Source organism: Marmota monax, unplaced genomic scaffold (assembly GCF_021218885.2).
Source record: "Marmota monax isolate L192 unplaced genomic scaffold, Marmota_monax_Labrador192_F-V1.1 WCK01_AAM20220418_F8-fsc00501, whole genome shotgun sequence".
Classification (NCBI taxonomy): domain Eukaryota; kingdom Metazoa; phylum Chordata; class Mammalia; order Rodentia; family Sciuridae; genus Marmota; species Marmota monax.
In genome coordinates this window covers 183348-323269 of record NW_026693328.1, presented here as the reverse complement: position 1 = coordinate 323269, position 139922 = coordinate 183348, and the positions used below count along the sequence as shown (strand labels likewise).

The following is a 139922-nucleotide window of genomic DNA, read 5'->3' as shown; positions in this document are numbered from 1 at the left end:
GAAGAACACAAGGCACACAGGGAGCAGGGCCCAGTCCTCTCCTCTTTGCTGGGACTGTTACCAGTCCTACTGCCAAAGTGTCGCCATCATTTTCATTATCTGAGCATATTTCCTAGAACAATGACTTGAGGGTCAAGTTGTAGTGTTCATTCTGATTCTGAAGATCCAGCGCAGGCCCTGAGCATGTGAATTTCTAACAGTCTCCCAGGTGATGCTGATGCTGCCAGTTCTAACACCACGCTTCCTGCAGCAAGGTGGATCTGGTTACCTACTGCTATGTAACAAGCCTTTCCAAACTTGGAGGCAGGGGCTGGGTGTTTAGCTCAATGACACACTTTCCTAGCAGTCATTAGGCCCTGGGTCCAGTCCCCAGCACCATATTGGGAGTGGACATGCCAATTTATAGGCATAAGTCATGACTTAGTGTCATGGTGCTGTGAGTTGACTGAACTCAGCTGGGTGGATCTGCTGCAGGGCCTCCATTGCATTGCCATCAGATGCTGGCTGTGGCTACCTGACTTGGCTTACCTTGGCACTCCTGGCCTGGGATGGCTGAAACTACTGGAGATGATCAAGCCTAGATCTATGCCATGCAGCCTTTCCAGGTGACCAGCTTGGGCTTCCTCGGGGTGGCCTGACACCTGACATTGGTAGTTATCTTTTTTCAGAATGAGCTTTGTAAAAGATAGTGAAAACTGCAAGGTGTTTAATGCTGAGCCCAGAAATGGGCATGTTATCACTTTCTTTGTCTTCTAAGGGGCCCACCAAGATTTAAGAAAAGAGCATAACTACTAGATGGGAGCAATTTCAAAAAAATTGGGGCCGTATTTAATCCTTGAGAAAAATTCTCATAGATTTTTTTTTCAGGAAAGGCTCATGGGGACACCACTGCATTCTTGAGCTTTACATACTTGGGTCCTTGCCATCTGGTTTCCTTACAGATCTAGTCTGTGGGAGACGGTATGCTACTCTCGTGCATTTTCTGGGATGGATGGATGAATGGATGGGTAGATGGGTTTTTTGTTTGTTTGTATAGGGATTCTCATTATGTTAACCAGGCTGGTCTCAAACTGCTGTACTCAAGCAATGCTCCTACCTCAACCTCTTGAGTAGCTGGGACTACAGATATACACCACCTTGCCTGGCTCTCTTCATGCTTTTGTGATAGAATTCAGGGATATTCAAGTGCAGTACAACCACTGCCACCATCATCCAGGACTCCTTACCTCTGGGGTTTAATTTGGATCTATGGTTTTTTGCTTTTTGTTTTAATTCCTGAAGTGATACAAATAATCACAATTTGCAAGACCCTGGGCTCATAGAAACTGAAGGAATGGTCTGCCACTTAGCTGTCATCTGCCTTTTAGCCTTGTGGCTTCAAGAGTTTTGAACTTTCTGATGTTATTCATCTGCAAATCAAAATACTCACTTTGAAGAGATGCACTAAGGAATAGCAGACAAAGACATTTGGCACATACTAGATGAGTAGGCATGAAACAATAAAAATAAATCAAATATTATAGATAGGATGGTTGGTCATGTCATTTTTCTAGAGCAATTGATATTATTTAATAAGAGTTATACCACTGTTCCTTTTCTTTCCCATCTGAGAATAAATTTCAAGGAAACAAATTTCCAAGGGAAAAAATGCAACTTTTCTGCAGCTACTTTGAATAGTGCTATTCATGAGGGAGGTGATTGGAAGTAAAACAACGAGCCCAACAAAAAGTTAGCAGGGAAGAGACGGAGACGGTGGCAAAAATGGAGGTGTAGAAGACTCAAAGTCAGTTTCTTCACTGAAGCAGCCATTAAACTAACAAAACCAGACAGAATCAACTCTTTTCTCCTTTTCAATGCTGGGGATTGAACCCAGGGCCTCAGTGCATGCTAGGCAAGTGCTCTACCCCTGATCCACATCCCCAGCCTCAGAGTCAACTATTTTTGGAACTCTGGAATCTAATCAAGAGTTTCCAGCAAACAGGGAAGTGCATAATGATGAACAACTTCCAAATCTCAGTTAAGAAGGCCTTTTGGTGTTTTTCCTCCCCACCTGACACTTCTCCATTCCCCAGTATGATGGTGACTATAGGGACGACAGCCCAGTGTCCCTGGTGTGACTTGCCAGTGTCAAGTGTCAGTATAAATTTTGTTCTTAAAAACTACTTGCACAAGCTGAGGATGTGGCTTAGTGGTAAAGCATTTGCCTAGCATGTTTGAAGCTCTGAGTATAATCTCCAGCACTGCAAAAAATACGTGCTTGTGTGTTTTGTGGTACTGGGGTTGAACACATCCACTGTTTATGCATTTTGAATAATCCGGCAGCCCCCTGAGGTCCCTGTGCAGGGCTTGTCTTTGATTTGCTCCCCTTGGGTTCCTTTAGCTTACTAGTCAGCATCTGTTGAAAGCATCTAAGACAGCACTTGTGCAGCATCTGAGGCAAGAACAGCAGCCAGGAAAAGCAACAAAGAAGCTGCAGACAGACTGAAGAGCCTGGGAAGGAAGAGACAGAGGAGACAAATTTTGGGAGCAATTTCTCCACCACACACACCAGGGGATATAGAATAAAACTAGCTTGCCCAGGGCCAGATGAACACTCCAAAAGGAACTGGGAGAATCTTAGGCTTGCAACTCCAACCCACCCTCGGGCTCCACACAAGCAGGAGGTGAAGGCTAACCCAGAAGTTTAGGCAAATAACTAAATCAGGAATGAAAATAATGACCACTGAACACTGATCCATAAATAAATAGGAGAATATTATGCATAGCTGCATGCCAACAAACCAGACAAACTAGATCAAATGGGAAAATCCTTGAAACACACACACATTAACAAAACTGACTCAAGAAGAAGAAAATCTGAACAGACCTATAAAAATGAAAGAGATGAAGTCCAAAATCAAAAACCTCCCAACAAAGAAAAGTTTAGAACCAGAGGGCTTCACGGGAGAATTCTATCCAATATTTCAGCTTTCAAACTCTCCAAAAAAAAAAAGGGGGGGGGTTAGCAGAGGAGGGTATACTTCCGAACTAATTTTATGAAATCAATGTCAACATGACACCAAAGCCAATCAGAGACATGAAAAGGAAAGAAAACTACAGGTCAACAGTCCTTATGAATATAAATGTAAAAGTCCTGGGGAAATTCCTAGCAAATTAAACTCTACATCACATTAAAGGATTATACACCAGGACAAGAGGAATTTACCCCAGGAATTCAAGGGTGATACAACATAAGTAAATCAATGTAATACATGGCATTAGTAGAACAGAGTGGGCAAAACATCTCGATTAGCAAAGAAAAAGATCAATAGGGAAAATTTTTGACAAAATCTAATACTATATATATATATATAGAGAGAGAGAGAGAGAGAGAGCGAGCGATAGAGAGAGAGAGAGAAATCTAGGAATGGAAAGGAATTTCCTCAATATGATAAAGATTATTTAAGAAAAACCCACAGCTACTCAAATGTTAAAGACCAAAAGTTTCCCCCTTAAGATCAGAACAAGACACAAACGTCCACTTTCATCACTGTTATTCAATGTCATACTAGGGAGAGCATTTAAGTAACTAAAATAAATAGGAAGAACCAAATTGGAAAAGAAGTAAATCTATCTCTGTTTGCAGATGGTATATCACATATAGAAAATCTCAAAGAGCCCACTAATAATTACTGCAGCTAATAAACAAAATCATGAAAGTTGCCGGGCACAAAACCAACTCACAAAAATCAGTTGTAATTGTATTATAGAAAATAATTCTATTTACAATGGTATCCAGAAGAATAATATTCCTTCTCCTAAAATTCCTAGGAATATAATTACTCATAAAGAGAATCTTTTACACTGAAAATCCTAAAATATTGCTGAAATAAATTAGAGTTAAATAAATAGGAAGACATCCAATGTCACGGACTGGAAGACACTATTTTTGAACCTAGGGCCTCATGCACACTAAGCAGGTGCTCTACCACTGAGCTCTACCCCTGGCCCAGAGACAATGTTGAGGGGCGTCATACTGAGGATCAAACCCGAGGTGCTTGACCCCTCTGAGCTACATCTCCCAGGCCTGTTTTTATTTTGAGATGGGGTCTCACAATTGTTGCTGAGGCTGACCTTGAACTTGCAATGCTCCTACAGTCCTCCCAAGTAGCTGGGATTACAGGTGTACAGAAGTGAGGAAGGAGGAAGAAGTTTTGGTTTCATCTGGCAACATTGGAATATGAATAGTAGATTAGATTTTTAATTGTGTCATTGTACTACAGTTTGTAAGAAATTTTCTCTCTTCTTTTTTTCATTTTGTTTTTTGTGCAAGGCACATGCTCTATCACTGAACTATCCCCCAGCTCTGAGAAGGTTTTTATGAAATGTGCTGAGCATTTAGAAGTAAAGGGTTTGATAAAAACAACTTACACTCCAATGATTTAGTAAAAATTATATATATATATATAAAAACAGGCACACATATAACATGCATGTAACACATATATAACAAACATACATATGTGCAGTAAAGCTAATGCGGTAAAATATTAGCAATAGCAGTATATAGTTAAGTAAAATGATATAAAAATATTCCTTGTACTATTCTTATTCTTCCAAATTTTCTGTAAATTTGGAATTATTTACAAATAAAATATCTTAAAAGATTTGTGTGTACTGATAAAGTTTTAGTCATAGATTCCATTATTCAACTAAATAAGGATGTAGGACATTCTGTGCCAGGTATGTGCCCCAGTGACCCACTTCCACATCATATGCTGGGAATTCCCCTGGACAGGTCTAGGCTGTGCCTTCAAAGAATGGCATATGCTAGCAGAAGTTATATGACATGTAGCACACCTCAGTATTTCATGAGAGTTATGGTACGCATGTGGCCCTTAGTTTGGTTTTGTCTTACTGTATTTCTCCCACCCAACCTCTCTGAGCAAGAAGCTAGTCATTATCCTCTGCAGTTCACAGGCTTTGGGCTGCTGGGCTGAAAAAGGCACTTAAAAGTCTTCTTGATCTTTTTTTTTTTAATATTTATTTTTTAGGTGTAGTTGGGCACAATACCTTTATTTTATTTATTTATTTTAATGTGGTGCTGAGGATCGAACCCTACCACTCGCATGTGATAGGCGAGTGCTCTACCACTGAGCCACAACCCCAGCCCAGTCTTCTCAATCTTTAAAAAAAATTCTAACATGGACCATTTAAGGTGATGACAGTGTTGAGGAGAGTAAGGGGGAGAAACCAAAGCTTTCTTGAGATGGTCACAAGAGAGAAAAGATCAGGTTTACATTCTCTACTGTCAGAAAAGAAAAAAACTCAAAATACTAGTAGCATATGATAGACAAATTTATTTCTCTCTCCTGTAACAGTCTGGAGGCATTCCCAGGACAAGTCTTGGATTTTGACCCTCCTCCCATCAAAATGGTAAAATTGAGGCTGGGCACAGTAGCACATGCCTGCAATCCCAGTGGCTCGGGAGGCTGAGGCAGGAGGATCACGAGTCCAAAGCCAGCCTCAGCAAAGGTGAGACGCTAAGCAACTCAGTGAGACTCTGTCTCTAAATAAAATACAAAACAGGGCTGGGGATATGGCTCAGTGGTCCAGTGCTCCTGAGTTTAATCCTTGGTATCCCCCCAAAAAAAACCTTTTCATTGTCTATATTGGCACCAGTAACAAGGACCAAATTTTCAGTATCATGATGACCAACGATGCTGAACATCTTTTCAAGTGCTTTTGCTATTTCTATACATTCTTTGGAGAAATGACTGCTTAAATCATTTGCCTATTTTTCTTTTTTTAACATTTTTTATTTTTATTTTTATTTTTTTAAATTGTTATTGGACCTTTATTTGTGCCTTACTCATGCTAGGCAATGCTCTGCCACTGAGCCACAAGCCCAGCCCCCGGCCTATTTTCTAATTGAATTGGTTTTCCTTTTTTGTTTTTGAGTTATAAAAGATCTTTAAGTCTTCTAAAATACAAATTATTTATAAGATTAAGTAATGAAAATATTTTCTCTCATTCTATTGTTAGTCTTTTCATTTTCTTCAAGGGAGTCCCCAGAGAGAGAGAAAGAGAGAAGAAGGGAACCCATGCCAGGGCACATCCCCAGTGACCCACTTCCTCCAGCCATATCCCACCTGGCTCCAGTTACCCCCTGGGCAGTCCGTTCAAACTAGGATGGACTGGTCAGGTTACAGCTCTCACAATCCAGTCACTTCAACTCTGAGCATTCCTGCATTAACTTGGAAGATTTTGGGGGGACACTTTATATTGATAAACCCAGCCTAATTCCCTCTTCAGATTGGGAGCCATCTCGCTACAAAGGCATGAAAAGTTAATTTTGGTTTTACTATAAATTACTGCAATTTCTAAACTTGCTTGGAATGCCTGCCCGTGCCTTGAACTCACCCATGCCTGGCTTTCCCTGACCAGATAACAACCCTCTCTGAAACTTTAGTAGCGCCTCATAAATTCTGGCTCTCCCTGGCCAGATAATGACCCTCTCTGAAGCTTTAATGGAGCCTCATAAGTTCTGATGTTGGGATCTAATTTACTCCCTAAGTGCTGAATCATTTGAACTATTAACTAGCCTTTGTGTTATACTTGTCAAAATTCTGTTTTCTGTAAGTTCTCAAGACACCCCCCCCCCGCCTTTTGTAACTTTCTGTGCTATAAAGCTGTGCTCCTGGAGAGCTGCAAGGCTGTCTTCTGTTCCCACGGGTTTTGGGAGAGAAAACCCAGCCAGTCAGAATTACAAGCTTGCTTTAATTTGATTTTAATTGGAGTCGGTGGTCTTTTCTTTGTATCGTGGTTTAACAATATCCAAACCATAACAGTGGTATTTCTATTTTCTTTATTCCTTCTTTATTTATTAATTGGAATTCTTCTGAAAGGGAGAGTTATAACTACATTAAGTTGTTTTGTTATATCACCATAGACTTAAGGGCATTTATTTTATGGTTTGGGTTATAAACCAATTCTATCATTGTTTCATTGCTCTCTAATCATTCCGAACTCTTTCAGTTTGAGTTCTAGTCTTTAAACGTATAGTTTTTATTTTATTTTATTTTTTAGCACTTCCTTACTTTGGGCACCACAAGATGCTCCAAGATCAGTTTGTATTTTACCTGATTTAGATCCTAGAACGCAGGGTCTGGGTACCAGGTGTACTCCTCACTGCTGAAGCAAATGCCTGTCAGTGATAAGGAATATATCTGTATTTACTCCCTGTGTATGTACACACACACACACACACACACACACACATCTGGATGTATAACTGTTTTCTAGTCTTCCCTCTTTCCTTACTTGTAGCTTCCCTCTATATCAATGACAAGTCTGGCTCTGACTCTCTACAATCAATTTGCTCAACTCTGGGACACATCTAAAACAGTTTTGAAATTCCTGACCTATGACCCTGTGAGAAACAAATTTACCAACAGAGTACTGCTTTTATATAGTTCTTTTTGCAAACATTAGCAATTCTTTGTTTTCTGATTTAATTAGGTCAGTTACGTATTCATTCCTTTCACCTTGATTATGTGATTCATTTGAAATATAGATATGTTTGTTTGTCACCATCTAAATTGTATTTTGCATTGCCCCACAGCCTGACCAGTGCTTTAAAATTTGCATTCATGAAGTTTGCTCTTTGTCATGCGCAGTTCTGTGGGATTTGATAAATGTGTATTGGTCTGCTCAGGTGTTATAGTACAATTCCACACACGCACTGGGTAGGTTAAATAACAGAAATTTATTTTGTCACAATCCCAGGGTCCAGAAGTCCAAGATCAATATGCCATCAGGGTTGGTTTCTGGAGAGGATCCTCGTCCTCATTTTTTTGTTTTGTTTTGTTTTTATTTTTTATACTTGTAGTTGGATATAATACCTTTGTTTTATTTATTTATTATTATGTGGTGCTGAGGATCGAACCCAGGGCCTTGCACGTGCTAGGCAAGTGCTCTACCACTGAGCTACAACCCCAGCCCCCCTCATCCTCGTTTAGGGATAGCCAGTTGCCTTCTCTCAGTTCCCATGTGTTCAGTGCACATGGAGAGAGCATTTTGGTGATTCTTCCTCTTCTTACGGGAACAGTAGTCCTATAGGACTAGGGTTCCCCCCTCATAACCTCATTTAATGTCAACTACCTTATAGACCCTATCTCCAAATACACTCACATTAGAAGTTGGGGCTTCAACATATGAATTGTGGGGGACACATTTCAGTCCATAGCAAAATTATAGAGTCCTCTCCTCACACTGAAGTGCCATGCAGAAAAGTTTCAGCAACCCCAGAATTCCCTCCTGATGCCCCTTCATAGTCAACCCCTCTTCCTACTCCCAATTCCTGGTACCTACTTATTGGGTTTTTTAATCCCTATGGTTTTGCTTTTTTTAGTATGCCATCCAGATTTAAAATCTTGAATACAACATTTTGTGTTCAACTCCCTTTCACACACAGGAATGAATCTAAGACTCTTCTTCCCTGTGTTCTACTTCAGACGTGACCATCTGAATAGCTCTGGGGATCTGCTCCCAAGGGAAACTGGTGAAAATGATTTTGTGAAGAAATTAGTCTCTGAACATGATCCTAAAGGCATGCAGCAAATGAAGAAATATTTATTCAAGAAAATCCATTAAATACAGTAAGAAAAATGAGAATTTGCAATATTTAATCCAAAACGTGTCCTCTTCCAGAATAGGACCTAGCCACTGACCTAACCAACTCCATTTTGTCCCTTTCTGATTCCATTTGCCTCGTCAGTGTTTTTTCTCGTGAGCTACTTTCTTCTGCAGTTGCACTGGATTGTAGAAACCACAGGTCCAACTGGTAAGCATCTTTGTGAAAAGGAACTGAAACTACACTCAAAGAATAGTAAGACAGAGACCACCATAGGGACAAATGCACTCCTGGACCTTAACTCACGGCCTAACAGCCATTAAAAGAGAGTGTAGGGCTGGGGCTGCGCTCAGTGGTAGAACACTTGCCTAGCATGTGTGAGGCACTGGGCTCAATTCTCAGCACCACATATAAAATAAATGAATAATATAAAGGTCCATCAACATATAAAAAAAAAGATAGTGTAAGTTCTCTCTTTGCTCTCCTTCATTAACTTGTAGCTTGTTAGTTATTGAAAGCTTGGTATGTGCCTTACCCATTCCCCACAAACAACCATATCAGCTTCAGAGCCCTGTGCATCACTGGGGCCAATATGTTCTTGCCATGACTCCCCAAGGACAAACAACATAAAGGATAAAAACTGTTAAGGAGCCATCAAAAGGACACATTCCCAGGGCCCTTAACTGGCTATTTACCATGATTTTTGTTCTCTTCCATGTGTGATCTTAACAGCTACAGCAGTTCATTGTTGTCAGAAGGCAGAGATAAATATTTATACAGGATGTGGCATCAATATGAAAAACTAACATTTGGCTCCTGGATAACCCTTGCTTTCCTCAGAGTTAAAAGGCCCTCACAGAAAAGAAAACACACCTTTGAAAGCTACCTAAAGCCAATTAGCATTCTTAAAGCTTAGCTCCCTTACAGAAAGCCCTTTCACATAAATAAAAGGAACTCTCTCTCTTTATTCCGGGAGCCAGAATGGTCCATGCTCTGACTCCCTTCACAAACAGAAGCCATAATAAAAGCCTTGCCCGTGTGATCATTCACCTGTTTTCATTTCTACAGTCACTAAGTCAATATTCCCATGTCCAGTGTCAACAGTGAGTCTTACAGAACATCCCCTGACAAGATGACCGGCTCTAACAAGGTGCAATCACCTCCTGATGGGACTGAAGTTGACCCTGTAAGCAGAAGCAACCATCTCACGTGGGAACCAAATTGCCTCCTTATGAAATGATGACCTTCCCAGAGCTCCACAGAACCAGCCCTGACATAATGACCAACAAGACCATGGCTTGACCAGATGTCCTACTCTGCCAGCTTTGCAAACTCCCCATCCATGCAATCTTGTCTTTTTTTTCTACAAAACTTCAAAATTTCTGTCAGCCCCTTGAAGAAGGATCTTTGGTCACCGTACCCCTATGTCTGTTCTTCCCAGTATGATGACCACGTTAATTAAAGCTCCTTTCTTACCCTCCTGCAGTGCTCATTTCTTTGCTTGGTATAATGAAATAGGTGATTGGGGCTGATCTGTTGGGACCCCCAGAGCCAGGGCTTTTGCCCCAGGACTCAGTAACACTCCCTCTTTGCAGCTCAGAGAGACAGAAATTTGACCCCAGTAACATTAAGATGTGACATATGAGTGCAGCTGCTGAATTTGGCAGGTCGTTTCTGATAGACAATAGAGAGACTCTCTTTATATAAGATAGTGTTTGTTTTAGTAGTCACATGAAAGCAAAAGCAAAAGTGAAAGGTGGGAGAGAAAGAGAAGAAAATACATCATCTTACCAGAGAAAACACCAGCACCTGAAGTCAGGGAGCTGGGGAGTCCCAGGGCAGCTTTTCAGGGTCCCGACAGGGAAGTCCCAGGCAGAGCATCCTGTTCATGGAGGAGAGTCCAAAGTCTTATTCCTGGTGGGCTTCCTTAAATACAAGTTAGGACAAAGATCTATTCTAACAGCCTGCATGACCTAGATCCCCTCAAGGACATTTTATTCCCTCAAGGACTGGCCAGATCCCTAGAGAGTGATAGTCTTGAGTGAATGATTCTGAGTTCTCATAAGTGAACCAAACCCACCAAGAAGTCAGCATTCTTTAGGTGACCCATCAAGGGTGTGTGAAGGTCACACAGACACGTGGACAGAGAAGATCTTTAATACTTTCCTAAGCCCTTGAACCCCAGGTTGGCACAACCAAGAACACAGGACTGACTCTCTTTCCCCCCACCTCCCAGTCAGAGGGCTGTCTTCTCAGGAAAGCAGAAATTCTGAATTTCTCATCTTGTCTTCAACTGCAAGTTTCTGAGGCTAAGTTGTAGCTGAGTGCAGTAGATAGGGCCTCCTTTCCTCCACCCCGTCCCCACTGGTGAGAGCAAGGCTCTACCTTAGGCACAGCACCACTGAGAGTACTGGGCCTGACTGACCTTGCCTTGGCTCCTGGAGCTGTGCTTCCATGCTGGCAGAGGTGAGGAGAGAGACCCAGGGCTGTGTTCCCCTTCACCCAGCACCAAACTCTTAAAGTGGAAGTGTCACTCAGTCAGAAACACCCATTGTCTCTGCCCCCAGGACAGCTGGGAATCAGGGATTTTGCCCATGGAAAGAGGCAAGCTATATATAGAAGACAGAGGTCCAAATCTTTCTCCAAAGGATCTACCTTCATTTGCAATGGAGAGAGATTCAAATATAATCTCAAAAACAGTGAAGGTTGTGGTGAAAGTCAGTTGGGAAGAGATTGACAGATTTATTGGAGATATAGATAAATTGTAGGACTGCTACATAGCTGGAAGAGACATCTAAGAGGATCACTCCTGGGCAGAACAAACCTCAAGTGCTTAACATAAGAGTTATCCCTTTAGGGGCTGGGATTGTGGCTCAGCGGTAGAGCGCTCATCTAGATAAAAATAAATAAACAAAATAAAGGTATTGTGTCCAACTACTTCTAAAAAATAAATATTTACCAAAAAAAGAGTTTTCCCTTTAAATTTGACTTGATCAGTGAGTGGAACAATTTATGCCACAGTCCATTGTTGAAAACAACAGAGCAATCAGCCAGCAATTGGTTGAGCTCCATTTCTATAACTGCTCAGGGAAAGAGAGCCAGAGAGCAATCTTCCAAAACCACTCCCAAGGTAACTATAGATGCAAGGAAGTCTCCCACTCCCATCCCAAGAATCAGCATCAGTGGCTTCACACTGCGAGGGGGTGATGGGGAATAGACTTCCCTAAAATAATCCATCCATTCACTAAATAAGTTTAAAAAAAAAGAAAAGACCAACAATAGTAAGTCCTCCGAGTGGGTAGGTGACCAGTACCCAGGGTTACTACAATACATTTTACACATGTCTACTTTCCAAAAAAAATTGCAAGACATGCAGGAAAGAATATCCCAAACACAGAAGAAAACGGAGCAACCAGAAATTGTCTCAGAAGACCATATGTCAAATTTCAGGGTAAGAATTTCAAAAGTATTATAAATATGCTTAGGGCTGGGGTTGTGGCTCAGTGGTAGAGTGCTTGCCTGGCATGTGATTCTCATACCACATATATAAATATTTTTTTTTAAAAAGTCCATCAGGGCTGGGGTTGTGGCTCAGTGGTAGAGCGCTCACCTACCACTCGGACCCAGGTTCAATCCTCAGCACCACATAAAAATAAAAGGCATTGTGTTGTGTCCATCTACACCAAAAAAAATAAATATTAAAAAAAAGTCCATCAACATTTAAAAAATTTAAAAAAAATAAATAAATGTTGCAAGAATTAAAGAAAGCCATTATTAATGGTGTAAATTAAAGTGTAGAATCAATGGTTCATCACATAAAGACTATTAATAAAGTATGAAATTGAAGTTCTATCAAGAACCCACATTTATATTAAAGACCCCACTGACTGATCTCAGTTGGGTAGAACATTCTGATGGTGGAAACATGGGAGCTGTAGGTCTAGAGTCAAAGTTATCTTTAAGTGTCTTAGGCTCTTTAGAAAAAAGTCTACTTACTTTTGTAAACAACTCATAATATATTGTTAAGCTGAACAGATCTCTACCTTCTACCAACCCTAAAGCTAAGGATGCTACAGCATTTGAAACCTATAGATTTTCCCACTTGGCTGTAGCCCACCTACATAATACTCACACCAATATATTTGTTGGATGTATTGATTTCTTTCTTAGTTCAGTACTTTGGAAGTTCATGTGAGGTCTAGGGGTGTAGCTCAGTGGTAGAGTACTTGCCTGGCATGTGCAAAATCCTGGGTTTGATCCCCAGCACTGAAAAAAAATAGTTCATGTAACTTCTTCCACTTTAGAGTACCTTATTCAAAGTAACTTAAATCTGTGTCCCCAGGCCTCAGCCATTCACATTTGGCTCAGAGTAAACTATTTCTTATTTTCTTTAAATCATAGTTGTTGTTTTACATCAAATAAAGGTAATTTATCAAAGAGAGATAAATCATTAGAAAGAACCAAGTGGAAATTCTGGACTTAAAAACTATTATAGCTGAGATGAAAAACTCATTAATGGGGTTCAATAGTACAGTTGAACTGGGTGCAGTGGCACATGCCTGTAATCCCAGATGCTTGGGAGTCTGAGGCATGAGGTTCATGAGTTCAAAGCCAGCCTCAGCAACAGCGAGGTGCTAAGCAACTCAGTGAGACCCTGTCTCTAAATAAAATACAAAATAGGACTGGGGATGTGGCTCAGTGGTTGAGTGCCCCTGAGTTCAATCCCTGGTCCAAAAAAAAAAAAAAAAAAGAAAGAAAGAAAGAAATAGTACAGTTGAACTGGTGGAAGAATTAGTGCACTTAACTATAGCTTGACGGCTGGAAAGTATGCAGTCAGAAAAAAAGAAACAATGAAGAAAAAGGAATAGAGCCTCAGAGAAATGTGGTGTACCATTAAGCACACCAATGTGTTCTGTGGGAGTATAAGAAGAGAGAAAAGAGATTAAAAAAAATTTTAAAGAAATAATGATGGGGCTGGGGATGTGGCTCAAGCGGTAGCGCGCTCATCTGGCATGGGTGCGGCCCGGGTTCGATCCTCAGCACCACATACAAACAAAGATGTTGTGTCCGCCGAAAACTAAAAAAAAAATATATATATATATATTAAAAAATTCTCTCTCTTTCAAAAAAAAAAGAAAGAATGGCTGAAACAAATTTATGTTAATAAATAAGATAACAGATAAAATGGACAAATTCCTAGAAACACACACACTATAATTGATTCAAGAAACAGATACTGTGAGTAGAACTATAAGAGCAAGAAAAAAAACAATTAAAGGTGAAATACTTGATACATTTCCCCTATAGTAGTAGACTCTTAGGTGTCTACTAAAGATAAATGAAAACCTTACTAAGTTCACACAGAAATCCATCCACGAATGTTCACGGCTGCATTATTTATAATAGCCAGAAGCTGGAAACAACCTCAATGTCTCTCAAGTGATGAATGGGTACACAAAATGGAATGTATTCATACAATGAAATATTATTCTAGTAAAAGTAGGAAAGAAATTCTGATATATGCTTTTACATGGATGAATCCAGAAAATATTATGCTAAGTGTCAAAAGCAAGTCACAAAAGACCACATACTATATGATTTAATTCATATAAAATGTCCAGAACAGACATGTCTGTAGAGAGAAAAGAGTAGATTAGTGGTTGCCTTGGGATGAATGAGGGTGGGGAAACAGGCTGGTTACAGACAGAGTAAAGGGCTCCCTTTTGAAATGAGGAAAAGTTTCTAAACTTGACAGTAGTGATGTTGCACATATAAGTGCAATATATACACCTATGAGATACACTCAAGAGGGGCTGGGGTTGGTTCTCAGCGGTAGAGCACTTGCCTAGCATGTGTGAGGCCCTGGGTTTGATTCTCAGCACCACATACAAATAAATAAAATAAATGTCCATCAACAACTAAAAAATATTTTTAAAAAAAGAAGAAACACAAATGCCAATAAATATATGAAAAAAATATTCAATATCTCTAACAATCAGGGAAATGCTGATTGTTTATGGCTGAGTAAAACTTCACTGTGTATATATACCACTTAATCCATTCACATATATATATCACTGGCTAATATATACATTTCTCTAGAGATTCAGCAATTCAGGACATTATTATTATTATTAATTTATATTTGGGTACTGGATTTGGGGGGATTGAACTCAGGGGTACTTGATCACTGAGCCACATTCCCAGCCCTATTTTGTATTTTATTTAGAGACAGGGTCTCACTGAGTTGCTTAGCTCCTCAACATTTGCTGAGGCTGGTTTTGAATTCACGATCCTCCTGTCAGGATATTATTTTTAAATTAGCCACATGAAATAATTTGATTTTCCTCTCACTGTTACATATTAAAATCAATTTCAGTTAAATAATTTATGCAAAGCTTGACTGTGAGCAATAGTTGCTAAAAGGATGCAACATTGTTCATTAATATAAGAGCATTTCACTTAATTACACTGGATAATAGCAGTGCTCCTAAAGGAAAATAAAAAGCAAAGTGATTAGCAGTCATTACTGTTAATTAGCGCTCACGTGACATTCCTTGGGATGACTCTCCTTTAAGTTAAATATTGTTAAAGGTTTTCCAAACCTTGCCTAGGTAAGTATTGGGCTAAGCAGTCAACTACCAGTAAGCAGAACAAAAAACAGGGACAGCTGTGGCTGTGGCTTAGCGGTGGCGCACTTACCTGGCATGTGTGAGGCACTGAGTTTGATTCTCAGCACCCCATATAAATAAATAAAATAAAGGTCTATCAACAACTTAAAAAAATTAAAAAAAAACAGGGACGGAACAGTATCCAGTTGGTATGTCTTTTTAATTAATTAAGGAAAAGGTTAAGAGGAATGAATAAAACTGGAACTCATACTTCACATTCTGCACTCTAACTGATAAAAGGAGGAAATGTGTGTTTATCAAACTTGCTGTGAGGGCACAGCTCATTTGGACTCCTGTAAACAATCGCCTGGCTTGCACACTTCCATATGCATTTGAAAATCTTGGAGATACAGAGCACCATATTCAGCAAGCCAGGTCACTCTAGTAACGCCCTTAACAAGTTTCAGAAGTTCATAGAGACCTTCAACTTCATCACCTTCAAATTTGGTGTACATTCGTCCTATATCCAAGCTCCTTCCTCTGATGGCTCTGCAGTAGAAGGGAAGAACCATTGCTTCTGCATACAAGTCAGTGGCATGATGACCCACTGACTGATACATGTAGCTATCCAGTCCATCAGATCCCACTTGGTTTCCATCTGGTCTTAGATTTGCTAAAGCAACAACCTGATGCCCAGCAGCAATGCACTGCATCATATTGTAACAGCTGTCTTTCCTGCCACTGATCAGAACCACAACCATCATGCTGGGCGCAGTGCGGGTGCGCGCGTGCGTGCAGCGGCTGGGAACGAATCTTAAAATTAAAAAAGTAGCCTGATTTTCCGTGTTGTTCCCAAGTAATAATAAGTGTCCTGAAAAGAGGGAAAAAGAGTCAGAGGAGGAGATGTGATATAGGAGCTATGTTCAAGTGACAGGATAGATAAATTTGAAGATTGAGGCAATGGCGACAAGTCCAGGTATGCAGGCACCCTCTAAAATCTGGAAAAGAGGTCTGAGGATGCGCTTACTACTAGAGCACTTGCCTATCATGCATAAGACCCTAAGATTGATCCTCGGCACTGGAAAAAAGAGGAGGGGGAGAGGGGGAGGGGGAGAGGGAGGGGTAGGAGGAAAAAGTCAAGGAAAGGATGCAATCCCACTGACACCTTGGTTTTAGCCCAGTGTATTAATCACTTTTTTTTCACTATAATGAAATATCTGAGGCTGGGTAACTTTATTTAAAAAGAAGCTTATTTAGCTCACAGTTCATGGAGTTTAAGAGCATGGCACTAGCAACTCCTCAGCTCTGGTGAGGGCCCCTCAACTGCACCACATCATAGCTGATGACTTCACTGAGGGGATCTGTGTGAGGGGAGAAATCATATGGTGAGACAGGAAGTCCTAGAGAGAGGAAGGGCCAAGTTTGCTCTTTTATAACAACCAATGTTCTGGCTCTTTTTAAAACTCCTTCTAGCCGGGGTCTGACAAGAAGTACATCAATTCCTTCTGAGTGCTGCACCCTCAGTGACCTAATTAATTCACACTAATCTCCAGACATTCTAGCTCACAATACTCTATGGATGGGGTGATCCAGCAGTAAAACACCAGTTCAATTTGAATGATTACTACAACCTCTTTCACGTGATTCCTATCTAAAGTGCCCCTCTTCCCTCTCCTCCATTACACACTCCAGGATCCACGACCCACTGTATAAGTTTCTTGTTGCTGCTGTAACAAAATTTTTCCATGGACTTGGTGGCTTAAAGCAATGCAAACTTTTTTTTTTTTAACTTCTTAATGTCAGAAATCACAGTGGTCTCAATGGACTAAAATGGAAGTGTGAATAAGGCAGTGTTCATGCCGAAGGTTATAGGGAAGGATTCATTTTCTTGCCCTAAACAGCTTCTAGAAGATGTTTACATTACTTAGTTTTGGGTCCCTTCCTCCTTCTTCAAAGCCAGCAAAGGGGAGTAGAGCCATAGCATTGCCTTCCCCTTTCACTTTTAAGACCTGCATGATTACATTGAGCCTACCCAGTAAGCTCCCTATTTGAAGGCCAGTTAATTAGCAAAATTAGTCCAGTTACAACTTAATTCCGCTTAGCATGTGAAATAACATATTCACAGATATTCACAGAGTCCAGGGATTAGGATCTGCACATGATCAGGAACCTTTTTTTCCCCCTACTATACCCGCATACACTGATTTTACTTTGCTTGGATGAAAGAATGAAAGCTAGTGTATAATAGGCATTGAAAACATTTGTCCTTATGGACACTGCTAGCTTTCCTTTTTTTTTAAAACAAAGTACAGATAGCATAAACAAAATAAGATTACATGTCTATAATCAGCAACTCAGGAAGCTGAGACAGGAGGATTGCAAGTGTGAAGTCAGCCTCAGCAACTTAGTAAGACCCTGTCTCAAAAAAAAAAAAAAGAAAGTCTGGAGATGTAGCTCAGTGGTAGAGCGCTCCTGGTTTCAATTCCCAGTATTCCCCCCCCACACACACACACACACACTCACAGTGAGCCACAAGGATGGCAGAGGAAATGGATTTACCACACACACACACACACACACACACACACACTCACTCACAGCGAGCCACAAGGATGGCAGAAGAAATGGATTTACCCATGTAATAGAGGATATTGGCTCCAAAATTAGGTTTCAATCAGTTTGTCGACTAAATGCTTCAGAGCTTTCCTCTGTCTTGATTCATGTGGGATATGTATGAATGTATTATTATTTATGAATGTATGTTTTTATTTTGCAGTACTGAAGATTGAACTGTGGGCCTGGTGCATGCTAGACAAGTGCTCTGCTACCAAGTTATACCCCAACCCCATCAGACATTTTTAACCCATCCAGACCAAGGAAAGCTATTTAAGGACACAAACCTCCATTTCATAAAATATGACACCAGGGATCCCTTATCAAGACAATAAGTATAGGACAGTGTCTCCAAGAGCTTGTTTGGTTGTTTGTTTATTTGCAGTACTGAGGATGGAACTCAGGGCCTCAAACATGCTAGGCATGTGTTCTACCACTAAGCTACACACACATACACACACACACAGATACACACACAGACAAAAAATAAATGGCCTTCCCAATGATATCCACGTCCTAATCCCTGGGACCTGAGAATCATGCAAAGGGGAATTAAGTTGCAAACAGAATGGTTTGCTAATCAACAAATTTTATACTTTAAATGTATATAGTTTATATATATATATATATATATATATATATATATATATATATATATATATATATATATATATATATATCAGTGGTACCCCAATAAGGCTGTTTTATTATAATGGGCAAAAGATCTGAACAGATATTCTCCAAAGAAGATATACAGATGGCAAATAAATATATGGAAAGATGTTCAGCATCATAGATTAGTAGGATGATATAAGTGAAAATCACAGTTCATCAATTTTTGTTAATTTTTCTGAAGAAACTTCCTTTTATTTAATCGAGCTCTCTTCTTGCCATGCTTTCCTCTACATAATTACAGTTGAAAACACTGTTAAACATCTAAATACCTTCGCCTGCCACTTCTGTCATTTTTGCATCTCTTTCTATTCACTAATATTTTTTCTTAGTTACGGGTCACTCTCCTCCTCTGCGTGTCGACTAATTTGATTAGACACAGGACATTGTCAATACCATTTATTGAGTAATTGGACTTTGCTATCTTCCTATTTATTTCGTCATTTATTTATCAAGAAACTGGGTCTTGCTATGTTACTCAAGCTAGCCCTGAACTCCTGGCTGAAGAGATCGTCCTGTCTCAACGTGATTGACAGCTGAAACTACAAACACATGCCACCATGCCCAGCTTTGCTATCTTACTTTCTTAAAGTTTATAAAGCTTTATTAAACATTTCAAACAGCTGTGCAGTAAACACACCAGAAATAAAATCCTAGAACAGCAGTCCAGATGTTTCACAAGTGTGGCCTCCCAGTACTGGGGATTGAATCAGGGTGCTTTACCATTAAGCTAAATCCCTACCCCTTTTTATTTTTTTACTTTGACACAAGGTCTTGCTAAGTTGCCCAGGCTGGCCTCAAAGTTGTGATCCTCCTGCCTCAAACGGCTGAGTAGCTGAGATTACAGGTGTGCATCACCACACCTGGATTTACTGTTGAATTTTGAGAGTGCTTTATGTATTCTGGATGTGAGTCTTTTGTCAGATATGTGGTTTGCAAATAATTCTCCTGATCTGTAACTTATTTGTCTATGTATTTATTTTTGTTTGTACTGGTGATTATACTGAGCCACACCTTGAGCCCCTGTAGCTAATCTTTTCATAACTCTTAACTGTGTCTCTGTAGAGCATAACCTTTAATTTTGAAAAAGTACAATGTGTTGTTGTTTCATTTTGTTCTGTTTTTTCTTTTAAGGATTGTACTTCTATTGTCATGTTTAAAAACACTTAACACTAGATCCTGGTATTTTCTCCAATCTTTTCTTCAAAAAGTTTTATTAAAAAAAATATACTTAAGTCCGTGCTTTAATTTTCATGTCATTGTGAAGTTTAAGTAAAAATTCACTTTTTGCCTATGAATACCCAATTACTCTGTTTGTTGAAAAGATCATCATTCCTCCATTGATTTCCATCTTTGTCAAAAATCATTTTATTGGGGCCTGGGGTTGTGGCTCAGTGGTAGATTGCTCATCTAGCATGAGTGGGTTCGATCCTCAGCACCACATAAAAATAAAATAAAGATATTGTGTCCACCTAAAACTAAAAAAAAAAATTATTGTATTTGTGTATGTTTATTCCTGTGTTCTCTATTCGGTTCCATTGATCTGTGTATCCATTCTGAGCTATATAAGAATTTATAAAATTGAACAGGGTGGTTCTTTCCACTTTATTCTTCTGTTTTCAATATTCTCTTAGCTCTTCCAATTCCTCTACCTTTCTTAATTTTCAAATAATTTTTTCTATATCTACAACAATATTACTAAGAATTTTGATAAGTATTGTGTTAAATCTGTGTATGCATTTAGGATGAATTATCATCTTTACTATGTTGAGTCTTTCGATCCATTAATATGGTATGTCTCTTCATTTATTTGAATGTTTTTGTTTCTTTCTCTCTCTCTTAATGTCACACATGCTAGGTAAGCACTCTACCACTGAGCTATCTCCTCAAACCTTTTTTACTTTTTTATTTTGAAATAGTTTCACAAAGTTGCCCAGGTTGGCCATGAAATTAGGATCCTCCTGTCTCAGCCTCCTCAGTAGCTGGAATTATAGGGATGTGCCACTATGCCCATAGATACTTGACTTCTGTCATCAATGTTTTATAGCTGCATCAACTGGCATAAAATGTAACTCTTTATTTAGCCTACTAATGACATCAATTGTATTGGATTACATCAATTGGTTTTCACATACTGAATCAATCTTCCATCTATAGAATTAACTCCATTTTGTCATGGCGTACAGTTCTGTTTATATACTGATGCACTATTATTATTTTGGTGTGAGAATTCAATCAAGGGCCTCACACATGCTGAGCATGCCTCTACCACTGAGCCACATCCCAGTCCCTTTTGATATGTTCAATATGCTAATATTCAGCTAAGAATATTTGGCTATAGGTTTCTTTTTATAATCTTGGTACTATCTTTATCTACTTTTGTTATCAAGGTAATATGGGCCCCATAAAAAGAGTATGAAAAAATTCCAATTTTTCTTGATGAGAAAAAAGTGGTGGCCAGTAAGCGTTATGAAGGCTTATTATGTAGACATTGATATAGAATACGTGTTGATTCTTCTTCAAGTGTTTATTTAAAAACTCCCTTAAAACCATCTGGACCTGGAGATTTCTCCTCCTGGAGTTTTCAAATTCTGGATTTAGTTTCTTTAATAATTATCGGGTTTGTCAAGAACTGCCTACTTAATATTGAGTGAGGTTGTGATAATGTGTGCTTTGTGGGAGAACAGATTCACTTCATGTCAGTTTTCAAATACGTGTGTAGAGTTGCCCTTTGTTATTCTTTCATATTTGCAGGATTTGTAGGGATATTTCCTATTTCACTCCTGATGTCTGTAATCTGCTTTTTCTCTTATCTCCCCAATGTCCGCCTTTGTCAATCTTTCCAAAAAGTTTTCCAGTTTTGACTTTTCGGCTAACTTGCTTTGGGATTTATTGGTATTCCTCTATTGTTCTTCTGTTTTCAAGCTCATTGATTTCTGTTTTTACTTGTTTTATTATTTCCTTGTTTTTCCTTGCTCTCGGTTTACTGATTTTTTTCCCCTAGTTTCTTAAAGTAGGAGCTTAAATTATTCATTGGACTTTCCCATTTTTTGCTGGGGGTGGGGGTGGGGGTGGGATACCGGGGATTGAACTCAGGGGCACTCAACCACTGAGCCACATCCTCAGCCCTATTTTGTATTTTATTTAGAGACAGGGTCTCACTGAATTGCTTAGCGCCTCGCTTTTGCTGAGGCTGGCTTTGAACCGAGATCCTCCTGCCTGAGTCTCTCCAACCGCTGGGATTATAGGCAAGCGCCACCGCGCCCAGCAAGCAATTATTCTTAACAAGATCGAATATTTATTGAGTCTTTGTTATCTTCTCAGTGTTTTAGTCTGTTAATCCTTCCAAAGCCCTGCCAAAGGCAGTGCCTGGTCTAGGACCCCACTCTTAGTGTGTCGGTTGGAACCACGTTTGACCTGCTTAAATGAGCACTTCACTGACTGAAAAAGTTAAATATAAGTAACAAAATTCACCCATAACTCCTAAACCCTAGCAGGCCCGCCAGGGGGACTGTGGCAGGATCTTCGCTGTAAATCCCCGCTGCCTCCCCAGCAGCCAGCAACCGAAGGCTGAAGGTCCTCAGACTCCCCGCCCCAAAGTGAGCAGCTGCAACCAGAGGCTGCTAGCCAAGCCGGAGGATCTGGCCCCGCCCATCGCTTCAGTGCAGCCAATAGCGTCGGGGAGGAGGGGGCGCTGGCTCTGATTTGGCGCCCCCTGGGGCGGGGGCGGGGCGGGGCCTGACGGGGGCGGGGCACTCAGTCTCTGCGCGCCAAGTTCGGGTTGAGAGCGGACGCCGCGGATCACGCGGCTGGCCCGCGGCTGAGCGCAGGTAGGTGGGTGTCCAGTTGTGGTGCGATCCGCGGCGGCGGCGTGGGACTGAGGCGTAGCCATACACGTGCTGGGCTGCGTTCTGGTAGGTGGGCACCCTCGGGTCCTAGGGCCTCGGCGCCCCGGCGCTGTGCTACCCAGCTTTCCCGCCGCGCGCTTTCCCAGCCTCTGGGAAACCGAAATAACCGAGAGAGCTGCAGGTTGGCGCCTAGGCGGAGGGGTCCGAAGGCCGTCAGCCGCAGTTCTGGGTCCTGGGCACCTGGGTGTAGCGCGGATGGTGGCCAGTAGCGTTACGAAGGCTTATTGTGGGCATAATTAACCGCCCAGTGCTGAGCGCTTTTCTTATGCGAGTACTGTCGGGTTTTTTTCTTTAATATTTTGTTTTTTAGTTATAGTTGGACACAATATCGTTATTTTAATTATTTATTTTTATGTGGTGCTGAGGATCGAACCCAGGGCCTCGCACGTGCTAGGCGAGTGCTTCACCGCTGAGCCACAACCCCAGCCCCAGTGCTCTCGTTTTGAAGATAACTCCTTACCTCGTCCTCACTGCAAGTCAGTGGTAGTGGCGTTTCCCCATTTTGCGGATGAGGAGGGTGAGTCTGGGGGAGAGGAGCTGGGCAAAATGGCAGAACCCAGAATGGAGCCCGGATTGGTTTTTCAAAGCTGCGTTCCTCACTGCTGTCCACTTTGGGCGTGCTCCCAGATCCCTGTTGCCTGCAGTCTGCCACCCTCTGTTCTAGCTAAGAGATAGGCATTGCACTGTAGGATTCTTGGCCCCGTGCCTGTACTTCGGGGTTCTGACAGTTAAGTGACTGACCCTTGGTCGACTGAAGCTAGCACACTTGGAGACTTCAGTCAGGCAGTTTACTGGACCGGAAATACTAGTTATGGAATCAGATTTTGAATTTCTTACTTGAGGGGACTTGTAAGGACTTGTGGGTGATTGTGTTTTTATCTAGTGCAGTGCTCTGGGAAAAGACTTTGGAACTAAAGATAAGCCAGAGTTATGGTTCTGACTCTTCTGATTATATGACTTTAGACAAGTTAGCTCTCTGACCCTTGGTGTTCTCTGGAAAGCAGAGAACACAAGATCTGTGTGTGACGCAGACAGAAGTTGTTTTTTGTTTCTTGGCTTTGTTTGGGTTTTTTGTTTGTTTTCCTGGGAAGAAATGAATCTAGGGCTTTAGTCTGCAATATAGAGAAAACAACTTTGCATGCCTGCCCTAGAACCCTAGACATAAAATGTTATGACTCAGGAACAGGCCAGCAGTACTCCTTGTGGCCCCAGTGTGGGGTTCTGAAGACAGATCAGAGCCTGGAAATTCTAAGCTTTCTTCCCTTAAACACACCCACGTATCATTATTTAGAGAATTCGCTTTTATGTCAGTGGCAAAAATTATACTAAAAATTTATCACTAAACTAACTTTTATTTTTTTCCCCTCTTAGATTTCTTTGCTAAATATCTTCACTGTCCTGATGACTTCTGCTTCTTATTTTCTTGATGCACACTGTGTCCTTATCTTTCTTTAAACTTTCTGCACACCTCTTGTTACTCTCTGCTCAGATTCACTCTCCAGTCTAGTTGTTCAACAAGGAAGTTAGTTCCTTCAGCTAATCCCTGGCTGGATACTCTTGTGTGGCAACATTCCAGGTAAGATTCAGAGGCATAAGGAAGACTCGTCTCTTTATAAGTGTCTTCACTTACTAGGTCTTTTTCCCTGGGGTTGTGAGGATCATGGCACACAATGAATGGCAGTGCAGCTGGCGTGAGCCATATTAGACTGGGGTGCTCAGCAGATGTTACACTGGTAATGGTAATTAAGAAGATCCTAAAATCCCCAGTTTTGGGGGGACGGGGGTTAACCCAGGATTGATCTGAGGGGTATTCAACCACTGAGCCACATCCCCAGCCCTATTTTGTATTTAGAGACAAGGTCTCACTGAGTTGCTTAGTGCCTTGCTTTTTTGCTGAGGCTGGCTTTGAAGTCATGATCCTCCTGGCTCAACTTCCTGAGCTTTGGGTTTACAGGTGTGCGCCACCAGGCCCGGCTCCCAGGATTTTTTAATATCAATAATCACTGATGGTTTTTGAGTATTTACTCTGTGCCTGGCATTGTTCAGATTGCCTTTTGCCTGATGTTTCATTTAACTCACAACCAGCTTCTGAGCATCATTATCCTTGTGTTAGATGTGAAAATACTAAGACACAGGTATCAGTTACTGAGGGTGCTTATTAAGACATGGCAGAGTAGGATCTGAACCCAGAATCTGTGCCATTACTACGGCCTTTCTTGTAGTGAGCTTCAGCAGACATCTCCTCATGTGTGGCCCTTCACTGCTAAATCCAGGTGTCCAACTTGTGACACATCCCCCTGGGTTTTACTAGTTGTTAGTTTAAGATTTCACAAATGGATTGGGCAGTAGCTTGAGACCAAAGTTTTTAGGAAATGGTTTGAGACCATTTAAGCTGAAAATACATAACATCAAGGTAAAAATCTGTTTTCCTGTTCTTGCTCTGGTCCTTAGGCCTTTGAATCTAATTTTCTGTGGACACTACTTTGTTCCTCAGGCTTCGGTCACAGGACCCTGATTACTAACCTAAAGGTCTGACATACTGATCCTTAGCAAGTCCTACTTCTTCCTGTCTTAGGGCTTTACACTAAGCATTTGCTCTGCCTGTATTGCTCTTACCTCAAATCTCATATGCTTGGCTCCTTTTCACTGTTCTAATTTCATCTCAGCACTTTCTATGGCACAGCAAGTCTTTGTTATCTTCTCAGTGTTTTAGTCTGTTAATACTTAAAGTTGTTCACGCCCATTTGTTGTCCTTATAAGTATCATCACTATCTGTAACTATTTTGTGTATTTTTTGTTTTCTTCTTTATGATCTATTTCCCATCGAGCAGGGACTGTTTGATTAACTTCTGTATTCTTAGCACATAACTGTACATGGGACGTAGGAGCAACTCAGTAAATATTTGTTAAATGAATTAATTCAATGTAGGCTGATAGCTGTGAAATAGAGCGTTCAGATATCAAAAGCTTATTTAGAATCAAACATATGATCTAGCAATTCCACTTTGGGTATATACCCTAAAGAACTACAAAACAAAGACTTGAACTGGTATGTGCACTCACAATAGCCAAAAAGTAAAACCAACCCACATGCCGCACAAGAAATGAATGGATAAACAAAACATGGTAAATGCATACAGTGGAATATTATTTCAGCCTTGAAAAGGAAGGAAATTCTGATACATATATGGGCAAATCTTGAAGACGTTATGCAAAGTGAAGTAAGTTGGACACAAAATCCCAGATGATTCCACTGCTGTGAAGTACCTAGGATAATCAGATTTCATGGAGACTGAATGGTGGTTGTCAGGGGAGAGGAGGGAAAGGGTAGTTAAGGTTTAGTGGGTATAGTTTCAGCTTGGGCAAAGAAAGTTCTGGAGATGGGTGATGGTGTTATATTGACTATATAACAATGTGAATGTACTTAATGCCACCAACTCTATACTTAAAAATGGTTAAAATGATGAATTTTACATTTTATTACCATAAAAAGTATGTTTTTCAGCCAACCCTCAGATCTTAGGTACAGATACTATGTTACCTAAATATAGTATTAACTAAAAATGAGTTTTCCACTCTACATCTTAAAAAGTATATAGTTTCAGGACCTATCTCTTACTGTAATTAAGAATGCCCCAGGATAGTCCCCAAGAAAGGATAATAGATTGAGTTGGTGTAGTGTGTTTTTGGTTATCAAAAATACTCCTGTAGCTTTGGGATTTTGAATTGGTGAATATCATGATGTGTGGGAAAGCATGATACACACTACGATCTCAATCACACAAAATGGGATGTTGTGGTACACAACCATAGAATTGTAAAGTTGTACTATAGTTGTGTACAATGAATAAAAATGCATTCTGCTGTCACATATACCTAAATAAAATAAATTAATTAATTTTTAAAAAAGCAAAAAAAAAGGCGGGGGATGTTGTGTATGTATGTATACAATAAAAGGGACATGTCCAGCTAAGCTGCTTGTTGACTGGGTGACTTTGTTCTTGGTTGTATTTTTATTTTTTCTCTAATGCACATATTAACGTTAAAAAAATAAAAGCTATTAAAAAAATGCCCCAGGATATAAAGATTTGGCTGAAATTAGACTAAAAATCTTGAACCCCATTTGAATAAAAAATTCAGACCTTTTTCATATTTCAGAAAAAAAGCTTATTTAGGACTCAAGGAGATAGTGTAGGTCTAAAAGGGATATGTACTAATACTAATACTGCTGGAAGGGTGTGAGTGGGTATTTAATCCTACATGGTAATAAGAACAAGCTAGAAAACTCCAGGTGGGAGGGTGATGAGAGCAGGAGCAGACTGCTAGAGTGTGGGGGCACATTGCGGCTCTCACCCAGACTAGGAAGTAAGTGGTTCAGAATTATTATCTTAGAAAATAGATGGTTTGTGTGGGCAAAATGGCAACAAGTTGTTGTGCTGAAGTAGAATCTGGGAGTCCATGGGTGAAGGTCAATCCAGCACAGTGTTTGCCCCAGGAGAACTGAATTGAATGCTTTTTCCCCAAATGATTACAGGTCTGACCCTCCAGAGGGGAGGTTTCCAAATGCACTTTAGTTCTTTGGAGGTTAAGAAATATCTTGTGTTGCTGTCCACCTTTGAATCCTTTTTAACTTTGAATAGTTAATATTTAAAAGAAGTTTTGTTCTTTGGGATTCTAAGACCAGAAGGCCTAGGTTGGCTTTTTTTTTTTTTTATATTTATTTTTCAGTTAAAGGTGAACACAATGTCTTTATTTTACTTTATATAGTGCTGAGGATCGAACCCAGTGCCTCACATGTACTAGGCAAGCACTCTACCTCTTGAGCCACAACCCCAGCCCCACTAGTGAAATATTTTAAATCAACATTTGTTGTTTCATTTGTTTGATCATTTGGCAAATATTTTCTCTTTCTTCTTTTTTTTTTTTAATCCATTTTAGGGATTGAACCTAGGGCTTTGTATATGCTAAGCAAGCACTGGACCTCTGAGCTACATCCCCAACCCAAATATTCCTTCTTCGTGCATTGCTGTTCTGGGCTGTGGGTGATTTAAAAAGAAAAACACTGAGCAGTCACTTTGACTTGAAGGAACTTGGTTTATTCAGGGGTGAACTGTACTATAATATGAATAGTGAGGCAGCCATGCTCGTTCACTGTAGGTGAAGGCCTCCCAGGAAGAGGGTTTATGGGGGGGGAGTTGGAGAAAGAAGAGTCTGGTCCATAGTTTTAAAGGAACAGCAGGGCTGTTGTGGGTTGTGGCTCAGCAGTAGAGCCCATGCCTAGCACATTAGAGGCACTGGATTCAATCCTCAGCATCACATAAAAATAAACAAAATCAAGACATTGTGTCCAACTTACAAGAAAAAGGAACTGTGGTTTTGCAATAGATTGTGCTTGTGTGTATCAAGCAGTTCTGAGGGAAAGGCTAAAAAAGTATGTCAGCACTTTAGCAACTGGAGGGAACTTACAGATTGTGATGAGCTTTGCCTCAGTTTAATATTTAAAGTCACATATAGTTTTCCTGTTTTTCTAGGCAACTTGGAACCAATACAATGGCAACTCCAGTCAATGGGACCCACTGGGATCCTGCTGTGTGGTCTTCCCATGATAAGATGCTGGTGCAGCCCCTCAAGGACAGTGACATTGAGGTGAGATTTGTGAGGTCTTCGCCCTATTTTTACATCAGGTGTTTAAATCTCTAGTTCTTTTCCTCTCCCTATCCCTCTAACCACCATGATGGACAGATGGACAGATCTTTTTTTAGTTATAGGTGGACACAATATCTTTATTTTTTTATTTTTATGTGGTGCTGAGGATCGAACCCAGTACCTCACGCATGGTAGGCGAGCGCTCTACCTCTGAGCCGCAACCCCAGCCCAAACCACCATGATGGACAGATCTTACACATTCTAGGCCCAGCCCCTAAATCTTTGGTTCTAATCATGAATTAATTTTATTATGGACAGCCTTGCAAATATTGAAAGAGTATCAGATTGTGGGGCTGGAGTACAGTTCAGTGGTAGAGCATTTGCTAGTGGTAGGGGTAAGGGAGTAGTTTGCTAGTGGTAGAGCATTTGTGCTAGGCCTTAGATTTGATCCCAGCACCACACATATGAAAAAGACTGCGAAATTGTGGGGCTGGGGAAGTGGATCAAGTGGTAGCATGCTCACCTGGCATGCGCGCAGCGCTGGGTTCAATCCTCAGCACCACATACAAATAAAGATGTTGTGTCCGCTGAAAACTTAAAAAAAAAAAAAAAAAATAAGACTGCGAAATTGAAATTGAGTGGCTTGAGGCTTGAGAAAGGTTAAAAGTCCTTTGAGGCTAAATTTAGCTGTTTCTGCAAAGCGTAGAGCATCATGCTAGATGTTCTGGAGGAAGGTGGGGAGAGATTATAGAGATTGAACCTAATGTGTGTGTAATATATATATATATATTTTTTTTTTTAAGTTGTCAGTGGATCTTTATTTATTTGTATGCGGTGCTGAGGATCGAACCCAGGGCCTTACACATGCCAGGCAAACGCTCTACAACTGAGCCACAACCCCAGCCCCTGAACCTTTCTTTACAGTGCAGAGAGAGCATATCTATTTAGATGTCCAGAAGCATCTTTTTTTTATTTTTATAACAATGTTTGTTTGTTTGTTGTGGTACTGGGGATTGGAGCTAGAACTTCCTCATGTCCTACCTCTGAGTTATGTTCTCAGCCTTTTGTTTTTTTATTTTTTAATTTTGAGATAGTGTTACCAAGGCTGGCTTCAAACCTGGAATCCTCCTGCCTTAGACTGTTATGTAGCTGGGATTACAAGTGTGCATCACTGTGCCCAGCCCCCAATTTAATTTTTTTTAAATTTATATATGACAGCAGAATATATAATTCTTATTACATATATAGAGCACAATTTTTCATATCTCCGGTTGTACACAAAGTATATATTCACACCAATTCGTGTCTTCATATCTGTACTTTGGATAATAATGATCATCACATTCTACCATCATTAATAACCCCATTCCCCCTGCCCCCCGCTTTCCTCTCCATTCCCTCTGCCCTATCTAGAGTTTGTCTATTCCCCCCATGCTCCCTCTCCCTATCCCACTAGGAATCAGCTTCCTTATATCAAAGTAAACATTCGGCATTTGTTTTTTTTTGGGGGAGGGTTGGCTAACTTCACTTAGCATTATCTTCTCTAACTCCATCCATTTACCTGCAAATGCAATGATTTTATTCTCTTTTATTGCTGAGTAATATTCCATTGTGTATATATGCCACATTTTTTTTTATCCATTCATCTATTGAAGGGCATCTAGATTGGGCATCTAGATTTAGTTTGAGTCCATCCCATTTATTGATTCTTGATTTTAATTCTTGCGCCATAGGAGTCTTATTAAGGAATTTGGGACCTAATCCCACATGATGGAGATTAGGGCCTACTTTTTCTTCTGTTAGACGCAGGGTCCCTGGTTTTATTCGTAAGTTCTTGATCCATTTTGAGTTGAGTTTTGTGCATGGTGAGAGATAGGGGTTTAGTTTCATTTTGTTGCATATGGATTTCCAGTTTTCCCAGCACTATTTGTTGAAGAGGCTATCTTTTCTCCAATGCATGTTTTTGGCACCTTTGTCTAATACAAGTTAATTGTAATTTCGAGGGTTAGTCTCCATGTTCTCTATTCTGTACCATTGGTCTACCAGTCTGTTTTGGTTCCAAAACCATTCTGTTTTTGTTACTGTAGTATAGTTTAAGGTCTGGTATTGGGATGCCACCTGCTTCACTCTTCCTGCTAAGGATTGCTTTAGCTATTCTGGGTCTCTTATTTTTCCAGATGAATTTCATGATTGCTTTTTTCTATTTCTATGAGGAATGTCATTGGAATTTTGATCAGAATTGCATTAAATCTGTATAGGGCTTTTGGAAGTATGGTCATTTTGATAATATTAATTCTGCCTATCCAAGAGCAAGGTAGATCTTTCCAACTTCTAAGGTCTTCTTTGATTTCTTTCTTTAGGGTTCTATAATTGTCATTGTATAGATCCTTCACCTCTTTTGTTGATTCCCAAGTATTTTTTTTTTTTTGAGGCTATTGAAAATGGGGTAGTTTTCCTCATTTCCCTTTCTGAAGATTCGTCACTGATATACAGAAATGCCTTTGATTTCCCAAATCAAAGTTTGAAGTATGTTTTCTATTGAATCTATATCATTTTCCCACCATCATAAAGTGAAAAATATCTTAAATCTGTATTTGCAAATTTTTCCCCCCAAAAGAACCAATCAGCTATCACCCTAGTCCTCCCCAAACTTCCCAGCCCTAGGCAACCATTAATCTACTCTCTATCTCTCTGGATTTGCTGAAGCATCTTGTTGGTAAGGAAGAGGAGCAGGGAATGAAGTTCAGGGAGGGAGAAACTTGGTGGAAAGCAGGGATAAAAATAACAGGATGGTGTAGAATTAAAAATTAGGTGGGATGTGTAAAGATAATTTTCTTGCCAGAGCTGTGGTGCAAGCCTGTAAATCCCAGCAGCTTGAGAGGTTGAGGCAGGAGGATCACAAGTTCAAAGCCAGCCTCAGCAAAAACAAGGTGCTAAGCAATTCAGTTGAGACCCTGTCTCTAAATAAAATACAAAATAGGACTGGAGATGTGGCTCAGTGGTCAAGTGCCCTGATACCAAAAAGAAAACCAACTGTCCAGCATCTGTTTTCTTTTCATAAGGTTTACAACATCATTAAGAAGGAAAGTAACCGTCAGAGGTTCGGATTGGAGCTGATCGCCTCAGAGAATTTCGCCAGCCGAGCAGTTTTAGAGGCCCTGGGCTCTTGCTTAAATAACAAATACTCTGAGGGGTACCCAGGCCAGAGGTAAGTGAGTGTCTTCCAAGTCCTGTTTCTGACATAGTGATGTGAAGTGCTGAATGAGTGTAGAATCTAAACAACATGTAAACTTCAGAAAACAGGCTTCCCAGCTGGACGGAATGGTACACGCCTGTAATCCCAGCTACTTTCAAGGTCGAGGCGGGAGGATTACAATTCAGCCTCAGCAACATAGTGAGGCCCTAAGGAACTCATACAGACCCTGGTTCTAATAAAATATAAAAACGGGCTGGGGATGTGGCTCGGTGGTTAAGCACCCCTGGTACCAAAGAAAACAGGCTTTCCAATTGTTGAGTCTGTGCTCTTCCACTCCTGCCCTCCTGCATAGCTCTTCTATGATTTCTAGCCTGTGATACCACTGCTGTTCGTGGAGCAGGTATATTCAGGGTTACATTTAACAGTCTCTTTGGTAGCTTTCTAGAACAGCAGGCCAGGCTAATAAGGAGTATCATCCAACCCTGACTGAGAAAAGATCAGTGTCCTTTGAGGGATGTCACAAAAAATGACTGTTACTCTCATCTGTATCAGAGTGGCTGAGAAGTGAAATGGAACTTGTAGTGCAGGCTGAGTGTCTCATCTGAAATGCTTAGGACCAAGAGTGCTTCAGATTTCAGAGTTTTTCAGATTTTGGAATATTTGCATAGACTATACTGGTTAAGTATTCTAAATGTTCCAAAATTTGAAACTTTTTGTGATGCTGGGTTGCAAGGCAGGTAGGTTCTAATGCATTCTAGGCTCTACCAATGAATTATACACCCCACTCCCTTTGAAACTTTTTTTTTTTTTTTTTTAATGTTCCTTGTGATTTCTCCCATCCATGTTCAAAGTTAGAAAACTTAATGCATAAATTATTAGATTTGTGCTTAAGTACTTCAGTTTTGGAGGTGCTATTGTAAATGGTTTGTATTTTTTTATTTTAAATCCTGATTATTCCTGTGTTGCTGATATATGGGACATGAGTTGCCTTTTGTCTATTGGCCATCTACTTTACTTCTTCTATCTCCAACTTTCTTTGTCTGTTTTCTGTTTGTATAGCTGAATTGCTGAAACTGAGTATTTGTAAATAGAGTAACTTATTTTTATAGTTTTGGAGTCTAGGTAGTCCACGGTCTGGGAACTGCCTCTGGTGAGTGCCTTCTTTCTAGTGGGGACAGGGCAGAGTCCCAGAGCAGTGCTGGGCATCACACGGTGAGACCTTGGTATACAAGAAGCTTCAGATTTGGGAGCATTTGGGTTTCATATTTTTAGTTAGAGATGCTCAACCTGTATAAAATTTATTGTTATAAATGTTGGATTTACATGTGCAGTGATTACTTTTCTCAACTCTTTTGAACCAGTGTAAGCCATATATGTGTGTGTGCGTGTTCATACATACATATAGACATAGGTATGTGTGTATATATGAAATATATGTATATATTTTTTAATATTTATTTATTTATTTGTTTATTTTGAGATAGGATCTTTCTATGTTGCTGGACTTCAGTGATCTTCCTTCCTCAACCTCCCAAGTGCTAGGACTTTAGACAGTGCCACCATGTCCAGCTTCATTTGGGCGGGGGGGTTGTGGTACTAGAAATTGTACCCAGGGATATTCTACCACTGAGTTACAGCCCAAGCCCTTTATTTTTTATTTTGAGACAGAGACTCACTAAGTTTTCCAAATTGGACTGGAACTTGAGGTCCTCCTGCTTCAGCCTCCTAAGTTGTTGGGATTACAGGCATGCATCACCTCGCCTGGCCATCTGTTGTTTGTTTTTTACAGTCATTATCAGACAAAGAAAGTACAGAATAAGACATGATCTTGGTGAATGTTAGCATTTGTATTCCAATGGACACAGAAAAAGAAGGGTCATCCTTGGAGAATGAACTGTCATTCTATCCTGAGATGCCCCTGAAGTTCTCTATTGAAGTCTGAGGGTCAAATTGAAGGCTTTGTCTTTCTCCTACTGTGAATAACTACCTCTGCCTTGAGCTTTAGTAGATTTACTGAGTAACAACTTATATATCTCATTGGATCCTCCTACAACCTTATAGGACAAGATGGGGAGCTGAGACTTTCTCACTTCCTTCCACTGTATTCTTCCCACTCCTGAGCTTTGGCCTCTGCTAGGAGCAAAGGTCAGGGCCCACAGTGGATGTGGGGCTCCTGCTTCTCTCCCACAGGTATTATGGCGGGACTGAGTTTATTGATGAACTGGAAACACTCTGTCAGAAACGGGCTCTGCAGGCCTATCATCTGGACCCACAGTGCTGGGGGGTCAACGTCCAGCCTTATTCAGGTGATGACCACATCTAGATTGTCCCATGCAGCCCCTCCAGGCCAGGCCCCCAGGCTGATGTTTACAAAAGGAGTCCTAAGTAAGAAGTGAGCCAAAGAGACAGGTGTGTGCATCCTTCTCCACTGCCTTGGGCTCCCACCTCTGCACTCCCAGGAACTTCCCCTTCTCTTACTCTCAAGGAGACTGGTGCAGAGTTACCTCTTGGGGATTGGGGAGGTCATATTGGAGGCCAGGTGTGTTCTCAGCCTCTCCTGGATAATCGTCTAGTAGCCAAGCTCCTGGATGCCACTCAGGAAGAAATAATCATGCCTCTTCTGGCCTCCTGTTTCAGGCTCCCCTGCAAACTTTGCAGTGTACACGGCCCTGGTGGAGCCCCACGGGCGCATCATGGGTCTGGACCTGCCTGATGGGGGCCACCTGACCCATGGGTTTATGACAGACAAGAAGAAAATCTCTGCAACATCCATCTTCTTTGAATCTATGCCCTATAAGGTAAGAGATGATCTGTCTTCCATTCCCTTTCATTGGAAAACCTCCAGTATCTGACTATTCTTGTCAGTTTAAGTAGTTTTGTTCCTGTGACACTTCAGGAAACCCTACCTTGTACCATTTTCATTTCTCTGCCCTGGGGACTCCTTAGGCTCCCAGGGCCCACTAGGGACAGCTGGGATAGATGGTTTTGTTTTGTTTGTTTGCCATCTTAAGCAAAGAAAACACAGAATTTGACATGGTGCTACGACCATGGAGGGAGGGAGAGAGGGGAATAGGCAACAGCTGAGGAGGGTTCAGATGCAGCCAGGTGGTGGCCACCCCAGAACTAGGGGAACAGCACCTAGAGTAACAGCTCCTAGCAACCAGGTCAGCAGCAGCTCTACTCTCACCAAGAAACAATCTCGCCTGGTTCCCCTGTGGGCCAGCAGCTGCAACAAGGATTGCAGTGTCCCTGACTCTAGCCCCAGTAACACTGGCAATGGCCACAGACCTCCACAGCCTAGATAAACCCAGCCACTACCTACTCAGGGTTCCAGCCCACTCCTGCAGCCATCACTGACCACTTTGCACAGACCTGTCCTCAGCCAGCCACAACCAGCATGAGCCATGTGCCCAGAAAAGGAACCAGTACCCTGAGAACCAGTGCCCAGCGCTGCCTCTGGGGTTTGTGGGGCAAATTTTTAATGGGAGCTCCATCTGTGTAAATATGCAAGTTTAAAAAATGCATGGGGGTGGGGGCTCAAGTGAGACAGTGCTTTGTCTATAATAAACACTAAGGGCGATGGGTAGAAAAGAATAATGTGCATCATCTTTGTTGCCTGGTGTTGTGATTCTTTCTGGTGCCTAGGAGCCTTTCTTTGTGTGTGTCTTATTGTCAAATAGTGCCATTTCTGGTTGTTTTCTACTTGCTACCAGTAGAAAAAAGTCTTTAAACTTGCTAAATATTGGAGGTGTAATTTTCTTCTTTCAAGATCAAGCCAGTATTCCACATGGAAATCCCATGTTCTTTGTGGTGTCCTGTTGGTTGTCTGTGTTTGCTCAGAAAACACAGGGAATTGTGTGTGTGTGTGTGTGTGTGTGCAAGTGACTGTTTGTTTTATGGAAAGCCTAGGTGTTTCCAGTCAAAGATCTTCTCAGTGGCCCAGGTCAGCCTTGAAGCCAGATTTTTAAACATGTGACAACAATTAAAAAAAACACTTTTGTGTTTGGATTTAGAACATAAAAGCCGGTTTTCTACAGTTTCTTTTGCTATTGAAAGAGCTATGGTAGAAACCCCAGGATAGTGGCACTTACCCATAGTCTAGCCACATGGGAGACTAGTTTTTTTCATAAAAATTTTCCCACTGATAGACGCCTCAGCCTTCTGAGTTTTCTTTTGACCTGTGTCATTTATTTACACTGATTCCCGCCCCCCGTAGTTATGGTTTAATGTAATCGTTATTCAAATAGGAAAAATAATTTTAAAGACTTATTTTACTGGTGCTCACAATAATATTGTGTGGTTATTCCAGTTACTCATTTACTATCAGGGGCTGCCTTTTTCAGATGCTGGCATAATAACTGAAGATATCTTTTAAGAAAATGAAGTACATAATTCTAGAATGGGATCTTTTAGTTTTAAAGTTGTTACGACTCAAAGTCAAAGTTGTTTCTTTCCATTTTAACAAAACTGAATAACCTGTGGTTGTCTAGTTATAATTCAAAGACTGACATTGATCAGAAGAAGTCAATGAATAAAAGAATCTTCATTCTTCCCCCCACCCAAAGAAAAGCCAGTTTCTACTCTTTCTTTTGCTATTGCAAAAGCTGTGGCAGAAACCGCAGGATAGTGGCACTTACCCATAGTCCTGGCCACATGAGAGACAGAGGCAAGAGGATCGATTGAACCCAGAAGTTTCAGTCCAGCCTGGTCAACATAGTAAGACCCCATATCAAAAAAACCAACAACAACAACAAAAAAAGATTGTTTCAGAGGGTAATTATTGACTTGTTTTCTGGAGCCTTCTGGAGTCTTCTTGAGGCCTTGGGTATCTTCTTGCTTTTCTCTGTTCCTGAAGAATTCATTCTGGGCATTAGGAAATGAAGTCTTGTGTTCCAGTTCCCTCTGGCCATCCCCATCTTTGACATGCACTCTGTAGGCTGCAGCTCCCTGGGCATAATGGGAGCCTACCCTGTGGCAGGCCTGCCAGAGTGTGGAAAGGCAGGGCCCAGGACCCCAGCTGAGGCGAACCACAGGAGGCACAGCACATCTGGAGGGTGCTGTGAGTGGCACCCTCAAGTCCTCAGTTACCAGGGAGAAGACAGGCCTGATTGGCCTATGAGCAGCCACACATGCCATGCCTCTTCTGTAACAGTAGGTGTTCTGGAGTGGCTTTCCTGCTCAGCCTTTCCCTGGACCTCCTGCCTCTGTCTTCAGCCCTTAACCCTGCTCCACGGGACTCTTTGCAATTGCCTAATACAGGCCAGAATTCATTTCTTGGTGGAAGAACAGCAACACTGAGTTCTAGCCCACCTCTGCATGGTCTCCTCCTGTCTTCCTCTATCACTGGAATCCCTCCCATTCCCTGTTCCTGCAGGACTGAGGGGGTCTCTCTTCCTAGCCACCAGCCTCTGCACTGCCCTCACCCCACTGCAGTTTGTTATAAATGCCTGTGAATGCTCCAGGAGCATTAAAAAACAAAAACAAGCAAACAAACAAACAAAAACCAGTAAGATCCAAAAGTGAAAAGCTTTAAAAAACCTCCAACATTTAAAAAGAAAAACATGGAAGGATAGACCACCAATAGATTTTTTTGGTAATTATGGCTTAAAGAAAAGTTATAGGGGCTGGGTGTGTATCTCAGTGGCAGGGCACTTGTCTTCCATGTGTGAGACCCTGGATTCAATCAAGCACTCAAAAAAAAAAATTTTTTTTTTTTTTTTTTTTTAAAGAAATTGTTGAGATGGAATGCATTCTGTTGCCCAGCCTGGGCTCAAGTGATCTTTCTGTCTCAGGTCCCTGAGTAGCTGGGACTATAGGTGTGTGCCACCAGACCTGACCATGTCCACTTTTTTTACTGGGTGTCCGTTAGGATAAGTTTCACTGGGACAATGGATTCTTTATTCAGTTCAGAAAAACTACATGCTTAAAACCAAAATGGTCTTTTAACCTGACTCCTAGATGCTGTCTCCTCAGTGCCTAGAACTTTGCATGCAAGCCTCTGTAATTGTGCTGGATTGTAAGAGCTTCATCTGGGGATGACTACCAAACCTGGAACCTTTCACTCCAGGTGTGCTGGTAGTTTTTAGTAGGGCCCAGTAATTGAGGGAAAGGAAGGCTCAGGTTGGGGGCTGCAGACCATGAAGTTTCCCTTGGTACCTCCTCCCCACATCCCAGACTTGGGGGTTTGCCCTGCAGTAATCACCTTTCAATATGTTTACCTCCCCTTTGCCCATATGTTTTAACATGACTTTAATAAACTGAACTAAGATATGTGTTTAAAAAGATACATTTTGGTCTGGGGACATAGTTCAGTGGTAGAGCACTTGCCGCCTAGCATGCATGACATCCTGAATTCAATCTTGAATACCACACACACACACAAAAAAAACAATTGATTAATTTTGTGTTGCTGGGCTTTGAACTGAAAATAGGCTGTTTTATGTTTCACATTTAGTTCTACACTTAACATATCCATCTCCTTCAGTACTTTTCATTTATCCCTTAGTCAGCTATGTACCCTTGACCAACATGTCCCCATTCCTTCCCCCCAGCCTTTGAAAGCCACCATTCTCTCTGCTTCTTAGATTCCAGATATAAGTGAGATCATGAAGGTTTTGTCTTTCTGTACTTGGCTTATTTTACCTAGCTTGGTGTCCTTGAGGTTCATCCATGGTACCACAAGGGGAAGAACTCCTTTTTAAGGTGGATGGCCTTCCACTTCCCATTTTCCTCATTCATTTATTGGTGGACAGTGGGTTGCTTCCATGTCTTGGCTGTGGTGAACAGTGCTGTGGTGAACATGGGAGTACAGATGTCATTTTGGCAAACTGATTTCCGAGTTCTTAGGATATCCACGCAGAAGTGGGGATCACTAGATCTGAAATTTATTTCTGTGTGTTGTTTGAGGTAACAGAGAACCTTTTGTTTTCCATGTGGATACCCAGTTGGTCTAGAGCCATTTATTGAAAAAGCCATTCTTTCTCCACCGGAGTTTCCTGTCGCCACTGACATTGGCCAGATATCCTACATCACATGGAGTTCTGTTCTGGGGTGCTCTTCCTTCCATCAATCAGATTGTCTGCCATTCCACAAATATTGCCTTAATTACTAGCATTTTAAAATGCCTCTTGGACTGGGGTTGTGACTCAGCGGTAGAGCACTCACCTAGCATGTGCAAGGCCCTGGGTTCGATCCTTGGCACCAAATAAAAATAAATAAATAAATAAATAAATAAAAGAAAGAAAGAAAGAAAGGTATTGTGTCCAACTACAACTAAAAATAAATAAATAAATATTTAGGATGACTCTCAATAATGTTCTTGTTGTGAAGCTTCCACTGCACCTTGGTCCTCTCAAGTTAGGAACACAGGGATGGTGAAGGAAAACAGGTTTATTCAAAGCCATCCTTGAGGAAGACAGGAAACCTTTTCTGTTTAAAATCTCCATCTTCTGGGGCTCAGGAACATAAACAGTTTTTTTGTTGTTGTTTCTTGTTTTTGTTGTTTTGGGGGGTGGTGGTATCAGTAGTGGAAATTGAACCCAGGGACACTCTCCTCCTGAGTTACATCCCCAACCCTTTTTATTTTATTTTAAGGCAGGGTCTTACTAATTTGCCCACAGTTGCCTTGAACTTTTAATCCTCCTGCCTCAGCCTCCCACCCAGCTTCTTGTTTTCTTAGTGATTGAACCCAATGGCATTTTACCCACTGACCTATATCCCCAGCCTTTATTTTTAATTGTGAGACAGGTTCTAAGTTAAGTTGCCTAACCTGCCTTGAACTTGCAATCCTTCTTAGTTGGCTTCCTGAATTGCTGGGATTATAAGTGTAGCCAATGCACCTGTCACCCAAACAGCTTTTACAAGAGGGAAAAGAGGGCAAGACCAGGTAGGAAAGACTTGGTCATTCATCTCATTTCACTAAAATGCAGGAGACAAGTTTGTGGGAAAACAAGTGTCATTCAAAGCTGGCTTTTTGGAGGTAGATCAGGCCATTTTCTTTCTCAAAGCTCCATCTTCCAGGACTCCAGGGATACAGAGAGCTTTCATAAGAGGACAGAGAACATATTGGGACCAAAGGCAGAAAATATGTGTTTATATAGATTTAGCTAGACTGTGTTAATCCAAAGCTTGTCACAGTCTTAGCACACCTTCCCTCATGGTGGAGGGAGAGGAGAGGCAGGCCCTTCTGAATAAGAAACAATTCAGAGCTTTTAATTTCTTTCTTTCTTTCTTTCTTTCTTTTTTTTAAGAATTATGGGGCTGGGGAAATGGCTCAAGCGGTAGCACGCTCTCCTGGCATGCGTGAGGCACTGGGTTCGGTCCTTAGCACCACATAAAAATAAAATAAAGATATTTTAAAAAAGAATTAACAATACAGCTTATTAGTACTGAATTGTAATTTAGTGGAAATACAACTTAGATCAAGACTGTATTTTGAATATTCACAGAAAATTTCATGTCTGGTTGTACACAAAGTAGAGTCACATTCTTCATGTCTTCTTACGGGTACTTAGGGTAATGATGACCCTCTCATTCCACCATCTTTCCTACTCCTACGCCCCCTCCCTTTGCTTTTCCCCTTTGCCCTGTCTAGAGTTCATTTAGGGCTCTGTTACAGGGGGAAGGTGGGACCAAAGGTAGGAAATCCACCCTCTGCCTCAGTCTCAGTCTCTGTTGCCACCTTATCATATCAGAAGGAACATCAGCCTCCTGGAGGAGAGATAGAGCAAGTAAATTTAAGAAAACATCTTCCAAGGGAATTGATAGAAATAGTTTTTATTTTAAAAAAGTCTTTGAATTGCTCTGCTGCCATCTCAGACACCTTGTGTTACTTAATTTATGGTTTTTGAGACATAATAACTTTATTAAATTTCATTTTTATTGATTATATGTGCTTATGTAATTGAGTTTGGGTTTTGGTTGGGTGGGGGGTTGTAGTGGGGATGCAAAAAGCCCTTTGTGCCTGCTAAGCATGAGCTAGCTCTATCACTGAACTATACTCGGCATGATTTTTGCCTTTTGATGCAATATCCAGTGACTTTGTAAGTTAACTTCATTGTAATAGTTTGCCTCTGGGCTTCTGGGTTTTTTGGGTGCCCAATCATGCTGTTATGAGAATATCAGTTATTTATTTCCTTTTTCCTAATATTCATGGCTTTTATTTTGTTTTCTTATCTCATGGTAATACTGAAAACTTGGTCCTTGTCCCCAGTGCGGATACAATAATGAGGGCAAGGTATTAAGAAAAAGGAAAAAGAAGTTGTATTAATTTGCTGGCAAATGATAAAGGCCACAGACTCATGTTCCAGGGAAGCTGCAATTCTAACTGCCCCGGGAACAGAAGTCTTTTTAAAAGGAGACTACAAGATCTAGGCTTTAGGTGTGTCTATCAGGAATCATAATTCATATCCAGATGGTCACCTTGAGAACCATTTCTTAGATCCACTGTTAACAAACTCCCAAGTGTGGATTTTTTTATTCCTGTGGTCAGTGGTCTGAAGGACGCAATAAACACAGGCTAGGACAGGAAGAATGTTGCTTCCCCAGCAACTAGGGGAGGGAAGATGGAAAGGAGGAAGGAGAAAAGACAAACACATTAGTCTTTAAATAAGCCAGCAGTGGTCAGGCAGCAAGGTTTATGTCAGGTATAAAGTGTACCCTATTACATGGAAGGTCCTCTTGGTCCTTGGAACAGAAATGGTGTTAGGCAGGTTTTTTGTTGTATTTGCTTTGTTTTGTCTCATGCCTGAAGGTCACCATGTTTTGGACTGTGCATCATGTGTGAAGGCTATTTCTTGCATCTTTTTCTTTCTGTAGGGGCTTTGGGGTTCCTCCTTCTCAAAGGATAGCACCCCAGGGCCGGGGCTGTCTTTTCTCCTGAGGCCTTTCAGGTCATCCTTGGTTATGTGAGCCATACTTGGTTGTCTAAACTCCTCGTGCAGGCTGAATACCCCTATGCCCTGCACAAGGATCGAGGGGATCAAGTCCTAGTTTGGTACATGGCTCCTGTTGTCATGGTGGGTGGAAAGGTGGTGGGCATGGTTGGTTGACCAGAGGAAGCAGGTGAGCCTGTGTGTCCCTGACGCCCCCACAGGTGTACCCAGACAGTGGCTACATCAACTACGACCAGCTGGAGGAAAATGCCCGCCTCTTCCACCCGAAGCTGATCATTGCAGGTGAGGAGTGGGGCGAACAGTGGCCTTATTCATAGGCATCGCCCATGCCTATTACAGAGGGTATGAACAACAGTTCCATCCTGCCTTAGCTCACTGCTAGTTTCTGCCTTGGATGGCTAAACTTCTTGGCTCTAAGTACATTTTTTTCTTTAAGGACAGGTTTGTATTTCCCACCATTAGTACTCAGTGGAATAAGATCTGAGGCTGTTCTAAGAGAAACATTTAGAAATGTTAATCCCTCTGACTCACTGGCCTTCACAATTACAGGCCATCTCAACCACCATGGCCTTAAAAAGGGAGGTCACAGAGGTTACCTTTAGCACAAAGGTGGTTTTCAAGGGCACTCTCCATTTCTGTCTTCTAGTGATTTTAGGCGAGAAATCTTCAGGCCTTGATATCTTCACATCCAGAGGCCATTTTGTAGATTTGCATTGAGGCTAACTTGGCTCCTCAGGCATCTTTACTCTACTGTCATCCTTGTCTCAGGAACTAGCTGCTACTCTCGAAACCTGGACTATGAACGTTTGCGAAAGATTGCAGACGAGAGTGGGGCATATCTCATGGCAGACATGGCACACATCAGCGGGCTAGTGGCGGCTGGCGTGGTACCCTCACCTTTTGAACACTGCCATGTGGTGACCACCACCACCCACAAGACCCTGAGAGGCTGCCGTGCCGGCATGATCTTTTACAGGAAAGGTGAGCTTTTGACTTTTGGGTAGATGGGTATTGGGTGACATTTTTGCTGTGGGGGTTCAGGTTTGGTTGAGGAAGCTAAAAAAAAAAAAAAAAAACTGGAAATTCTTGAAAATATTAGGATGCAGTTCCTTAAAAAGCTACTTAGGAAGGAGCAGTGACAGGCTTTATGGAGAGGACCTACAAGGAAGTCCTGAGCAAGAATTGTAGCCCCATTCCTATGCATCCAAATGCTAGGAAAACAGGAAGGGGATCAGCAACTGCTCTGTGTTGGAATGATGCAGACGCTGGGTGCATGAACCTTAATGCAAGTTTTATCGTTTTAGTGGGGAGTTTCTCTTTCCTGTACCTTATAGCCCATCTCTAAGCCTTTGTGCCCCTTATTTTTAGATTCCCATACCTGGGAAATCACTTGAGCGGTCAGGTCCTTGGTTAGCCAGCCTGTGATGACATCTGTGCTCCAGCCTCACATGAGCAGAGAAACCCGCCCTCGATAGCTGCATTACTCTTACTCCTGGGCAGGGTCTCCTCGCCCTGCCCCAGCCAGGACTTGACCCAACGAGGTGCCCAGGCAATTTCCCAGAGCTCTCTTGTCCCTGTGCTCCATTGAGGTCCTTCTTCAGTGGGGTTGATGCTTTTGAGTCAGATGACCTGTCCCACCTGCCTAGGAGGCCTTTTATTTCTGCCATTGTATGTTAATGATTCAATAGACCCTCTGCTGGCTGACAGTAGCCAGAGGACCAGAGCAAATCCTGGCTGTCCCACACACTGGTCCCAGGCTGCCCGTGCAGCTTCTTGGTGCTTCATTTCTTCACTTCTGGAGTGGGGACTGGAGTAATAGCACCTGTCTCACTGGACTGCTATTCAGGAAATTAAATGAATTTATACAAAGTGCTCAGAGCAGTTCTTGGCTCCCAGGATATTCCAAATAGGGTTGTGGATGTGGCTCAGTGGTAGAGTGTTTGCCTGGAAGGTGTGAGGCCCTGGGTTCTATCCCTACAAGCACCAAAAAGAAAAAGAAACCTCTGTAGAGGTGTTAGTATTACTTATTTTTTTAAAATAGTAATTATTAAGTTATTACTGTGTGAATGTTTTCTCAGAAAGAAACCTTCCCCATCTGAGCATTATTTCTGTTAAGTCGCCTTCCTAGTCATCTTTAAAGAAATGCCAAAGGCATGTGCTTTGTTACAGTCTCGGGAGGGAAATTTCTGTTCCTTTCCACTTTAAGGCTTCATTATAGTCAGGTGTTATGAAGAAAAGAAGCCATAATAGATGATAGGTGTAGAGTGGAGGTGCTGAAGCCAGGGTTCCAGTCAGTGACCCATCCTGTTTCCAAAAAATCCCAGCAACTCAGGAGGCTGAGGTAGGAGGATCTCAAGTTCGTGGCCAGCCTCAGCAACTTGGTGAGGTCCTTCTCAAAATTAAAAATGCTGAGGATGTAGTTCAGTGGTTCAATCAAAAAAAAAAAAAAAAAAAAAAGAGGAAGGGGCAGCAGCAAGGGCCCCCTCTGCTCCATAGCCTTACAAAGCAGCTGTCCTCACACCAGGAGTCAAGGCAGCCTGGTGCTTACTATACCATAAACAGTGTAGGTTTGAGAAGATGGAGGGGTCAGCCTATAGGACTTCATTTTGATGGTATTTTTTACCCAGGAGTGCGCAGTGTGGATCGCAAGACCGGCAAAGAGATTCTGTACAACCTGGAGTCGCTCATCAATTCCGCTGTGTTCCCAGGCCTGCAAGGAGGTCCCCACAACCATGCCATTGCTGGTAAAGTATCACCAAGCCTACCCCAGAGCCCTTGGGTGGCACCATCAGCCACGATGACCTCCCATTTGCTCCAATGGTCATCCCATGGTCTCTAATTTCCATCTCACTTGTCCTCCAAAAGTGTGAGCCAGGACTTCCACTGGGGAGGGAACTTGGGGTATAATCTCTGTCAGGAGATGCTAACACAGAAGAAAAGGTGGACCACTGGGATTGGTACAAGATGAGGGCAGGAAGGAAGTGGTGTCTGCTCCACTCATGGCCATCCTCCAGTGAAACTGGGTCAGGCCAGAGCCCCCTTTGAGAAACAACAGAGAAGAACTCAAGACGGAAGAGGGCTCAGCAAATGTTGAGGAAAATTAGGATCCAAGCCCTGCCAGACAAGCTGCCTTTCCCTTGATGGATCCTGCCTGTCAAGGCACCTGTGTCTGACCCTCACACCTGGGGCCACACTGATAACTCCTGTGTTGATTCTGTGACTGCGCAGCAGGGTCTCACTGATATATTTCTTCTATTTGGACAAGTGACCAAGGACGTCTGTGATGGCCTGAGTTATCCCACTGTTCTCTTATAACAAGACGATTAGTGGAACTTGGGCCAAGGAGCTCAGGATGAGATGTGGCTTCTCAGTTAAGGAGAAGTGCTACTGTTTCCAAGGAGGAGACCTAAGAAAGCAGCCAGTGGTGGAATCTTAGTCCTAAGGACGTGGCAGGCATTGGGAGCCTAAGGGGAGTTTTCAAGTCCTCTGTTTGCACCTGCACCGTCAGTCTCCCAGTTCCTTCTACTCTGGAAGGCTTACCTAGTGCCCAGCCACTGTTCTCACAAACCCTGATGGGAGACTCAATGGCAGGACTCAGGTGCATGGATTTTGTGTGATCCTGCATTTTTTTCTGTGTCCATCTAGTAAAGGAGCCCTCAGCACTGAATACAGGTGCCAGATGAGTCTGGATGGCACATGGTAAAGCAGGGCTGTCCCTTCCATCCAGGCATGACCTGAGCAATCAGCCTAACTTGTATCTGCCCAACTTTTTGGGCAGCTGAATGATGATTTTCATACATCAAGCTTATAAAGAACTATGAAATCCATCTTGTTTTAAAAAGCTTTTACTTGGTAATCTATTAGCACTCAATTCCCATGCCTAGAGAAAGCTTACCTCAAAAGCAGTTGTTCAGAGAAAGGTTTCCTCAGTAAGGTCTGCAGTAATCATAGGGTTAAAGACATGGGGCTGGGGGTGTAGCTAGGTGGTAGAGCACTTGTCTAGCATATATAAGGCCCTAGGTTCAATTCCCAGAACCACAAAAAAGAAATATATCACTGGGCACTGTAGTGCATGCCTGCAATCTCAGCTACTTGGGAGACTGAGGAAACAGGTTTGCAAGTTTGAGATCAGACTCAGCAACTTAGCAAGACCCTATCTCAAAACAAAAAATAAAAAGTCTAGTATATAGCTCAGTGGTAGAGCACCCCTGGATTCAATCCCCAGTATCAGAAAAAGAAGAAATTTATATTATTTGACACTAAAATGTAATCCCCACAACCTTGGTTGGAATTGCAAAGCAAGGCAACATCAGGGGAAACAGGGCTGCTTTCGATTCATCATCTTTCAATTCTTTCTTGCCTTCCTGACCCACCATCTCCCTAACCAGGGGTTGCGGTGGCCCTGAAGCAAGCTATGACTACAGAATTCAAGATCTATCAGCTGCAGGTGCTGGCCAACTGCAGAGCTCTGGGTGAGGCCCTCACGGAGCTGGGCTACAACATAGTCACAGGTACAAATACCACATGATGTTGGACAGGCCTACTCTCCTCATGTGTGATCAGAATGTGGCCTACAGGGTGGTGGTTCTGGGCGCTGCAGGGCCTCCTTTGTGTCCTCCTCTCCCCCCATTCTTTTTGCCTTACCAGCTGCCCTGTCGGATGGGCCACACATGACAACAGAAGCCGCTACTTATTACCCAAAGTGAGGAATAGGTGTCCTCAGAACAGCTCTATGGGGCAGTACCTGAAGCTCATCTGAGAGGTTGGGCTGCAGCCAACACATTCCTGTAGGTGGCAGAGCCAGGACTTGAAATTGGCAGGACCCAGTACCCCTCTCTACGTTGTCTTGCTCTGAGGTCAGGGCATATCAGGCTGTCCCTGCTGGGAGGGAGACCCTGATTGGCTGCATGTTCCTGAAGAGTTGGCTTGCTGGAGACTTGTTTCCTTTAATACAAACCCTCTGGATCTGGTTGACCATGAGTGAGGTGGATTTCCAGGTGAGGACCCCATGGGTTGCCACCCATGTCACTGGCATTGCGGATTCCTCCAGAAAGGACAGCATTTTTCTCAAATCAATGTCAGTTGCCATGAGGAAGGGTGGCTTTTTTATACACAGGGCTGCCCTGTTTGTAGCGATGGTGGACCAGAAATGTGGGGTCATGGCATCTGTAGGCTTAGGGGCTTTCTCCCTGTACCCTAGCCTTCACTATCTACAGAGATCCCAGATCCCGTGGTTTAAGGAGTGGTGCTCCCACCAAACTGTCCATTAGTGGCAGAGCTGGCAGGGGCTGGGTGAGCTCCACCTCAGCCCTGGGCAATACCCACCCATCACGTTCTACTTGGCTTCTTTTCCTGTTTCATCCTTCACATCTTCAAGATATTGAAAATCCAATATCCAATGGAAATAGAAATCCCAATGTGGACTGTGACCTTCAAGGTCCCTTAGATTAGTTTCTTAAACCTGGTTGTGCACACAAATCCCCTGGGGATCCTGGTAAAACACAGCTTTGGCACAGCAGGTCTGTGGTGAGGGCTGCATTTGTAGCCATTCTAGCTCCCAAGTGGCACTGGTTGGGGAACTGCCATGGGAGTTGCAAGGAGTTAGGTCCTGTTCATTTTAGCCACAGGAAAGCCCTGGTGTCAGCAGTCTCGTCCACCTTCCTACACGCCAGGCCTGCCCTGTCCCTGGTGACATCATCTTTGCTCATTCTGCCGTTTGAGATGTGGTATAGACATGGAAGCAGATGATGACTGTGAATATCTACTTTGTGCCTGGCACCACGCCAAGCACTATGTATAGTGTCTCGTTTAAACCTCATGACAGCCTTTTGAATTTTTAGTCTTTTTATACAAATGGGCATTTGAGGTTCCAAAATGTTGAACTGCCTGACAGAAGCCACATTGCCAATCAATGGACTCAGCCACAGGGCTCCAAAGCTAAGCTGTCAACTTAGCTCCCCTGCATCTTTGAAATCATCCCTGCAACATAGCCATGCCGAGGTGAGAATTCTCTTATGTCCCAAATCCATGCCTGGCTTAATGAAAGTTCAAAGTGGAAAGACCCAGGGGCTCTGAAGAGTTTCTGGACCTTTGGTCAGGTCCAGACAGCTCTGTTGGCATACTATCATGATAGCAAATACCTGAGGTGATAAGTCTATAAAGAGAAGACATTTCTTTTGGCTCATAGTTTTGGAGGTTTTTCATCCGACAATCAGCCCCGTTGCTTTTGAGTCTATGGTAAAGTAGCATATTATGGCTGGTGTGTGTGGTGGAACAAAACCTCACTTCCTGGCCAGGCAGCAAAATAGAGAAGAGGAAGGATCTGTGGTCCACTGTTCCCTTCCCCCACCCCTTAAAGGTTCTACCATCTCCCAAAAGCATCACATGCAGACCAAGTCTGTGCCACGTGGACTTTGGGGGAACACTTAAGATTTCTGTACTACTTCGATAATATAGGTTGAGTATCCCTAATCCAAAATCAAATTTCGTGAACATGACAGGGTACCTAAAATATTTTGGATTTTGAACTTTGAGGATAGGGATGCTCAAACAGGAAAGTCTAGCAAATTATCCAAAATCTGAAATATATCAAGCATTCACAACTGTCAACCCCACCAGGGTTTGGAATAAAATGAGCAAGAGGCTAGCAGAGTCTTAACACCAAATATGTACGTAGTAAGTATGGTGGTTTTCCCACCTGGGCAGTAAATTGAAACCCCTACCCACCACTCTCTAGTGCTTTCTTAGAGGAGCTTGTAAGATTGGTGTCAGAGAGGCTCTGGTGTGGCTCAGTGGTAGAGTCCCTGCCACGCATGATCTATCCCCAGCATGGCAAAAAAATCAGAGTCACTTAGGAAATTTACAAGTTATTTGTCAGAAGCCACAAACACATGGACCCAGGGAAACTCCAACCTGTTGCTGACCCCTGTTGTGTTGTGTCATATCATGGGTGTTGGTAGTCTGAGCCACAAAAGCCACTAGATGTTCTACCAGGCAGCCTCACATTGGTCCTCTGTATGATACCCCTGTTTACACAGGTTCTGTCCCCTTATCAATTCCTAGGCCTGGGGCATCTTTTCTTGTGGGTAATTGATACTCGTGGTGGGTGCTTACTTCCCAACCTCCTCAGCCTTGGTCTCCTCCACCGGCTGCCCAGTTTCCTTCACTTGGCCTACAATGCACCTCTCATTCCATCATGTCTAATTCTGTTTCCAGGGGGTTCTGACAACCATTTGATCCTCCTGGATCTCCGTTCTAAGGGCACAGATGGTGGAAGGGCTGAGAAGGTGCTAGAAGCTTGTTCCATTGCATGCAACAAGAACACCTGCCCAGGTGAGACTCCTCTTTGATCTTCTTTCCACACACCTCTGTCTATATTTCTTCCAGCCCATAGTTTTTTGGGGTTTTTTTGATACTTATTTTTTAGTTATAGTTGGACACAATGCCTTCATTTTATTTATTTTTATGTGGTGCTGAGGATCGAACCCAGGGCCTCACACATACTAGGCAAGCAACCTACTGCGGAGCCACAACCCCAGCCCAGCAGCCCGTTGTTTTCTAATGAAAGTATTTCAGACCTCAGATGACTGGGGGACAAATATGCTCCATGCTAATGGGGAGCTAATCCTGGGCTTCTTCCCATATATTCCTTTGGGCTTGGTTCTTACCCTGCGGTGATAGAAAGGGAAAGGCTGATGTGGAGCCCTCAGTGTGGTATAGCCTTTGATGAGAGGTAGGACTTTTTGGAAACAAGCAGCATTTCTCAATGTATTAATAAAATGGTAACATATCTCAAACCTAGACAGATGTTGACCTTTTCAGGAGCAAGGGCCACAGCACAGAAGACTACTTTGCAGACCAGAACAGAATAGCCAAAATATGATCCCACCTCCTTGTGTCTTTGGTACCACACTAATTTTTTGTGTATTTTTTATTGGTTTATTTTTACTTACTTTTTGTTGTTGTTGATGATGATGATGATGTTTTAGTACTGGGGATTGAACCCAAGGGCACTCTACCACTGAATACCACCAACCCTTTTTCATTTTGAGACAGGGTCTTCCTAAGTTACTGAGGGCTTCTCTAAGTTGCTAAGTCTGGCCTCAAAATTGTGATCCTCCTGCTTCAGCCTCCCAAGTTGCTGGGATTACAGTTGTGTGCCACCACACCCAGCTTTTACTGCTAGTTTTTAAATCAGCTATACTCTTCACAGCTCTATTCTTGCTAGACCAAGCCAGGATCCGCAAGCCAATTCTTTTTGCCCATTTGTCCTTTTAAAATGCAAGCCACCAGCTGCATTTGAAATAACCTGTCCTGAAAATGACCTAGTTGAGGCAGGAGAGTCGCAAGTTCAAAGCCAGCCTTGGCAACTTAGCAAGACTCAAATTTTTAAAAAGGGCTGGGAATGTAGCTGTGGCAGTGCACTTGCCTAACATGCATGAGGCCTTGAGTTCAGCCCATGGCACTGCATAAAATAAATGCACAGTGCTCTAAGTGTAGCTTAGGGACAGAGCCCCGTTTGTCTTGTAGGCGACAAAAGTGCACTGCGGCCTAGCGGATTGCGCTTCGGAACCCCAGCACTGACATCCCGAGGACTCTTGGAAAAAGACTTCCAAAAAGTAGCGCACTTTATCCACAGAGGTAAGAGTAAGATTTGGCGTGTCTGCCACATTCTCCTATATGTGAAGTTTCTAACTGTGGCCAAGACCCTGCTATTCACAATGTCTATGTCAAGGCCAAGTTGGGGGTCAGGGGGCAGCAAAATCACTCTACCACATCTTATTTGAGAGGTCTGTAAATGTATGCTGCTCAGGGATGTCACACACAAGAATCACCTCTGAGGGGAACATTAATACCTATAGTTTGGTCACTCCCAGCTTGGGGACATTGCGGCAGTGTGCTTTGGACTTCCAACTGTCCTTCCTTTTGGGGTGGCTAGGGTGGGATGGACCCACAAGTGAGTCACTATGTCTTATGGCCCAGGGATAGAGCTGACTCTGCAGATTCAGAGCAACCTGGGCTCGAAGGCCTCCCTGAAGGAGTTCAAGGAGAAGCTGGTAGGGGATGAGAAGCACCAGAAGGCTGTGCAGGCCCTCCGGGAGGAAGTGGAGAGCTTTGCTTCTCTCTTCCCTCTGCCTGGCCTGCCTGACTTCTGAAGTTGTCATCCTACTCCCTGCACTTGACCTGGCGCCACCACCGCACACCAGAAGGGCAGACAGGAGCACTGCCCAGGGAGTCGCCTGCCTGAGGACCCAGTCCCTCAAGAGAGATGATGGAGGTGCCCCACAAGGGACCTACTAAGCCCCTCTCTGCCATTTTGAGGGCATTTCTTTTGGACTTTTCTTGTTTTCACAAATTGAAATTTATTTAAGACTGATTGTTAGTAATTCTTAGGTTCTTAAGTAATTTAAATTTGAACCTCTGATTTTCAACAGTTGTATTTAATTCTAGAAAAAGAAATACTGTATAGCCCTTTAGCCTTAATCATTTAGACAGCAGTACAGGAGAAAGCTATTAGAAAGATTCCAGTATTTTCCTCTGCATTCTCTAAGTTGCTGGGCTCTCCCCTGACTTGCTGCGACAGGTTAAGAAATACCCCAGTTCACAGCTTAAATGGTGCCCACTCTTCCTGTTTTGTTGCCCAATGGGATTGTTGCCAAAGGAGCACTGAACTGTGACCATTACAACTGGAGAGGGCAATTCTGAAGCCTCTGCTGTGTATTTTAAATTACAAGTTAGACAAGTATATACAAGGTGTACCCAGTACAGTGGGAGCATTTGCTGTCAGCACCTCAAAGTCTGTTGTAAAAGGGCTGGGGGTATAGCTCACTTGTAGAGCATGTTCTTAGCATGCATGAAGCCCCATGTTTGATCCCCAGCATCAAAAATAAGTGTTATACAAACGATCTGTTCCACCTTCTATCCAAAGAAGGGCCCAGTCCCTTCTTGGTATGGGAGTCAGCCAGGGGCCAGAGGCTTTCCTGCTCCACCCGAGAAAACCAACTCCCTCCTATAATCAGGAACTCAATGTCACCTTCCCAAAGAATCTTTATTTTTCACATAGCTGGAATGCAAACCATAGATGACCATTTTAATAAGCACAATCGAAATTTTAACCACAGAATGTCTACAAGAATTACAGCTTTAAAAAATACAACCAATTTTTATATTTCAAAAATAATCTGAACTCAAATAAATTAATTTCTTAAAAAGTCTACTCTTCATACTATTTGTTTGGCATTTACTCTGGTTAAACTCTTATGCAGTAAAACACCTGTGAGATGCTGTCAATGCATCAGTCCTACTCCAGCTCCAGCCACTGTGACAACTGCAGCTTGTGGGGTTGGGATACACATTCACAGATACCACAGGAACATGCAGTAGTAAAATAGCTTTTTAGAAAATAACAAGAGTTCATCACAGATTATGCTTCTAGCTGCAATCTTAAAAATGGCATTTATCTCCATTCAACCTGTGGCTCCAGCCTGGATACAGCTCCCTGGGGTCCTGTCTTGCAGATGATGTTCCTTGTGGCCTAGGATATAGTCTGTTGGTGTTTCTTCCACTGTGTGTAGGGACAACTACAGTGTTCTTCATGGGTATAGGTGACAAATCAGTTCCCATCCCTCTGCCTTTGATTTAGGAGCTGAAGATAACTGGACATCCCCTAAGACCCTGTGTGACACCCCCATTTTGGAGCTGAGAAGTTCCTCCCAGAAGCCGAGCTCCATCCCAGCAGGTTAACATGCTGCTGAGTGCTCATTCCCCATCCCAACATCCCCATCCCCTCCTGCCACCTCTTTCCCAAAGCTTTTACAAACCTTATAAGGCTCAAGAGGTCAAAGGAGGGGCTCAGGAAAGCTTAGTGTGCCCTGCCTTATCAGCTGAGATTGACTTCACTTTTACAACCAGAAGTAGAAATTTGATGCTTTTCCATTTTATTTACAGTCTATTAATGATAAATGTCTTCTAAAGATTCCAGTTGTCACTTCCAATCATGGTACTGGGACAAAGACAGAGCTTGCCAGTTTGCTTCAAAGTGCTTGTGATCTCTCTAGGGAAGCAGAAAGTACAGGAGCCCAGGAGAGGCCTGCCTGCCTGCTCTGAGGGTCAGTTCCCCCACTGGCCTTGTACATGTAATGACTCATCCCTATCGGCTGAGTTGGCACTACCAGCTGTACAGGGAAGGTACAATATGGCAGCACAAGACGCTGGCTCACATGCATAGTTCAGGTTGTGGTGTAGGACATGTGTTCAGCACTAGTCTAGTATGCATGCAAGATGTCCAGGGAGTAGAGGCTGCTCTCTGCCTCCACACCACATGGCTCAACTGCAACAGCCCTGAGAACTAGGGTGGAATCTACTACTGGCTTTCCTAGGATATTGAAATGGGGCTTATTGTGTGGGGCTGAAATCTATAGTTTGCTCCAGCAACTGATCTGAAATACGTTAGATATGTCTGAAATAATCAGTCTATTTCCAAATTCAGGAACAATGTAACTTCAGTCATTGTTGTAAATTATGGAAGAGTTACAAATGCTAACATCCACAGGTTTCACTGAAGTAGCAAGATTCCTAGGGAAATAGTCATCTGCTGTAGAAGACTATGAGCTCATCTCTAAAATGGAGCTTCTGAAAGTCAGTAGTGTATTAATTGGCAGTCTGATAAGGTGGTTCTTAACCAGGACTGCTTTAAAAATTGTGGGGAGGGAAATATTGGGTTAGAGGTCCAGTTGAAACAAACCTCAAACAACTAGTTTCAGTACCAGAACCCTCAAAGCAATTGTTGGGATTAAAGTAATAAGGGGCACTAATGTCACCTCCTTTTGGGGAAGTGTTATTTTTTAATGTTGTATGAGGAATACTTCAGATGAAAACTCTTGAAGAGATCCTATTACAAAGGTCTCCCATACCCTTGAGGTGTGTAGATGGGAAATTTCTGGAAGGTTGATTCTTCTGAAGTGGAGGGGCTAGGGATTGGCAGAGCATTGGTATTAAATGCCTCTGCCCAAGCTATGACTCAGTGTCAGCACCACTTTCAAGATCCTTCTAAAAGGAAGCACACTTTGTATCAAATAAGCCTTTGAAACCACTATGTGGAAAAGCTAATTTTTAACCAAAACATAAACTGGGAGTTCAAACATTATAGTCAGTGAAGCCATAATGAAGAACCACTTTGAAGGAGAGGTGTCCCTTTTTGCCATTTCTGTGGCTGTGGCTGCCCCCTGGGCCATCTGCTCCACTAACTCCCCACCAGTCTCTTGCCTTTTACTTCTCTGAGACGCCCTTGAGGCTGAGTGCCAAGCAGATACTCCCCAAAGGGACTGCCACTTAGGACCTCTCAGTGCATGGCTTTAGCTTCCAGAAAGCCAAGTGTGGCTGTTCAGCATCTGCCTGAAGCTCATCTTCCACCTTTATCAGTTCCCCTAGCGAGCACAGTGTTAGCCATGAAGTTTCTGTGCTGGTGTGACACATAGGAAAGCCATGGCATTGGTGCCAGTGATAGTTTCCCACCTGGTCATTTGGACTCCACAGACCTTCCCTCCCTTAAAGATAAAATATCAAAGTTATGTCCTTGGAGGCAGGAGAAGATAGCACTTAGCCACTCAGAAATCAAAGTATATCTGGAACCTGACGGGGAAGCAAGAACAGGTCGAGGGAGCCCACAACAAGAAAGTCAACAGATATTCCAGTCAGAAGCTGCCAAGGCATCCTGGTGACTTCTGTGAACGTATGTGCTGAACACAAGGACAAAGAGAACCAACAGAATACAGGTAGAACCATCTGCCACAAAAGGTTTTCGGTTACAACCTCAGAAGCAAAATTACACCCTGTGACAGGAATGGGGACCTTGACTGAAAGCCAGTGGCCAGAGTCAACAGGCCACATCTTTGTGCCAATGACAGACAAGGAAAGTGATGTGACACAGACTTTGGTCACTCAGCTTCCACTAGCAGTCTCTGCCCCTCAGTAAGAAGTAGAGCTGCCTCCCTCCATGAGAAACCTTGATGGTGGCACAGGATGACAGAGCAACCAGGACCCCAGAGATGCACACACAGAGCTGACTCGGGTCCAGTTTACTGCAATTTTCATGGAAAAAAATTTTAAAAGAAGCAATACCCAGAGTTTTCCCCTCTAAGGAAAACACTTTTTAAAAAGTATGACATTTTCAAGATTGTGAGACCCCCTCTGTCTGCACACCAGTGGCAGCGGTGGAAGAAGCCCTAGGGAGGCCGTGCTGGTTGCCATTAGTGGGACAGCAACCAGAGGGTATCTCCTTCTCAGTCTCAAATGCCTTCCTTGAAGGGGGACTCACATGGGGATTATCATGAGCTGTGGGGACAGATGAATGCAGCTTTCCAAAAGATAGGTCTATAAGGAGAGCCACATGGGCGCTGGTCCAGGAAGACCCTCCCATTTCAATTCCGGCTGGCCAGGATGACCACCCACACTATCCAGCTGAACAGAACCCTGGTGTGACCCAGTCCAGAAAACCCCATGAGAGGTAGTAAAGTGGTTGCAAAAGCTTGCCGTGGGTGGCTACTGGAGTGTACCTCTACCAAGTCTCAGCCTGTCTGCAGAGCTTCCTAAGGGAGACAGTATTCTTGTACTCTGGCTGGGAAGAGCCAGTGGGAGGCCCAGGAGAGCTGCAGGCAACTCGTCTCTTGCACAGTGATCATGGCCTCATGGCCCTATGGACTATTTCATCTGTAGCTCCCAGGACAATCCTCATGCTGGCTGTGATCTTCTGGTTCCTGCTTCACATCTGGGCCTAGTGATGCCCATGAGGAATGATCTCTAGGGACCATTTACAGGCGTTTTCTTCCCTGGCAGAAGTGAGGGCAGAACCAAGGGGCTGCTCATTTCCTCTGGGGTATTTCCATTCCCTGGCTAGCCAGAGCTTTCTCCCTCCAATCTTCATTTATGGGTCTTCTCCGGGATGATGGGCTCCAGGAGGCCAAATAGAGGGCCACAGCAAGGGTCTCAATGAGGCAGTAGATGTTCTCTCGTTCAGTTTTCCACCAAATTATCAGTTAGGAGGATGCTTTCTAGCCAATTTTGCCATCCCAGAGTCCAGTAATGGTGAATAGCCAGTGTTTATACCTCTTCCCATCAAGGAACCTAGGGTCTTCTCTGCCCAACTGAGCCACTGACCCTCTGAAATCCAAGGACACCCCCTATCTGGGCACCACTGACCAGGGAGCTGTGAACACCTGTCACTGATCTTCCGTGTGCCTTCAGAGCCAGGTTCCCACCTCTACCCAGCCCATCTCACAAACTGCCCAGAGCCACATGGGAACCACAGCTGCCACCTCCGTTTCCTTCACTGACGCCACCAGAGGGCTCAACAGTCCAGCTTGGACAACCATCCGGTCATGCCAATCCCTCCCCTTCCCACCCTGAGTCACAGGTCTTGGTCACAGTGGCTGGGACCAACTTCAGATTTTATACAAAAAGCTGGGGACATAGTCAAACCTGAGCATGGGGTGACTGGACCCAGGAGACTCCTGCATATAGTGCAGCTTTAGCAGCTCAGCCAGGTACTGGACCACCCTGACATCTTCATTCACCAGGCCCAGGTTCAGCCTCAGGAAGCTCACCTGGCGGCTGGCAACCAACTCCTCCGTCTCCTTGTCATGGGCAGGCAGGTGCAGGTGGTGGCAGAAGGTGTAGAGAAAGGCCTTGGAGCACAGCTGGGTGAGCATGCTCTGGACGTGCAGATAATAAGTGCTGCCCCGCTTGATCTGAGTGCGATGGTCTGCCAATCGGGGCACCAGAGTGCCCCTGTACAGGGGGCAGCGCAGGGTTTTGTTGTCCAGATCCAGGATGCTTGTGTAGCGGCTATAGCGGCTCAGGGCATGGAGGGTGCCCGCACTGCCAGGGGAGGCCACTCTGAAACAAACAAGTCAAGGTAAGGAGGAAGGGCAGGGATTAGGAAGATGGAGGGGCAGATGCTATGATTATGGGGCTTGCTGTCTCCAGGATAATTCCCACCCATCCAACACACACTGTCTCCTGGAAAGCAAATCTGATCATCAGGCTCTTCAAAGGGCTCCTCACTACCCTCATAACCAAGTTCAAATACCTTGGCTTGTTTATAAGGCCCTGTGAAGTCTGATTCCTGATGGCTTCTGAATCCTCTTCTAGTAGTTACCTGAAGGGACTTTCCTAGAGCAGGCCAAGCCTTTTGTGGGGCTTCAAAAATACCCTTCCTGTTTGCCTTGCTTACAATGCCCTTCTCTCTGCTTGGGTTTGACTCATGCCTATTTAAATCATATTCTTCCCTCCCTGAGCTGCTCTATGTTCCTCTGCTTCTGTGACTCTGGGACCAGGGTCCTTACCCTGAACGCTTCTCTATGAGGTAGAGATAACAGTTCCTACTGTTACATTCCTTGTTGGGTCACTGCAGTGACAAAATGAGCCATGTTAGTATGGTGACTAGCCCACAGTCAGTGCTTCTGTCATCATCATTGCTACTCTGAGCTCAGCACTAACCAACGTGGCAACTGCTGTTTACTCACCTCCCCACTTCACAAGGAGCACTGCTATCCTAGAGATCTAAGACTGTACTGATTTGGTCTCATCCCTCACATCACAGTCAGGAATGCACAAGAAGCACTGCATTCTAGAGATCTAAGACTGTACTAATTTGGTCTCATCCCTCACATCATAGTGAGGAACGTGATGTGTACTACAGGAGGGAAGGAGTGGCTCACCTTGTAATCCTGGCACTAGGCAGAATCTGGCATTTAGTTGTCCTCATAAATATTTGGCAAATGACCATTCAGTGATCCAACCCTCTTATTTTTCTTAGAATGGAGGAGTGACCCCAAAATGAATGGGCCAGTATAGGGTGGCCCCAGAATTCAGATTTGAGACTCCCTCTTCCCCTCCAGGGGGCAAATATACTTCCTACAGGCCAGCAACCTTGCCTGGCACCCTCACCCCATCACTCACATATCATTGCCAACCTTTCGAACTTGGCCAGCCTGGCCCTCAGAACCCCTCCACAAGGCACTCCAGCCTTTCACCATTATGGACCACCCTGATCCAGATGAGTCATCATGTGTTGACAGATTGATGAACTATGAGCTTCCCCTACTTGTGTCTTAGATTCTCTACCTCTGACAAGTTAAAAGTTGGGATGATAAGAGTGAATTGGAGAACAGAGGGAGGGGTGTGGGGGGGATACTGACCCATCATTCCATAAGTATCAGCAACCAAAAGCCATCCAGGAAGGCCTTTCTTTTCAGGAACTGGATGGTTTCCCTGGGAGGCCCTAGAATGGCTCATTCAGAGCCATGCCTGGTCTCTTACTTGGTCTTCCTGACCCAGTGAGTAGCCAACCTACCCTCCTGTTCACTCAAGCCAAAGACCCAGGTCCTTCTCAAAGCACCATCCCCTCACTTCCTATGTGTCACTAAGTTGCTTCTTTGGTCTTCTCAGAACACAGGGAACATCCCATTTATCTACCTAAATGCCAGTGCTCTGGTCACCTGTCTTCTCTCCTGAATATGAATTCTTCCAGAGCATTGGTCTTGCTCAGGTACCTTCAGCTTGTCCCCAGAACCTGCTGGCACAGCCTGGAGTGGATTCTCCACAAGTGATTTAAGTCAAGAAGTGGCACTTGCTATAACACCACCATCACCACCCCAGTAGTCTAATGCAACAAGGGTCGGAGTGAGGTCCATAACTTCTACTCCTGGGGCAAATAAAAAGGGGACTCGGGAGGTGGTGACCCATGTAAAGTCCATGTTCTTACCGCAGACCAAGAATCTTTAGGGTAAAGCCTAGGAATCCATGATTTTAAAAAATCTTCCCAAATAATTCTGACACAGCAGGGGGGCAGATGGGTTGGCAACCACTTAGGAAGTATGACCCCCTCCCCCAACCCAAGAGGAAAGGAAACAGAAGTCAGAGAATAATGACTTGCCAAAGCAACACTATCAGTTGGTGTTGGGCCCTGTCTAGAAACCAAGTTTCCTGGTTCTGTCAATGACAGCAACCTGCCTTATCTCAAACTGACCAGGGCCTTTCCCCACCACCTGGAGCCAATTACCTCTGTAGGCCAATAAGTTTCCACTTCTGAAAATCCATAATGTGCAAAGCGGAGGAGACCCAGTGCTTCACAGGTTTGGCATAGCGGCCGTAGTTGGGGACAAAGATAGATAGTGCTGTCACAAGCTTCCTGACTATAGTCTCGTCTTCCCCAAGGACTACTAGTGTCCTCCCACTGAGCAGGGAGTAGATGGCTGGGTGGGCAAAAGGGTACTGGCGGATGAATTTTAAGGCGTTCTGGCCAGCCCGCTTTTTGTGCCTCTCAGAAGATGGGCCAACAGGATGAGCAAAAGAGGGAGTCCTGTCCGAGCTGGTAGAGGCCACACTGCTTACATAGCTGGTGGTATCCGAATAGTTGTCCAGGCTGGTCTTACTGACATCCCGGCTAGCCAGCAGATAGCTTGGGTCCAGCTCATAAGCTGGGAATGTTTCACAACTGTTGTCTCGGGAAGAAGGGTTGGTGTTTTCCACAGCAAAGTCCACATGGAACCCTTCATCCTTTTGCCGGTAGCGCTGTGGGGGGATGCTCACCACACCATCCTCATCAGAGAAAGTGTGGGCTGGAGTGGGGAGTGGCACCAGCTGACCATCACTCTCTTTCCCAATACAGCAAGAAGAGTCTATTTGGGATGGGGTATTTTCCAAGCTGCCCTCTCCAGCCTCACCCAGCTCTGGTGGACTGATGCTTGCTTGAAAATGGATGGCCCCCTCATTATCTGCATAGGATTCTTCTTCATTAATGGCACTTGGGTAGCTGGCCTTAAAGTCATCAGGGATGAGGGCTTCAGAAGGACAGGTGCTCAGAACTTCAATACTGTCCTCACTGATGGTCCTGTGGCTAACTGCTTTGCTCCGGACCACCTGGGGGCTCAATGGTACCGTGAGGCTGCCCTGGCTGTCAGATTTAGACAGCACACAGGTGGACTTCTCCGTGCCCAAAACCTCAATGCTTTCACCACTGCTGATACTCCCTTTCATATCCATATCCAGGTAGTCTAGGTTTTCCTGGGGGTCAAAACTGCTTGGCTGTCTCACCTCTACTTTGTATTCCTCATCTCCAAGTTCCTGCTCCATCTTTATCAACACAGACTCCACACTGGACTTGTAAGAACCAACACTAATTAACACTTTAGGAATTGGGCATTCTTCCAAAGGTCTGGAAAGCAGCTTGTCTTGTCTGGGCTGAGAAGGTACACTCTCTTGTTTCTCCACCACCCTGTCATCAACCTCTACAAAGTCTTCAAAGAGGAAGTTTGTTATGTGCTGCTGTTTTAGAAGTGCTCTGTCAATCTGACTAGTCAGGAGGTAGCACAGGTCTCCTCTGAACATGTGCTCGATGTGGCTGAGCTGGGCCAGGGTCTGGGTAAAATACTCAGTGTCACAGAGTTCCTCCAAGGTCTTCAACTTCTTGTCAAAACACTTAGTGGACTTTGCCTTGATGAGTTTGGGGATGTAAGCTGGTCGGCAGGCATAAAGGTCTGTGTCAGCAGACTCATCAGGATTAGAGGTAGCAGATGCCTGGTTGGCCTGATCCTGGGAGTGTTGTATCTCACCAGAAGACAAATCAGACCCCTTCACCTTCCTATGAGGGTATGAGCGGATCTGCTTCAGCAGGTCTTGATGTTCAATGATGGACTTCTCCACACTGGCCAGTTCATTGGCTTTCTCAATGGCCTGAGATGAATAAAAGCCTTTGTCATTGGCTTTCTTCTGGATCTCTGTTTCTGTGTGCAGCACTGTCCTAGTGTAATCCAAGTCTTTCAGTTTTTTTTCAAGTTCTCCAGCAAATGCCTTCCTGTTGCCCGTCTTTAAGCATTCCGATGCTTTGGAAAACTCAGCTGAAAGCTCCTGGAACTGCTGCATGATTTTATGCTGGTCTGCGGAGATATAAGCCATGCAAAAAGGCCTCACAAAGCCACGGGCCTCCAGGTCATACAAAGTAAGGTGGTGCACATACGCAAAGGCTCCTTCCTTGGAGTCTCCCAGCACTACCTTGGAGTCCTCCACAAAGTTTAGCTTGGGGTAGGCAGAACCTGGAGGGTGGCCCACGAAGGAAGCTTGATAATCCACAGACATGATCCGCAAGGAAAAGTAATTGAGATCAAAAGAGCCAAAAACTTTGGTGTCATTAGGGATGGTCAACAAGGGTTGGGGTCCCACCTGCTCAGAGAACTCGGAAATAAGGATGAAATCCCTCGAGAACTTGGCCCCGGACAGTTTTGACCACGGGTTGGCCCCCTGGCTGGCGAAAGGGAAGAGTGGCACTGAATACTCCTCCGGCAGGGCCGGCTCATTATAAGGCTCTTCCTCGTATTCTTCTTCTTTGGTGAAGGCCACCACGTCAGGGGCGCTGATCATATTTCCTGATAAATGGAGAGAACATTGAGAGGAAGTGGGAAGCAATGCAGGGTTAATCACTGCGACTCAGCCAGGAGGAAGCGCGGTCCTTGCTGCCTCCTTTGAGCCCCCAGGGGTCCTAGGCTGCCTCACACACAAGATGGCTGGAACTTCCGCAACTCCCTCAGAGAGGTAGCTCCTCCAGAACCCTCCAAGTCCTCATGAACATCAAAGGCCCAAGTGATCAAGGAGGCTGCTTGCTCGCCTCTTCCTCCGGCCAGCGCGGCCAGCCAAGGCACCTGCAGCGAGGTCACCAGCACTCCCCCGAACACGCTGCGACAGCAACAGCCCCAGCCCCGGATTGGGTACCCAACACGGGCTACAGGCCGCCGCAGGAGTCAGCCAAGGTTGCCGCCCCCACGGCCAGAGGGCAGAAACCGTCGCGGCTTCTTGGACGCCACAACCCGGAGCCAGCTATCGCGGTGCCGCCATCTTGGTATCACATGACTCGCGGTCATCGGTGTTGCGTGACCCGGAAGCTCCCGTGCGGACGTCTGAGCTAGAGAGAAAAAGCTCGTTAGAGACAGAGCACTTTGGACGGGACTATCCAGCGGGCAGCCTCTCCCAACGATGAGTCCTATTACCAACCACTGTCCTGAACCAAAGGGAAAGTGGGGCAGTGCGGAGACCCAGAGAGGGGAGCGGAAAAAAGCTTGAACGAGAGTTCCGGGAGTGCAGGGCAGTCTGGGAGTTGTGGTTCGTGACCGCTGTAGGACGCGCGCCTGGCGGAAGCAGTCCAGAAAGGCGGGCGGAAGTAGGACCCTGAGGTGCGGGGATCGTTGTAGAGGCGGCAGCGGCTGGGAGAAAGCCCATTGACAGCTTTCCAAAGGCCTGGGAGTTGGCTGGACGAAAGCGCGGTCCGCGCCCAGAGATTCTAGTTCCCTTGCGGTGGGCGGTACCGGCTTCCCCGACATGCTCGGGCAACTGCGGAGTGTGATTGACTGCGGGCGCGGGGCCTAGGGATGATCTTCCCGGTCACCCAATACGTGTTCCGTTGGCTGCGACAGTCTACATGCCGTGACTTGTCCCGCTCCGCCATGGAAGTTGCCTTCCGAGGCGTGCGGAAAGTCCTCTGTGTGGCCGAGAAAAATGACGCGGCCAAGGGTATCGCGGACCTGCTGTCCAACGGTCGCATGAGGCGGGTAAGAGAGCGCTCTGAGTAGGCTCGGCCCCTGGAGGGAAGACCACCGAGCGGACCGCGTAGTGGGCGTTCATAACCAAGAGGAAGGCTACTTCTCCCCGCTCAGTCTTTGCCGTCTCTCGCCCAGACCACTGCCGAGGCCGCTTGTCTGCCCTCCCAAGCCCCAGGTTCTCCTCCGACCGATGTGCGGTTTTAAATGTAGTTAGGGTGAATCCCGCATTTGCTCGAAAACCTTTGATCTGTGCCCACAACAGCTTTCCCAAACTTGATCAATTCTCTGAAACTCCTGGGATACTGGGTCTGGAGTGGTTCTAGGGAAATCTGTGTTTTAATATTTTCCCCTTCTGATTCCGAAGTTCAGTGCAGTTGGAAACCCCTAATCATACTCCTTAACTTTTGAAATTGGAGTCTTGGCTGATGGCTCCCCAGTCTTCCTCTGCCACAACTTCTGCAATCCCTTTGATTTTTTTTTTTTCCTTCTCTAATCGCACCTTGATGGGGAAGCACTGTAAAATTTGGGAAGTAGAAGTGAAGTCAACCTTGTTCCTACTCCTACGGATGAAGGCCATTTGTTCCTTCATCCTTCAACATCTTTGCTATTTCAAAGCCATACAACTGCACCAAGAAACTAGTAACCATGGCCAAATCATAAACTCCTTTATCAAAATTTAAGTCCCTCAAAGGCAGGAATTGTGTTATTCAGTGCACACTGACCATGGAGCAGGCTCTGTTTTAGGGATAAATGAATAGGACCTGCCTACTATTGTTAAGGATGTATTATAGGACAGATGGAAAACAGACTGCTGGGGGCTAGGAATGGGGCTCAGTGGTAGAGCACTTGCCTAACATGCTCAAAGTTCTGGGTTTATTCCCCAACACTTCAAAAAAAAAAAAAAAAAAAGACTATTGGATACTGGAATCTACTAGAGATGAAGCAAAGAAAGGAATGGTGGAGAGAATGTCTGGGAAAGACTTCACAAAAGAGGTTACATTTCCCAGTCCTCAGGTGACCTTTCTCTTCTGTTCAGTGCTGGTAGAAGAACTTTGAATGCCAGTTGGGAAGATGGGAACTACTCAGAGAGGGTCTTGCTTATCCACACTTGCAGCAGCAGAGGTGCTTCATAGGTTGGATTTTGGTTGCAGCTTATGGTGTCATTGAATTTCAGAGCCAGGGGAAATAAAGAAATAACTTTATTCAAGAATAAATTGGAAAAAAAAAGAGTTAATTGAGGGGCTGGGGGTTGTGGCTCAGCGGTAGAGTGCTTGCCTAGCATGTGTGAGGCACTGGGTTCGATCCTCAGCACCACATAAAATAAATAAAGATCCATCGACAACTAAGAAAAATTTTTTTGAGATTCAGAAATGTGAATGACTTGGTTGTGGTCACTAGTTTATTGGTGCACTGTTATGATCTTGAAATCACAAAGATATTGGGGGAGGGAAGAATAAAAAAATGTTCAAGAGACTTTGTCTGAATGAGAGCACTTAATGCCATTAATTTGTCATGTGACCTTGGACAAGTCCTTTCTCATCTCTGAGAAGATGTTATATTAGCTGACCTCAAGCTTACTTTCCAGAATAAAAATTCTATGGATTCTAGCCTAACACAGTGGCACACATCTTATAATCCCAGCGACTCAGGATAGCAATACCCTGTCTTGAAAAAAAAAAAGCTGTTAGTAATTTAGCCCAGGGGTTGGAGATTTAGCTTAGTGGCAGAGTGCACTTGAAGTCCTGAGTTCAGTCCTGGGGGGCAGGGGGTAATTTAGCCTAGTTTTTAATTTGTTTATTTTGGGGGAGTACCAGGAATTGAACTCAGGGGCACTCAACCACTAAGCCATACCTGCAGCCCTATTTTGTATTTTATTTAGAGACAGGGTCTCACTGACTTGCTTAACGCCTCATTTTTGCTGAGGTAGGCTTTTTGAACACACCATCCTCCTAACCCAACCTCCTGAGCCACTGGGATTACAAGCATGTACCACTATACCCACTTATTTGAGTTTTGCTTGATCCTTATGCTTATGATCATTTGTTTTTTAATGTGGTTTATAGTTTGTACTTATTTTTTATTTTTATAGAGAGAAGGACTTTCTAAATTCAACAAGATCTATGAATTTGACTATCATCTCTATGGACAGGTAGGTGCTAAATATTTTTGTCATAAAGCTGAGGTATGTTCCAAGTCCATGTGCCATTTTGGTGTATATTCTTTGGGTTTTCAGCCATGGCTATACTATACATCCTCCCTAATTGCTTATGTTTTAATCAGTGAAGAAGAATTAGCCTGACCATATGTAAAATATGTCACCGTCTTAAGAATAATTTTTTTAGCTGAATGCAGTGGCACATACCTATAATCCTAGCTACTTGGGAGACTGAGGCGGGAGGATTACAAATATGAGGCTAGCCTTAGCAGTTTAGCAAGACCCTATTTCAAAATAAAAAATGAAAAAGGATAGGGATGTAGTTCAGTGGTAGAGTGCCCCTGGGTTCAATCCCTACTACTACATCATATGTGTGTGTGTGTGTGTGTGTGTGTGTTTCTTTTAAGGGTGTGGTAGTACATACTTGTAATCCCAGCTACTCAGGAGGCTGAGATGGAAGGGCAGCCTGGGTAGTTCAGTAAAACCCTGTCTCAAAACAGAATGAAAAACAAATGGCTGGAGATGTAGCTCAGTGTTCAGAGTCCTGGGTTCAATCCCCAGTACCACCAAAAAAAGAAATAAATTTTGTTACCTAAGGGTTCGTGGTTAAAGGTGATATTTTATAACTTATAAGAAAGTTGCTTTAATAGCATATGGTCCCTTCTCATCTGTTTTATAAGAAGCTAATAAACGAGGAGTTTTTGTTTTTTTGTTTGTGTATATGTAGTAACTAAGGATTGAACCCAGGGCCTCATGCATGTTAGGCAAGCACCCTGCCACTAAGTAACAAAACTTTAAACGATACATAAGGTGTTGTGATACTACAATTAGAGTGGTGATTATCTTACTATAGTTTTTGATTTGAAGAGTTATTGTATATGTTTGTTTCTTCCCAGTCAACTGTTTTTTAGTTTGGGATTTGGGGGCTTTGTTTTGTTTTGTTTTGTTTGCAGTGCTGGGGATTGAACCCAGGGCCTTGTACATGCTAGGCAAGCCCTCTACCACTGAGCTACACCCCCAGCCCTGCCAGTCAATGTGGTTTTTTTTTTTTTTTTTTTTTGCTTTTGTTTTGTTTGTGTTTTCTTTAATAGAAGTTTTTTCTTTTGACTTGAACTGTATGGCAAAATGTAAGTAACAAAAAGATTAATTTGAATTTTGTTATCATTCAGAGTGTTACCATGGTGATGACTTCAGTTTCTGGGCATTTACTGGCTCATGATTTCCAGATGCAGTTTCGAAAATGGTCAGTATAATTTCTAGGGGAAGCACTTTCTGATTATTACAGTAAATTGTAAAAAAAAAAAAAAAAACAGGAATTTTGAGGTATGTTGATGTTACTATGTAATTTATCATACTAAAGTGACCTGGAATTATCTGATTCAGGGTAAATATTTATCTTTAGAATAAATAACCACTCTTAGGTGTTCCCCCAAAACAGACCCTCTCATGCAGTCATTGGACTGCATTTATCCTGTTGCACATATGCATGAAAGGGTTCCAAAATATCTTATCAGCTCATCTTTGTGGAAGAGTGAACAGTGGTCTGTGCAGAGAAATAGCTTTGCATTTAACTCTAGGCCTCCCCCCACCCCCAAGATGGAGTCTTGCTATGTTTCCCAAAATGGTCTCAAACTCTTGGGCTCAAGTGATTCTCTTACCTTAGCCTCCCAAGTAGCTAAATTATAGTACATACCACCATGCCATGCTTCTCTGAGCCATTTTGGGGATCCACCAGTGATCCCATTGGAGTGGTACATTCTTATGAGAGTAGAGGACTCTACCGTTAGTGCTAAGGTAAGACTCCTTGTGCTTTTGTTTGTTTTCCAGGCAGAGCTGCAACCCCCTAGTCCTCTTTGAAGCTGAAATTGAAAAGTACTGCCCAGAGAATTTTATAGACATCAAGGTAGGGACTTTTAGAAGACATGTGGCAAAAAAGTTGGAACTACCACAAGTGGATTGCACAGTCATTTCTGTATTTTTTTTTTTTTTTAGTTGTTGATGGACCTTTATTTTATTTATTTATATGCAGTGTGAAAAATAGAACCCAGGGCCTCACACATGCTAGGCAAGCACTGTACCACTGAGCCACAACTCCAGCCCCCATTTCTGTATTAATGCATTTGAATTTGGATGTAAGGTTTTGCTCCAAACTCCATATCATGATTTAAAAAGTTATTTATTTCCACCCATTGTATAAATGAAGCCTTTTTAACTAAGCACCCAAAGGATGAAGTAAGCTTTTTATGAATAGTAGGTGTTTAGAGTAAGTTTTGTTGAATTGTTAATTCCAGTGTTAGTTCCAGCCCTAGAATAGACTAAAGAGGCTACAAAGTATAAGTCATTTGGCAGTGATTGTCAGTTCAGGGCTGTAGGTAGTTCACCACTAACTGAGAAACCTTAGATGAAAATCAAGTTAATTTTTCTTAACCAGCATATAATTAGAACCACTAGAGGTAGAAGTGTGCATTAGAGCTAAGTTGTAGGTGTTATTGTATTTGGTGAAGTTCAACTAAACCCTTGGTTTTCTAGAAACTCATTTATGAGTCTGGAGGATAGTACTGGTGAACACCATCAGTAGCTTTGGTATGAGCAGTTTTCTGTGACCACTCATAAAGGGTGGCACACTCCCAAGAACAGCACTGATCCTCAGTCAGTTCTCTTTAAGTATCAAGTAACTGCTCTAGATTCTGCTCTTACTGCTCTTTCCCCCTGTTAACTTTAGAAAACTCTAGAACGAGAAACGCGGCAGTGTCAGGCCTTAGTGATCTGGACTGACTGTGACAGAGAAGGTGAAAACATTGGGTTTGAGATTATCCATGTGTGCAAGGCTGGTAAGTCTGCTGCTATTGAGGTTCTCTGCTGGGGGGCTCCCAAATAGAGAATTCTTCTATATCCATACAAGTGGGCCATATTCTTTTACATATATTTTCTCCTCGCAAAGCAATGGGAATTACACCAGCTGTGTTCCTTGAGCAAGTCACTGAATCTTCAGCTTCCTCATATTCAATGTCAGGGCAATCTGACATGCTTCCTAGGACTGCTGTAAGAATGAGTCAGCAAATAGTGTATTGTATTCCCTTTTGTGTGTGTGTGTGTGTACTGGGGATTGAACTCAGGGGTACTTGACCACTGAGCCACATCCCAGCCCTATTATATTTTATTTAGAGACAGGATCTCACTGAGTTGTTTAGGACCTCACTTTTGCTGAGGCTGGCTTTTTAAACTCACGAACCTCCTGCCTCAGCTTCTAAGGTTCTAGGATTACAGGCTTGTATTTCTTAAAATTGTATATTGAATTTGTGCCAAAAAATGCATTTACCATAACTAAAGTACAAAGAAATCCTAAAAACATTCTGCTTTTTTAATCTCCCATATTCTTTGTACAATGCCTGAGTATTCATTGTTGGATTAGAATGTGGCTCAATGGTAGAGCACTTGTCTACTGTATGGTATTCCATTCCCTGCATATGAATGAATAAATGGATGAATGTTGGCATGAATTTGAATGGCTGTAACAGAGTTAATATTTCCACTTAGAGGAAGTGTTGAGCAACTCATTTTCATTCTGTGGCTCAGAGGTTGAGGTTGCTACTTTCCCTAAGAGATTTGTGTCAAAAGCTCTGATGGAGCAGGGCGCTGTGGCACATGCCTATATAATCCCAGTAACTTTGGAGGCTGAGGCAGGAAGATCACTAGTTCAAAGCCAGCCTCAGCAGATTAGTGAGGCATTTAGCAATTCAGCAAGACCCTATCTCTAAATAAAATATAAAAAAGGGCTGGGGATGTGGCTAAGTGGTTAAGGGCCCCTGGGTTCAATCCCTAATACCAAAAAAAAAAAAGCTCTGATGGCTTCTGGAAATTTAAATACATTAACTTTCAAGGGACAAAGTATATTTCCTATGTTCTTTTCTGAAGGGACATGAAATTCCCCCCACAGGACCCTTTGATTGACAGTGTTTTTCTTTTCTCTACAGACCTAAAGAGCAAGTAAAAATAAAGTCTTAAAAGCCCCACCTAGAGGGCTGGGGATGTGGCTCAAGCGGTAGCGCGCTCGCCTGGCATGCATGCGGCCCGGGTTCGATCCTCAGCACCACATACAAACAAAGATGTTGTGTCTGCCAAATACTAAAAAATAAATATTAAAAAAAAGAAAAAGAAAAAAAAAAAAAGCCCCACCTAGAGAATTTTAGTTAAAATTGACCGTGCTCTTTTTTCTGGCAGTACTCCAGTTACAGGTTATAATGATGTTTCCCTTTTCTGTTGGGGAGGGGGCAGGGATTGAACCCAGGTGCATTTAACCACTGAACCACATCCCCAACCCTTTGGGACAGGGTCTCGCTAAGTTGCTGAGGCTGACTTTGAACTCCCAGTCCTCCTGCCTCAGCCTCTGAAGTCACTGGGGTGATAGGCCTGCCCAACCACACCTACCTAGCATGTTTCCCTCTTTGAATTTGAATTCCCTCTTACTAATTTAAACTAATATGTGAAGTGGACTCCTTACAACTTCTTGAACAGGTTTGCCTTTCAAGAAGGTGGTTTAGGAAAAGTGAGCCCTTTGCAATGAGTGCAGTGTAATTTGATTTTGACCTTGGTGACCCTTGTGTTGTACAGTGAAGCCTGGTCTACAAGTGTTGAGAGCCCATTTTTCTGAGATCACACCACGTGCTGTCAGGACAGCCTGTGAAAACCTGACTGAGCCTGATCAAAGAGTCAGTGATGCTGTGGATGTGAGGCAGGAGCTGGACCTAAGGATCGGTGAGGAGCCATGGACTCTTCCATGTTGAGGCACACTAGTATTGGGTCATAGATCCAAAATTATCTCATCATCCATCACTTCCTCTTTCATCCCATCTGCTCTCACTGTCCAGGAGCTGCCTTCACTAGATTCCAGACCCTGCGGCTTCAGAAGATTTTTCCTGAGGTGCTGGCAGAGCAGCTCATTAGCTATGGCAGCTGCCAGTTCCCGACACTGGGGTTCGTGGTAGAAAGGTTCAAAGCCATTCAGGCTTTTGTGCCAGAAATCTTCCACAGGATTAAAGGTAAAGTTGGGGGGGTTATTGTTTATATATGAAACCTACAAGCCCAGGAATAACAAGAAAGTGCTAATAACATTAATTAAGTGGGAGGGTTTGTTTTTTAAGCCTTGCTGCCCTTCACCTTGCCCCATTACAGTATTCAGAATCCACTGGTTTCCTTAGTTATCCAGAACTCTTCCTTATTTATTTTATTTTATTTTTTAGTTAATTTTTATTAATATATGACAGCAGAATGCATTACAATTCTTATTACACATATAGAGCACAATTTTTTATATCTCTGGCTGTGTACAATGAATATTCACATCAATTCATGTCTTCATACATGTACTTTGGATAACAATATCCATCACATTCCACCATCATTTCTAACCCCTTGGCCCCTCCCTCGCCCTCCCACCCCTCTGCCCTATCTAGAGTTCATCTATTCTTCCCATGCTCCCCCTCCAAACTCCACTATGAGTCAGCCTCCTTATATCAGAGAAACATTCAGCGTTTGGTTTTTTAGAGATTGGCTAACTTCAGTTAGCATTATCTTCTCTAACTCCATCCATGTACCTGCAAATGCCATTATTTTATTCTCTTTTATTGCCGAGTAATATTCCATTGTGTATAAATGCCACATTTTTTAATCCATTCATCTATTGAAGGGCATCTAGGGTGGTTCCACAGTTTAGTTATTGTGAATTGCGAACTTTTCCCTATTTTATCTTCCTTTGATTTGTACTGTGATACACCTTTTTCTGTCTGTCATATCATGTGCTTTCTCTGAGACAGCCTTTCTATTTATCTTCCAAATAGTAACTCATGATCACAAAGATGGTACCGTAGAATTCAACTGGAAAAGACATCGTCTGTTTAATCACACAGCTTGTCTTGTCCTCTATCAATTATGTATGGAGGTAAGGAGTCCCACGAGAGTTTAATGATCTAAGAAACATTCTGCACACTTCCTCAGCCATACCCTCCTGTTGGCAGCAGTGAACCTGTTCCATTCTTCCCCTGAATTGTATTGGCTTTAAGTTCGCATCTCTGGGCATCATCACTTTTTGGAAGCCAGCAAGACCAGAACCCCAGGAAATAGCACTAAAAATGTACAAGGGGAATATCTGCAGAACTTTTAGATAAAATTAGAAATTTTGAGGGCCAGGCACCGTAGTACATGCCTATAATCCCAGCTGCTCGGGAGGCTGAGACAAGATGATTACAGGTTTAAAGCCAACCTTAGCAGAAGCAAGGCACTAAGCAACTCAGTGAGACCCTGTTTCTAAATAAAATACAAAAAAAATAGGGCTGGGGATGTGGCTCAGTGGTTGAGTGCCCCTGAGTTCAATTCCCAGTACCAAAAAAAAAAAAAAAATTAGAAATTTTGAGATGTATACAACTAAAATCCCTCCCTGACACATATGGTTGGCAGGGACTATTCTAAATGAAGTGATCTTGAAAGGCCTCTCTAAGAAGTGACATTTGAACAGGAAAAATGTGTCTCATAGGAAAAGGAGCACTTGCAAAGTATCACAACCAACTCATGTCTCATGCCAGTCATGATAGAACTGAGACCCCAGTTTCACTTTCCTGCTCCTCAGAAGTATTGTCCACTATGCGATGTCACTTCCCATAGGTCAGCACCTCTTTGCACAGTTTAACCCACAGCCTGCACACAGTGATGCCTAAGTGAAATGCAGATATGTCTATGTTTAATAATTTGTGGTATGCTTCTGGCAGGTTTATTAATACTTTGATAAAAGGAATGATAACTATTAAGCACTTGAATGTACCACTTCATTAAATGTTATTTTGCTCAATCCTAATAATATTGTGAAAATAGTTATGTCATCCCAGTTTTACAGAGAAGGAAGCTAGAGAAATTGAAGTGAGTTGCTCATGGACACACTAGAGTTATTGAATGGCAGAGCACTAGCCATTAGATTGGATCCCAGTATGTCTGTTGCACCTTCATAAAATGTTCTGCAGAAATACTTGACATGTGGTATACTTTGAGCCCCTTAAAAAGAGCAGCTGTCCCCAGTCTATTGGGAGGAAGAAACTTGGTTTGTGATATATAAATATCTTCATTAGCAAATCACTTCAGCTGAGTTCCTTATATTCTTTTATATTCTGTTGGAAATGTGAATTTGGTTTTTCATTTTATTGCTTCTATTGTCTGGTTTTTCCTATTTCTAATTCTATATTATCCTGAATTTTTTAAAAAAGTAATATTATGCATAGGTAGGTATAAAACTGAACTTGGGAGATGAATAGACTGGTATTTTGTCATCTTTGAAGGCTTGTAAAATTGCTGTTCAGAATCTTGGTTTGAGTAGGAAGTGGATAATGGTGTCCACCATACTGTCAAATATGATTGACATTAAATGGGGGCATCTCTTAAGCTGTGGCTGAGCCCTCTGCTGGCAGTCACTATGATCTGGAATGGTAGGAAGGGGCTGTCACAAACAGGCTGCAGGTGACACACCTCTAGGTTAATGTGGTCTTTGTTCTCCTGGCTTTCTAGGATCCCCTGGCAACTGTGGTGGAGATCAGGTCTAAGCCAAAGAGCAAGTGGAGGCCTCAAGCATTGGACACTGTGGTATGTTACAGACAGACTATTCTAGGCACTGGAGAATAGTCAATTTATATTGTTGGGACTGAGATTCTGCATGGGCAGTGGAAGGAAGATCACTTGGGGAAGGCATGGGCTTTCTTCACCTGGACTTTTTGTTTTTAAAGTTAATAAATACAGTATAACTCCATTATATGAGTTTGGAGAAACAGAAAGAAAATGACAAATGACCCATAATCTTGCCATCCTTATGTAGTCAGTGACATAATTTTGATGTCTTCTCTTGTTGTGGTGGTTTTTAACACTAGGGATTGAACCAGGGGTGATTAAACACTGAGCCACATACCCAGCCACTTTTTATTTTTTATTTTGAGATAGGGCCTCACTGAATTGCTGAGGCTGGCTTTGAACTTGTGATCCTCCTGCCTCAACCTCCAGAGCCACTGGGATTACAGGTGTGCCCCACCATACGCTGCTCTTCTTATTCTTTATGTGTATATTTTTATAGCGTTATAATGGAGTAGCTTGTTTTGGGGTTTTGTTTATTTTTCCTCACAAGACAAGCATTTGCTAGGCAAGCACTCTACCACTGAGCTATACTCAGTGTGTGCGTGTGTTTTTTTTTTTAATTTTTTAATTGTTGGTTGTTCAAAACATTACAAATTTCTTGATATATCATATTTCACACTTTGATTCAAGTGGGTTATGAACTCCCATTTTTACCCCATATACAGATTGCAGAATCACATCAGTTACACATCCATTGATTTACATATTGCCATACTAGTGTCTGTTGTGTTCTGCTGCCTTTCCTATCCTCTACTATCCCCCCTCCCCTCCCCTCCCCTCTTCTCTCTCTACCCCCTCTACTGTCATTCATTTCTCCCCCTTGTATTATTTTTCCCTTTCCCCTCACTTCCTCTTGTATGTACTTTTGTATAACCCTGAGGGTCTCCTTCCATTTCCATGCAATTTCCCTTCTCTCTCCCTTTCCCTCCCACCTCTCATCCCTATTTAATGTTAATCTTCTTCTCCTGCTCTTCGTCCCTACTCTGTTCTTAGTTACTCTCCTTATATCAAAGAAGACATTTGGCATTTGTTTTTTAGGGATTGGCTAGCTTCACTTAGCATAATCTGCTCTAATGCCATCCATTTCCCTGCAAATTCTATGATTTTGTCATTTTTAATGCAGAGTAATACTCCATTGTGTATAAATGCCACATTTTTTTTATCCATTCGTCTATTGAAGGGCATCTAGGTTGGTTCCACAGTCTTGCTATTGTGAATTGTGCTGCTATGAACATCGATGTAGCAGTGTCCCTGTAGCATGCTCTTTTTAGGTCTTTAGGGAATAGACCGAGAAGGGGAATAGCTGGGTCAAATGGTGGCTCCATTCCCAGCTTTCCAAGAAATCTCCATACTGCTTTCCAAATTGGCTGCACCAATTTGCAGTCCCACCAGCAATGTACAAGTGTACCCTTTTCCCCACATCCTCGCCAGCACTTATTGTTGTTTGACTTCCTAATGGCTGCCAATGTTACTGGAGTGAGATGGTATCTTAGGGTGGTTTTGATTTGCATTTCTCTGACTGCTAGAGATGGTGAGCATTTTTTCATGTACTCAGTGTGTGTTTTATTCCTGGCTGTTTATATGTGCTTTGACTTATCAGCAGCATTGTCAGGGTATCACATAGGGAAAAGAACAGCTGGTTATTCCCAAGGAGGCATTAAAGGATGCTTTTTATCTTCCAGGGCAATTTCCTGGGACTCAAATGGTAGTTTCTTTTTTTTTTTTTTTAAAGAGAGAAAGTTGTTTTTTTGTTGTTGTTGTTGTTGTTGTTGTTTTGTTTTAAGAGAGAGAGAGAATTTTTTAATATTTATTTTTAAGTTTTCGGCTGACACAACATCTTTGTTTGTATGTGGTGCTGAGGATCGAACCCGGGCCGCACGCATGCCAGGCGAGCGCACTACCGCTTGAGCCACATCCCCAGCCCCTCAAATGGTAGTTTCCAAAGTATGATTCTCAGACTGCTATACATTAGCATCAGTTTGTTAGACTGTTGGTTAAAAATGCAGATTTCGGCCTCTATCACAGCCTACTTTTATCACATTTCCTGGTGGTTAGACCTTTGAATCTTCTACCTCCCCTGGAAAGTCTTATGATCACACATCAGAGAACTACTAGCTGGGATCTGCCTGGAAGTCTCAGAAATCTTCTTTGGGCACAGTCTTTCCCTCTCAGCATGATGGCAATAGCTGGAGTTGCAGGAGCCAGACCTGCCTAAAGATGAAACATGCAGTCATGGCAGGTCCTGACACACATTATACCTTAACGTGCCTATTGACCCTCTTAACAGGAGCTGGAGAAGCTGGCTTCTCGCAAGTTGAAAATAAATGCTAAGGAAACCATGAGGATTGCTGAAAAGCTCTACACTCAAGGGTAAATATTCTGTATTTGACAATAGAATTTGGTGCATCTTTATCAACATGGAATATTTTAGAAATATAGCTTATAACATACTGTTTAGATATCACTCTGACAGAAAAAACATTTTAATATAAGAACCAAAAAATAAATTGAAATCCCTTTTTGTTTTGGTCAGACTGACCAGCCCTAAGAGGTCAGTGAAGTCCCCCAGGCCATAAGGCTGTTGCAGAGTCCTGGGCCTTTATCCTGCCATATGTTGTCCCTTTCGAGTCTCCTTTGGCTTCTCAAAATGATTCAGCAAGAAAGATTACTGCTTTTCCACCCTGAATGGGGATCCCACCTCTGACCTTTGTTCAGCATAGGTCACCTAAGTGCTCTCCAGTTGAACTGGCTATATTAGATCAGTGATTGCAGGTGTGTTCTGGGACTTGGAATTGTTACAGACCATTGAAGAGTTTAGCAATTTCTTTTTCATTTGTTTACTTTTCTTTTAGGTACATCAGCTATCCCCGAACAGAAACAAATATTTTCCCCAAAGACCTAAACTTGATGGCACTGGTGGAACAGCAGACCCCAGATCCACACTGGGGGGCCTTTGCCCACAGCATTCTCGAGCGGGGTGGCCCCACCCCACGCAACGGAAACAAGTCTGATCAAGCTCACCCTCCCATCCATCCCACCAAGTACACCAGCAACTTGCAGGTTTGTTTCCCTGAGTGTGCAACCTACTGAAACTCAGAGACAGGTGCTGAGGATCAAAGTATGATTCAAATTTGTTCTCCAGGCTCTGACTTTGGAAAATAAGTGATGTTGAACTATGTATTTCATTTCAAAAAAGAGAAGGCAGTGTTAGACACAGTCTTGTTCCTGGCTTTCACAAAAGACCACCCCCCACCCCACTAGCCCCCCCATGGTAGGCTCCATTCTCCGTCAGCTCTGTTGCTTTTTCACTAGTCCCTCATATGGATGCATATATGGCAACCTACCTTCCCCCATGCCCTGGCATAGCCTCCATACCCCTACTAGTCTCCTGACCTTGCTGGTCCCTTATTACCTAGAAAAAGCCTTAACCATCTTCCAAGACTGGACCTGTTTTCACAGCCTTTCAGAACCTTTCCTACCACTGCTTACTGCAGTCTCTCCAACATTTCACACTCACCTCTCTCTGCTCAGCCATTCAGTGATTCAGTCATTTCCTCAGCTGGGGAGTAATCACTATGTAGGCAACAACTATGAAGGATTATTTGGCATCTGCCACTAAGTAAACTTTGTTTTTTTTCATTCTATGTTTTGGCCGTACTGGGGGTTAGAACCAGGACCTCATGCCTACCAGGCAAATGCTCTGCTGCTGAGCTCCTTCCCCTCTCCTTTTATTTTACATTTTGAGACAGGGTCTTGCTAAGCTACCCAGTCTGGTCTTGAACTTATAATCCCCCTGCCTCAGCCTCCTGAGTTGCTAGTATATACATGTGCACCACCATACCTGGCTGGTCTTTTTTCTTTCTTTTCTTTTTTTTTTTTTTTTTAAATATGTTTTTAGTTGTTGATGGACTTTATTGTCTTTATTTTTATGTGGTGCTAAAGATCGAGCCCAGTGCCTCATGCATGCTAAGCAAGCACGCTACCACTGAGCCACAACCCCAGTCCCTCTTTCTTTTAATATTTATTTTTTAGTTGTAGTTGAACAGTACCTTTATTTTATTTATTTATTTATTTATTTATTTATTTATTTATTTATATGTGGTGCTGAGGATTGAGCCCAGGGCCTCACACGTGCTGGACGAGCGCTCTACCACTGAGCCACAACCCCAACCCCTACCTGTTCTTTTTTTAATAATACATATTCTTTCCAATTTAAAAAGTACCTTTGCAAGGCCCTGAGTATAATCCCTAGCACCACAAAATAAAAGTACCACATGTTTATTTTAGACACTTTAGCAAACACAGAAGATAAGAAAGAAGAAAAGAATTATCTGTAATCTACTTAGAACCTGATTTTTCAGCACCTGATTATATTATAATATAATAATAAAAGTATAGTCTCGTATAGCTTTATAAAAACTTCTTAGGGGCTGGGGTTGTAGCTCAGTTGGTAGAGTGCTTGCCTAGCACACATGAGGCACTGGATTTGATCCTCAGCACCACATAAAAATAATAAAATTAAAGGTATTGTGTCCATCTACTACAAAAATATTTTTAAAAAATTTCAGTACTATATTATGAGCATTCCTCATATGCTATAGTATTTAAAGTGTAACATATAAGCTGGACATGGTGGCACACACCGTAATCTATCTACTGAGAAGACAGGCAGGAGGATTGAAAGTTTGAAGTCAACCTGGGCAATTTAGGGAGACCCTGACTCGAAATAAAATGAAAATGGCTGGGTCCAGGCACAATGGCACACACCTATAATCTCAGCTACTCAGGAGGCTGAGGCTGGAGGAACATATGTTGAGAGGCCAATCTCAGGAACTTAGCAAGGCCCTTAGCAACTTACGTGAGACCCTATCTCAAATAAAGGGCTGGGGATGTGGCTCTGTGGTTTCACACCTTAGGCTCAGTCCCCAGTACAAAAAAATAAAACACTGGAGATGTAGTAAGTGGTAGAGTACTTGCCTAGAATTTGCAAGGCTCTAGGTTCAATACCCAGAATAAGTATAGGTAGGTAGATAGATGTAGATAGATAGGTATTACACAAATGACCCATAATTTATTTTGCCAAATCTGTATGTAAGATTTAAGTTCCCAGGCTCACGGTTGTAGCTCAGTGGCAGAGCGCTTGCCTCGCACATGTGAAGCACTGGATTCAATCCTCAGCACAACTTAAAAATAAATAAATAAAATAAAGTTATTATGTTCATCTACGACTAAAAATATATATATTTTTTTTTTAAAGATTTTTAAGTTTTTAACTTTTTGATATTTATACATAAATATTTGTGTGGATCTCAATTATTTCCTTATGAATGAATGAATGAATTTTGGGGGGCAGGTACAAAATATTGAACCCAGGGGTGCTTTACCACTGATTTATATCTTCACAGCCCCCTATTTAAATTTTATTTTGAGACAGGGTCTCACTGAGTTACTGAGGCTGGCATGAATTTGAGATCTTCCTTCCTTAGCCCCCAAGTCACTATGTGTACCACCATGCCTGATTCCTCTGAATGAATTCTTAGAAGGTGAATTGTTACATATAAATACAAATATCTCACGAGTATTTGTATGTAACCTGAGATTTAGCCTCACTAAACCCTTGCTTACCTGACTGATGCAAATTCACCCCAACAAACCATTGCTTGAAAGGAAGCATGAAGCTGGCCTCGAGCAGTCAACTGTAGTGTTACTCTGTGATTCTTATCTTCAGGGAAACCCTTATTAATTTCCTAGGCTTTTGTCTTATTTTTGTTTCTGTTGAATCTACATCAGAAATCCCCATCCTGGGCCTGGGGAAATAATGACTACCCTTGCTTGCCTTTTGCCTGATAGGGTTGTGAGGTTTATCAGCCAAAAACCATCAGCTCCCCAAGGACCTGCGTAGCCTCACATTGGTGTAGGGCCTGAAGAGCGTATGGCTGTCAGTGGCATAAACCAGGTTGAAATTATTGATGATGATGCTATCCTTGAGGTACTGGTTCTCGAGAGATTCTTCTTTTTCTTCAGGGAGATGAACGGCGACTATATGAGTTCATCGTCCGTCATTTTCTAGCCTGCTGTTCCCAAGATGCTCAGGGGCAAGAGACTACTGTGGAGATTGACATTGCTCAGGAACGCTTTGTGGCCCATGGTCTCATGATTCTGGCCCGAAACTACCTGGACGTGTATCCCTATGATCACTGGAGTGACAAGGTGATAAGGAGGTGGGCTCCAGGGAGAGGGAGGACAGTCAAACTACAGACCTATGCTGGTTGATAGAGCAGGACCAGACTGAGTATGTGTGATCTGATCTCTGTGCCTGCTGCTCTTCTAGCTCCTCCCTGTCTATGAGCAAGGCTCTCGCTTCCAGCCCAGCACTGTGGAAATGGTGGATGGGGAGACCAGCCCACCACAACTGCTCACTGAGGCTGACCTCATCGCCCTCATGGAGAAGCATGGCATTGGTCAGTAACTCACCTGGGGATCTTGTAGCTCTCAGGCACTTATTGTATATGCGGCTCCAAGTCTACTCTCAGCACAGGTGCTACCTCTATATCCCCATTTAATAGTTAAAGCTAGGCCTAGAGAGGTTAAGAATGTACTGAGGTCACCAAATTCCACAGCCAATGTGCTTTTAATGAATTTTAGTTTAGTTTGATTGTTTTGCAGTGCTAGAATTAGAACCCACAGCGTCTTGCATACTAGGCAAGGGCTCTACTAGAGACACATCCCTATCCTTCAGCCATTGCTTTTAAAAACCCTACACTGCACCACATGTGTAGTGATCTAGATGTTTCCCATGGCTCAAGGCTGATCAGGGAGCACCATTAGCCTACGTGGGGATTTGGAGTTTTTTTGGTTAAGAACAACAAATAAGTTATCAACAATTAAAATGATAAGTTCATCCTCAAAATCTGTATCTTCGCTCTTTGAAATATCAGACCTGGCAGCCATCACCCTGAAACTAGTGTGAGTGGCAGGCACTAGAGACACAAAGAAAATTAAAACCTAATCTTTCCCTTTTAAGAATTCAGTGTGGGGCTGGGTTGTGGCTCAGTGGTAGAGCACTTGCCGTCATGTGTAAGCACCACATATAAATAAAAAAAATAAAATAAAAATATCCATTGACAATTAAAAAATGTTAAAAAAAAAAAAAAACAGTCTACCAGAAAATAAACCAAATCCAGCAAAATGTGACAGGTTCTACAGGAGCAGGCAGGGAAAGGGGGCTAGCATTTGAGCTGGATCAGAAAACCACATAGTGACACTTCCTCATTAATGAAGGCAAATCCAGCCTAGGCAAAGCCTGAGGAAGGACAGGAAAACACATGCCTGCTATGTCTGGGAGTGTGTAAGGTGAGAGGTTGGAGGAGATGAGAATGAAGAATGATTTGAGCCAATTTTGCCAGGCCCTGTGTGCCCAGCTGAGGGTCTTAGATTTTAGCACATGGTGAGCAGCTAAGATTTCTAAATAAGGGAACCACGTAGACTCAAGTTCTTAGCAAATAATTTTAAGAGGTTTATTGAGACATAATTTATATAATTTGTCCATTTAAAATGTACAGTTCAGTGCTGGGGGCGTAGCTCAGTGATAGAATACTTACCTAGCATGTGTGAGGCCCTGGGTTTGATCCCCAGCACTGCAAATATAAAATGTGAAACTCGGTGTTTTAGTATATTCACAATGTAGTATAGCTATCACTACAGGTTAAAACATTTCATTTCCTCAAAAAAAAACCCATTTTCTTTAGCCAGTCGCTCCCTATTCCTCCTTCCTTCTAGCTCCCCCGATCCCTAGGCAATCCCTAATCTTTTTGACTCAATAAGTTTGCCTATTTTAGACCTTTCATGTAAGTGGAGTCATACAATGTGTGGCCTTTTGTAACAAACTTCTTTTATTTAGCATGATATCCTCAAGGTTCGTGTGTGTTGTAGCATGTCAGAACTTTTGTCTTTTTTATTACTCCATTGTATAGATAGACCGTATTTATCTGTCAATTGATAAGACACTTGGGTTCTTTAAACTGTTCTGCTGTTATGAACTATGTTACAGATAGTCACATTACAAGTTTTTGTGTAGACATGTGTTTTCCATTTTCTTGGGTATACAACTAAGAGTGAGATTGCTGCACCACTTTTTGAGGAACCACCAAACTATTTTCTGAAATGGTTGCACCATTTTACATTCCCACCAGCAGTGCGTGAGGGTTCCAGTTTCTTCATATCCTTGCCAACACTTGCTATCTGTCTTTCTGATTATGCTGTAGTTAAGGAGTATGAAGTGGTATTTCACCGAGGTTTTATTATTTCCCTATTAGCAGAGCTACTTTTTTGTTGGTTGATTGGTTGGTACTGGGGATTGAACCCAGAGGCTTTACCACTGAGCTACATCACCAGCCCTTTTTGTTTCTGTTTTATTTTGAGACAGGGTATCACTATTGGGATCCTCTTGTCTCAGCCTCTTGAGTCACTGGGATTACAGGTGTTCGTGACCAGAGCTACATTTTAAAAGAGCCCTTTGGCCACAGCTTAGAATGGGTTGGGTAAAGGTTGGGGGAGAGACTAAAAATAGGGAGATGACACTGTTGCAGTATTATAGCCATGATCCTGACCCAGGAAGAGTAGAAATTAAAGGAGTAGTTGTAACAAGATGCAATAGCACATACCTGTAATCCCAATAGGAGACTCACAGGTTCAAAACAAACCTCAGCAACTTAGCAAGACCATTTAAAAATAAAACTTAAAAAGGGCTGGGGGTGTAACTCAGTGGTAGAGCACTTGACTAACATATGTGATGCCCTGGATCCAATCCTTAGTAATTAAAAAATTGTGAAGCTGGAGTTGGCAGCTTTGATGAATGATGGGGTGGAAGGGAGCAGGAGAGCAATGTTCCACTGTGATTTCTAGTGTAAGCCAGATATGAATGGAGCTATCTTACCTGCATAGGCCATCCATGTATATAATGGATCTCAGGGTGATTGAGGTTCCCACAGACACTATGCAATTGTCTCTAATGTCTCTGAGTAACTGAAATGGCTTCCAGGTACTGATGCAACTCACGCAGAGCACATCGAGACCATCAAAGCTCGGATGTATGTTGGGCTCACCTCAGACAAGCGGTTTCTCCCAGGGCACCTGGGCATGGGACTTGTGGAAGGTAAGAGAGAAGGGAGCTTGCAGTGAGTAGGAGGGGGGACCACATTGCCCAAATCCCTGCGGTTGCCTGTCTTACAGGACCTCACAGAGTACTGCTGTTTCCCACAGGTTACGATTCTATGGGCTATGAAATGTCCAAGCCAGACCTCCGGGCCGAGCTGGAAGCTGATCTGAAGCTGATCTGTGAGGGAAAGAAGGACAAATTTGTGGTTCTAAGGCAGCAGGTGCAGAAATACAAGCAGGTTTTCATTGAAGCAGTGGCTAAGGCAAAGAAGTGAGTACAGACCCTGCCTTCCAGCCCAAAAGGTCCTATAGCTCCCAAGCCATGGCCATACCATCTACCTCTGAGAAGTGGAAGTTCATAGAGACAGTTCAGCAGAAACAAGATGATATAGTTACTCCTAACCCTTGCTTTTTGGCATGCTAACCACGGTTCATCTTCACCAGTGGCCTTTTCACCTACGGAAGAGTGGAAGTGACCATATAGGTTCTACCCCTTTCGTTTTCCTCCTCTGGGTTTAGTTTATTCCTTTCTATAGAGTTTTGTCAGTATATAAACAATTATTCTGGACTGTTGGTTTAGAAATGCCATTATTTTGATATTAAATTTTTTGAGGGGAGGGGAATACTGGGGATTGAACCCACGGGTACTTTACCACTGAGCCACATCCCCAGCCCCCCACCTTCTTCTTCTTCTTTTTTTTTTTTTGATACAGGGGGAGAGACTAAAAATAGGGAGATGACACTGTTGCAGTATTATAGCCATGATCCTGACCCAGGAAGAGTAGAAATTAAAGGAGTAGTTGTAACAAGATGCAATAGCACATACCTGTAATCTAATTAAGTTACTGAGACTGGCTTCAAACATGTGATCCTCCTGCCTCAGCCTCCTGAGTTGCTGGGATTATAGGCATGCATCACTGCACCCAGCTTGATGTTAAATCTTGAATTAGGTAGCACCATCTTTCAAATCAGAAAATCCAAGAGCTAGTATATGACCCATTTTTTTCCTGTGGAGCATTTGAAGGTAGCCACTCAGTAAACAGCATGTTTGTTTTGTTAGAAATAACATGTTTTCGAGCCAGGAACAGTGGCACACGCCTATAATCCCAGCCACATTAGAGGCTGAGATGGGAGGATCTTGAGTTCAAAGCCAGCCTTAGCAAAAGCGAGGTGCCAAGCAACTTAGTGAGACCCTATCTCTAAATAAAATACAGAAGGAGGCTAGGGTTGTGGCTCAGTGGCAGAACGCTTGCCTCACATGCGTGAGGCACTGGGTTCGATCCTCAGCACCACATAAAAAGTAAGTAAATATAATAAAAATATTTTAAAATACAGAATAGGGCTGGGGATGTGGCTCAGTGGACAAGTGCCCCTGAGTTCAATTCCTGGTACAAAAAAAAAGAATTAAGGGGATGGGGATATAGCATAGTGGGCAGAGTGCTTGCCTCCCATGCACAAGGCCTTGGATTTAATCCCCAGCACCAAAAAACAAAAACAACAACAAAAAAAGAATTAACATGTTTTCAAAACAAAAAAGAAATAACATGTTTCTACCTTTGATAATATAATTTATATAAAATATATGTAATATGTAATTATATACAATACATAACTATTAATATATAATTGTGTGTGTATGTATATATATATATATTTAAAATTTTGTTTTTTAAAATCTCCAAAATGATGTGTCTTTGTTTGCTAATCAGATGAGTGATGGGAGGGTGTGTATTGATGAGCTACAAGATGGAGGCTGGTTGTCAGGGGAACCAAATGTTGGAGAATTGGAACTTTGAGCTCCACCCCACCATATATACATTTGCAGAAAAGAATAAAGGGGTTGAGGGTTGAGTTGATCACCAGTGGCAAATGATTTATCAATCTTGCCTAAGTAAGGAAACCTCCATAAAAACATAGAAGCAGAGCTGGGGTCATAGTTCATTTATTGAGTGTTTGCCTACTATGCTTCAGGTCCTGGGTTTGAACCCCAATACCACAAAACATACATGCACACACATGGGCCTCCAAGAGCTTACAGTAGCTAAATGTGGGAGAGGATGGCGTACCTAGAGAAAGTATAGATGCTCTGCCCCCTTCCCACATGCCTTACCCTATGCATCTCTTCCAAATGGCTATTCATCTGAGTTCTGTAAGCTGACGTAAAAATTAAACTTGAGGAGTGGGTCATGGGAAGCCCAGTTTATAGCCAGTTGGTCAGAAGCATAGTTCACAACCTGGAATTTGCAGCTGGCATCTCAAGTTGGGACAGTCCTGGGGACTGAGCCATCAACCTTTAGAGTCTGACACTAACTCCGAGGAGATAGTGCCAGAATTGAATTCAATTAGAGGATGCCCAGTGGTGTCTGCTGGACAATGGTGTATGTGGGAAATACTACTACCACACGCCTTTTGCATGTATTGTAGGCAATGACAATTTTGGAATTTTTTTTAATCCTTCATATCACTCTCATACCAGTTTTGAAAAGAGATGCACAAATTAGCATTAATTGCAGACATATATTTCTGGTGTTTGTGTTTGGACTCAGTATAGTTTTTTTCATGTGTCTGCTGAGATCTCATGAGCCAGGCCAGTGGAGAGCTCAGTCCCCTCTCTGCCTGCTACTCAGGCCTGTGGTCCTGGCCAGCTGGTTCTAGGCTCATATATGTTCTTTAATTAATTTGTTTTTTTATAATTTTTATTTTTTAGTTGTAGATGGACACAATATCTTCATTTTATTTTATTTATTTATTTTGGTGGTGTTAAGGATTGAACCCAGTGCCTCACATATGCGAGGCAAGCGCTCAACCACTAAGCTACAACCCCAGCCCCTCACATATATATGTTTTTGACATATAAGAGTGTTGTAAGTTTCTTTGCATTGATTGATGGCCACTGTATGTGTTTGCCTTTTCTTCAGATTGGATGAGGCCTTGTCCCAATACTTTGGGGAAGGGGCAGAAGTGGCCCAGCAAGAAGAGATCTACCCAGCCATGCCAGAGCCCATCCAGAAGTGCCCACAGTGCAACAGGGACATGGTCCTCAAGACCAAGAAGAGTGGTGGGTTAGTGCCAACTTTTGCTTTCACCTCTGCTTACGCAGCACCTGCTGTGTTAGCCCCCTAGTACCGAAAGGCCCTGTCAGTTCATGTCCTTGTTATTATTTAAAGACAGACCTGTTATTGGCAGTCTCTGGGCAAGGTGTTATAGCTAGCAGGATAGCAGGGTGTGATGTGGGATGTGAAGTACTGTAGGAAGTCAGAGTAGTTGGTCCCTATAAATAAGACATTATTTACCCAAAGTCTGGCGAATGGTGGAACATGAGCTTCAGATCCAGATGGGTCTCAGTTCAAGTCTCACTTCTGTCACATATAATCTGTGTAACCCAAAACAAGTTATTTGACTGCCTTGATTCCTAATTTGTTTTTCCATAAAATAAGAACAGTAATACCTGTTTAACAAAGCTGAGTTATTGTGAGGATTTGAAAAGAGTGAAGACATGTTATCCAATACATGGTAGATGCTGAACAAATAGTTTCTCTTGTGTAGTTGTTGTTTTGTTTTGTTTTAGTTTGTAGATGGACATCATACCTTATTTTTATTTATTTTTTTATGTGGTGCTGAGGCTTGAACCTAGTGCCTCACACATGCCCTACCACTGAGCCACAACCCCAGCTCTCTTCTTGCCTAATTTTAGTTCTGAATTGGGCCTAAAACCTCAGCTCCCTTTTTATTTCAATGTAGTTGATCAGAGTGGGTTCAGTTGCCCAGTCTGGCCCATTTTCCCAAGCCTGCAGCTGGCCATTGCAAGAAGTTCATGGTGAAAGAAGTGAAAAACTGGCAGTCATGCTTTGCCCTGCACCGTCCCTCTGCCTGATGTGATACAGGGTGCTTTGCAGACATCATCTCATTGAGTCTTCATAAAGGCCCACAAAGCAGATGTTTTAAAGAGTACAAACTCTAGAACTTCAGCCAGCTGAGGGGCTGGTTCTGAGTAGGGTAGCTATAGTGAGTAGTAAAGGCAGAATTTGATCCTAGTTCCCCACTTCCTTTCTTCACTCTGCCCTGCTCACCTGGGTCTGTAGCACTGTGTGAATGAGGAAGGTGGTTTCCCCTGACCCTTCCCAGCCCAGCAGCCAGAGACCTGGCTAGCCTAATGACAAGAAGGGCACCCTGGCTCTCAGCAGCCAGATGCCTGTGGCCAGAGCCAGAAGTGGGTAGCAGGGCTTGTGTGTCCACAAACACAGAGGTCAGTGCCACTCAAGGTTTAACCAGCACCTGAGCATAGAGTTTAGTGCTTGATAAATCCTACTGGTAGTTTTTTCTTTGCCACCAGTAGGTAGTTGGATTCATAATCATTAAAATATAAAGGAAAAGAATTTTTACCAGGATTCTTTCTTTATTTTTATGTGCTGCTGAGGATCAAACCCAGTGCCTCACACATACCAGGCAAGTGCTCTACCACTGAGCCACAACCCCAGCCCCCCACCCAGCATTCTTGGTGGAATGCTTGTCAGAATCACCAGGGAAGTCTGGAGATTATCTCAACATTTTATCCTATAATTCCCATTTCTGAGTTTGTGAATTTTTCATTTAAATAACTGGTTTTTTGCTGGTCACATCCAGACACACTCTAAGGAATTGAGTAAATCACATGCATGGTGCTGAGTCAGACCCTCAATTTCATGACTAGAAGGTATCAAGAAATGTCCAGGAAAAATAAGCTGTATAGTTTTGGAGAGAAAAGGCTCTTTCCTGAGACAGGTGGGTTACCAGGCCTAGCTCCCACTCACTCCATGTGTGTCCCTGGTCAGGTTTCCAGATCATCCCGAGTCTCCATTTACTCACAGGCAAACTGAGGTGCTCAGAACACCATTTTGGGTTGTCATGAGGAAGAAACAAGAATGTGGGACTGCCCAGCACAGGGCATTTGGTATACAGTGTGACCTTGGTTAGTGGTAGATTTTTAAATAGAAAGCAGAGTCAATAATAGCTGCTTCATGTTTTAGGGACAAAGGCAGGCTTGATTTTCTAAACCATTTCATGTCAGTGACTCTGCATTCACTTAAATGTCCTTCAGAAAAATGAAGTGTTGCGAGCCAGCCGTGGTCTGTGTATGTGAGCTGTGAGCATTTGAGCACATGAGGGGACTGGACTGACATTGCTACTCTGACTGGGCTGTGCGATATATGTGTCCTTTTTGCTCACTCTGCCTTTGATCCCACACAGCACCTGAGATGGGTGTGGCTTTCCAAGATGTCAGTCAAATCTGCTGACTGCAAGACATTACCAAGCAACCCCCTGAAACCCAATCCCTTGCCTTATTTGGGTTGAATCTTCTCAAATGTCTTTCCCCCCAATAAATGAGATGGTTTGAAGTGTGCTCTCTCTCTCTCTTGCCTGCCTCTTTTGCCTCCCTTGTGGGAGCTGGGGCAGAAGAGACGTCACTGAACCATAAGAAAAAGGTACTTTCAGTGTCGGTGTGATTATTTAGTGCCAGCCCGATTCACCTGGAGTGACCCTGACTGATTTAATTGTGTTGTGGCAGTGAAGGTCCTCTTAAATCAACTGAAGAAGAGTTTCCTTGTAGATGGTGACAGCTCACATACACCTTCTGTATTCCTGTGGTTTGACCCTAGCCATCATTTCTCCACAGGTTCTACCTCAGCTGCACGGGTTTCCCAGAGTGTCGATCGGCTATATGGTTTCCTGACTCTGTGCTAGAGGCTAGCAGAGACGGGAGTGTATGTTCAGTTTGTCAGCCACCCCCTGTGTACAGGTAAGTCAGATGCCTCTCAAGGAGTGTGCATAGGACTACCTTTCCCTTCCTCCTGTGGGAACCCAAATGGAAGCATCCAGGGAATGCTTGCCCAGGCATTGCTGTGCTTCAGCTGTGCTCAGCAGCAGCCCAGGCAGTCAGACTATGGATGTGATAAAACCCTAGGTCTGCTGGGTTTGATGGAAGCCTGGTCTATGGACAAGCCTTTCCCTTATCCTTCAGCAACCACAGAGGCACCTTTCCAGACATCACTGTGGCATTGGGTCCAGGAAATTATTCACATGTTAAATGAGGTATCTAGGCTCCTTCACAAAGCCCAGAGCCCTAGTGCAGACAGTGTTTATCAAACCTGTTGGCCAGTGGACCCCTCACACTCTAGGAGCTCATTAAGGAGCCCAGAAAGCTTTTGTTGTGGGTAATGTTTTCAACATATACCATATTTGAAATTAAAATGGAAAAATCTTTTGAAATACAGCAAATGCATTTCTTACTAACATAAATATTAAAAGTGATTTTAGGGGGCTGGGGATGTGGCTCAAGCGGTAGCGCGCTCGCCTGGCATGCGTGCGGCCCGGGTTCGATCCTCAGCACCACATACAAACAAAGATGTTGTGTCCGCCGAGAACTAAAAAATAAATATTAAAAAAAAATAAAAATAAAAAAAAAAAATAAAAGTGATTTTAGGATAAAATACCTCCTTTCCAAAGCAGAAATGGAATAATAATACTAATGGAGAGAATTCTTTGCATTTTTGCAAGACTAGATTCCCATCTCTGCCACAACAGCCACAGTTAAATTATTGCATGTGTTGTCACATCTGAAAAACCTTAGTGGGCACACATGGAAGAATGGGAGCAAATTATACACAACTTCTTAGCATTATTATTGTTTCACCTCACCTTGAAATGGTAAACCCTTAGGGGCCCTGGAACCATACTTTGAGAACCACTGGTGTAGAGAAATGGAACCTTTCAGAGGTGTCTTTACACTTGATGATTAACTGAGGGTCTTTGGTTTCATCTGCACTATTTCCCACTCTGCACTCCTGTGAAGACTGAAGGTGACTTGTGCCTTCCATGGGCTTCTGGGGGCATGAGAGGTGGTGATAGAAGGCCTGTGGCCAGAGTACCCTCTGTGGATCAAGGGGAAGATGCTGGCACCTGGGTATCAATGTTTTTTTCTCATCTCTGGCATCAATAGGTTGAAGTTAAAGTTCAAGCGTGGCAGTCTTCCCCCAACCATGCCCCTTGAGTTTGTTGGCTGTATTGGTGGATGTGATGAAACCCTAAAGGAGATCATGGGCCTGAGATTTTCACGGGGGCCCCCCAGAGCTAGCCAGCCTGCCAGCCAGCCCTCTGGCTACCTGCAGGCAAGCCAGTCCCTGAACAGGATGGACGCCAGCCAGCACAGCCAGCCGCAGCCTCCTGCCAGCAGACAGACTATAACCTCAAAGGCTCTAATCCAGACTCTCCCACCACCTGCAGCAACAGGTGAAAACAACTCCATTACCTGCAACTGCGGCCAAGAAGCTGTGCTGCTCACTGTCCGAAAGGAGGGCCCCAATCGAGGCCGGCAATTCTATAAATGCAGCAGCAACAGCTGCAACTTCTTCCTGTGGGCTGACAGCAGCCATGTTGGAGAAGGAGAGGCTCCTACCTCTAGTTCAAGGCCCCCAGGCAGCTCACTGGGACGCCCACCAGGCTCACTGGGTGGGTTCAGCAGACCCGGCAGTGGCAGTGGCAGTGGCAGTGGCGGCAATGGCAACACATCCTGCCTATGCAACCAGCCTGCTGTCACACGGACTGTGCAAAAGGATGGACCCAACAAAGGACGCCAGTTCCATACATGTGCCAAGCCAAGAGAACAGCAATGTGGCTTCTTTCAGTGGACTGATGAGAATGTGGCCCCAGGGGAGGCAGGTAAGGCATGCAGGTTTCTGCTTGGGTTTCCACAGTGGTCTCCACTTCAGAGACAGAAGAATCAGGGCATTGTAGTGGCGGGATCCATAGGGGGTGCCCAGCTACTTTGCCCCATCACTTGCAGCAAGGTGATGAACCACAGTCTGCATTCCAAATTAAAGGTAGCTCAAATTGGATAGCTCACTGTGCCCGGCACTGTGGTGAATATACTTTCTGCAGGAGGCCTCTTTCAGTTTCAGCAGCAAACATTATGATGTCAGTTTGACCAATGAGGAAAGTGAGGCCCAGACCAATAAAGTAGTTTTTTTCACTTCACACTGTAACAGCCCAAGATAGGAATGTAAGCCCATTCTTCTTATAGCAAGATCATTAGCATCAGCCTCATTTCTTCAGATGAGCATATTAACCCTGGTGATGTCTGGGAACCTACCCAGGATCATGCAGCTTATACCAGCATCCCAGAAAATGGGTATCATGAGATCTGACGCCCAGGTATTGGATCATAGTGGATGGTGTATGTGAGGGCATTTCGAATAGTAACTGCCACTCTTAATTATCTATCTGAGAATGACCCAAAGGCCAAATGGGAGCTTTGGAGTTGTACAGATCTGGTTTCCAAATCCACAATGACTAAGCCACTCCACCACAGGTTCCTTTATAAGATGGCCCAGGTCTACTTTCATAGAGTTCCTGGTTGATAAAGGAGTGGAATTGAATTCAGACTATCATGTCACCATATCAGGAAGAATCCAGGAGGCAGGGTAAAAAGCAGAGGACTTGGAGTCACTCACAACTGGCGTTTGAGGGGCTTGGAGACAGCCATCCTATTTCCAAACTCATATTGAAGTAACTACGAAGAGATGGCCTTGCACACATTTCAGACTTGGGCAGGGCCACAGAAAGTGACATCTGACCTGCAGGTAAGGTAGGGAGTAGGCTGCTGGTCATAGGCTCCTTTCCCATTGTTTGCCTGGGTTTCTGTCTCTGTAAAAAGGGCCTAACGAAAGTGACACTCGTGCCCTCTTATTAGAACAGTGAGCACTCCCCCCACTCCACCACAGTGCTAGGTTGGAACCCAGGGCTTTAGATAGGCAAGGCAAGTGTTTTACCAGGGAGCTATACCCCAGCTTCTGAATTTAGGGTTCTAGAGAGAGGTATCAGGAAATATAAAGCAACATCATATCTTTTTTTTTTTTTCTTAATATTTTTCAGTTGTAGATGGACACAGTACCTTTATGTATCTATCTTTATGTGGTGCTGAGGATCGAACCCAGGGGCTCACACATGCTAGGCAAACGCTCTACTACTGAGCTACAGCCCCAGCCCGATAATGTCATATCTTAACATTATGGAGCTGTTCTTCATAGAGCATGGGGAGTCTGACCCATGGAGTGTACCTATGTAAAAGTTGGGATAACCCCAACCCAATGCTTGCTCTCTATTTCTTGCCACTTCAGAGTGTCTGTTCTAAATACAGCCTTCCATTAACTCTTCCCACAGGGACTTTTGCAGCACTACCCTGGCCAAGAGGCAGAGGAAGAACGCAGGGATCAGAAGCTAGGAGCAGAAGACCCCGAGCTGGCTCCTCAGACACAGGGTCCACGGCAAAGAGACCCCGGAAATGCAGTCTTTGCCATCAGCCAGGACACACCCGGCCTTTCTGTCCTCAGAACAGATGAGGGCATGGCAGGGTAAGAGAGCAACTTTCTCAGACCAGGGACCAGGTTAACTAGAATAGTTAACTGTTCACAGTCCTTGAAACAGGAGTGATGGGTTTTAGAATTGGGTTTTATGTGAAGAAGCAAAAGGTCAGACCACTCAACTGGCTCTGCTAGACCATAGGCCTCTACCCAGAACTCAGGAATGCACACAGCCATTGTGAAGAAGTCAGGCAGCTGTCCCAGGACCCCCAAGAACTGTCACTGCTAGCAAAGGGTGGCGAAGCTGGCAGCAGAGGACATAACCGATGACATCTGTGTGTTCCCCACTATGGCTTACTGTGCTGCAGAGCTGCCTTTGCCTGAGTGAGGAGCTGCACTCCTGACTCAAGCCCTGGCCAATTGGACAGGGCTTCTGTCTGCAGCCATTCCAGAAAGGAGGTTGTAATGCCAGGAAGTGGCCCTCCTACTACCATTATTTCTCCAGAAGCTTCATTTCTGCTTCACCTAGAATTCAGGATACCATGGCTCATGTGCCTTAATAAAGAATTCAACCCCACTTACTCTGACTGCTGACAGTACAGCAGAGTATCTGGTAACAGTCCTAAGAGTGACAGCACAAGCACCATCCAGTGCCAGAAACAGCTCTCCACCTGCCACTGCTCCTGGTGGCCATCAACCAGCCCAGCCTTTCCTCCCTACCACTATGTGGTAAGAACTGACCCTAACTTCTGCCCCCCCGCCCCCGAACTTTGTCCCTTGGAGCAGAGGTACCAACCCAAGATTCAGAGCACTAATTTTCCATTTTCCACACTTGCCAAGAATGGCCTTATTCCTTGTTGGCCACCACAAACACTCATGAATGATACATAGCCAAATTGGCTCTGACTTTGTCTTTTTGTACCAGGGATTGAACCCAGGGTTGCTTAACCACTGAGCCACATCTCCAGCCCTTTTTGTATTTTATTTAGAGACAGGGTCTCAGTTGCTTAAGGCCTCAGCCTCCCAAGCCACTGGGATTACAGGTGTGTGCCACCATGCCTGGCTTGGCTCTGGGTATAGTTTAGAAGAGAAGCAGAAATGGGGTGTGAGTTACCCAGTCAGTGAAGAAACTGATATTCTTCTCAGGACTTGGGACTTTTGGCTTTGCACCCTGGCTGGGCATTAGGGTCAAGGGTTTCTACAAATGCAGGTTTCTGACCTTGTTTTCTAGAGCATCTCAGCCTGCAGGTATGGGTTGTGGCCTGTGTTTGTGGTTATTTTTCTACCCCAGACTCTGGCAACCACCCACCTTACTGATTATCTCTGTGGGTTTACCAATTCTAATGTTCCATATAAATAGAGTAATAAGTATGACCTGCATCTGACTTATTTCACTTGGCATAATGTTTTGTGGTTTATCCATATTGTAACATGGATCAGTACCTTTTTTTTTATGGTTGACTATATTAGTCCTCATGGATAAGGGGACTGAAAGTTTGAGTAGTACCAAATCTTATATACATATACTATGTGGAATTTTTTGTTGTTGTTTTTTGTGGTGCTGCGGATTAAACCCAGGGCCTTGTGCATGTGAGACACGCACTCTACCAACTGAGCTATAGCCCCAGCCCAACTATTTGGGTTTTACTTTGTGGTATTGGGGATGGAACCCATGGTCTTGTACATGTTAGGCAGGTGCTATACCTCTGAGTTACAAACCCAGCCCTATACTTTATTTTTTCATATGAATACATAGCTACAATAAAGTTTGTAAGTTAGACACAGTAATATTCAAAAAAATTTATTGAGCTGGGCACAGTGGCACATACCTCTAATCCCAGTGGCTCTGGAGGTTGAGGCAGGAAGATCACAAGTTCAAAGCCACCCTCAGCAACTTAGTGAGACCCTGTCTCAAAATAAATAATAAGCTGGGGATGTGGCTCAGTAGTTAAGCACCTCTGAGTTCAATCCCTGGAACAAAAAATAATAACAACATTGAGATGGGGGTATGAAGTGGCATCTCATTGCACTTACAATTTGCATTTCGCCAGTGGAATTGACCATCCTTCCATGTGTTTACTGGCCATTGTATATATTCTTTGGAGAATTTTTGTTTTTGTATAGTACTGGAAGTAGAACCCAGAATTTTATACATGCTAGGCAAGCATTCTACCACCAAGCTACATCCCCATTTTTCCCCTTTGGAGAAATACTAGAAGGTCCTGTTTTGGAAAAACCCAGTGTATGAGAACCAGCCACCAAAAGCAGAAGGTGCTGAAAGACCACAGACAAAGGCTGACAAATCCAGGCTTGCACAAAGTATAATTTATTAGGAACTTAGGAAAAAAACAGGATATATGGCAGCAGCAAAACCCCAAAGCAGAAAGAAGCAGGGGACATTATATACCTGGGTTTTTCAAAAACAACATATCCACCATCAATTAAGAAACAATCCCAGTATCAGTGGCCAGTATGCCACACTCAGTAACTGTGTCCCATAGGGTTTGAGAGGAATGCCAAGGTCATTTGGTACGCAAAATGATGGTTATGACCAAGATCATAACCGTGTAATCTTGTCAAGATAATTCCTCATAAGTCCTTTACCACATTGGGTGGCTGGGGCCTTTCACATGCCGGGCAAAAAATGTTCTGCTGAGCTATGCCCTATTTGTCTACTCAGATCCTGGCTCCTCTCATCTGTGATGGGGTGTTCTTGTTCAACATGAGGTTCTTTGGTGGAGTATTACAGTTGGGCCCAATCACAGTGAAAACTTAACAATAAATCCTGTTAAGGAGTTTCCATGTCTCAGTGGCACGCTCAGAGTAGCAGTCTTCAGTGCAACCAGAAACTTGTCCTGTCGCCTTCCCCTCCAGGAGGATTGAAAGATTCTTTTTTCTGTTTGAAATATTCTTATACTTGTACTGAACATTATTTCCTATTTGCATTTTATATAACAAAGATCAAGGAGAAGAAAATGACCTCCTCACTGGGCCCCACCAAGAAAAGTGAGGCAGCAGAAATGTGGGAGGTTGAAATCACTGTGTGTGAAACCCTCCCTGATGGCAATAGCCAGGAAGGGTTTCACACACAGTGGTTTCAACCTCCCATTTTTCTACTGGGCAGCTTCTTCTGTCCCTTTATGGAGGGAAATCTTGGCTCCCACAGGTTAAGTCCCTTCCCCCTGCCAAGCAGCTGATATTGCCTTGAAACTTAGTCTCTGACCTCATGTCTCCATCTCAGAGCTCCAACAGCTTACATGATTGGTTCCCTGCCATCTCCTGGAGAAGAGGAAGCCTGACTCTATACACAGCCTTTGGTGACCCACCCCACAGACAGCTGAGAAAATAAGGGCAAACAAACCCCACAAGTGTAGTGATCAAAGCAATTACCTATCCCTGGTATGCACTGATCTTGGAGCAGCTGGAATTAAAAATAAGTGGTGCCCAGCAGGACTGGGGCCTGTAACTTTGCCAGGTAAAGACCATACTGTCCTCTGCAGTAAATTCACCTGCCATTCCTCTCATGTCTGTTGTAGCCAAATTCAAATGCTCAGGTTCTACTGTACTGTACTGTTTAGCAGCCAGGTTTTCTGGACTAGAATCTTGCTCACCACTTCCTGTTAGCCATTCATATCAGGGGCAGACTGCACCCACCCTTACCTCAGACGCCAGTGTCTATGCTAGGAGGTGGTGTTCCATCTCGCGCGCACTAGACCTGAAAAGTGCCTTCCAAAATCCGTGCAAGCCAGGGAGTCTGTGTTTCTGGCCTTCCTGCTAACTGGGCTCTTGTTCTCTCCAGATGAGCAGTGCAGAGAGGATCTACAGTAGGTCACCAGAGTCCTGAGTGTTGCCATTCAGTACATGCTGGGCCTTAGCTTCCTCAACAAATTAATTTTTTTGTCTGCATTTTTCAGATTACAAAGGAAAAGTATAGTCAAAAAAATGGAAATGGTACAAACATGTACCAGTCTGAAGGCTCCTGTGGTTGTTTTTTGTTGTTTGTTATTTGGCAGAGTGGGTACATTCATGCACACTAGGAAAGCGCTCTACAACTGAGCTGTATCCCCACCCTGAAGGTCTTGTTTTACAAATAAACAGGTAAAAAGTGTGGTGCAGCTCCCTCTTGACTCCCAGGCTGGCACCCCTTCCTGGAGAAGATGCACATCTGCCCTGGAGCTCCTTCAGGCTTGGGGGCAACAAATCTCAGAGACAAGCTCAAGGCCAGCTAAATCTCCAGGTGAAAGCTGGGTTGAAGCAAGGCCTGTTTGGACACCTCTAAATCACCCCCTTCTCACCCCATACCCCGACCCCAGCCAGCCTTTTTTATTTTAAGACAGGGTCTTGCTAAATTGCCGACGTTGGCCTTGAACTTGCAATCCTTCTGCCTTAGCCTTCTGGGTAGTTGGGATTACAGGTAGGCATTTTATATAACAAAGATCAAGGAGAGGAAAATGGACACAGCTCAAAAATTTTAAAAGACTGGGGTGTAATTCAGTGGTAAAGTGCTTAGGTGGCATGCACAAGACTTTGGGTTCTATCAAATCCCTGGTTTAGCCTTTGGTATGTTCCCCAAAGGTTCACGTGTTGAAGGCCTGGCCCCCAATGCAGTGATGTTGAGACATGGGGCATTTGGGAAGTGATGGGATCATGAGGGCTCTGTCCTTGTGGGATTGAGGCAGGAGGATCACGAGTTTGAGGTCAGCCTGGGCGGCTTAGTGAGATCCCTCTGAAAATGAAAAGGGCTGAAGTATAGCTCAGTGGTAGAGCACCTGGGTTCAATCCCCATTATTTATAAATAAATGAACCAAGTAAACAAATTAACTGAGCTCACTTCACAGACAGCTCCCTCTAGCCTTCTCCAGAGCCCAGGGTGATCTTATGACCCAGTGAACTCACCAGGCAGCTGGGAAGGCTCTCTGCTTCAGTTTAGTGACATTAGTGGAAAGAAGGAAACCCCGCAAGGCCCAACAAGCTCCCCTGCTGGGGCAGTTTACCTTGTGTCAGGTAGAAGATGAGCACTGCCCATCTCAGCTAGTCCTCACAGCTGCCCAGGAAGTAGATCATAGAGGAGAGGATGGGGGCATAGGCTCTGCCCTCAAGCTGCTTCCTTGCTAACCCTCCACCACCAGTGAAACTGCTCAAGACTAGAGTGCAGCTCCCAAACCAAGCAACTTGAATAAACCTCGGCTGAGGCAGTCTCCCACCACCCAGAGGCAGACACTACCATCCTATGTCCTACACCATCCCATGTCACAGCTGGAAGGGGAGGCTCTCCACAGGAAATAGAACTTCACAGGAAGGACATCAGGATGTGACTGGCATCTGAAGGAAAGTGTCCAGGCCTCATTTGTCATCTGGTAACAGAGGAACCAAGCCTCACGTTAGCTCCTGAGGGACACTGAGATGCCTGGCTTGACAGCTGCTTGACCCCACATTTTGGGGACTTCAGGAAAGGCAAGGGAGGTGGAGCAAACAGTTCTCTCAAGACTGATGGGCATGCAGCAGCCCCACTGATCCAGGAAAGTAGAGGAACACCAGAGGGCTCAGCAGCTCAGCCTTAGGGGAAGAAATGAGCCCTGACTAGTTGGTTCCTATTAAAAAGCAAGACTGAGCACCAAGGCACACTGAGTATTCTCCCTCCACAGGACCCATATGGGCTGAATATGTGGTGGCAACTTGTATCCTGAAATCCTCCCTGGAATGTGATGGCATTAGTGGGGCCTTTGGGAGGTGACTAGGTCATGAGGGAACAGCCATGTGATTGGACTTAATGTCCTTATAGAGACCTTAAAGCTATCTCATCTTTCTGCCATGTGAAGACACATCTAGAAGGTGATATCTGTGAACCAGGATATGGGCCCTCACTACACACAAAATCTGTTGGTGTTCTGATCTCAGGTTTTCCAGCCTCCAAAATGAGAAATAGATTTCTGTTATTCATAAACCATCTATACAGTCTACGATAGTTTGTTATTGCAACCAAAAAGGACTAAAACACTTTTTTTTTTTTTTGGTACTGGGGATTTAACCCAGGGGTGCTTAACCACTGAGCCACATCATCAGCCCTTTTTTATTTTTGATGAGATAGGGTATCACTGGGTTCTGAGGTTGGCCTTGAACTTGTGATCCTCCTGCCTTAGCCTCCCAATCACTACCCAGTAATCCTACAGTAAGGTGTACACCGCCATGCCCAGCAAGACACTACTTTTGAAAACAAATTCTTTCACCTCCAAGTTGATTTCAAGTCCTCTTGCCAAGCTGCCAGGATAAGCCACCAGACTTAAGAGATCTGAATAGCCACCCATGAAAGTGCTAGACCCCTTTCCCAGCAAGGATCGCACACATATGAGAATTTTTTCCTTTTATTCTTGCTCACTTTCTTCAAGGCAGAGGTTTGCTTCAGCCCAAAGGATACCAAAGACAGGAGGGGCGCCTGGGAGGGGAGGCAGTTTCCCTCTTCCAGCCCCTACTACCTTGGCCAGGCTACAAGGTCAGAATCCACTGAGAGTTCATTTTGGCACACTGAAGAGGCCAAGTCAGCACATGGGCCTCTGGGAAGGGCGTGTCCTCTGCTTTCCAGTGGCGCCCAGGAGCAGCTATTGAGGCACAGCCTTGGCCTTGGGCCTCTACTGCCTTAGGAGAAAACTCACCTAGCTGGAGGGTATCAAATGGGCAGCATCTCACTCTAGAGCTGGAGAATTCAACAACAACAACAACAAAAAAAAACAGAAGACAGCAGGAAAACACCAACCTTCAAGAGCCAAAGGCTGGCCTCTACCCAGGTTCAGTAGTGCATGCCTGTCATCCCACAGCTGGGAAGGCTGAGGCAGGAGAACCCCAAGTTCAAAGCCAGCCTCAGTAACTTATCAGGGCCTTAAGCAACTTAGCAAGACCCTGTGTCAAAAAATAAAAAGGGCTGGGGATGTGGCTCAGTGGTTAAGCGCCTCTGGATTCAATTCCTGGTACCAAAAAATAAAAACAAAACGCTGGCCTCTGGGATACCAGGTACTCCAGCACCCAGGGAGGAAACAAACACATGATACTTAGATGCCTCCAGGATGCCTGGCACGGGCGCCTGAAAAAAGTACTAAATTTCTGTCTTGGCAGAAAAATGGAACTGGTTGGGATGGAGAAGACACATTCTCAGTGGATTTGCTGCTGGTGATATGGTCTGACCCCAAGGTCCTAGGTCACCCCAAAGGTCTGAGGGACACCTAAGTGAGTGGTTGCAGCCCAGTCACACTCAGGTGACAGTTACCTAAGCTCTCTGGGCTCAGTGATCCCAGGGACCATAGCCCAGGCATATGCCCATCCTGTGGGCCTAGGTAGTGTACTCTCCTGTGTTCTGGCTAAAAGCAAACAAACAAACAAAAAAAAAACACTGCAATTTCCTGGGAGTGAGATGGGTACAGATCACCAATATCAGAAAACATTCTGGCTGCCCGGTCCCCACCCATCTAAAGCAGCCCCTCAGGTACCTGTAGACCACTGTAGAGTGCATAACCAATGCTATCAATCTCCTCCTCCCGCAAACTACCTAAGAGGTTCACGCTGGGGTTGAAGTGGCAGGGCAGGCTGGCCTGCTCCAGGCTGCTGATGAGCAACTCCAGGGCCTGCAGAAAGCGCTCCCCCAGGGCCTCCTCGGCCCAGTCCACTTCCTCTTCCCCCAGACGAAGAACCACCTGGGTCAGGTGGCTCCGGCCCAGTTGCCCCAGGGCTGGATGGCCACGGCACACACCACACAGTAGTAGCAGCAGCCTCCGGCGAGTGCCAGTATCCTGATCATCCAGGGCCTGCAACCTGGCAGCCTCTGCTGGATACAGGTCCTGAAGCCAAAGATTCCCAGCCAGGCCCTCCAGGGGCCAGGCCAGGAGGAGGTGGTTGTCAGAATGGGCCCCCGTGACTGCCACAAGCACAGCCACAGTGAGCTCCAGGCGCTCATGCTGCACCTCCAGCAGCAGCTCCTCCGAGGCCACACTGGGCCGGATCAGGCATCCGAGCAGGCTACCAATGGCTGGCCAGTTGACGGAGGCAACCAGGGCCTTGCGGAGCAACTCCAGCAGGACACGGGAGGAGAGGTAGCCACCTACCAGGAAGCGGTCCCAGGGGCTGCTCCCGCGGGGGTGAAACTCAAGCTGAGTCCTGCGCACTGCCCAGCAGCGAGGGTCCCTGGCCACAGTGTCCACGCCAGGTACCAGAATCCACAGGCCCGGCTCCAGCAGCAGTGGTGTCAGCAGGCGCACATGTTCAGCAGCCCCTGCCTGGAGCCCATCATAGAGCGGACCACCAGGCACAAGTGGCCCAAAGGGCAGTTCCGGGAACTTGTTCCGCAAGTAGGCCTGTAGCTCCAGGGCAATGTCACCGGCCAGCTGTTTGGCCAAAGCCACATGAGCTGCTGGGATAACCACATGTTCCCGCTCAAATGCCAGCAACTTCTCCTGGAACGTCAGACACAGTGGTACTGGGGAGCCGAGTTGAGGTGGCTTCTGAAGCTCAGTATCTGTGGGACCTTCTGCAGAGTGAAGGGACCAGGGGAACATGTAAGAACCCCGCCACAATAAGTTAAAAGAATTCTACCTCATTATTGGCTGTGTGACAGCCCTGGGCCTTGTTCCTCACCTGTAATGGCCACCTGAGAAAGTACCAGGTCTAGGTCCTCAAGACTGTGAATACTCGATGACAAAGTTGCCCTGGCCCAGAATCCCAACACCCTGGCCCTACAGCTAAAAAAAACTCCATGCAGAGTGAGGAAGACAGGTCCTGCCCCTCTTGAGCCTCGGTTTCCTCATCTGAGGCTCCCCACCATCACAGTAGCATGGTAGCATACTCAGGAAGGAATGAGGACAAAAAACTTGATGCCAAGCAGGAGGATCAAGAGTTCAAAGCCAGCCTCAGCAAAAGCGAGGTGCTGAGCAACTCAGTGAGACCCTGTCTCTAAATAGAATATAAAATAGGGGAGGGGATGTGGCTCAGTGGTCAAGTACCCCCCCCCCAAAAAAAATCTACAACGGTATGATCAGGGAGTCATTCAGTGGTGTGTATTTGCCTACCAAGTGCAAGGACCCAGGTTTGATCTCCAGCATCGCAAAACATAACACAAAACAACAACCAAAAAAAAAAAAAGACCCACAAAACTAAGATCCCCATTAAACATCAGAAGCCATAGCCTAGAAAGGAACAGGAATTTGCATAGGACTGCAAAGTCACTCAGGGGAACAGCCTGGGCTGCATCTCCCAAAGGTGACCACCAAAGGGAAATTCACCCACATCAGAAGGGAAGGGGTGCATGCAGCTCACCTGGGGCAGAGGGCAAGGGGGCTGGGAGCGACACAGGCTGGCTGAGGGAAGCAGGTGGAGGCCGGGGCTGTTGGTGCGGTGTGGCCTTGAGCAGGTTTAGTTCCTTCCAGCTGTCCCCCTTAGCATCATCTTCATCCCTAGGGCTAGTGGCCCTGTCAATGAGCTGTAGGCAGAGTGACACAAAGCAGAAGTCTAGGGAGTCATGGCAAAGCTTGGGGTTGCCCTGGATTCCAATGTCAGCCTTAGGGAGTGCCACTGCCCCTCCTGGGGCCTGAAGCACTGTGTGACCCCAGCCCTGTCATCCTCCTCTGGAAGTCTCAGGCAGTCCCACCCAGCCAGGCCTTACCCGCTTCACTGCCAGGGTAGCAATGCCCAGCACAGCAGCCCCGCCCACACCCAGCACCAGGCGGGCATTGGCCAGGAGGAAGTCCACAGCGCTGCCCAGGGCCTCGTCGCCACGATGCTTTCCCCGCTTCTGGGAGAACTCTGCCATGATCTGCCTGCAAGAGAGGCATGGGGCAGTTGAGGCTGGAGCCACCTGTGGATGGGTACGTGCAAGTCAGGTCTGAAGGATCCACCCTTAGGCAGTAAGAAAGAGACACAGATCCCAAATAGAGGGGCAAGTGCTTTGGGGTAACAGTGTCAAGCCCACAAGGGAGCCATAGTGCCCTGGGAGAGAGGATTCTCTGGGACTTGGGACAGTGTTGCAGGTGGAGGGACCAAGCAGTAGAGAAGGTGAGCCAGGGCCTGTTTGCTTACCAGTGAACTGGCACAGGCAGCGGTGAAGTGAGCAGCCGGAAGTGTGTGATCAGGTAGGGCCAGGCACTTGAGAAGCAGAAGTAGAACTCTCTCAAGGACCAGTCCACCAAGTCATGAGGTCACAGCCTACTGGGGCACCAAGGACTTCTGACCTCCCTGATGGACTTTGGGTGCTTGTGGCCCAGCTGCCAGGTGACAAGATGCCTGGAATGGCTGAAGCCTGAAGCACTGTGTGACTCAGCCCTGGACACCTGCCCACTTACCCCACACTATAAATAAGACCCAGCTCTGGGGCCCGGTGAGGTCACAGGGTAACCAGGTGACCCACCACGACCCCACAGCCCGTTTCTATTTCCCCATTCAAGCCATGGGAATCAACACTGCCACCCACAGCAGGACCAGTAATTCAATCTGCAAACTGTAAAAGCATTTTAACTCCAACACTTATCTAAACTGGGACTCAGACTGCAGGGTCGCACAGGCCCCAGCCGGAAGCCTTCCAATTCGGGGAAGTAGGGGAGGGCGCGGGGAGTTAAAAATAACCCACTCTGTGCAGCCAGGCCCTGGATGCCGCCAGTCCTCCGGGTTGGCCAAACCCTCCAGTCCTGGGCCAGGGCTGAGCAGGTCACGTAGCTGCCCACAGTTGGGCCTGTTATGGCCCCATTCAAAAGTGAGGTCGCTGAGGTCCTGGAAACCAAGTGCTGCACCCAAAAACGGGAAGGGCAGAGCTCGAACTCAGACCTTGGGGCCCAAAGTCCTCCCTCCCTCCCTAGCCGTGACCGCGGGCCACGCCCCCGTTCAGTGTTTAGGACGCGCGCCACGCCCGAAGCTGGAGGACCCCAGGGACCGCCCCATTACGCTCGGGGGCGGGGGTACCTGCGTCTCGGAGTCAGCGCACCCACCGGAGGACACAGCGGGTTCGCAGGGCCCTGATGGCCAGACCTGCCTGAGAATGGAAGGTGGAGGACCCGGGAACCGAACGCAGAGGCCCCGAGGCGGCCGCTGACCCCGGAGGCACGCAGACGAGCAGGCCTTCCCTCCAATCGGAGCGCCGGACTGCAGCACGCACGTTCCAAAATACTGCGCGGCTCAGCCAATGACTGGCCAGCCACGCTCCCTCAGGGACGGGACTCTCCAGCGAAGTCCGGATTTAAAGATGCAGAGCAGCATTCCGAGCCCACCACGGGGTGGTTGTGTGTGTGACGGTCCTCCCGGGCAGACAGACCGCACCTCGCCTAAAGACCCACATTCTCCCACCTCGTTATTACCTATTGGGCCGCGGGGCACACAGTGTGGCGAAAGCGCCAACCCCTGCCCACTGCTCCGTGAGAGCTTCTGTGGGCTTTTCTTCCCCCAGCTCTGTTTTCTCTCCTGTAAAACCGGGATGTGAGACGCCACCACCCCCCTCAACGCCCTGTGAAGGACAGCTGTGCGTAGAACAGCTGTGGCTCACAGACTGGGCACTTACTGTGTGCGGATTCGAAAGCCATAAACAGCATGGACCAGGAGGGACGCTGCTTTTTACAGAACACGAAGCAAACCAGTAAATAAGCAGAGGAGAAAGTGTTGACACTAAGCGGCGACAACGATAACCTGCCACGAGCACTGAGTGCCTGCTGTATGCGGAGAGCTACACGTGCATTTGCTTCTGGCAACAACTTTAGGAAACAGTCAACTGATGAGGAAATTGCGGCCAGAAGCAGAAGCCCGAGAACTCCGATGCCCTAGTACCACCTGTCTGTGAGGCCGAGCCCAACTGGGACCTTCCCGGGTCCGGAACCTCTCCCAGAGTCAAGGTCAACGTCCGCCCAGGGCGCTGCGACCGCAACTTGGAGGTTGTGCAAGCCTCCAACCCGAACGCAAGGAGGCCTCGCCAAGACCCGAGGAGACCGGGAGACTGAGGCCTCGGGGGAGCTAAAGCCACCCCACCCCCGCGCGGAGCGGGGCGGCTCGGGCGCGCAGACTCCCGGCGCGGCAGGGTTAAGGGGGCGGGGCCGGCGCTAGCCCAGCCCGCGGCTCTCGGGGCCGGCCCTGCTCCCTCCCGGCGCCCAGCAGAGAGGCGCCGCCATGGAGGCCACCGGGGTGCTGCCGTTCGTGCGCGGCGTGGACCTCAGCGGCAACGACTTCAAGGTGAGCCCAGCCCAGCCTCGTCGGGCGGCGGCCGAGCCTCCCCACGGGCCTTTTCTCGCGCGCGGGCCCCGCCGCTCTCCGCTTCCTGTCTCGCCGCCCAGGCCCGCGGCGGGGCGGGTGGGGCTCCGGCGGTCGCCCCGGTAGCGCCTGGCCCCGAGGACCCGCCCGGCGCTCGCCCCGGCGGACCGAGGCGCGGGCTCGGCGTCACGCTGGGGGGGCCCCGCTGGAGCTGCGACCCCGCGCGCTGTTCTCCGCCCTGGCGGGAGCGTGGCCTGACGGTCGGCGATCCCGGCTCCCGCCCCTCTGAGGTGACACGCCCGAGCCAGGCCCGGACTCTGCCGGCCAGCCGAGCTGCCAGGGCTGCCCAGGGGCGGGTGTGGAGCCAGCTCTTCGCCACCCTCCCCGCCACCGTCATCCTGTGTGGTCTTGGGCAAGTCACTTCCCCTCTCAGTGCCTGGGTTTTCTCATCTGATCATGGGGCTTAAAAGTAGCCGTTTGGACTTCTGGACGGGGCTTGATCTATTGGTACCGAGAGCGTCAGGCAGCTGGGAGAGGTACTGGGCGATGTAGTCCGAACTGACAGGCCCCAGGCGCCCGCAAGCCAATTGGTGGGGAAGGGAGGCGGTTCTAGGCTGTCAAGAAAGAGGTGGAAGGTGTCAGGGCCAGAGGGGAGGCAGAGAAGAAGGTGACGGCAGAGCTGTTCAGAATGCTGGTGCTCCAGGAGTGATGGGCAGTTACCGCCTGGGACTGGGGAGGAGGCAGGCAGGCTCTTCCTGCCATTACCTGTATGTGCACACACCTTTGACCCCATGCATAGGTGGCCACATCACTTTTCTCTGACCCATCCCTACTGTCCTTACCTGGGGTCTCCACGTGTCTCCTGTGGACTGGGAGAATCTGAGTCACCAGCCAAGAATGTGGCTGCAGGGGGAAGGGACCCAGCAGCCAAAGGTACTAAAGGCATAAGCCACCCAGACTCTGTGCACAAAGGGCAGAAGCTGATGAGGTGGGCATTGGAATATGGCGAGTGACTGAACACATGAGGTGATCCTGTGCAGGGTGGGGAGATGGACCCTCAGCTGCAGTGTCGGTTTGGACCTTGCCAGGAATGGGTCCTGTGCTGATGGCAGGGTGGGAGCATAGTGGGGACTTCACAGAGGCTCAGGAAAACTCCCCCTCCAGGCAGTCAATGAGAGCCCGGAAAAGGAATGTGAGCAGAGCTGACTACAAAGTGGAATGCTGGACATCACCCCAGACAAGACAGTCTTGTCCAGCCTTCCTGGGGCTCAGAGTTCAGCAGGAGAGGCAGGCCGAAATTTTGTCTTTTCTTAGTTTAATTTTATGGGTGAAAAAATTGATGCAGAGTGAAAAATGACTTGTCCAGGGTTTCACAGCTGGTGGGCAGGCTCTGTTGCTCCCTGAAGACTTCCATGGGCAGTGGAAGCCACAAAATGTGGTGGAGCATAGGCACGCACCCCTTTCCCAGGCCATCCTCACCGCGAAATCCATCCTCCCCACACACAGGGTGGCTACTTCCCTGAGAATGTCAAGGCCATGACCAGCCTGCGATGGCTGAAGTTGAACCGCACAGGCCTCTGCTACCTGCCAGAAGAGCTGGCTGCCCTACAGAAGCTGGTAAGGGGCCTTGGGCAGGCAGGGAGGTATTTTGTGGCTGGGGCTGGGCCAGGTGGGCTAAGCCTATGGAACTGACAAAGACATAGAGGAAGGACATGCAGAGCTGTGAGCAAAGCTGGCAGAGAGGGAGTGAGCCCTCCGTCCCAGAAGGTGAACAGGAAGAGGCCTTGTCTGTAAGGGGAGGGAGGCTGCAGAAATGGATTGGCTCGTGGTGGCTTCTCCTGAATGGTGCAGAGCTGTGGAGACAGACAGGAACTCTACATCCCCTACCCACCCTGCTGAGCCTTTCCTCCCCTGTCCTGGCCTAGGAGCACTTGTCCGTGAGCCACAACAATCTGACTACACTTCATGGGGAGCTGTCCAGCCTGCCTTCACTGCGGGTGAGTACTGGCCAGGAGGCCTTCAGGCTGGGGTTAGGGACCCAGAGTCTGGCCAGAAGCTGGTAGAGTGCCCCTGAGTTTAATCACCAGTACTAGGAAGAAAAAGGGGCAGGGGGGATTGTTTGATCAGAAAATGTTTCCTTCTAGGCATGGTGGTGCATGCCTGTAATCTAGTGATTCAGGAGGCCGTGACAGGAGGATTACAAGTTCAAGACCAGCCTCAGCAACTTAGCAAGGCCCTAAGCAACTTAATGAGACCCTGTCTCAAAAAAACTAAAAAGGGCTGGGATGAAGTTCAGTGGTAAAGCGCCCCTGATTTAGATCCCCAGTACAAAAAGAAAAGAAAGGAAAGTTTTTCTGAAGGCCCCAGAGGATCGGACTTTTAGGTTTAAATAGGATTTCACCAGGAGGCTAGGAAAAGCCCATCAGTTGGAGGAACTGTGTGAACAAAGACCAGAGGTAGGAGAACACTCAGGCCTACCCTCTGGTGGGCTTCCCAAGAAGGCATCCGTCCTGACCGCTCTGCTTCTCCTGGGTATGGAAACCAGGAATCAGACTCTCACCATTTCTCCCTAGGCCATTGTAGCTCGAGCCAATAGCCTGAAGAATTCCGGAGTCCCTGATGACATCTTCAAGTTGGATGACCTCTCAGTCCTGGTCAGTAGTTACCCACCTGTCTGGCCCCTAGGCTGGCCCAACCCCCAACCATTTAGTCACCACTCATGACCACAGTCCTTGTGGGGCCATCATTATCTAATTTTACAGATAAGGAAACTGAGGCCTTGCCTGAGGTCACTGGTGGAGTCAGATCCCTAACCCTCACACCCTTCCTGCCAGGATCCTACTGTTTCCCTTTGTCCCTGAGCCACTTCCCCACCATCCACTCCCTGCTTAGTGTCCTGCCTGATCTCTGAGAATGGCAGAGGCTTGGCAGGGTGGGAACACCCCTGACCTGGGCATTGTCCCTTCTGCCCAGGACTTGAGCTACAATCAGCTGACGGAGTGCCCACGGGAGCTAGAGAATGCCAAGAACATGCTGGTGCTCAACCTCAGCCATAACAGGTGCTGACGAGGTGTAGTCAGAGTGTCTGGGGGACTGGGGCTGCGCTCTGGAACTAACTCAGGCAGCCCTGCCTCTCTCCCGCCCACCGCAGTATCGACACCATCCCCAACCAGCTCTTCATCAACCTCACGGACCTGCTGTACCTGGACCTTAGTGAGAATCGTCTGGAGAGCCTGCCACCCCAGATGCGCCGCCTGGTGCACCTGCAGACACTGGTGCTCAATGGGAACCCATTGCTGCATGCACAGCTCCGGTGGGCACCTGCACCAGTCATACCCCCACTCCCAGGGGCCCGGGCCTACACCCTGTGTAGGCTGGCACCCTCAAGCTGGGCCTGTCCTTCCCGAGCGTCCTGATCCACCTCTTGGTCTTGTCTTTCTGTCTGCCTCACCACACAGCTGCCATTGGCCTTGTGCCTGTCCCTCCAATCCCCCATCACCACCAAAACCCCCTGTGTGGGCCCTTCCCCTGTCCCTGACATTTCATGTTTCCCTGGCAGGCAGCTCCCAGCCATGACCGCCCTGCAGACCCTGCACTTGCGGAACACACAGCGCACCCAGAGCAACCTCCCCACCAGCCTGGAGGGCCTGAGCCATCTTGCAGGTTGGCACTTCCCTGGGCATCCCTCTCCACTCCCTTTCTTCCTGATGAATTATGTGGGTTCAGCCTGCTCCTCCAGCCATAGCCCACAGTTAGGGTTTGTGTGTGTGTGTGTGTGTGTGTGTATGTGGTGCTGGGGTAGAACCCAGGGTCCCATGCACTCAAGGCAGTGCCCCACCGATGAGCTACCCTCCCCCAGCTGATACATTGTTTCTGTCTTTATCATGAGACTATTAATGGCATCAAATCATGAGCACTGAATTATGCCTAGACCTACCCCACGTGGAGTTTCTCCAAAAGAGCTGGCATTTATAATAGGGCTGGCAGTGCCCAGTGCCTGCTGTGGGGGCCCTGACTCGTGTTCCTCCTCACACTCTAGATGTGGACCTGTCATGCAATGACCTGACCCGGGTGCCTGAGTGCCTGTACACTCTCCCCAGCCTACGCCGCCTCAACCTCAGCAGCAACCAGATCACAGAGCTGTCCCTGTGCATTGACCAGTGGGTACACGTGGAGACCTTGAATCTGTCCCGCAACCAGCTCACGTCACTGCCCGTGAGTCCTGGACCTTGGCCGGTGGGGTGGAGGGAGGCTGCTGGGCTCAGCCCTGACCACCCACCCCTGCTCCGCTCCCCCGCAGTCAGCCATCTGCAAGCTGACCAAGCTGAAGAAGTTGTATCTCAACTCCAACAAGCTGGACTTTGATGGGCTACCCTCGGGCATTGGCAAGCTGACTGGCCTGGAGGAGTTCATGGCTGCCAACAACAACCTAGAGCTGATTCCCGAAAGCCTCTGCAGGTGCTGGGGCAGGGCTGGGCAGGAGGGGCCCTCAGCACAGAGAGTCCTGGAATCATAGCCAGAACCAGCCCGGTTGTCTTTGTGAGTCACATGAAATGAAGATGGGTCAGTTTGCCTCTGTGGCTGAAGACCCTGTGGTCCCATGCTAGCCATTCCCAATTTGGGTTCCCCAGAGGACCCCTTGGGAAGATGCTATTAGGGTGGAGGCCAGAAGGGTTCCAGTGCCAGGTGAATTTGGGACTCAGTGCTGCTTCCATCCCCTCCTGGAGGTCACAGTGCCCACTAGTGGGGTCTCCTGGCTCTGAGAAGTTCTTCAGGCAAAGGATGGAGGACAGCCCTCCAGTTCCTCTGGCCCTCCCTGCTGCCCCTCCCCACTTGTCATTTCCCTGAGGTCCCCCACTGGCCCTGTCCTTACAGGTGCCCAAAGCTGAGAAAACTCATCCTGAACAAGAACCGCCTGGTGACGCTCCCAGAGGCCATCCACTTCCTGACGGAGATTGAGGTCAGGCCAGGCTGGGCCAGTGCTGGGGCTGGGGGGGGGCTAGCGGGTTTGCCCTGGAGGGGAGGCCTCCTGGTGGGGGAAGGTGAGCCCCATCATTCCTAGTGCCCTCCACAGCCAGCCACAGAGGCAGCCAGGATGGACGCCCTGGTCCTGGCCCCTGCAGACAAGAATCAGAAGCCAGGCTCTGTGTGGCTGGGAGGGGGACCTGGACCAGCGCCAGCTCTGCTCCTCCCTGCTGCAGGTCCTGGATGTGCGGGACAACCCCAGCCTGGTCATGCCACCTAAGCCTGCTGACCCCGCTGCTGAGTGGTACAACATCGATTTCTCGCTGCAAAATCAGCTGCGGCTGGCAGGTGCCTCCCCTGCCACAGTGGCTGCCGCAGCAGCTGGTAAGTTAGGGAACATCGGGCTTGGGAGCCAGGATGCCTTTCTGGACATGGAGGATGGGGTTGGATGCCCAAGGGCAGGTCCCCGTAGGGCTCAGCTGCACACCCTTTCCCCAAGCTGGGAGCGGGCCCAAGGACCCCCTGGCTCGCAAGATGCGGCTGCGGAGGCGAAAGGACTCGGCCCAGGACGACCAGGCCAAGCAGGTGCTGAAGGGCATGTCAGATGTGGCCCAGGAGAAGAACAAGAAACAGGAGGTGAGCCGAGACGGGACAGGCACACCACGCCTTGCTACCAAGGCAGGGGCATGGCTCCTGAGAGACCAAAGCAGACACCTAGAGATGAGATGGGAGACATGAGGGTCACTGAAAAGTGCTTATGAGGAAGATCCAGTGGTGACGGGCTTGACAGGGGCTTCTCCAGAAAGTCCAGGGCAGCTGGCTGGACAGTGCGCTTCCATTTCCCACAGTGCCTCAGGTGCTTCACCTGAAAACAGCTTCTCCGTCCCCTGCTGCACTCTGTCCAGTGGCGGCTGGACAAGCACATCCCTCTCACAGTCCCCTGATCCACACCAGTTACTGCAGAGGAGGGGTTATAGGTCAGGGTACAAAGCAGCATCCGCTTACCTTGCTTGTCCTAGTGTATGACCAGCACACCAGGGAACTCGGCACGTGTGTGAGAAAGCAGCTCTCTGCAAATAACACTGACTTATCCTAGTTCGTTCCCAGCGTATGTGAGAAGAGTCATTGTCCTTCAAGATGACATTTATCTGGACTTTGCAGCCTAGACTCACTCTCATCGATGCCTTAACTTGGCTGGGTTCTCAAGAATAGAGGGGCACTTTAGGGACATGGTATTTAACTGTCCTCCTCTTCTCCAAGAATGACACAGGACCCTGGGCAGATGGAATGTCCCGCGCAAAGGCCCTGGGGTGGGTAACAAGTAGTGGCTTTGCAGAGTCAAGCCATGTACTCTGACTGTGCCCCCAGGAGAGTGTGGACGCTAGGGCCCCCGGAGGGAAGGTGCGGCGCTGGGACCAGGGCCTGGAGAAGCCACGCCTCGACTACTCAGAGTTCTTCACGGAGGATGTGGGCCAGCTGCCAGGCTTGACCATCTGGCAGATTGAGAACTTTGTGCCGGTGCTGGTGGAGGAAGCCTTCCATGGCAAGTTCTATGAGGCCGACTGCTACATTGTACTCAAGGTGAGGCTGACCCTCTGGGGTCCATGTGGCCTCCAGTCTCCTAATCACAGTCTCCACCTGCACCTAGGTCCTGTGAGAGCTGGAGGTGGGCAGGCCAGGTACAGGCAGGGTGGTGGAGGGAAGCCAGGCTGGGCCCCAGGAAGCTCATGGCTAGTGCCTTGGCTCGCAGACCTTTCTGGACGACAGCGGCTCCCTGAACTGGGAGATCTACTACTGGATCGGCGGGGAGGCCACACTGGACAAGAAGGCCTGCTCTGCCATCCACGCCGTCAACCTGCGCAACTACCTGGGTGCTGAGTGCCGCACCGTGAGGGAGGAAATGGGCGACGAGAGCGAGGAGTTCCTGCAGGTACCAGCCAGGCGGGGGCGGGAATCTGGGGTGCCGAGGGAGCTGGCCCAGAGGCAGGCAGGGGGCACTGCTGGAGTGGGGCAGGGAGATGAGGCCAAAGACGCTGGGCTTGAGGGTCCCCAGGGAGCTGGAGGCAGAGGCAAGACGGAGGTCTGGGGAGACCAAAGGCCGCCAGAACCTGGGTTGGTGGAAGTGGGGTGGGGTCAGTGGTTGAGGGGAGGATGGCAGGCAGGGTGGAGGCTGTGAGGCCAATAGGCCGACACAGGGGTGGGAACCAGGTCCAAGGATTTGGGCCAAGAGAGGTGGGAGCTGTTGGGGGACAGGACCACAGGCTGGGTGCCAGGGAAGTGGGGCCAAGCCCAGCCTGGAATACAACACAGAGCCAGGTCAGCAAGGTACCCCACCAGGGTCACCAGCTGGTTGTCCGTAGACACTCCACATCTTGAGATCTTACCCAAGTTCACTGAGGTTTGCACTCCTCTGTGAACCACCTGTGCACACCCCTCGACATGTTGCCCCCACCTTTACAACACGGGTGGACACATTCATGTCATTGGGTCCCTATGCCCCAGTATGTGTGTGTTTATGAGCAAAGACTATTTTTGCTCCTTAACATCATCAGGGATTGGTAGCACCTGAGTCACTGCACCCAGCCTGGCAGGGCGTCTGGTTGGGGGAGGGGACAACCTGGTGAAGAACCCATGGCCTCACACACACACAGGTGTTTGACAACGACATCTCCTACATTGAGGGTGGAACAGCCAGTGGCTTCTACACTGTGGAGGACACACACTATGTCACCAGGTGAGGGGGTGGGAGTGTGGCACTGGCCTGCACTCTGCCAGGAAGGGTTGTATGGGAATGTGTTAGGAGTAAATCGGCCCCTTGGTCCACACTGAGCCACTCTTGTCCTGGTCCTCAGGATGTACCGTGTGTATGGGAAAAAGAACATCAAGTTGGAGCCTGTCCCCCTCAAGGGAGCCTCCCTGGATCCAAGGTGAGACCCCATGATATGAGGTAGAGGTGTTTGACCATCAGCCTCCTCTCTGCCTACAGGGTGCAGGTTTGGACCTCCTGAAAGAGGGGGCCCTCTAGCAGCACCCTTTTAACGCCTGTCCCACAGAGCTTGGCAGAAGGGCCCGTGAGGCCCTCTGAGAAAGGGGAGCTTACAGCCCATAATGATGGATTGTTTCTGGTGGAATCTGGGGTGTGGGACAGTCATTGTCCCCATGCCCCATCATAGCTCCTCCTTTCAAGGTTTGTGTTCCTGCTGGACCGAGGGCTGGACATCTATGTGTGGCGGGGGGCCCAGGCCACACTGAGTAACACCACCAAGGCCAGGTATGAGGGTATGGTATTGTGATTTTGTGCAAAGGAAAAGTATCATCTAAGAAGGGGTGTGGTCTCACTGAGAGCTTTGCATCTTGTTCTCAGGCTCTTTGCAGAGAAAATTAACAAGAATGAGCGGAAAGGGAAGGCAGAGATCACTCTGCTGGTGCAGGGCGAGGAACCCCCAGAATTCTGGGAGGCTGTGGGTGGGGAGCCCTCTGAGATCAAGAAGCATGTGCCTGACAACTTCTGGCCACCCCAGCCCAAGCTGTACAAGGTAAACCATGGTGTTGGGGTATGGGGTTAACCTGATTTCACTAGCCAGCTGGGGTCTGGGGACAGGCTAGCAGCACTGTGGTGGCTGTGGAATTTGGCCAGAGGAGGGTGCCCCCTCTGGAGTCTGGCTCTAAGAACAACAGCATGCATGTTACTAAAGGAACTTGGGCCTGGAGGGGGAGACATAGAGCCTGGTACCAGGCTCCCAACTTTAATTTTGTATGTGGCAGGAAACTGGGGTTGTCTTGTGAGCAGGAAAGAGTCAAGAAAATTAGCAACAGTAAGGATCTGGAGAGGGCAGACAAGGAAAGCACCATTTTAAAAGCCTTGCCTTGCCGGAGTTGGGCACAGTGGCACACACCTGTGATCCCAGCAATTTGGGAGGCTGAAACAGGGGGATTGTAAGTTCAAAGCCAGCCTGGGGATTTAGTAAGACCCTGTTTCAAAATAAAAAAATTAAAATTAGAGAAAGGTTTGGGGAGGTAGTTCAAAAATAATAATTGGGGCTGGGGCTCAGTAGAAGAGCACTTGCCTAACATGTCTGAGGCACTGAGTTCAATTTTCAGCACCACATATAAATAAGTGAATAAAGTAAAGGCCCATCAACATCTAAAAAAATCTTTTTAAATTATAATAATAATAAATTTTTAAAAATAGAAATAAAAGCCCTTCCACTGGCTGGGGATATAGCTCAGTAGTAAAGTACCTGGCAAGACCTGGTTTCCATCCCCAGTACCAAAAATAAATAAATAAATAAAAGCCCTTCCATAGAGTATCCTTAAAAAGACTTTGGGGTAGAAAAGGAAAAAACAGATCTCAAGATGAACGGATGTGGCTTGAGCAAAGGAGGCTGGACTCCAAATCAGAAGGCTGTTGTGGGTGGGGCTGATGTCCCGGACCCAGTCTTTGCCGTGCCCATCTCTTCCTCCTGCCAGGTGGGCCTGGGCCTGGGCTACCTGGAGCTGCCGCAGATCAACTACAAGCTCTCCGTGGAACATAAGAAGCGGCCCAAAGTGGAGCTGATGCCTGGGATGCGGCTGGTGAGGTGCACAGAACCGGGTACGGGGCTGGGATCTCTTCCAGGTGGCAAGTATTTACCTCCAGCCTCTGATCTCCAGCTGCAGAGCCTGCTGGACACGCGCTGTGTGTACATCCTGGACTGTTGGTCCGACGTGTTCATCTGGCTTGGCCGCAAGTCCCCACGCCTAGTGCGTGCTGCTGCGCTCAAGCTGGGCCAGGAACTGTGTGGGATGCTGCACCGACCACGCCACGCCACGGTCAGCCGCAGCCTCGAGGGTACCGAGGCGCAGGTGTGCTCCGGGATCCAGAGGCCAGCTTCCCTCTATCTGCATACCCCAGGGTCCCCTGGCCCCTCTGTGGTTGGTTGCTCTGCTAACCTGCAGAACGGGTCCAAACCTTTCTGTGGAACCACCTCTTCTACAAACTGCCCCTCCTAGTTCTGTTTCTTAGACTCCACCTCCCCAGGCCCACCCCACGTCCTCCCCTGACCCCAGCCCTTGGGCCCCAACCTTCGAACCCTAAGATTAACTCTGCTGGACCTCTCCCCGCTGCTCTCCCTTAGGTGTTCAAGGCCAAGTTCAAGAATTGGGACGACGTGTTGACCGTGGACTACACGCGCAACGCGGAGGCTGTCCTCCAGGGCCCCGGGCTCTCTGGGAAGGTGAAGCGTGATGCGGAGAAGAAAGACCAGATGAAGGCGGACCTCACCGCGCTCTTCCTGCCAAGGCAGCCGCCAATGGCATTGGCCGAGGTGGGTGGGGCCTGGGTGCTGGGCGGGGCCGAGGTAGGGCCAGGGAGGGGCCAAGTGAGTTAGGCCCATGGGGGCACGTACTGCCACCTGCAGGCGGAACAGCTCATGGAGGAATGGAACGAGGACCTTGATGGCATGGAGGGCTTCGTGCTGGAGGGCAAGAAATTTGCACGGCTGCCTGAGGAGGAGTTCGGCCACTTCTACACGCAGGACTGCTACGTTTTCCTCTGCAGGTGCCACCAAAGCACGCCTCCCTCTCGTCTTCCTCTGGGATTGGGGGTTCCAGCTCCTGTTCACTAACCTCTAACCCCACAGGTACTGGGTACCCGTGGAGTACGAGGAGGAGGAGAAGGAAGGCAAGGAGGATGGAAAGGCCGGGGCAGAGGGCAAAGAAGGCGAGGACGCAGCGGTGGAGGCCGAGGAGAAGCAGCCCGAGGAGGACTTCCAGTGCATCGTGTACTTCTGGCAGGGTCGGGAAGCCTCCAACATGGGCTGGCTCACCTTCACCTTCAGTCTGCAGAAGAAGTTTGAGAGCCTCTTCCCTGGCAAGCTGGAGGTACACCCAGCTGTACTCGGGGCTGTGTTCCCATGACCTTGGAAGCAAGGGGAGTGGGACCCAGTCCAAGGGAGGCTTGGGATCTAGGGGGCTGCCCCTGATTCTTCCACATCCTCAGGTGGTACGAATGACGCAGCAGCAGGAGAACCCCAAGTTCCTGTCCCATTTCAAGAGAAAGTTTATCATCCACCGGGGCAAAAGAAAGGTGGCCCAGGGCACCCTGCAACCAAGCCTCTACCAGATCCGGACCAACGGCAGTGCCCTCTGCACCCGGTGCCTGATGGGGTGGGCAGTGGTTGGCAGGAGTCGGGGAGCAAGCCCTGTCTCTTTACTGACACCCCTCCTCACCCAGGTGCATCCAGATCAACACTGACTCCAGCCTCCTCAACTCAGAGTTCTGCTTCATCCTCAAGGTGGGGTGTGGGTGTGAGCCAGGACCACAGAGCAAGATGGCAGATGGGGTGTTGGTCATGACCCAAAGCCCCTGTACACTCCACAGGTTCCCTTTGAGAGTGAGGACAACCAAGGCATTGTGTATGCTTGGGTGGGAAGGGCATCAGACCCCGATGAAGCCAAACTGGCAGAAGACATTCTGAACACCATGTTTGACACCTCCTACAGCAAACAGGTGAGGTGGGGGTAGGTGGGCAGGTGAGCCAGAGCATGTGAGCTTTGGGCTGAACTGACCCTCCCACAGGTCATCAACGAAGGTGAGGAACCTGAGAACTTCTTTTGGGTCGGAATAGGGGCACAGAAGCCCTATGACGATGACGCTGAGTACATGAAGCACACACGGCTCTTCCGGTAGGGCCCTGTCCACTCCCCCAGCTTCCTTCTTCGTCCTGACCCTGTTGCATGTGACCTTGGCCTCATTTTGACCCCTAGGTGCTCCAATGAGAAGGGCTACTTTGCAGTGACTGAGAAATGCTCTGACTTTTGTCAAGATGACCTGGCAGATGATGACATCATGTTGCTAGACAATGGCCAAGAGGTGAGACACCACCCCCATCTCACTGACCCTGCCTGTTAGAGGAGGAGCCCCTCCATTTGGAAATAGGAATTACAGAATCACAAGAGGCACATTCCCACTCACCTGTGTGACCACCTTGCCTATTGTCCCTGCCAGGTCTACATGTGGGTAGGGACCCAGACAAGCCAAGTGGAGATTAAACTGAGTCTGAAGGCCTGCCAGGTGAGTGGGGACAGATGCACAAGGCAGGTCTTGGGGTCTGGGAAGACTTCCTGTAGCCACTGTTCTCCTTCCTTTCCAGGTGTACATCCAGCACATGAGCTCCAAAGAGCACGAGCGACCCCGCCACCTGCGCCTGGTCCGCAAGGGCAACGAGCAGCATGCCTTTACCCGCTGTTTCCATGCCTGGAGCACCTTTCGCCAGCCCCTGGCCTAAGCAGTGGCTTTTAGGCCTCAGGCCCTTGACAAGAGGTGCCTCCATCCACCACCTGCTCACTGAAAGTGTGCACAGGTGACAGCCCTACTTTATTACTCACCAGTGTCCCAGCACCCAGCAGCACTCAGCCCCAGGCCACACCATTGGCAGAGTGGGGGATGTTCTAGGAACCAGCTGTCAGGCTCAGTGTAAGCCTGCCCCATCCGCACCCCGGGCCAGGGATACGGCAGATGCTGTTGCCCTTTAAGAGATATTAAATGCTTTTATTTTCAATATTAAAAAATCAGTATTTTTAATATTAAAACAGCGCTAACTTTAAAAAAAAAATGATAAGAAAAAAAAAAAAAAAACCCAAGGTACAATCTACAGGGAAGCCCATCCTAACCAGCCTCCAAACACACACACACCCTGACTGGGCCTCAGCTCTGGGTGCCAGTCTCTCTCTCTCTCTCTCTCACACACACACACACACACACACAGAGAGAGGCTGGGACAGGGTAGCCCAGGAGCAAGTACCAAAATAGTTTTAGAAAGGACTGTCCAGCCCAGCCCAGGCATTAGAAAAATACTCTTTGCAAAGGGGAAAGGATGGTGCATGGAGGGGGAAGTGGTCCAGCCGCCCCGCCCACCTGCTGTGTCCCTGTCCCCACGTCAGCAGCTCTAGGGCAGCCAACTGCTTTTAAGATGTTTCAGACATCCTGGGCCCAGAGATTCCAGGCTGCCCGGTGCCTTCACTTTGGGCTGTGGCAGCTCCAGGGCCCAGCATTGTCGGGGACAGGACAGCAAGTCCCACTGGGCCAACAGGTTAGCAAGTAGAGTCTATATTATGAGGCTTGGGATCCAGGACCCCAGCTTCAGAGCAGAGTAGGCAGTGGCTGGGACAGTGCTGGCCTTTCTGAGTCTGAAGGCCTGCCAGGTGAGTGGGGACAGATGGACAGGGCAGGTCTTGGGGTCTGGGAAGACCTCCTGTGGCCACTGTTCTCCTTCCTTCCCAGGTGTACATCCTGTACAGGAGCAACAGAGGGGGCTCTGGGGGCAGACGGCCTGCCCAAGGCAGCCCAGCAGTTGGACCAGGTTACATAGGTGCCCCTACTCAGCCTCCTGACTAGGACAGCAGGAAGGGTCCTTTAATGACAGTCTGAGGTGGACTTGCTGAGGCGCTAGCTGGATATCCAAGTGCTGGCCACATGTGACCTGCTCAAGCCAGGATGGGGTACTGCTGACCCCAGGACCAAAGAGAGAATAGGCAGCGTCTGTGCCCAGTGCTGCAGGGTGGACAGGGGCACTAGGGACTAAGTAGGTCACACAGATCTAGGGGCCTGAGGTAAGCAGAGGCAAGCGAGACCTTTCGCTGGGCCCAGGGTTTTGGGCTGATCCAGCAAGACTCACCCTTGGACCCTGGTGACTTCCTGGGAGAAGGGCTGGCCAAACAGGCCCCAAATCCCTACCATTGCACCTCCTAGTGGTTAGTCCTGGTCCTGCTCCAGACACGCTCAGGACCTCTAAGGGCCAACAACTGGGCCTCTAACTATGAAGACAGTGCTGGTGTATGGCTCCTGAACTGGTGGGACATCCTGTGAGAGGCGACCAGGCTCCGGGAGCCCCGTCACTGCAGGGGCTGCCATGGAGCCCACTGCAAGCCCAGGACAGGGACCCCCAAAAGGTTGCACTGCTGACTGGTGAGAAACAGGTGGGCCTGGGCCCTGCCCTGCCGCGCCTCATTTGATCAGGATGGTGCAGGTGGGGGCCTCATCTTCTGTCAGGTTCCTCAGGTTCCTTTCTGATTCCTCAGAGCTGGGAAGGGTGATGATCAGAAGGGTCAGGGCTAGAGGAGCCTTTGTGGCCCTAAGAAAGGGGCTGGAGAGATAGGGAGCTGGCCTCACCCCAGAAAATCCTTCACATCCTCCACTGTGACATCCCCTGTTGTGTCCAGAGTGGTGTCGGCACTGGTGGCTGAGTCGATGGACATGGGTGAGAGAGTGGCCTCAGGTGGCTCTGGGGTGTCTGCGGGAGGAAGTAATCAGCCCCTGCCAGGACCTCTCTACACCCTCTCCACAGGGAACAGACTCTTAATGCAGCCTACAGGGGATGTCACCTCGACAGGCACACACCCACCCAGCCCTGCCCAGCTTCCAGCCCTGGGTCAGCTGTCCCCTCCCGCAGAAGCCTGCCTACAGACAGCACCACCCTTCTCTAGGAGTGATGGGTCCCCTTTCATGCCCCACTCACCAGCTCCCTTGTGGGCAGGATCAGGACTTCCATCACGACTCTGTGGAGCCAGGATGATGCTTGGGTTCCCATTAGCCTGGCTCAGCTTGGGTGACTCTTGGACCCTAGGGCACAGATGGGGTCGTGATATGGACCACGGCAATGCTGCATACCTGCCTTCCTGCCCGAGCCTGAGGCATTACACCAGCCAGGACAGTTCCCAGGGTTGGGTGAGACCTGGCCCTGTCTAGAGGCCCCCTGCCAGGGGCTGCCTCCCCACTTACCTAGCCTGGGTGGCATCACGGGGCCAGCTGATGTCCAGAGAGCAAAGTGGCTCTGTGATATTGCGGGCACTCAGGGAGAAGCGTTCAAATTCTGATGGTGAGATCAGGTAAAAGCCTGTGTGGCAGGAGAGAGGAGGGAGTGCGCTTAGGAGCCGTGATGAGTCCCAGCCTTCTACGGGTTCCCTGCTCCAGTCTGTGCTGGCAGGCCTTCATGCTGACCATTCCCAGGTAGCCCCCTGGCCCCACTCAGGTCCCTTTTCTTCCTGGCCACTCTGGCTCACCTTGGCCATGGCGCGTGAAGACACATGAGGCAATGCCGCTGATGTCCTCCTTCCGGATGCAGGAGTACTGCACCTGGGGCCGCAGGCCAGGCACCGAAAACACGTGCACATCACCCAGGTTTGTGAGGCAGGCCAGGCAGGTCTCGGCATAGTCCTCACAGGCCACACTGGCAAATGTGGCCAGAGCCACCTTGCGTACACGACAGCCCTCGTGGGCTGTCAGCTTGAACTTCGTCTTGGCACTCACCTTAGGCAGTGTGAACACCTGGTGGCAGATGGTCAGTGAGCAGGGCCTGGCCCAGTCCTCAGACCCCTTATTCACTCATGGTTGCAGACCACCAGCCCCCAGCTCACCCCAAAGGCCTCAGGTGGCCATACTGCCACCCTGCTTAGCCAGCCACCCTCTCCTCCTGCAGACTCAACCTGGGCTTCACTGTGTCCAGAAACCTCTGGCCTCCTTTACTGGCTACATCAACCACATCGACTCCTAAAGCTCTGTCTGGTATCCCTACCAAATCATAAACCCCTGGGACTGGACTCAAGGGGTCCCCACCATGCCTAGAGCCTTGTGGTGAGCAGGTCGTGGGGGGAGCTCAGCAGGTTTGGGCATCAAGATTCCACAGGGGCTGGCTGGGGGCACTGTGATGGGGCAGGATTTGGAAGGTCTCAGCAGGCAGAGGATGGAGGTAGGGATGGGGCTCTAGAGGAGAGTCTCCACAGCCCCAGCAGCTCACCTTGAACTGTTCCTCAGAGGCGATGAGCACAGCATGCCCACCCTGCATATCAGGCGCCTGTGCCAGGTCCCGAGAGGCCTCATAGGGCTCAGGCAGTGGGCGACCACGCCCATCCAGCACAGCGATGGCCACCACAGGTGCCCGATGCATCAGCTGCACCTCCTTGCCCAGCACAGCCTCCACTGCCCGCTCAGGCCGCTTCTCACCACCTGCCACAGCTGCTGGCACCTCCAGCGCATAAGCAAACACGGAGCCCGAGTTCGTGCCTGCCCACATGGTGGGCCCATGGTGGGCTGCTGCAGGGCACAGACACAGTGAGGAAGGCACTCCCTGCAGGTCCTTCCCCACCTCTCCTGCACCGCCTGTCCCTTACCTCCCCAGGTAACCTCAACCTAACCTACTGCATGGCCTGAGAGGCCAGCTCTGCAGCTGACTCAAGTCTCAGCCTGGGATGTAGCCCTTGTGCAGAGGCACAAGCTATTTAAGAGCACCCGCATGAGGATTTCAGTGGCCCCCAAACTATACCCTGATCTTGCCAACCCTTCCTGCTGTACCCTCTTTCCTGTCACTCATGCCCCAAGCCCCACAAGCCATCTCCCCCTACTACCCATCACTGATCTGTCCACACACTAGTTATCAGGCTCACCCTGCAGTGCACACTGGCCCTCCTCATCCCTATGTAGCTTGTTCCCCACATGGTGACCAAAGGGTGCCTTTACCAAAGAACCCTGGGCCTGGGAAGAAATGAACCAGGGCTCTTACCCAGGACCCCATCCCCCCTGCCATGTGTGAACTGAGTGGAGAATCAGAGCCACACAAGGCCATATTCCCAGGGCAGGCATGGACATCTGCCACTCTGCATCCTTGAGAACCGAGGCACCAGAGCAACAGCCACTGGGAGCCCAGCCCCAGGTGAAAAGTCCCAGCAATGAAGCATGTCAGCTGCAAGACAGGAGCCCAGAGCAGGACGTGGAACAGTGAAACCCCAAGGCTGTATCAGCCACGTCCAATGGGAAACCTACTGGACAAAGATCCTCCAAAATTAAATGATATCAGAAAGAGGAGACCCAACCTGAACACGAACTGAGACTTGGGAATAGCCTGGGTTCCATGGGACATGAATGGGCAGCAGGGTTGTGCCTGGGTTTCTGTTTAAAAACTTCAGCAAGATTCAACAGCAGTGTGGGGTAGCATAAAACAGAAGTACACACCTGCTGATGGTGGGTGAGGTGCATGGGATGACATTTTTGTGTCATCCCATTTTGGGGGGATGTACTCCCATTTTTGTGTTTGAAATTTACCATTATACATTGTAAAGATCAAAGAACAAACCAATATACCCAGGACCTTACAGGGGCTCCAAGCCACCCAGACAAAGCCATGTCCTCAGCACACTGGCATGGTGGCCAATACAGAGCAATCTTAGCCTCTCCCTTCTCTGCCCTCACTCAACTCACCCTAGCCCTGTGGCTCTGTGGCTCCTACCCACAGCCGTAGGCCCTTGGCACCAGCCTGTCCCTTACTGGATCTCAGACCTTGGGCTCCCTTTTCTTTTTTTTTTCTTCCCAACACTGGGGACTGAACCCAGGGGCCCTCTACCACTGAGCTGCATCCCCAGTCCTTTTTAAATTTTGAGACAAGGTCTCACAAAGTTGCCCAGGCTGGCCTCCAACTTGCAATCCTGCTCCTCCTCCTCATTTGCTAGGATGAGAGGTGCTGGCTCCTTCTTTTTTTGGGCCAGGGAGGGGTGTACTGGGGATTGAACTCAGGGGCCTCAACCACTGAGCCATATTCCCAGTCCTTTTTTATATTTTATTTAGAGACAGGGTCTTGATGAGTTGCTTAGGTCCTCACTAAATTGCTGAGGCTGGCTTTGAATTCACAGTCCTCCTGCCTCAGCCTCCTAATCTGCTGGGATTACAGGTGTGCATCACCACTCCCAGCAGTTACCTTTCTTGCTCAAGTCTGCGGGGTCTGCCCAGATCACTAGCAATACCTCACCATCAGCCCCAGCTGGCAGGTGGGGCTGTATGGTAGCCAGGGTGTCCCCATCACCAGTGCAGCCCCACACAGTGGATGTTCAGTGATACTCTCCGATGTCCTGGAAGGCCTGGTCCCACTGCTTCTCCCCACCCGTTTCCTAGATAAACAACTGAAGCCAGCCTCTCCAATCCCCGACCCGGCACTGGCCTCACCATCTCGAAGGAATGTGTCAGCAAAGTAGAGGCAGCGCACGACACCAGAGAGGGAATCATCAGCAGAGCGGGGCTCGATGCGGCGCTGCACGGGTGTCATCTCAACATCATGGGGACAGGCCTGTTCAGCCAGCTGTGCATTGGCCTCCTGCAACTAGAAGGAGCAGGGGCTCCTGAACGTGGTCTCCCTGATTCCCAGCTGCTCTCATTCTGCTTGCCTGACATTGATCATCACCCATCCACCACATTTCTAGCCCACTCCACTCGTGCAGGGGGCTGAGCAGGGAGCACAGTGAGTGCAGGAACCCTGGGGCTCTGGGCCAGGACAGCTCCCAGGCAGCCCACCCCACTCACCTTGCTGTTGGCATTAGCCACACGCTTCTTGCCTGAGACGCGGCTCTTGCGGATACGCCGGAAAGACTGGCGCAGTGACTTCTTAAGGGACTTCACCCGGGACAGTGGCCCCTCCATGGCCAGGGAGTCATTGGGATGAAGAGTACACCTGGGGACAGATAGGAGCCAGTCATGCAAGGAGCAGCCATTCCTGCTGGCCCCAAGGCCAGCACTGCAAACCCCAGCTCAGGAGGTCAAAGCCCCTCTGGCACTGCCTTGTGGTCCCAACAGCTGCTGGTGCTTAGGGTGTCCCTCAGAGCTGCCAGTGATTTCTCACAAGGCCACAGAGGTTCCCAGGACTTTTAAAACCAGCCTGCTTTGGCCATACCAAACTTCAGAAAGGAAGACTCAGACCCAGATCCCATCTCACTGGGACTCCAGCCGCCCGTCCACCTGACCTCCCCACACACCTGGCCAGCACTGGGCTCTTGCGCTGGTAGTCAAACAGGCCAAAGCCATGGCTGGTGCCAAAGGCTACAAGGCTCCATTCGGCGTGGAGTGTGACGGCGGTGACAGCAGCAGGTGGCAGGCACTGTACGAGCACACGGGGCTGGAAGCCAGCAGGCCAAGGCAGTGGCCCTGTACGTGGGCTCAGCCGCTCGTGGCCCTTCCACGTGAAGCCTTCTCGATCCTGGAGGAGGTCTACACTGGCCACACTAACTGCCTGCTCTGTCGGCACATCGCTGAGCTCGAGCACCAGCACCTAAGCCCCAGCCAGGGCAGGGAGGAATCAGTACAGAGCAGGGTGCCCCTGGCCCCACCCCAGCCAAAGGTGCTAACCACCAAGCAACATCCCAGCCCTTTTTAAAAAAAAATTTTTTTTGACAGGGTCTCACTAGGTTGCTGAGGTTGACTTTGAACTTACAATGCTCCTGCCTCAGCCTCCTGAGTAGCTGGGATTACAGGTGTGCACCACCAAACCCAGCAGGATAAGTACTCTTTGAATGCTTCCTGTACACCAAAGCCCTCACTGAGCATCAAGGAACATAGTGGACACCAAAACTAACTGATGCCTTTTTTTTTTTTTTAGAATTTTTAATATTTATTTTTTAGTTTTCAGCGGACACAACATCTTTGTTTGTATGTGATCGAACCCAGGCCGCACGCATGCCAGGCGAGCACACTACCGCTTGAGCCATATCCCCAGCCCCTGATACCTTACCTCACAGACAGATAATTCAATCTTACCTGAGCCTATCTTTCACTTAGCAATAAGCACACATTAAGCACCTTCTGTATACTGTGCAAATACTAAGGATATGGCACTGACCAAGTCCCACTGGTCTGTCTCTCTTAGAATGAAGTGCCCTCCCTTTTCCCCAAGTCTCTGTCTCATGGCAATAAGCTCATACTGAGTATCTTCTGTATACTGTGTAAGTGCCAGAGGCATAGATAGCATTGCCTGAGATCCACTAGTCCTTGCGCTCCCAGAGTTCATTTAACTCTCACATTCCTGCTCCCGGACCTAAACCTCCATGGTTTCCCTGCCAGAGCCTCACTCAAGGCACCCAGTGACAGACCCCACTTGGTACCTGTCCTCATTCCAGCCATCCCCAGGTAGGCCCCATTCCCACCCACTACCAGACTCTTCATTTCAGGCCCACCTCTTCTAGGAAGCTCCCCTGTCATGCCCAACTTGGGGACATCAGCCTTACCTGGCCTGCAGTGCCAGCCACCACCATCTGAGCTGTGTACTTGCAGAGCGCAACCTTCTGCACACCAAGCCGGGGATCATCACTGTAGGGGTCAAAGCAGCCCACCTGAGGGGACAGGAGGGAATGAAGACACTGGGCAGAGCCAGGACAGGCTCCATGAGGGGAGGAGTCTCACCTTGCGGAAGGGTGGCCAGTCGTCCTCAGCAGCCTGGCCCAGGCTGTCGGTATGTTCACAGTCTGTCTGGAAGAGGCCAGCTGTGCTCAGCTTGTAGAGCGGCCGCAGCGCCACACCAGATGCATCCCAGAACCGCACAGTGCCATCCTCGTGGCTAAAGGGAGGGCAGATGTCAGGACCATCCCTGGGAGGCCTGCACACCCCTTCTTCCATGAGTCCATCAGCTATTCACTGAGCACCTACTGCATATACCAAATACAGGTTGAAAGCATGGGACACACATTAAGCTTCTATCAGATAAGGCAAACAGGTACTTGGTACATGTAGGCCAAACTACTTCTATCACATGCACCTGGGGCTTTGAACAGGGTGGGAAGGTGTGGTAACGATGACCATGAAGACCAGGAGATGGCGGAGGGCAAAATGCAAGAATAGAAGACTAGGTCAATTCTTTCCCATTGGAGTTACCCAGCAATCAGAAAGGACACAGTGACCAGGAGCCAGGCCGTCACAGAACAGAGTACAGGGAAGCCCAGGAGAGACCAGCTGAGGCCCAAGGTAGCCATATAAGCAGAACAGCAGTAAGACTGGGGAGGCAAGAAGGAAGCAGGCAGGGGCTGGGGGAGGAGCAGACAAATCTAGGGCACCGCTTCAGGACACGCTGTAGAGCCCAAGTGAGGTCCCTGGGCAGTAGGGGAGCCCAGAGTCAGGGCATGACGTGTGTGTAGACAGGGCTGGAGCCCGAAAAACACAGTAAATTCTTAAGCTATGGAAGGCTTGCTGCTGTCGGAGGTTGGAGGGTTCCACCACAGGCAGGAAGAAAGGGCAGGACAGGAAGTAAGGCCTGAGTCACCAGGCACGTCAGTGCCCGCCAGGCCCAGGTCAGGCTCTGCAGCACCTGCCTTGGGCAACTTGGCGTGGGCCAGCCCAGATTTTCCGGTCCCAAGGCAGGCAGGCCAGGTGGGTGGAGCCTTGGGGTTTGCTGGAGCTGAGTTCCAGGCCAAAGGCAGAGCAGGGTGGAGCCCTGAGCCAGGATCTAGGGAGGCTTCATCCAATCCACCCCAGGCAAGGGGGGACAACCTGGGCCTGCTACAGCCAGCACTGAGTCACCTGGCATCTCAGTTCCTGCAGGATCTGGGATGGGCAAGGGGCATGCCAGGCCTGGTGAATACAGGATTTTGCTCAATGCACATCCCTAACACCTACCCAGTCAGCAGCAGCCCTCGCTGTGATGGCTCCTGGGCCAGGTTCCGGCCCCCAGTAATGGGCCAGCTCTAGAAAAGGACAGTAAAGATGTGAACACAAGGTCAGGACCAAAGACACGTCCCCCTCCCCCTGGGCATACAATTCAGTATTTCCCCACATCCCCACCTTCAGGCCTGAGCCCAGCATTCCAACAGGAACACACTCCCTCCATAACACCTCACCCACAGGACACCTGGGCACCCACCGAGGCACTGGAGATGAGCTGGGGGCTCTGCTGCTCGCCAGCACTCACGATGCGGGCCCACAGCTTGGCAGGGACATTAGCAACATGGGCAGAGCAGGTGATGGCCGATGAGTGCAACGGGGCCAGGTAAGGGGCAGGCACAGATGGCCAGCCAGGTGTCTGTAGGTCAAGCACCACCAGTTCCTCTTCCAGAAGCACAGCCAGAGCCTGTGGGTCGTCGAATTCTGTGGGATGGAGCAGGGTGAGCTCAGTCACAGGCAGTGTTTGGCGGGGTTGGGAAAGGTAGGGCACACACCATCCTCAGGCCGTGTGCTATGCACTGTGAAGAAGTCAATGATGCGGGAGGTGAAGTCCAACGTCACCAGCGTCTCAGCTCGCAGCACACTCACACAGTGGCGGTCACCATAGCTGGCGCGGGGCATACCACCACTGAAGATGATGAAGTGGCCCCTGCAAGGAAGGTCATATGAACTAGAGGCCTTGGAACACACACTGCACAACCCAGCAAGGGCTTCGCCTGTTGACCCAGAGCCCACCCTTCCCCCAAGCCAGGTGCAACCCCCCCACCCACATACTCCCTCACATACCCCGATTCACAGTTCCGCCACAGAATCTTGTTGATGGCCTTGCAGGGAAAGGGGCCTGGGGAGTTGGGACAGCGTCAGACCTCCCATTCCTGGTCTACCTTGAAGCTTCCTCCTGCCTCTCCCCAGGGGAAAGCAACATCACCCCAACCATCCCCCCAAGGGGTCTCCCTTTGCAGACCTGGCTGGTTATTGCCCCCCACCAAGGCCAAGTGGCCCTCTAGATGCCACCCTCTGCCTCAGGCCTCCCCAGCACTCACCATAGGGAATGGTGGCTACGGAGGGCTGCAGAGTTGGGGAGCCGCTAGTGTCCACGGGCCAGATGGCATAGCTGCCATCACTGTGCGAACTGATGATGGTACCACTGTTGCGCCCCCAACAAAGACTCTCCAACTGCTGTAATGGAGGCAGACAGGCATGAGCCTGTGGGTGTGTGCATGGGCCCAGACTAACAGAGGGCAAGCCTCACCCCTACCTGGTTCCCCAGGAAGACGTGGTCAACACACTGTGCAGCCTGGTTCCAGATGACCAGCAGGCCCCGGCTGTAGCCAATAAGAATCTTGGTGGGGTCCCGGAGGTGTCCCTGGAGTGACTCCACAGGGCCCAGAGCCTTTCCACAGCGGTAGTCGTCTGGCACACTACAGAAGGAGCCCCAGTGAATTGGGAGAAGTTTCCAGTCAGAGTGGGTGCTGGGCAGCCTGCCTATGGCTCACCTGCGCAGAACCTCATCTGGGCTGAGGGTCTGCCTCTCAAGCAGTGCCAGGGTAGTGACATCCAGGAAGTAGATGCTACCTCCCTCAGTGCCCAGAGCTGCCGTGTTGCCAGCGGCCATCAGCAGAACCACTGTGATACGGGTGAGGCTGGACGGGGTGCTGCAGAGGATATGGGTAAGAGAGTGAGCCCAACCATTTGCTGAAGAGGATGTGGAGAGGGATGGGACTTACTGCCAGTCCTACCCAGTCCCTATGCGCTCACCAGGGCCTTCTTACAGAGCAGGATGGCACCTCGGGAAGGCGACACTGCAGTGTAATTAGCCTGCTCAATTATTCATCAGGCAAGAAGAGGGATAAAAATAGGTTTCCCAAGTCTCTGAGAACTCCTGGCTCCTCCCACCACTAGGAAGCAAACTCAGGCACGGGGGCACCGCCCCAATGATGACCAGGAGCTCCAGCTCCAGGACTAACACAGCCATCCTGATCCCCACCCAGAAATCCTTTTACCAGCTCTCTGGATGCCTCCTGACTTTGAAGGAGCGCCAAATGGCCCTTACCTGCAGAGGCGAGGGCTGCCCAAAAACCAGCCCGTGGGTCAGGAATCCCCCACTCTAGCCACTATGGGCAGGGACGGGGAGGGAGAGGGCCAGGCCCATTGTGTTATATCTGGAGCATCCTGCCAACACCTACTATACCTGTGGGACCCTCCTGTCCCCAATCCTGTTTGTTCACCCATGCACACAATGGCTTACCCCCTACTCCCAACTCAAGGGGTCAGGGGACCTCTGCTTGTCTGAAACCCTGTTCCAAGCCCCAGAAACCCCCAATACCACAGGGAGTGCAGTGTCACACCACAGGCCCATGAAGTTTGGCATATAACACGTTATCTCCTAGGGCTCATGGCCACCAAAGATTCCCAGTCAGTAGCACAAACCCTGCCTGCTTGCCTCAAACCCCACCAGAACCTCCCATCTAATTTGAGAAGTCCAGAGCACAACTTAGCCAAGCAGGGTCCTCCCAGGGCCAGACTCAAACATACCCCCCCACCCCAAAGAACAGCCCTACTGGCATGCCCGTCTCTCCACACCTTGACACAGTTAGCCCTCAGGCCTCCCTAGGATATTCCCCTGCTCAGGGGTCCTCCAGTACCTGGCACCATCAAAGCCAGGCCGGCTGGGCAGCTGGAAACTGAGTGCCTCCTCCAGGTGGGCACAGCCATTATGATGGATGATTTCCCAGAGATGCAGACTGCTGTCATCTAGCAGGGTTAGGAGGCGGCCCTGCGGGGTGCAAGCAGAGACCAAAATTGGGTTGGCCTGGAGAAATGGGAGGGCATGGGAACCACAAGGAGCTGGCTGATAGGGAGCAGAAGCTCACCTGACCAGGCAGGAAGTGCATCTGAGTGACAGTGGCCGCATCCCGGTGCAGGCCCGTGAATTCCACACCGGGTGCACCATAGCTGAGGGTGACTGGTCAAGGACAGAATCATGCAGGCACAGGCCAGAAAACCTTATGCACAAGCCGCCTTCCCCAGGATAATTTTCATGGGTTTTGCCCAAGACCTACCTACCGGAGGTTCCAAGACCCAGTGAGGCCCCCTTCCTTGAAGAAGCTTCAATCCTGCATTCCCAAGGTTTCCCTAGGCTCAGAGTACAGGCTCCATGCAGTTGCTGCAAGTCAGTATTGCTTTGGGGTCTTAATTTCCTCATCTGTAAAAATGGGCTAATGGCACCTTTCAGGGCAGCTGCAAATCAAGTGAGAATAAAATCTCGCCGAGCATGCTTGGTCCAGACCTGGCACACAGGTGGGGTTCTGCTCTATTTCAACCTCAAATATTTGTATGTGCCTATGAAGGCCGAGAGCCTGGTGGGTTGGGATCTTGCAGGCCAGAGACACAAGGTCAGGCCCAAACAGGGAAGCCCAGAGCAGAGTCCAGGCTGCCTTTTACCACAGCTTCAGGCCCATCGCCAGTTCTGGGCAAAGAAATCCACTTCCCTCCAGGGCAAGTGGCCAATAACCCCCCACTGCACAAGAGCAGAGACCCCAGACTGCCCATTTTACAGATGAGCACATGGACACACGTGAAATGCTTGAAATGCCCCGTGTCAGTGCCTAGAGTCCCAATAACTCTAGGGTTGATGGTGGGTGGATGGCAAGGCCTGAGAGGGCTCAAGAGAGAGGGTTTAGGGAGGGGTCAGCAGTGTTGCCCCAGTGACAAGGCAGGAGCCAGTTGCCTGGAGCTTGAGCTGGGATTCTCTGCAGGAGCCTGGCTGGGACAGAGAAGAGGACAAAAGAGGGAGCAAGAGCAGCTGGGCGGGAAGCAGGGTCGCCAAGGAGATGGAGACTGCCCTGCAGGGGGAGGGGCAGCTTCTAAGACCACAGTTGGCCCTCTCCAGCCTCAGTTTCCTAACCCCAGGAAACTCCAGGCTATGGTGATTTAGAAGGAGGGAAGCAAAGGAGAACCCCTGGGCCTGGCCTCCTCTGAAGCTCATGTCCTCATCTGTATTTCAGGTTCACTGTGACCATGAGGAGCCAACACGCAAGAGATCAGCCACAGGAGAGAGAGCTCCAGAGCTAACAGCAAAGCCTATACAGGTGCTATGAGATATGGTGAAAGCCCTTGGGACACAGAAAAAGAGACTGCAGGGGCACACATGTGAGAGTTACACACCCACAAGAGGAGTGGGCAGCAGGCAAAGGCCCTTGAGAAAGCAGGGGGCATCTCAGCCCAGCCACACTCCATAGAGCCAGCAAATAGCTAGCTCATAAAGGCCCAGATACTTCCCTACTTGGCCAGTGTTCCCAGCCCTGGGGTGAGGAGACCCCCCCACACCCTCCCGCTTCTAGGCACCGGCTTATTTTCTGCTGACCAATGTCTACCATCAGGGTACTGAGACCCAGAGCACCACCTACAGGGGGGCAGTCACTGGCACCCTCACGAAGCAGCCGCTGGCCAGACTTATACCGCAGTTTCCTGAAGAGCAGTTGGGGTGGGATTCTGTAGGGCAGGCAAGGAGGCAGTCAGCTGCCTGCCACTACCCCCCCACCCTGGCCTGCAGGGAAAATGCCCGCTTTGTACAGCTCACATGGCCCATTGTGCACCCGCCAGGATCCAGGTGGGGGCCGTGCTATGCTCACCATGCCCAGCCTGGCACTGCCCCTGCCCTCTTGGCTGAACACACATCTTCGAATTCAAATACACGTGTGCACCCACTCAACAGACCCCCTCCCCAGCCCATCCACCACCTTCAATGCGATCATGGCCCAGACTCCTGCTCCGTTCTCCCCAGTCACAGTTGCTGGGATGATGGCAGGGTCGCCTAGGAAACTGGCTGGCTCAAAAGCAGCAAGGGACAGCTGTGGCCACTGCAAACCAACCCCTCCCATCGCCACACACTCAGTCTACCAGCAAAAGTACACCGCAGTCTCCAGGAAGAGTTGTCCCAGGCCTGTCAGGCATACAGACAGTACCAACCTGCTCCAAGATCCCAGAACCCACTGGGGCCTCCACAAAGTACCTGCCAAGGCTGGAACCCCAGTCACAGGGAAACGCATGCAGGTGGTCCTGAACAGGCCCTGAACACCACAGTTGCAAAGGATACATTTTGACAGCTCCAGACCTGGTGCCAATTGCCATAATGCGAAGTTCAGGGTCGAAGGCCAGGGCGCTGGGCTGGTTGGGGAAGCCATGCTCCACAGTCTGTAGGGAAGAAGAGGGCTGCTGGGGTGTACACACCCTGAAGCCCACCCCAAGGCAGCTTCCAGGCTCTGCTGCTGCTACACGGGGATCAAGAGCCTGTTCCTCCTACTTTCTGTACCTCCAGTACACAGGAAAGTGGCTGAGTCCCCAGGCTCTACCATGACCTTGCTGTATGCGTGGCACATGTAGGCCCCCCCTTTGCCAAGCCCCTGTTCCCCTCAATGCCCATGTTGACACACTGTGCACAAGATTCTAGCAACAGAGAACAAGGCTCAAAGAAGCACAGGAATTAAAAAGATTCCCACCTGCCCCATGGGGATTCTGCACCCCTTCTTAGAGGCACAAACTGAAGCTGGTGAAGTGTTGTACTGCCAGGGGTCACATATGAAGTCCGTGGCACTCCCCAAAAAAACAGATCCTACATGGTGGTCAGAGGTCAAATTCAACACCCAGGACATCTAGGCAAAGGCTTCTCACTCCCTCCAAACTCAGGGAGACTGAGGCCCTGTCAGCTTTCTGTCCAAATCCTGAGGGTGTCACCCCACATTCCCACCTGGAAACAGCCAGGCAACATGAGTACCAGTCCCATCAATGCTGGGGAGGACTTTAAGGCAACTTGTATACTGTCCCAGTGTTAATGGTACTGCTAGCCACCCAGTGCTCAGCTCCCTGTAGGGCCAATCCCAACACAGTGCAGCCCCTTCCCCACCCACCAGGCTCCCATGCATGTTCTTTCCTTTGGCCAAGCTATGCTTCTCTCCATTTGCCTACCCCAACCGCAAGAGCCCTCACTCATCCCCCAAAGCCTAGCTGGGAGGGCCTCCCCAGGAAACCAGCACACCTGGGCCCTAGCCCCATTCTGAATACCACTCTGGGATGCCCAATGTGGGCCACCACCTCAGGAAGACACACATTCCTAAGACACCCCATTCCTAGCCTGCCTGTCACCCTAGCCTCAGCCCATCCAGGAGGGAACTGAGGCCTCTAGGCAGCTGGCTTGGCTACAGCCTGGCTATCAGCTGTCATAATACTCACCAAGCCCATTTCCCAATGGCACTGGAAACGGCGAGCCCACCCAAAGGCTAAGTTGCCCATTTGATTAGAGAGTCCTCTGGCATGCCCTTGCTGGACCTGATCTTTGTCTAGCCAGTCCCAGGTTACAGCCTAGCATTCAGCAGTCAGGTACATACGATATCTGCACCAAAAATTCCCACAGTCTTGAGTTTCCTCGTTTAAGAAGAGAAGAGACTAGGTCACTTGTCTATCATCTTCATCCTTCAAACCCCACGTGCAATCCATTCCTGAGCTCCGTTAGCTCAGCTTCAACACATACACAGAGGTCACCCTTCCCACATTCTACAGCCCCTATCTGCCCCAGGCCTCAGACCACACCTGCCTGGACTAGCACTCACTGCAGTCTGTTCCCCACCCCCACAAAGAAGCCAGAAAATGCCTGTGAAAATCATCTCCTTGTCCCTCCTCTGCACAAGACCTTCCAGGGGTTCCCAGCTCACCCAAAGTCAAAGTCAAGTCCTCATCACCTCATTCCCCTCTGTAAGCTTCTCCCAGCTAGCTGACTCCTGGTCCAATACCCTTTTGCTTTCCTCCAGTTCACTAGGTTCGATCCTACCTGAGTCTTTGCATCTACTGTCCCTCAGCCCTGAACAGGCTTCATACAGCCCTCCCATGACAGGCTCCTTCCCATCACTCAGAGGCCTCCCTAAATGTCCATGGCTGCAGAAGCATCCTGGTCCACACTCCCCACAGTCTCCCCCTGCTTTATTTTACCACAGCACTGGTCATGGTATGAACTATTACCTACTTAACATTTTTCTTTTGGTTTTTCTTTCCAGTGAGTGCATGAGCCCCAAGTGAAAAGACATTTGTCTCTTTTGGTCTCCACTGTGTTCCCAACAAAAAGGAGTAGGGACCCAGTATTAAACCGACATGAAACACCATTCCACAGTCAACTTGTGAGTTGGGCCGGGATCTGAACCCAAGACCCAGAGTCCAAAGTTCATGTTCATCCAAACTAACCAGCTCCCCCAAACTCACAAATCTGGGGCCTGTTCCCTTATGGATCACCTATCACCCCCTTTGGTAATCATACCCCTTCCCTAAGACCACTCCCTCCCACCACTGCTCCCCACTTAGAATAAGGGTTTCACCTCACCTCCTGAAACCCTAGGGCTAACTAGTGTGAGCTGAGTCTGAGTCTCACTCTATCAGTCTCAGGTTCTTATTGCACACCCCAATTTACCAACTGCGAGAGTGACATTTAGCTCAGTGCCTATCCCCCCTTTCCTGGAAGGTCTATTATCCTCCCACCCTCACAGTCACCCCAGCACAGGAAAGAAGGGGTGGGATCTGGGGGCCCCTAAGCACCAGTCTCTCTCCCCTCTTCGATCACTGATAGGTCTCAGTCACCAAGTCTGAGGATCCTGGGCAGCCCCATCACCACTACCTAGGATCTCAGCAGGTAAAACTTCAAGCCCTAAGACATCCCAGAGCTTCCAGGGTGACAAATCTCCTGGTGGCAAGTCTCTTCCAGGCAACCCTGGGAACCTGGCCTGGCTCAGGATCATAGCAGCCCCTCCAAAACCCCTTCCCCTAAGGCTAAAGCCCAATCTTACTATGGAGGAAATCAAGGGAAACAAAGTGGCCCAGCTTGCTCTGTGACTTCAGACAAGTCCTCACTTCCCCACTGAATCCCAATTTTCACCCTCAGTGTGTGATGGAGATAACAAATCTAATTCCAAACAGCAGAGAGAAGGCTTTATGGTAAAACTGAGGTACAAACCACCCCCAACCACCCAGGAGGAATTAGCAAGAGGCAGGCTGGGGCCTCACCCTATTTACCTCCTATCAGTGTAAGGGTGTCAGGAGATTGAGGACTTTCCCAGGGCCCCTTCCATCCCACCCAGAGAAAGAAAGACCAGTCCTCCACTTTCCCTCCCAAGTTCTACCAAGTGACAGGATAGCCCATGTGGCATAGGGAGCCAGAACCCACTGCCAGTGAACCCATTTCATAGCTGATAAGACCAAGGCACCACAATTTTAAGTGCAGTTGGGTACACAGTCCAGCACGTCATCCGGACTCACTCAGCCCCGGGTAAGGCAGAGCAGAGCCTCAGGAGGTGGGGGAAGGGAGGGGAAGGCTCCGAAGGGATTTCCCAGCCCCACCCCCCACTTCGGCCTCCACCCCTCACCTCTCCTGCTGGCCCGGGTGCGAAAGCAAAACAAAACCCGGCCCTGGCTTGTCCAAGGGCCAAGCAGGGAACATCAAAAGAGAGAGAGGAGAGAGAGAGGATTAGAAGTACAGTGAGAGATTCAGAGACTCCCACAGAGACGGAGAGCGGCATTCAGGGAGAGACAGGCAAAGACTCAGAGACGCAGAGAGAGAAGGAAGGAAAGGAGACGACGAAAGATACAGGGAAAGAGAAGAGGGACAGAGGGTCTGAGGCAGAGACGCCTCCTCCCCCAACACACAGGCACAGACTGAGGGCGACGGTCACAGACGGAGATGGAGGGTCAGGGACCTACAGAGATGCGAAGAGTGGCACTGAGACAGAAAGACCCGGAGACCTGCACAGCCAGAGCCGTGCAGGGCCAGGGCCGGTGAGGCCCACGGAGAGCTGAAGAGACGGCACCAAAGTCGCCGAGACCCAGACCCACGCGAGTCCGAGCGCGAAGGCGAGGACGCGAGGAACAGGGCCCGCCGAGGGGCTCCGGGCCCGGCCCCGCCGCGCGCCAGTCGGCCGCCCCTTCCCCCCGGGCCCGACGTGGCTCCGGCCCCCGGCCCCCGGCCCGGGCCCCCGACCCGCCCCCTCCCGCTCCGGCCCGGCCGCCACAGCACCTTGTGGAAGGCGAAGAGTTCCTGCTTGAGCTTTTCGCGCTGCGGATCGGCGCCTTGCCGCCGGAACCGAAACTTCATCATCTTGCGCCCGGCTGCCGGCGCCGCGCCCGCCGCCGCCACCCGCAGGATGCGCCGCGCAGCCCCGCCGGTCCTGAGCTACGGGCGGGGCGCCAGGCGGCCGGGGCGCGGGCGCGCGGGGCGGGCCTGCACGGGGTTGGGGGGGGGTCGCCGGACAAGAAGGACGTCCAGCTCGACCAATGAACGCTCCAATCGTGCCATCCGCCCCGCCCCTGCCGGCCAGACAATGGGGGAGAACTGGGCCCCCGGGCTCGACCAGGCTCGCGAAGGGACACTCGTCGCGCATGCGCCTTCGCGTAGGGCCTGCTGGGATTTGTAGTCCGGTAGCCGGGTCTCTAGCGTGGGCGACCCGGGATGCAGTTTCAAGGGGTCCGGTGCCTGTTCCTGGGCTTGGAGGAAGGAAGCTCTATCCAACGAACGAGCAACGTGCACCTTCACATAATGGGACAACCCTGCCCCGAGAGCCAGGTGAGCTCTGACTGGAACAGCTCTTTAGCCCCCGTGAGCCCATACACATCAATGCCACTGGCCGGATGATTGCCAAGTTTACATTTTTTCAGTTTTCGCGGAGCACTACTTTATTCCCCAGTGAATCAGAGCACCTCACAGTACCATGCTTTTGCCTTGGCTGTGTGATCAGTCCGGAATTCCTTCCTCAGCCTCTGGAGAACTCCTATCCATCCTTCAGGACCCAATGCAAAAGGCTCCCTTGGCACAAACACAAGGGATTCTTATGAGTGGCATCAGCTAAAGAAAGAGACAAGAACCCGGCAAGAGGTGGCGTTCAGGAGTGTCCTGAGATTGGATCTGGGTTTTTCTGAGATGGAGGGAGGTCCTTCCCTCCAAAGGGAATCGGGTTTGAATAAAACTGAAGACCTCCCCACTCTCAGACTATCCCCATCCACCTAGGCCTCCTTTTTTTTCATCTGGACAATGGCCTCCAGGCATAACCTTACAGGCTGAGAATGAGCTGCCCCGGGGCTGTGCTGAGATAGGTCCCAGAATTTTAGGTGGGGCAGGTGGGCGAGGCCCCAACCTCCGAGCTGGGAGGAAGGGGAGGGGCTGACCTCTGACCCTGAGGCTGTTGCCAAGCAACAGGGACCTGGCTGCTCACCTCCACTCACACTTAGCCTTGCTCAGCCCATTTTGGAAATTGGGACCGGGAGAGGGAGCTGGAAAGAAACAAAGTTGATACCAACAAAGCTTTCAAGTGCCTACTGTGTGGTAGGCCCTGCTCAAAATCCTTTCCTGGGGCCTGGGGATGTAGTTCAGTGGGACAGTGCTTGCCTAGCATGCTGGGGGCCCTGGGTTCCATCCTCAGCACCAGAGGTGGGGGGGACCCGTTTCCTGGTTTCCACTAATTTAATGTTCTTTAACAATTATATGAAATAAGAAAATGATACCATCCCAATTTCACAGATGAGGAAGCTGAGACAGATGGGCCAAGGCAAGGGGTCGCTAGTTGTGGACAGAGCTGGCTGGATTGAAGAAAATCAGACTGCTTCTGGCCAATGCCCACCACGCCTTGCCCAACTCAGAGGCCTGGGTTCTGGCCCCTGCCCTGCTACTGGGCCTCCCCAGTGTACCAGAGCACCTCACACCACCATGCTTTTGCCTTGGCTGTATGGTGTGTCTGGAATTCCTTCCTCAGCCTCTGAGGAACTCGTATTCATCCTTCAGGACCCAATGCAAAAGGCTCCTCTGGCACAAACACAAATGACATCAGCCTTTAAAACACTCTTTCTTACGAGCGTTACAAAGTTAATTCATCACCATCATCTAAAAGGTATGCCATCTGGAGCAGGTTACAGTTAGGCACTTTTTGCCTCAGTTTCCCCCAAAATGCTGCTAATCCTAGTATTTACCTCGAGGTGTTGTTGTGAAGATTAAATGAATTAATACTTGTCAAATCCTTAGAACATGCGAGGCAAATAGGAGGAACCATGTATGTGGTAACTGTTTTCATGGTGACTGTTAATTGTTTGATCCCCTTTTTCTACTCTAGTCCAGTCTTGACCCTTCCTTTGGCTCCATTTTGAAGTGGAACTTGGGCTAGATATGGTGGTATATAACCTGTAATCCCAGCAACTCAGGAGGCAGAGGCTGGAGGATCATAAGGCCAGCCTGAGCAACTTAGTGAGATTCTGTCTCAAAATTAAAAGGGCTGGGAATGTAGCTCAGTGGTAGAATACCCCCAGGTTCAATCCCCAATACTGGGGAGTGGGGGACGAATCCCCCTTCTTGTCAACAGTGCAGTTTCTAGGTCCCCCAAATGTGAATACCAGTGGAGTGGAGCCTTAGAATCTGGATTTTTAAACTGACCCCTTTTTTAGGTAACTCTGAAGCGATCTTGGCCCCAACCTGATCATATTAAGGGGCAAGGAGTTAAGTAGGTATACTGAGATAAAAACGGGTAAATTGAGCTAGACAGGTGGCCCAGCCTGCCTATACAGCTGGGCAGGGCTCAGGGATGGCATAGGGCAGGAAAAGGCTGGGGCATGAATATCTGTACCCTCACCCAGGGGAGCCCAGGCCCATTACTACAGAAGCCTAAGGGGATAGGGACAGGTATCTAGGACAAGTCAGCTCCTTGCTCAGGGGAGCCCAGGCAAGTACCTGAATACAGGGTCCTCCTCCATCTAACATGCTTCCATGCCTCTCTTGGGAATACAAGAGGTAGGAGGGTGCCCAGATCCATGAGAAGGGACAGTTGACCCCTGCTCCAGCTTCTTCAGCCAGGCAAGGGGCTACAGCCTTCTCCGCATTTCTTTTTTTTTTTTTTTTTAATATTTATTTATTTATTTTTTTAATTATCGGCGGGCACAACATCTTTGTTTGTATGTGGTGCTGAGGATCGAACCCTGGCCGCACGCATGCCAGGCGAGCGCGCTACCGCTTGAGCCACATCCCCAGCCCTTCTCCGCATTTTTTGAGTAGGGTGACGGCCCTCCCATGCCATCCCAGGACTTCAGCCCAGCTCTGGGATGGGACCTAGGTCTCATTTCAATTCCCAAGACATCTCTTATAAGCTGGGTAACTTTAGCTGAGCCACTAATCCTCTCTGAGCCTCATTTTTTCTCATCTATAAAATGTAGTAAGGACTAAATGAGGTAATTGAAAACAAGATGTGAACACAGACCCGGGCAAGGTCTGTACCTTGTGAGCCAGCTGGTTTTAGAACTCTCAATCCGCGGATAGACTGACTTCACCCCTTCTTAAACATACCTGGTGGATTCTTGCCTCAGGATCTTTGCATTGGCCTTGAACATTCTATTCCCAGGCCTCCACTTAACCAAACTCCTCAAAACCTTCTTGGTTTTGATAAATGACACCTCTCTGATCTATCTTTGATTTAAAAAGGCAGATTTAGCCAGGCCCAGGAGCACGCACTTGTAGTCCCATTTACTTGGAAGGCTACATCGGGAGGATCCCTGGAGTTCAGGAATTGAAGGTCAGCCTGGGCAACAAAATGAGACTACCATCTCAAAAATATTGAGCCAGGCCTGGTGGTATTGGCATGCATATGTAATCTCTGCAACTCAGGAGGATGAGGCCAGAGTATCGAAAGTTTGAGGCCAGCCTCGGTAACTTAGTAAGACCCTGTCTTAAAAAAATAAGGGGAGTTTAATGTTAATCTTTTCCTCCTGCTCTTCCTCCCTATATGATATGTCAAGAGCTTTGTAATGTTTTGAACAACCAATAAAAAAAAAAAAAATAAGGGGAGGGGCTGAGGTTGTAGCTCAGCGGTAGAGCGCTCACCTAGCACGGTGCAAGGCGCTGGGTTTGATCCTCAGCACCACATAAAAATAAAAACAAATAAAAATAAAGGTATTGTGTTCGAACTACAACTAAAAAAAAAAAATTTAAAAAAAATACAAGGGGATATAGCTCAGTTGGTAAAGTGCTGCCTTGCTTGCACAAGGTCCTGGGTTCAGTCCCCAGCACCACAGAAACAAAATAAATAAATAAAAAGGGCTGGATGTGTATGTAGCTGATACCACTGAGCACCCCTGGGTTCAATCCCAGTACTGGAAAGCAAACAAATAAATAGTAAATGTAAAAACAGAGCTAGGGGGCTGGGGTTGTAGCTCAGTGGTAGCGCGCTTGCCTTGCATGCACGAGACCCTGGGTTCGAGCCTCAGCACCACATAAAAAGAAATAAATAAAAATAAAGATATTGTGTCCATCTGCAACTAAAAAAAAGTATTAAAAAAAAAAACAAAACAGGGCTAGGAATATAGCTCAGTGGTAAGCACACCTGGGTTCAATCCCCAGTACCACAAAATAAATAAATAAAAAGGGAAAACAGGGCTTAGTGGTAAAGCGCCCTTGGGTTCAATCCCAATACCCCAGTACTATAGCCAAAAAAAAGAAAGCAATGGCAGGCCCACTCCTAAGGCCCTCCCCTGCTGGCTTCCCACTCACCATCTATTTGGCGTCTTTGTGTGTTTGTCTCCCCTTGCCTGAGAATGCGCTCCCTGAAGATTGGGTTTGATTTGGTTGGGTTTGACAGTGCTGGGATCTTACCCGGGGCCCTCAGGTGCATGCTAGGCAAGCCCTCAAATACTGGGGTGTGGGTGGGGTTTTGTTTTGGTTTTATAAGGGGGGGGGGGCGGGGGATTACATTTAGGAGCACTTTACACCTGAGCTGCATCTCCAGCCCATCCCCCACCCCGCCGCCTTTTTTTTTTTTTTTAGTTGTAGATGGAGACCATACCTTTATGTGTTATTTATTTATTTTTATGTGGTGCTGAGGATCGAACCCAGTGCCTCATGTGTGCGAGGCAAGTGCCCTACCACTGAACAACAGCCCCAGCCCCTCAGCCCTTTTTATTTTTATTTTGAGACAGGGATTTCATAATTGCTGATGCTGCCCTTAAACTCGAGATCCTCCTGCCTTCGCCTCCCAAGTATCTGGAATCCCCAAAAACAGATTTTTTTTTTTTAAGATCTGAAATAGATGCTGTGGCATGTGCCTTTGTCCCAGCTGCTCAGGAGGCCGAGGCAGGAGGATTACTTGAGCCCAGGAGTTCCAGGACAACCTGGTGTGACCACTCAAAAACAAAATAACCTGAAGCAAATATGACAACACGTTAACGTGAACTTCTCTATTATTTTAAGTCTTTTTCGGTGTATTTGAAATACGTCACTACAAAATGCAGAACAGGCTGGAGTTGTAGCTCAGTGGTGGAGCATGTGCCTGGCGTGTGTGATGGTTCCATTCCAGCAGCGCACGCGCGCGCGCGCACACATACACACACACAGTAATACACAAACAACAATCACAGTTTAGGAATCAAATCCAGAGGAAGTGGTGGTTAATAGGATGTGGGTGGGCAGGTAGATATCTAGGGGTGTCTGTGACCCAGGCTGGCATGCACTGAGTGTGTCCTCAGAGGCAGGGGCCCCAGAAAATGCTGTGTGCCTCATCTCCTTCAATCCTTGTAGGTACAAGGACAACCCCACTTTATAGACAGCAGTTGGAAGCTGAGGGTAGAGAAGTGGTTTGGACTAAGGTCGTTTGGTTACTTCCCTGCAGAGGAAAGGGGAAGAGAAGGGGTGATTCCAGGGAGTATCAAGGGGGGGAATCCCAAGCGGCAGCAGAGCAGGGGCTGGGAGGGAGTGGAAGACTTCTCTGGCTGGAGGAGGCAGGCCTGCCTTTCAGGAGCTGGCTCAGATCCCAGCCCAGGCCAGTGACCCTGCTGAGCCGCCCAAACCACACACACAGCTTCTTCCTGGTGGCTGGGGGTGGGGGGGTGGGGGGGTGGGACACTGTAGGCCCAAGGATTCCTGGAGTGGAGTCACAGGCTGGAGAGTGGGGCAGGGCCTGAAGAGGCAGGAGAGAGATGAGAGAGAAGGGGAGTCAAAGGGCTGACCTGCTGGCTGGCCAGCCCAAGCCAGGGGCAGGAGTGAGTAGCTTGTTTTGTGGGGTATGCAGAAGGAAGCTGGCCTCAGGCCCAGATGAGAGGGAGCAGTAGATTCTAGTATTTCTCAATCCAGAGGGTGAACAGTGTTCTGTACCCCAGTGAGAGAAAGACCAGATGGTAGGTGGGGTATGGAGACAGCCCCAGTCTGAAACAGGCTCTGGGATGGGTCCTGACCAAAGTTGCAGATAGACAACACATGGCTACAAAGCCCCTTCTCCTCAGGCGGGGCTGGTGACCTGACACTGGCCCTGAGCCGGAATCCTGGGCTACAGGCTTTGGGGACTTGGGGACACCTGCCTCAGAAGCTCCAGGGGCTTGGCCACAGGCCTATTGGAAGGAAGGAAGGCTCTGTTTTTTTCCTTTCTGTGACCCTCCTCTTTTTTTTTTTTTTTTCCTTTTTTTGTACTGGGGATGTAACCTAGGGCTTCCTGCATGTTAGGACATGGCTCTGAACCACATCCATAGCCCTGTTTATTTAAAATTTTTATTTTGAGGGGCTGGGGATGTGGCTCAAGTGGTAGAGCACTCGCCTCGTATGCGTGAGGCACTGGGTTCGATCTTCAGTACCACATAAAAATAAAATAAAGATATTGTGACCACCTAAAACTAAAAAAATAATAATAAAATTTTTATTTTGAAACAGGGTTTTACTAAGTTGTCTGGGAGGGCCTTGAACTTGCCATTCTCCTGCCACAGCCTCTCAAATAGCTGGGGTTACAGGTGTGCTCCACTTCAACCAACCGTGGCCCCAAGTTCTAATGTTGTCTCCCTCTGCCATTTCACTTTTCTGGGCCTCAGTTTTCTCATCTGTAAAAAGGGGGATAATATTGAATGCTACCGTTTATTAACCCTAAATACTTGGTCCGTGCCAGACACTGTCGTCGTTTCTTCAGTCCTGTCCCCATTTTATTCAGGAAGAAACTGAAGGTTAAGTCCTTTGCCCGAGTCACACAGCTAGTAGACTCCAAATTTGATTCGTCCTAAGTGAGGTCTTAGAGGTTGTGGTAAGAATTCAATGAGACAATAAGTAAAAGGGCCTCATGCCCAGTGAGGAAAGGGAAAGGGTGGAAGTGAGGTCCCAGTCTCCAAGCCTGACGTGGAAACGTTGGGACCACACAGTGGCCTCTCGCTGTTGAAGGAAGCCAGTGGTCTAGGGAAGGCCAGGAATATCTGTGAGGAGGGCCAGCAAAGGTAGCTTCC

At 47.2% G+C, this 139922-nt stretch overlaps 6 protein-coding genes and 1 pseudogene across 21 annotated transcripts; 3 read left to right on the top strand and 4 right to left on the bottom strand.

Annotated features, from left to right (window-relative positions):
• Positions 1-15426: 15426 nt before the first annotated feature.
• Positions 15427-17582, bottom strand: LOC124101007 (diphthine--ammonia ligase-like; annotated as a pseudogene).
• Positions 17583-22256: 4674 nt separating this feature from the next.
• Positions 22257-51367, top strand: Shmt1 (serine hydroxymethyltransferase 1). Of its 3 annotated transcripts, XM_046456664.2 has the most exons (13): positions 22287-22424; positions 23790-23994; positions 27950-28064; positions 31127-31272; positions 33451-33566; positions 33898-34058; positions 41354-41435; positions 41922-42134; positions 43781-43897; positions 45542-45664; positions 48369-48485; positions 49683-49793; positions 50136-51367. In XM_046456664.2, the coding sequence occupies exons 3-13, from the start codon at positions 27969-27971 to the stop codon at positions 50306-50308; spliced, it is 1455 nt and encodes a 484-aa protein (XP_046312620.1). In that variant the 5' UTR covers positions 22287-22424; positions 23790-23994; positions 27950-27968; the 3' UTR covers positions 50309-51367. The 3 variants fall into 3 exon arrangements, with proteins under 3 accessions (XP_046312621.1, XP_046312619.1, XP_046312620.1); XM_046456665.2 differs by lacking the exon at positions 23790-23994 and having other exon boundaries at positions 22257-22340; XM_046456663.2 differs by lacking the exon at positions 23790-23994 and having other exon boundaries at positions 22268-22424.
• Smcr8 (SMCR8-C9orf72 complex subunit) lies at positions 51183-61249 on the bottom strand. The gene is made up of 2 exons (XM_046456662.2): positions 58213-61249; positions 51183-56045 (listed from the first exon to the last, which is right to left on the bottom strand). The coding sequence occupies exons 1-2, from the start codon at positions 60567-60569 to the stop codon at positions 55592-55594; spliced, it is 2811 nt and encodes a 936-aa protein (XP_046312618.1). The 5' UTR covers positions 60570-61249; the 3' UTR covers positions 51183-55591.
• Positions 61143-92850, top strand: Top3a (DNA topoisomerase III alpha). Its single transcript, XM_046456661.2, has 19 exons — positions 61143-61750; positions 63831-63890; positions 65066-65139; positions 65724-65799; positions 66619-66727; positions 68508-68651; positions 68765-68935; positions 69734-69834; positions 71445-71519; positions 73849-73931; positions 74414-74621; positions 77586-77771; positions 77893-78022; positions 80602-80715; positions 80823-80988; positions 83636-83779; positions 86371-86493; positions 87694-88412; positions 89913-92850. The coding sequence occupies exons 1-19, from the start codon at positions 61571-61573 to the stop codon at positions 90089-90091; spliced, it is 3042 nt and encodes a 1013-aa protein (XP_046312617.1). The 5' UTR covers positions 61143-61570; the 3' UTR covers positions 90092-92850.
• A 3546-nt stretch (positions 92851-96396) lies between these two features.
• On the bottom strand, positions 96397-102089 carry Mief2 (mitochondrial elongation factor 2). Of its 12 annotated transcripts, none has more exons than XM_046456678.2 (6): positions 100985-102089; positions 100656-100809; positions 100109-100174; positions 99696-99887; positions 99350-99512; positions 96397-98564 (listed from the first exon to the last, which is right to left on the bottom strand). In XM_046456678.2, the coding sequence occupies exons 4-6, from the start codon at positions 99840-99842 to the stop codon at positions 97510-97512; spliced, it is 1365 nt and encodes a 454-aa protein (XP_046312634.1). In that variant the 5' UTR covers positions 99843-99887; positions 100109-100174; positions 100656-100809; positions 100985-102089; the 3' UTR covers positions 96397-97509. The 12 variants fall into 12 exon arrangements, with proteins under 12 accessions (XP_046312634.1, XP_046312628.1, XP_058439193.1 ...); XM_046456672.2 differs by having other exon boundaries at positions 99696-99849; XM_058583210.1 differs by having other exon boundaries at positions 100109-100809.
• Flii (FLII actin remodeling protein) lies at positions 102082-114762 on the top strand. Its single transcript, XM_046456658.2, has 30 exons — positions 102082-102238; positions 103763-103873; positions 104182-104253; positions 104830-104910; positions 105230-105315; positions 105408-105569; positions 105816-105919; positions 106296-106471; positions 106557-106714; positions 107132-107216; positions 107458-107605; positions 107721-107857; positions 108590-108802; positions 108972-109151; positions 109873-109955; positions 110074-110148; positions 110409-110492; positions 110586-110757; positions 111692-111796; positions 111875-112066; positions 112339-112527; positions 112621-112760; positions 112843-113083; positions 113202-113356; positions 113436-113496; positions 113583-113711; positions 113781-113887; positions 113969-114074; positions 114210-114275; positions 114355-114762. The coding sequence occupies exons 1-30, from the start codon at positions 102176-102178 to the stop codon at positions 114487-114489; spliced, it is 3816 nt and encodes a 1271-aa protein (XP_046312614.1). The 5' UTR covers positions 102082-102175; the 3' UTR covers positions 114490-114762.
• On the bottom strand, positions 111361-132876 carry Llgl1 (LLGL scribble cell polarity complex component 1). 3 transcript variants are annotated; one of them, XM_058583207.1, is made up of 22 exons: positions 132718-132876; positions 128764-128861; positions 126539-126620; positions 126311-126441; positions 125162-125320; positions 124924-125086; positions 124709-124844; positions 124452-124506; positions 124160-124314; positions 123865-124088; positions 123621-123688; positions 122415-122568; positions 122240-122344; positions 120995-121287; positions 120546-120693; positions 120192-120345; positions 117997-118292; positions 117263-117527; positions 116982-117096; positions 116719-116822; positions 116373-116493; positions 111361-114730 (listed from the first exon to the last, which is right to left on the bottom strand). In XM_058583207.1, the coding sequence occupies exons 1-22, from the start codon at positions 132796-132798 to the stop codon at positions 114673-114675; spliced, it is 3165 nt and encodes a 1054-aa protein (XP_058439190.1). In that variant the 5' UTR covers positions 132799-132876; the 3' UTR covers positions 111361-114672. The 3 variants fall into 3 exon arrangements, with proteins under 3 accessions (XP_058439190.1, XP_046312615.1, XP_046312616.1); XM_046456659.2 differs by lacking the exon at positions 111361-114730 and adding an exon at positions 114782-116283; XM_046456660.2 differs by lacking the exon at positions 111361-114730 and adding an exon at positions 114782-116283 and having other exon boundaries at positions 117997-118289.
• Between the last annotated feature and the right edge of the window lie 7046 nt (positions 132877-139922).

Coding starts and splice junctions, on each gene's coding strand:
- Shmt1 (XM_046456665.2), top strand. CDS start 27,969: ATGGCAACTCCAGTCAATGGGACCCACTGGGATCCTGCTGTGTGGTCT. Junction 28,065..31,126: donor TCAAGGACAGTGACATTGAG/GTGAGATTTGTG, acceptor TCTTTTCATAAG/GTTTACAACATCATTAAGAA. Junction 43,898..45,541: donor CCACAACCATGCCATTGCTG/GTAAAGTATCAC, acceptor CTCCCTAACCAG/GGGTTGCGGTGGCCCTGAAG.
- Smcr8 (XM_046456662.2), bottom strand. CDS start 60,569: ATGATCAGCGCCCCTGACGTGGTGGCCTTCACCAAAGAAGAAGAATAC. Junction 56,046..58,212: donor AAACTTATTGGCCTACAGAG/GTAATTGGCTCC, acceptor TGTTTGTTTCAG/AGTGGCCTCCCCTGGCAGTG.
- Top3a (XM_046456661.2), top strand. CDS start 61,571: ATGATCTTCCCGGTCACCCAATACGTGTTCCGTTGGCTGCGACAGTCT. Junction 61,751..63,830: donor CCAACGGTCGCATGAGGCGG/GTAAGAGAGCGC, acceptor TTATTTTTATAG/AGAGAAGGACTTTCTAAATT. Junction 69,835..71,444: donor TCTATCAATTATGTATGGAG/GTAAGGAGTCCC, acceptor CTGGCTTTCTAG/GATCCCCTGGCAACTGTGGT.
- Mief2 (XM_058583210.1), bottom strand. CDS start 99,842: ATGGCAGAGTTCTCCCAGAAGCGGGGAAAGCATCGTGGCGACGAGGCC. Junction 99,513..99,695: donor CTACCCTGGCAGTGAAGCGG/GTAAGGCCTGGC, acceptor CTCTGCCTACAG/CTCATTGACAGGGCCACTAG. Junction 98,565..99,349: donor CCCCTTGCCCTCTGCCCCAG/GTGAGCTGCATG, acceptor TTCACTCTGCAG/AAGGTCCCACAGATACTGAG.
- Flii (XM_046456658.2), top strand. CDS start 102,176: ATGGAGGCCACCGGGGTGCTGCCGTTCGTGCGCGGCGTGGACCTCAGC. Junction 105,316..105,407: donor CTCAACCTCAGCCATAACAG/GTGCTGACGAGG, acceptor CGCCCACCGCAG/TATCGACACCATCCCCAACC. Junction 112,528..112,620: donor CGCCAATGGCATTGGCCGAG/GTGGGTGGGGCC, acceptor TGCCACCTGCAG/GCGGAACAGCTCATGGAGGA.
- Llgl1 (XM_046456659.2), bottom strand. CDS start 132,798: ATGATGAAGTTTCGGTTCCGGCGGCAAGGCGCCGATCCGCAGCGCGAA. Junction 124,507..124,708: donor CGTAGCCACCATTCCCTATG/GTGAGTGCTGGG, acceptor CCAACTCCCCAG/GCCCCTTTCCCTGCAAGGCC. Junction 117,097..117,262: donor CTTCACGCGCCATGGCCAAG/GTGAGCCAGAGT, acceptor CCTGCCACACAG/GCTTTTACCTGATCTCACCA.